Source organism: the organism of the source record quoted next, unplaced genomic scaffold (assembly GCF_019419815.1).
Source record: "Pyrus x bretschneideri cultivar Hongxiangsu unplaced genomic scaffold, Pyrus_bretschneideri_v1 Contig27, whole genome shotgun sequence".
Classification (NCBI taxonomy): domain Eukaryota; kingdom Viridiplantae; phylum Streptophyta; class Magnoliopsida; order Rosales; family Rosaceae; genus Pyrus; species Pyrus x bretschneideri.
Window position 1 is genome coordinate 3,169,667 of NW_025999579.1, and position 135,486 is coordinate 3,305,152.

Here is a 135,486-nt window from a genome sequence, read left to right on the forward strand (position 1 = left end):
TACATGATAAATATGATCAATTGTTTTGTATATGATATTTGTATGGTAACAATGCAATAACCACAAGAGGTTGAATAAGTAGGTGCACCCATGCAGTGGATATAAGTATTGTCCTTAAGAGGCCTCTTCCAATTATTACCATGTGGAAACAAGTTTCTTAAGACAGAGATCTAAAAAATTATTACAATGCATGTGAAGTTTATTCATTATATATAACTGGCGTCAATTAGAACCGTAATTTTATGACTACGTGAAAGTTATTTCTTTATAAAGTATCACTATAGAGAAGTTTTATTATATTATTTCATGAATTATGATGGTGCTAGTGCTAGTTTTCTGTTGATGTATATATAGACACAGATATTTAGAGTGAAGTGCTTTTAAATGATTGAAAGTGCTTTTACAAAAGAAAATATTTTTGGATTCTAAAGTACGTGTGTGTTTATTGCATGAAACACTTCAAATGTTTTTCCATAATTAATTTGCATTTTTATTAAAGATGGTTAAAAAAAATATTTGCTCTAAAAGTATTTTTAGTCATGTAAAATTACTTTCCAAACGAACCTTAATTAATTACTGTCTTCGCATAGATATGAAGAATGTGCACCGCTAATCACACGAACTAAACTCCTAATTTCTGAATTAATTATTATGAAAACCATCAGATCGGTAAGTTAATCATTTGACTTGGACTGTTAAAGCTCAATCAAGCTCACCTAGGCTTAAAAATAGTTTAATTAAGCTTACATTCACCGACTTAATTGGAGAGCGGGATTTTGATAAATTAATATATCTGAACTAAATAAGTAATGTGCAAAAAAAAATTTGAAGCTCAAATCATCAAGAAGTTTATTTTTACACGTAAAGTCTCGTGTTTGTATCATTGATTCATTTCTAGTATCTTTTGGCAAAGAAATAATAATAATTAAGACACGAAAAGTACGTCTAAATGAGCATGCTTAAATCATAATATAAGGAGATAGTACTGACTCCAGACTACAAAGCATATGCTGAGAGACTAAAGAGTTATATCTTTCTTGGAGTCTCAAAAATTGAACTGTTTCTAAACACAATCTGAAAACAGCAGCCCACTGGAAACTGTGTTTGGAAGTTTACCATAAACAATTGATAATTAATTAAGAAATGTGGTTTGAGCACAGTCCGCGCTGTCCGTTCGATCGCAAGGTCATGTGCCTGCGAGATGCACGCTGAGCCCTAGGTCCTCTCGTCACTGGGTTAAATTCCCACCAAGCGTATATTATTTAACATTACACCTAAACTTTAATCATTTAATCAAGCAGCTGCATCGATCATTGCTGCTTGTTTCTTTCTGTGTGTTGATGTGTACGTACATATTTTTGTCATGTATATTTTTAGATACTTCAGGAGTTTGTTTTGGTGGACTCACATGGCAGTAAAATTTTTTAGCATCTAATCAATTAAACTCGCATGGAAGTCGATTGTTAATTTGCATTAGTTTTAATAAACTTCGGGACTTGTTGCTTCAAGTACAAGTAGCGAAAAGTTCGACTCCCATTTTTATTTTCAAGTTAAATTTGAATATTTGGGGAGTGTATTCAATTTGAAATTTGAGAGATTTTAATGGATTTATAAATTCATGAATTTTTATGGAGTTTAATTGATTTGTAGAGATTCCATGTAAAATTTTGATTCAATTCTCTAGAAAACTCTAGGAAAAATGTGAGATTTGTGAATGCTTAAAATATATTACGTCTAATTCCCTCTAATTCAACGTTTTCAAATTCTGATTGAATACACCTGGATGTTATAAATTTCTTTAAAATCCTAATTGAATACACCCATATTTCTAAGGATTTTAATAAAATATCTTAACATTCTGATTGAATATACATTGAATTTTAAATAATCACTTAAATTCCTAATTGAATTTAAGTGAATACACCCAAAATCCCTAGATTCATTAAAAAAATTAAAATCCTTCAAAATCCCGATTGAATACGCCCTATCTTATTCTTTTAGAGTTACCAAAACTTTCGTTTGTAAATCAAATTAGGGTTTAGGGTTTAAGTCTCATCAAACAATTACAAATAATGAAGGGTATTACCTGGCGTTTTCTTTAAAACTTAAGAAATGATTAGTTTACACTTCTATTTAATAAACTAACGTTTTCAATGTAACATGAAGAAAATTCTTCATGAAAAAAACATGAAATGAACTCAACTCATAAAAATTGATTCTTAATTTGCTTTTTACTAAAGTTCAAAACTTTTCGCCTTTTGACTCACGCTTTTCTTTTTGGACCTATCTTCTCTGCCCTCCCACTTTTCATACACTCTCATTCCTTCATATTTATACGGTCACGGTTAAGCCATGTCAACATTTTATATTATTATTGTTTTTTGTCTTATTATCTCTATAAAAAAAATCAATATAAAATATTGACGTGGCTTAACTGTGATCGCACAAAATAAGAAGAAATGAGAGTATATGGGAAGTAGGAGTGCAGAGAAGCTAGATTCTTTCTTTTTAGATGAAGTTCAAATCATAATTTATTTCTCTATGGTTATCGTCAAATCTTAGGTCTCATTATTCTAGCCATAAATCTAAAAAGTAAGTAGTTGTGACGGTTAATTTAGGCTCCCTGCTAACTTTTTTAAGAATTGTAACGAAAAATTCTTAGTACTGATCATTTTAACGAAAAATTACATTTTTAATTAAAAAGTCAATCATGGTAGTATTCATCTTACCCTTTATTTTGTCCTTATCGTTAAAACTCAAAGTTTTCAATTTTTTTTTTTTTTATAATTTTCTTAACTTTTTTTTCTGCAATGTAGTATATATGAACTTGAAATTACTCATAGAAGAAAAAAAACATGAAAGGAATTAAACTATAGTAACACAGTGTATATATATATACACCTCTATACCAGGGATATTTGAGTGCTTCTACATACTAGTGAATGCTATGTTGCAAGTCGAAACGTTGACCCTGCAGGAAGGAACCAATTTGTTATGAACATTTGTTTAATTTTAGAGATTTCTGATATGAGTAATGTCATTCAAATCATGTTTTTGTATCACATTTTCATACCAACTTAGGTGGCATTTGATGTGGACAACCACATCATTTGAATTAATCAGATTTTTAAATTTAGTTCATTATTTAATAAGCTAATAATTAAGAAAAACTAGTTAATTAAATGAATATTGTGGTATACGAGGAGTCTTTCTTATTCATTTCCTTAGGTTTTTCAAAATTTTCAAATGATGTGGCTGTCCACATCAGATGTCACCTACGGTGGTATAGAAATATGGTATAAAAACATGGTATGAATAGCATTACTTTTATGATATACAAAGGAAAGGATCAGGACCATCCAGGTTGATGGGCCAATAAGGTAAAGAGTCTTCTCAAGTTATATATATTTTTATAAACTTAATAATTTAGTTACCTTGGTTTACAAATTTTTTTTTTTTATGCATACTAAATAATTGGTCAACTTTCCAGTAGCCTTACAACTATTAAATGGACTGGATCATTACAAGCACGTGTCTGGGAAATCATGTTCGGTTTTGTCTATATATCTCTAAAAATATTGATCAAAATTTAAATTACTACAACATTGTTAGATCTTTATTCTCTCACTAAAGTTTGATTATATTTCTGCATCCATATATAAATACAACATTATTAGTTTGGTTATAGATGTACTATTTATGCTTGGTATATTAAAATTAAGATTCCACAGCAAGTGCGCTTGTGCATCACCAGAAGAGCAATGCCATCATCATCAAGATCATCAAATTAAAATCATTGGATACTTCTACTGCGATGTGTGTGTGTGTACTTAAATTGTTTAATGTGGTTCTCGATCGATGTGCTTCAGAATTAATTGTTGCATGAAAGGTTTTTCTATTTGTTTGTGATTTTCACACATCCTTAACTACTTTTCCCACATCACTTTCTATTTTTTAATACTTAATTGGTATCCTACTATTTAATCTTTCATATATACCCTTCCTACTTTTTGATAGTAATTAATGAAAGATTAAATAGGGAAGGGTATATATGGAAGATTAAATAGTAGGATACAAATTAAGTATTAAAAAATATGAAGGGGTGTGTGAAAATCACAACCCTTCTATTTTCATATAAGTGATATGTTGACAAGACTCGAACTCGGAACCTCAAGTGTAAATGAACGTTCTTAAACAACAGTATTACAAAAATAAAAATAAAAGAACGAACTACAAATACCACTAAAAAAATCCCATTCCGTAGTCATTTTATTATTCTTGTGGTGCTTATTCCGTATACTTTTTGGACTATCCAAACGGTTTATATTTTAGTATATCATTCATAGATCATTCTTACAAAAAATTTAGACAAATCCAAAATCACTAAGACATCTAATTGTAGTGAACAAAATAGACGAATACGGTTTTTCAAAGAAACATTATTATGACTACATCTAATCCAACAGTCCAAATGTTCCCTTTTTTTTCTTTTGTAGAAATGATATTTGAGAGATAACCTAAAAAATAGACAGTTGAAACGTTCAAATACAATGTAGAGTGAGATTTACAAAAAATCTTAAAATAAACTTGATTATTTTATAAGAAATTCTTCAGCGAAACGGGACTGACTGAAAAAATATATCAACATAACTCCGAAACTTTTAATACTGTGGCAGAATACACAATTGATTGCTTAACTTGGCAATATTGTTGCATCAACTAGCTAGGAGTGCTTCAGAATTAATTGTTGCATGGACAAGTTTTTCTATTTTCATATAAGCGATAAGTTGACAAGACTCGAACTCGGAACCTCGAGTGTAAATGAACGTTCTTAAACATTCGTTCTCCAACCCTATTACAAAAATAAAAATAAAAGAACGAACTACAAATACCACAAAAAAAATCCCCTTCCCTTGTAATTTTATTGTCCTTGTGGTGCTTATTCCGTAAACTTTTTGGACTATCCAAACGGTTTATATTTTAGTATACCATTCATAGATCATCCTTACACAAAATTAGACAAATCCAAAATCACTAAGACATCCAATTGTAGTTAATAAAATAGATAAATACAGTTTTTCAAAGAAACATTATTATGACTACTTTTAATCCAACAATCCAAATGTTCCCTTTTTTTGTAGAAATGATATTTGAGAGCTAACCTGAAAAATAGACGGTTGAAATTGTCACATTCCGAGCTCGACTCCACTGTAGCACGATATTATTTGCTTTGGGCCCCGACACCGCTCTCACAGTTTTTTTTTTCTGGGAACTCACACAAGAATTTCCCACCCATCCTGAGATTGCTCTCGCGCAAACTCGCTTAACTTCGGAGTTTCGATGAACTCCAAAGCCAGTGAGCTCTCAAAAGGCCTCGTGCTAGATGGAGATGAGAATATACATAGAAGGCTTACAGAATCCACTCTCTTGGGTGATGTGGGATGTAACTCCAAAGTTAAGCGAGTTCCCAAAATGCCTCGTGCTAGGCAAAGATGAGAATATACATATAAGGCATCCACTCCCCTGGGCAATGTAGGATGTAACAGAAACATTCAAATACAACGTAGAGTGAGACATACAAAAAATCCTAAAATAAACTTGATTATTTTATTAGAAATTCTTCAACGAAATGGGACTGACTGGAAAAATATATCAACATAACTCCGAAACTTTTAACACTGTAGCAGAATACACAATTGGTTGCTTAACTTGGCAATATTGTTGCATCAACTAGCTAGGATCAGAGCGTGTAGTGATCTCAACACAAACTTTATTATAAAATACGACTTACCAATTAGCATATATAACATAAAAGAAGTCATGAATCACTATGCCCAGGTCGGCGTAACGCTTTGGCTCCAGTGACGACACGTGGCGCCATATCACCTTGCTAGGGCAAAGAACATGGTGTGTTCATCACTTTGACTGGTCAACACTTAAGACCGCTCATCACGTAGCCCACTTTTGGTTGTTCCTCAATCTCACACACACGCAGTACACAAGATACACACAAGACACAACACTAATCCAGCACACTTATTTTCTTTCTTTATATAAGGTTTTATTCTAAACAGTCTCCTTGTAATTAACATTGTAAGCTTGTAACCATACAATTTAAGTCTATTTAATTTTAAGGAGATGTTAACAACACTTTAAAAAGCTCATTTTCTACTTCTAAATTTTTTTTTTAAGATAAAAAATTTAGAATGCACAATAACTTTTTTGAATCGACAACCTATAACTTTATTCAATTCTCTTGAAATTCTTGTATTTACAAAATATAGACCTATATCTCTCTCTTTTTTAAATTTATCTCCCAAACATAGTTACATCCGAAAAGACAAAAGAAAATTCACCAAAGACATCCAAACCACCCCACGTGACAATCACATTGAAACATATCTTCCGAAGGACAATTTGGAAATTGCAAAATACAAGGCAGAGACATCAATTATGGCGTCTCTCTAGCAACTTGACTTCATATTCTCTCTCTCTCTCTCTCTCTCTTTCTCTCCTCTTCAAAACCCTATATAAATACAGACTTAGCCCACCCCTTTCTCTCATGCAATTGTCTTCAACATTACCCAACATCCCACAGCTTCTGTTTTTGCTCTCTCTCTCTCTCTCTCTCTCTCTCTCTCTATAAAATACCAGAAACTTAGCTCCATAACTTGTCTTCAACACTTATTCTCTTTCTACACTTTCTAAGTTGAATATCCACCTTGTGATTCTCTGTGACATTCATGCACTTAGAAGTTCTGACACTTATAACTCCTTCCCATTTGTCCCTTTGAGTTAACATTAGTTTTCAGCTCGATTTTTTAGTATTTTACAGTTCGCCAATACGTCAAATTAACATTACCAACTCACACACTTCGCAATGTCTAGCCGAAGGTCAAGATCTGGGCAATCCGGTGGTTCAAGAATCTCCGACGATCAGATTAATGATCTTGTTTCCAAGTTGCAACAGCTTCTTCCTGAGATTCGCAATAGTAGACGTTCTGGCAAGGTACATACATCTATCTATTTCATTAACTATAAGTACTTTTCATACTGTTTTCGCTTAGGTTTTGGCTTCTCTTTCATATGAGATCACTATATATAAGAGGAAAAACAAATATAATAAGAATTTTTTGGGCTTTCCTTGCTCTATAGTATCCAAAGATAAGCAAAGAAGGTTAAACTGAATACAAATATTTTTTTATATATATGGGTCTTGTAACCGCTACAATACTTTATTTAGCTCCCATCTTACCATTTGATCAAGATATGAGGTAGAAAATTTATTTTAAGCTATTAGGTATCCTATTTGTGTAGAGTGATGGGTAAGAATAGGCTAGGTCTGTAGTTCAAACCCTTTCGGTTAACAAAAGAAAAGGGTAGAGATTTGATTGTGGGGTACGTTTCATATATACTACTCTATCAATATATAATTCTCTATAAATTCTTCTTAATGAATCACTCTTTCCTGAAGAATATAGATATACATACATACATACATACATATATTATATATATACACACACACACACACACATTCATATACATATACATATATATATATATATATCCGGGCAAAATTATTTTCCTACTTTGGAAGTTGAATTGAGTTAATCAGTTAATCTATAGTTTACAGTGCTAATTCAAGTTACTAGAATGTGATATATCATGCTAATCAAAGTGAATTACATATGCCCACAGGTTTCAGCATCCACACTGCTACAGGAAACGTGCAACTACATTAGAAACTTGCACAGAGAGGTGGACGATCTAAGTGAGCGGCTGTCCGAGTTATTGGCAACAACTGACACTGCCCAAGCTGCTGTAATCAGGAGCTTACTTTCGCAGTAGAAGGAATTAAGGAGACTATGATTAACTCATCAGCAGAGTATCGTTGTCACCAGTTTATGTAATAGGCATCGTTTTTCTTCTCTGATCTGGGCCATAACTATCTTTCTAGGGTTTTTGTTCAGTAGATTTATGAACTATATGATGGTCTAGAAAATCCTTTTGCAAAGCTGTAGTAATGTGTTATGGAGTTGATATGATAAATGGACTTGATCAGTTCTCTTATCTAGAGTTTCTCATCTTCTAGTTCATGTGGATATTACTTGGCAGGCATGCTCACTCTATATTTCACACCTTTTTTTTTTTTTTTTTTCCCAATTCTGAAATGGATATGTTGTGTGCCTTCTTAGTTCGACAATAAGCTAAAAAAAGTAGCATTTGCAATCGAACTAATTAATAAGCTAAAAAAAGTAGCATTTGAATATGGTGTGATAGTGAGTCTGCTTAAATGTGGTCAGAGAGATACTGAAATGCCTTTGTGAGTCTTTTCGGTCCCCAAAAATGGTGGATAACTGTGACTTGCCAACAGTTGTCCTCCTTTTTAAAATGAAGAAAAAAAAATCGAACTAATTAATTAATAGAAACATAAACTAAATCGTTTGAATACATTCTGAAGGAAAATCATTTTTGCATACTATTTTTCTCTTTTTTGCTTATTTTATTTATTTATATCATTTGATTCTCCTTTACTTTATCTAATTCAAAATTATAATTAAATATAAATGTGCATGAAAAAAATTGAAAATCAATTTTCCAGTCTGAACTCTTCCAGTTTATAGAAAATGTTATGCAGCTATATATACGTAGGCAAATTGGATGGTAAATTAAGTCCTTTTTATTTTTTTAATTGGAACAGGGTATGGGTGCAACTTCTGGCCATCCACTCATGAAAACAAGTAAAAAAAGCTGCAAGAGATAAGCAAGCAACATTTGACTTTTTCTTCTACTAACGATATAGTACTGGTAATGCACTAGCCAGATAACATACATATATGTGTGTGTGTATGGACTGATCCAATATCCAGAACTTGTTTATACATCATGGAACCAAAATAACTAAGTAGCTAGTTTAGAGAGAGAGAGAGAGAGAGAGAGAATGAGAGAGCTACATTATTGAATTTGTGTGGGTGATAATCTATATTTTAATCCTCTTAGTTTGATCATTTACATTGATAGTATCCAGTGTTATGCAAACTAATATGATTATGCTATGTGATTAAGCGAAATAATTTATGAACAATAAAGTAAAACACCACACACAAACACAAAGAATATAGTGAGGTTTGGTGAACTTTGCTACTCCTTGTGTGATTCTCTAGAGAAATCACCAGCATTATGGAGAATAACAACTTGGTTACAAGGACTTATTGAAAACCCTTATGCTAAACCCACAAAACCTTGCTTTAGATCTCTCTCTCTCTCTCTTGGCTCTTTATCCTTGTATTGTCTATGTTGTTCGTATGAATAAACATCTCTAAACAAGCCTATTTATAGTACACAGACTAATGGTTACATGTCTTACAAGTATAGGATTCTTATATCCTTTTAGGATAGAAAAGGCTAACTTATTTCTTAACCCTAAATTGATTGGACTTACTGAGAAACCTGTGCACATTCCTTTTCTCCTTTCTCAACACCAATTGGAAACCTAAACTTCATTAGTCTTGGTATTTTGATGAGCCAAATCACAACAAATAATGACGTGACCAATGTTGGTATTTTGATGGGCTACTCCCTGTATTGCCAATTGGTTTTATGATGGAACCTCAACTTTCTTCATGGTATCAGAGTCAGGTTGTCTCAAGTGTAAAGCCAAACAGTCACATGCGCTTCACGTCACGTCGTTGTGTTGTCCACGTGTTAGGCTTGAAAATTTGCCACACGTGAGGGGGTGCGTTGAGAGTGAATCTCACATTGATGGGAGGAGGAGCCTTGCATGAGCTTATAAGTAAGTTGGGTTACTCCCCATATTGCCAATTGGTTTAATGGTGGAACCTCAACCTTCTTCAACCAACATGTATCCACAAGCTTGGAGGTCGTGATGACAACAATTATACATTAATATATAAGAGGTATCTCACCATACATTTATGATAAACTAATCCCTTCCTTATACAGCCATGACACTACATGAGACATGAACGTACTTTTGGCTCTTAGGTCAAAGGATACGCAAAAGCAAAGTTGATTACCCAAAGAAATGTATCCGTGAGAGTTCAAACTCAAGTTAAAGGGTTCCAAACCTTTGCTTGCTTTCCACTAGACCAACCACATAAGCACATAAGGCTAATGGCATATATACCTTAAATGATTTCTTTCATGCCATTTGAGTGTGTCAGTATTTTACTCACTCTATCTACAAGTTAATAATCTCTCTAAAGTGGTTACTAATATTATTAATTTATATGTTATAATATAAGTAATGATATGATAATTGATGGACATAGAGTGTGTTTTCAGTTATAAATCAATATACATACTTTAAAATATAAACAAAACAATAATATTACGTGACTTTAGAATATAAATGAAACAATAATCTTATGTGAAAGTACAACGATGATAAAAGAAATTAATCAAACATTGGCTGGTTGTTGTAGTACGATAGCTTGTAAATATCTTTTATTAATATAGATCTTGATGGTTCGTTAATCACGCCGGTGACTCAGGTTAAGTCCCAAACAAGTCACAACGTACGAAATATACATTGTAAAACATGGTGGAATATTAGTTTGCATATGGCCAGTTGTTACACATGAGCTTTGGCTCAGGTGTTTCACGTATGTATGATAGCTTGGTTTTCCCTTCATATTTGGAGAGGCTAAAATTAATTAGGATGTATGAACCGTGGTGATTGTGCAATTTGAACGCTAAACCCTACATGTTACATTATGATATATATCCATCACCACACAATTCTCTGCATGATGTGCTCTGAAATATGATTATGAGTCTGAGCTTGCTTGGAAGTGCTTTTAAAATTACTGAATGCGTTTGTGGAACCAATTCTTAGTAAGTGCTATTAGAACCATTTTTTTTAAACGCTTTTAGTCATTTTAAAATTACTTCCAAACGAGCTATCTATCATGTGCGTCAGTTGAAAGATTATACATGTATATGCTTTTCTTGCCTGAGATGAAACCATGTACGCGAAGTTTTTTTTTTTTTTTTTTTTAATACCGATCAAGGGTTGAAAGTTGTCGTGTACAACTGTCACAAACTCTATACAACTATTATTCGTCATCGTCATCTATATGTAGAAGTTGCGGGTAAACTCTTAAACGCTTAGAAAGTATATATTCTACGTCGACGGGCCACGCTAGGTTTATATATAGGGTCGTAGATATGGAATCCCTTTTCGGTTTTTGTCAAATTCATACGAGGGTATGAGCAACCCTTTCTTGACCTATAACATAGAACACAGTTATAACTTTTGTTGTGTGTAAGAATCAATAAGGAAACGTTAGTAAACTTATTTGTGTAATATACTTTTAATTATATTGAAATACATTTTTTTAACCGAAGCGATAACAATAATTCATTAATAGAAAACACAAATACAATATGGTAGCTATGGTTACAAGAAGGGTGCCAACTAGGTGCATGTTCTGCAGTGACCAAATTTTTGACCCGCAGAGAACAAAACACGTCAAACAATAGTTATAAATCCCCTACACGGCCACCACAACCAACACACAAGAGCCACATTAGTTCGAATATGCCACAATAGATCAATGGTGAAAGATTCGATCACGAGGATCACACAAAGCCAAATTGCAAAAAAGTAAGGCCACACAAACTCCATTAATAGATTCATAATTTATTTCATACTGTTTGACCAAAACTTATTGATTTATTAGTCACCATTTTTACAGTTTAGTGGTAGTCTCTGTTTCTCCTGCTTCGGTTGGCTCAAACAAAGACAAGTTTGTCATACCATTAACTTGGTCTGCCCAAATTACAACTTGGCTCAAACAACCTCGAGATCTCAAGTTTTTTTTTTCGATCAATAAAAGTCTGAAGTTTGAATTTACACATATAATAAATTTGATACCTAATTATGTTTCAGCCGTTTTGTAGCCCAAAAACGTCATCGCACTTGCCGTTGCATGTGAAAAAAAACATTATTTATTTAAAAAAAGCAAGGAGCCTTGGGCCTGAGGCTTGTATTGTTGGGCTTCTTTGCCATTTCATATGCTCATTGGGTTGGGCACTTGAGTTTCGGTTTTGTAATGAAAGCTCAAATCTTAGGCCCAACTGAGCATCCCGCTCTATGGCTCGAAACGACGTCGTGGCCTTATGAACGTCCGTTGACAAAAAAGACAGTACCCCAGGAAGAAGAAGAATTTGAGAGCACATCACCAACGAAGGAGGTTTTACAATTTCCATGCCATAAGCTTTCTGCAAGATCAACCAAAATTCCTCAGGTACGATCCCAATTCTCTTAAATCCCATTCAATTTATTCCCAATTACTTAATTGTATTTAGTTTGTGCTAATTACTGATTAATTAGTTAATTTCAAGAAGAATTTCGTGATTTCATATGCAAACCCTTTTGTTTTTAATTTTATATTTAATTTTTGGAGGTTTTCTGCAGGTTTTGTGAAGTGGGTTTTGATTAGTGGCGAGAGTGAGTGAGGATGGTGTTGGTGTTGGCCTTGGGGGATTTGCACATACCCCACAGGGCACCTGATCTGCCTGCAAAGTTCAAGTCCATGCTTGTTCCTGGCAAGATCCAGCACATCATTTGCACTGGAAATCTTTGTATCAAAGTATGTTTCTTTCTGGGATTCTGTGAATCCCTCATTGATTTTCTTCAATTTTGGCTATTGGGTCTTGATCCCATTTCGACGTGATCTTTGGGTTATTTTTGCTGTGTTTTCTCTTGTTTGGTTGCCCAGAAAGTAATATCTTGCATATAGGAAAGGCATTATGAATGTGGCTTATTGTCGAACTTTTGCGCATGTTGCTGTATAGACTTGGATTGAGAGTGATTTCCTGAAAACAATGTCATTTGGATACGACTGACTATAGGAAATAGTGTGCGTCCACCCATGTGTATATTTATTTTGAACGCGAAGAATTTCTTGTTACCGACTGCTTCATTGGTTAATGTCTGCATATACCCTGTTGCTATTGCTAAGATTTCTGGATAGAACTTTCATTTCGTTAATTTGTACATATACTCTGACATCTATTACTTTGCCAGTTATTTCTAATCTGTCTTATGTTTGTCATCGTATCTGCTTGGTCTCCAAGTATGTAACGGCTCATGCAATGGCTAATAATCTACTTTTAGTTCCTGCAGCACTACTACTATTTTGGTTGTACATTATTAAGTTTCTTAAGGTCACAATTATTTTGGTCGTACATTATGCCACTTCTAAGCATTTGCTACTAAATTTCAGGAAGTTCATGACTACTTGAAGACACTTTGTCCCGACTTGCATATTACTCGAGGTGAGTATGATGAAGAGACAAAATACCCAGAGACCAAAACACTAACCATTGGTCAGTTCAAGCTAGGGCTGTGTCATGGCCACCAGGTTTGCTTCCTCATTATCTCTTCACTTAATTTATCTATATTAAACCAAGTATGTTTAATATCTCAAGACATTGCATTTGACCTGTCACCAAGCGGATGATACATTACTTCTCCATGAACTGTCATTTTTAATATTACTTCTACACCAAGTCTTTTCCGGTTGTTTGGATCAAATACTTATGCTGATTTACCAATCCCTTAAACTCAGGACACGTTTCCTGTTATAATATAAGCTTACGATGTCACGTCATCATGTGCCCATTTGTGACTCACAATGCCTTCAGCATGAAACATATCACTCTTTCTTGCCGTAGGAAAAAATAAGAATAAGTAATACTTGAAAGGTGTTCTATGATCATTTCGAAGAGATAAATTGCATTAGTTTATCTGTTTATTCCACCTAGAGAAGTTCCATCAAGAGTAGCAAAATGTAACTTCAGCTCCTGAAAGATTCTGAGTTTGTACCTCTTTTGAAGAGAAATAGGTGTACAACTACCATATCTTTTTCCTTTTGTAGCCAAAACAGTTGGTGCCTTTGTGATGAATAGAAGTATTTCATGCGGTTATTTGGAATGAGGCAATTATATACACTACTACAATGGTGTTTACATTTGGCACATCGCATTCTTTTTAAATTTGAATGTCATCGGAGAAAGCTGTGTCAATTTTTCCTTTCCTTGCATATCTTCATATTTCACCCAACGATAATGAAGTTGTAACTTGATTTGATGTTCTGTAGGTTATTCCATGGGGAGACCTAGACTCACTAGCCATGCTTCAGAGGCAGTTGGATGTAGACATCCTTGTGACAGGCCACACCCATCAGTTCACAGCGTACAAACATGAAGGAGGTGTCGTTATAAACCCAGGGTCTGCCAGCGGCGCTTATAGTAGCATCACCTATGATGTCAACCCAAGCTTTGTCCTCATGGACATTGATGGTCTTCGTGTGGTTGTTTATGTCTACGAACTCATTGATGGAGAGGTTAAGGTTGACAAGATTGATTTCAAGAAGACAACCGCCGCTACCCACTCCGCTCATTGAACTCAAATTTCATGTACTGTTTTGTTGTAGACTTTGGATATGTGTTCTGTGTTTGTATTTGTGTCAAATGGTGCAAATTCTGGTTTTATAGTGATTGAGCTTTCCCAACAAAGATTTGATAAACTTGTAACTTGTTTGCTTGTATGCCAGACCTCGTTGGGGATACAAACATCCTTGTTTATGAGAATCTGGTACATAAACAAGATTTTAACCTAAAAAGGCTACCTACATTTTACACCCTCCATGTTTTGTGTCATTTCAAAATGGGTCAAGCTTCATTAGATTTGATGACATGGTGAGCATGAAATTCGTAATTGCGATGACATGTAAGCTACATTTTTGCCGTACTGACAAATAAACTCATCAACTTAATGATATTTTACGTACAAATATGCGAAAGGTCTAAGTTTATACTGTTTCACAACCTTCGGGACAATGTGAGAAAATTGAAACCTCAAGACCCAGTTTAAAAATCACCTTAAACCTTGAGAGTGTAAAATGTAGTTAACCCAATTTTCTTTAATATGATAAATCCACAAACGAAACTATTACAAACTTCTAATAAAAAAACATAATTGAATCGATCACCAACAATATTGTTTATCATAAATGATAGATCTCAAGTTCGATGGACATTGAACATTGAATAGACAATAAAGGGTACCAAAAACCCTTTATGCACTACTTTCTAAAACCCAACCAGCTTGAAACTCAACTACTTAAAAAGGTTCCCCAATATTTTGAATGCCCCACATTTATCCATATGTCTCCCAAACCCTCCATCATCAAATCAAACTGCAACCCTTTTGATGAAATAACATCTCTCTTGCAAAAATGCAAACACAAAGACCATCTCCATCAAATCCATGCACGCATCGTGACCACAGGCCTCGTCCGCAAGCCTTCTGTAGCAAGCAAACTTGTTGCATCTCTTGCCTCCATTCCACTCCCCGCCACAAACTCAGCCGCCCGCTCGATCGCCGACGGAGTCAAGGGTCTCGATTCCTACACCTGGAACACCATCATCAGAGGTCACTTGGCGGGGAATCAACCAAAAGAAGCGCTTTTGGTTTATTCCCATGTCAGAGGGAAGGGTCTGGAGGTGGATAGTTATACCCTTCAGTTTGCTATCAAGGCCTGCCGCCTGATGCCATTGGTTCTTGAAGGGAAGCAGTTACATAACCAGATTTTGAAACTGGGTTTTGGCTCTGAGATCATAATTCAAACTTCCCTTGTGAATATGTATGGTTTTTTCGGTGAGCTTGAATGTATGCAGCAAGTGTTTGATGAAACGCCTCAGAGAGATTTAGTCATGTGGAATTCAGTTGTTGCTGCATATTCTCAGCACAATTTCCCTTACATGGCACTTGCAGTTGCAAGTGCCATGGCCGGTGAAGGTTTGAGACTAAATGGGTCGAGTGTCGTTAGCTTGCTTTCCGCTTGCTCGTTTTTGAAGGCGATAAGGAAAGGGAAGGAAGTTCATGGCTATGTGATTAGAGGACAGCTTGTCGATAATCATGATGTTTTTGTTTACAATGCTTTGATTAGTATGTATTCAAGATGCGGGGTTTTATCAAGTGCTCGTCGGATATTTCAAACGATGCCTATGAAAAATGTGGTTTCTTGGACTTCTATGATCAACTGTTATAGCGATAACGATCATCTGAAGGAGGCATTCTGGTTGTTTGAACAGATGGAGTCTGAGAAAATAAAACCAGATGAGATTACCATTTTGGGAGTTATTTCAATGTCCTCAAAGTTTCGAAGCTTCAAGATCGCGGAGTGGATTGACCGTTATGTCGAGAGAAATGGGTTTAGAAGTACAGGGAGCATTGCAATGTTAAATGCACTAATGGACATGCATGCCAAATGCGGGAACATCAAGAAAGCTTGTGAAATTTTTTATGGCATGGAACAGAAATCGTTAATGTCTTGGACAACCATCATACATGGACTAGCGATGCACAGCGATGGAAAGCAATCCCTGGCTATGTTCTCTCAGATGCAAAGAGAAGGGTGTAAACCAGATGCGGTTGTATTCCTCAACGTATTGTCTACCTGCAGCCACGCAGGAATGGTGGACGAGGCGCGAAATTGTTTCAATTCAATGGTAAACGATTACCACATGAAACCGTGGATGGAGCACTACGGTTGCATGGTTGATCTACTATGTAGAGCTGGATTGGTGAGTGAGGCATTTGAGTTTGTTCAGACCATGCCGTATAAACCAGATACGATGATATGGCGAATGCTGCTCGGGGCATGTCAAGGCCAAGGAGATGGTAGTTTAGCAAGACGGATTATGAGCCAGTTACGTGAGATAGGGCCGAAAAACAGCAGAGACTACGGACTGCTATCAAATTTGTATGCCGCCATGGATGAATGGGACAATGTGAAGGAGATAAGAAGGGAGATGAAGGAGAAGGGAGTAATAAAAGAGGATCCTGGGAGCAGTTCAATTGAGGTTTATTAAGAAAATGCACATGAAAATTTGACTTATCAAATTTCATTTTTTTTAATATAAGCAATATTGAGGGATGAAATTCAAACTTAAAACCTCGATCAGTTGATCAAAGATGCTAGGGTTGGCAGAAAAATTTAAAAGCACCTTTGAGTTGTAGAAGTGTTTTTTATAGGGAATTCTAATAAAAATTTCTACATGTTTATAATAAAAGCACTTATTAGCAGAAGTGCTTCCTACATAAGCATTCTTGACAATGCATATTTTGATTCCAAATTTAATGCTAACTTTGACTAGTTCCTGCAAATTGAAGTATGAGAAGGACATAACAGTCATAACGATACTAATAGCACTGTTTTGCCCTAACTTCAAAGTTCAAAAGTCATTCATTTCCTTAAAAATGGTCGGAGTTGTAAAAGTGAATCCTGAAGAAACACTTATTATTTGCTTGCTTGAATTTTTAATAAAAATTTCTACATGTGTAAAAATAAACGCACTTTTAACGTAAGCACTTACGAGAAGAAGTGCTTCATGCGTAAGTAATTCCATACAGAACATATCTTGATTTAGGGTTCCAAGATTTGAGTAGTTAAACCAAATTCAAGTATGAGAAGGACGTAACATTCATATCGATACTAATAGCATTGTTTTGACTTAACTTCAAAGTCACTCCCTTCCTTATACCAAAAAGGCCTCGCAAGCCAAATCCAAACCAAATTACTTAAAAGTACAGAAAATATAAATAATACCAGGCCTTTGTAAATCTAGTCCCAAACTAAGCTTTTCTCTAAATTTTCTTCCTTTATCCCCTCTACTTTTCTCAGCTTCTTGTTCTTATTCTTCAAAGATGTCAAGGAACGGAGTCTTTGTCAGCTGTGAAGTATGGCAGGAAAGCAGTGAACTCGCCGACGTCGGTTCCTCGACAAAACCCGAGTTCTTGATCGATATGTATGCTCAATATTCAAGGTACCCTCCAAGCTTCCACGAGTTCAAGGAGCAATGCCACATTCTAACAGAGAGCATAACATCCTGGTCTGTGATATCCAACATGCTTTCGCAGGCGTCGGTTCCCTACCACGTTCAGCCGTCCATGATCCAGGTGATTTCTAGTCGCGCTCGTGAAATCGCCAGTCATCCAGAGAATATGAACCGCAAGACTATTCGGATGGTAGTGCATCTTACAATTGGTGATTATATGTTGCAGTTTGTGCGGACAAAAAATATGTCGATTGAGGAGTTGGAGAGAGTCAAAATCGAAGGCTGCGGGAAGCAATGTGTTATATGTTTGGAAGAGATGCAGTGTGGTTCTGAAGCCATTCGCACGCCTTGCTCGCACGAGTATCACGAGAGTTGCATAGTGAAATGGCTGAAGATGAGTCTCCTCTGCCCGCTGTGCCGGTTTGAGATGTCTGCCAATCCTCATGACAAATTATTTGTAGCTAGTTTTTAGAAATTCTTTGTACAAAAATGTGATCAAACTCTTACCAGATTATTAAACGGCAGATTACGTCCTTGATGCGTATAAAATTTTGCACTGCTGCGAAACGTAATATGCTTTTCTTGGTTCTCTTTCTTAATCCTTTTCTTTTAGTACAAGTTGTTAAGAAAGTTTGGTGTCAAATTTTCTGGCTGAGTTTTCGTACCAGACAATTTGGTGCATGGTTGGTACCTTTCCCCTTGTTGGATGCTACCCAAATTTCCCATCTTCGACTCAACCGAGTCATTAAACATTATAAAATTAACAGTCTAATAACATAACATACTTTTTGCGGAGCTAATTTTATTAACTAAGACCAGTTTATGCGAAGGCATCTCTTAAACTACTTGATTTCTCAATTGCTAGCTCGCTAAGCAGCTGTAAATCTATAAAGCATCACATGCAAGTAGGCCTCTCCGGGTTTCACGATCTGCGAAGGGAAATTCGGGTGATTTACAGCATCCGGGAAACCCTGCGTCTCCAAGCACACTGCGGCATGCTTTCTGTACACAAACCCGCCTTTCCCCTGCACATTGTCCAACATGTTACTTGTATAGAACTGCAACCCTGGTTTGTTCGTCCATAGTTCCAATTTTCGCCCTGACACGCTGTCATGCAACACTGCTGCCTTACTCAAATGATTGGGACTCGAAGGGTCAAGCACATAGTTGATGTCATATCCATCCGGCAACCCATTGATCTTGCTACCAATTTCTTGGGGCTCAAGGAAGTCGTAGGGTGTTCCTTTCACAGGCACAATTTCACCAGTGGGGATGAGTTGGTCATTAACTGGTGTAAACTTGGACCCAAAGAGCTGGATCGTGTGCGAGAGGATGTCACCGCTGTTTTGGCCGCGGAGATTCCAGTACGTGTGGTGTGCTAGGTTCACCGGAGTGGCCTTGTTATGAGCTTTGGCTTCCATTCTAATAGCTAGTTTATTTGTGTCAATAATAATGTAAGTTACCGACACAGAAAGATCACCAGGAAATCCTGCAGTTTTAGCAGAAAATGTTACTAATAGTTACCGTTTTGTTTGACCAAACGATATTCTAAACTACTTTGATCTACGAAAAGGAGAATTCTAACGTCAGCACATTGTCTCGACCAACTAGCTTAGCTCACATATGCTGAAAGTATTACTCCTTATCCAATCTATATTTTACCTTGTTCACCATCCAAGCTGTCATAGGTGAATGTTATGTGACTATCTTCTTTGTGACTTTTTACCGTCCACACAACATCACTGAACCCTTTAAGGCCACCTGAGATAAAATTACAAGTGAATTAAGTTAAAAATTAAGAAATTATTCTAAATTATGGAGAGAAGGATTCAAACTCGGACGCAAAGCAGTGGACACATTGTCGTGACCAACTGACCTAACTCACATTCTTGATTATGTACTCGAGAATTAAATTTCCAAAAGATAAATTTTGAACATGTATACCATGGAGAGTGTTATTCCCGTCATTAGCAACCAACTTATATTGGACGCCATTTAATTCAAATTGAGCTCCTCCAATTCTGTTTGCAACACGTCCAACAATGGCTCCAAAGTAGACTGAATCATTCTGCAAATACATGTAACAACTGTATAAACATTCAAAGGCAACCATTTTAATTCCATCGTAACGCGAAGAAGATGCAACAGATTCATGAACTAACCGTGTACTCGTTAAGCGATTCGAATCCAAGAACAATGTCGTCTAATTTTCCTGAAAAACAACGAAAGAAATCACACAATGAGCGCATTTAAAATTGTAAAATATTCAGTTCGAAGTCACAGTTCCGCGAACCGTTCTTGTCGGGGAGAATAACGGAGAGCACAGTGGCACCATAGTTGGTGAGCTTTGCAGAGAAATCTCCCTTCTTCAGTTCATAAACTCCAACCTTTTCATTTGCCTCAGAGCGATCGAAAGCCAACGGAAGCAAGAGAAAACACAAAAACAAATATATCTTAGGCATTGTGGATGAAAAATAAACACCCTACAAAACCGAATAAGGAAAAAACAAATTTCCACCAAGAAGGGGGTTGAATTTGGCTAATATATAGAGAAGAAAATTGAGATTAGATTATGATAATTGTTTGGATAATTAGAAGGATAAGGATGTGATCATATTATGTAGATAAAATTGCGAAGAAAATTAGGTAAATATGTTTGACTTTGTAATTCCAGTTTTGACTTCAGTTGAGATTTCAAATTTTGGAATTTCGATTAATATGAATTACGAAACTACCAAATATAATACATTTGAAATTTATGTTGGGATGTAATTTATCTAAAGGTGATTATCCGGCCTTATTTTTTACCGTGTCATTAGGTATAGTCCAGCGGTAATCCGCTCAGACTACGTAAGTGGGTTCAATATTGTTAGTTTTTACCATGTGCCACTGATAAAACCGGCGACTCTCTTGCCTATGAGCATCAAATCTGAAGACGAGATTTAGAATCGCATTTGAAGACTCAAACTGTTATAAGTTCGATTAATAGCATAGGGGTATAAAAGACGTTTGAAAATAATTAAAAAAAGTGTTACAAAGCTTAAAAAAAAGGCTAACTCATCATCACATAAAACGAGTTGCTTAGGTGGAACAAAAGTCAATGAATGTCAATTGATAGACATAATATAAAGAAGTGAATCTAATGATTAATTGTGTTAATGGTCTTACGTCTAATTATCTTTTATCACACATAATTATCTAAAATTGGATAAATTACATCCCAACATAAATTTCAAATATGTTATATATGGAGGTTTTGTGATTCATATGGATAAAAAAAAATTCCTAAATATTAAATTTTATAGGAAGTCAAAATTGGAAAATCAAAGATACTTGCCTGATTTGCTTTGAAATTTGCTCCATAGATCTTTCAAATCGAAATATAATCGCATCTTTATCCTTATAATTATCCAAACCAATAGCATAATCTACTCATTTTTTTTTTCCTATATATTGACCAAATTCAACCCTTTTACGGTGGAGATTTTTTTTTCTTTTTCCTTAATTAGCAGTATAATTATGATGTTAAAACCTCGAATAAGCAACCAAATTAAAAAAACAAAAGGAAGGTTTGACAAAAACAAAAGGCACAAAACTAACTAAAAAAATGAAGAGAGAAGTTGCTAATATGGAGGGAGAAGTTCTGTTCTTATAAATCTGCAATCCATCCAGACATACATTTCGACATACTTTTTGTCACTGCAAAAGTGTGAACTACCCAACTTTGCTCGGGAACAAAACAATGACTAACAATCGGAACACGAAATTCGTTACTTTCTACCTGAAAACAAGGGAAGAAACGACGATATATTTTCTCCTCCTGCAAAAGGAGAAAGAATCGATGTACAACAAATACAAACCAATCAACTCATTACTTATTTATGTACCAGAAGCTACAGAAGAGATCCAAATGAATATTTCCAGAGTAAAATTATGACAATCATATCAATTCAATGGAGGATTGAGCCCCAAGTGCAACCTTGATGAAGACATCCTCCAATGTGGTGTCAGCTAGACCCCATGCGAAAACTGTGAACCTGCTCTTTGCGTTCTCAACTGCTTCAAACACATCTGTAATTCTGACCTCATGTTTTGGCAACTCAAACTTCTGGGTTCCGGATAGATGGTATATCCTGTTAGCACTTGGGGAGAGACGCCGCACCAAGTTCTCCACCTCTTGCTCGTGATTCGAAGATGTTGTCATTGTGAACACATAAGATCCTCCATATCTTGCTTTCAGCTGAGTACACCATTGTAGTAACAAGAGTATTATGCAGAAAGTGTCTAGAAACTCTATCTTATGCACATACTATGGCACTAAGTTAAGATACCTCTTTCGGGTTTCCTATGCACTGCAAGCTACCATCCACAAAAACTCCTAACCGATCACACAGAACCTCCGCCTCTTCCATGGAATGTGCTGAAGAATACACAAACAAGATTTATGAGTAAACACAGAAGCAAAAGTGGTCACTATGCGGGTTACTTAACACCACTCCATACAGTACTAAGCCATCATAGATTTTATAATTGGCAATACAGTAACTGGAGGGGAGGAAGGGGGAGAGAGAGTACTGGTTAGGATGATTGCCCGGTCTTGTTTTGCACGCTTCACAGCAGTCCATAAGTTGTTTCTTGAAGCTGGATCAAGTCCAGTACTGGGCTCATCCATGTAAACAACCTACAAGGAATTTGTAAAAGAACATGCAATAAGTAGAGCAGCATCTTGAGATAACAGATCTAACTTTCAAGCCAAAGTAGCTTTGATAGAGCACGAAGACATACTTTGGGATCCCCTATAAGTGAAATTGCAACGCTAAGCCTTCTCTTCATGCCTCCACTATACTTTCCAGCTTGTTTGTCTGCAACCCCACCGTGAAATAGATTGACACTTTTCAAAGATTCTTCCACTGCCTTCAGCAACAAAATTGGCACGTGAGACAAATCAATTAAACTTAGGATCTTATTCTCAAAATAATAATTGCGGTGACTATATCTATATAATTAGATATCTACTTACTTGTATTAATACAGAACCTTTGAGGTTCTTAAGTCTTCCATAGAATAGCACATGCTCCCTTCCTGTCAGGGTTTCCCATAACAGGCTAACAAATGTCCGCAAAACCAAGAAATTAATCAGGTTTTAAATCTTTATACGAAAACTTTGCCTTAAGCATAAGGAAACAGTTCCATCTTACTCATGCTGTGGACAAACACCCATGCTGGTGTATATTTCATCCATCTGAGTCCGGATGTCCAGACCCTGAATGTATGCAGTGCCAGAGGTTGACTTTGTGAGACCAATCATCTGCAGAAAGATAGATACACATAACTTTTAAAGTTTTGAAGAACAAAGAAAGCATAACAGCGAAGACCCTTTTTTGATACACACTGGAATTTTTGTGTACGTAAGTTAAAGTTTAAAAAGAGTATACTCACCATACTGATAAAAGAGGTCTTCCCAGCACCATTAGGGCCAAGCATACCAAAGCACTCCCCTCGAGACAAAGCAAGAGACAACCCTCTCACTGCAAATTTTTCCGGGTTTCCGTCTCTTCCAGGATAAACCTTCTTGAGGTTGTCGCAGATGACTGAATGAGTTGTATCTGAATCCAGTAGCAATTTTTCAACCTTCTCCCTCTGGACATAAGGTCTTAGCGTTATCCAGGCTTACAACTCTAGCCTCAACTTAGTAAGATGAAAAAACATAAAGATATGACAGGCATGCATGAACAGTGCAACTTATAAGCATCAATAAGAGTAAGGAGAAATATTATCTTTCCACCTAAATAAACTGAAAAGTTATTAGAACAATTTGTACCATCCATTGTATTGCATCACATAAACTATACCAGCAATGAAGATTTATTGTTTAAGTGCAAGAAAAAGTTACCTCTTGACAGACATCAGGTTTCTCCATCTCAATAGAAACTTTAGATCCCTGCCTTTGCAAACTACGCATCCTAAGAGATGGTAGTTTCTTCTTCCTAAAGCGTTGGAAGCAAAAGAAAGTACCTTTCCCTGTTCCTAATGATACAGCTTGATCTACGTAATATGCAAAAAGAAGCACGACAAACCACTCGACAACCATGATAATCAATACCTCTGTCATCCCATTCTTGCTATCACTCAAATCTCCCCACCGCATCCCATCAGTCCCCATGTAATTCCCGTTAAACGAATATTGTGCAAACTCATATAACCCACGATATAAAGAGAAGCCAGGATATAGCTCCAGAACGATGATCCAACCTCCTACAACAACGCAAAATAACCTTATAAGGAGCTGAGCTTTGAGAAGTACAAAATATGTTGCATGATATAAGTTTTCAACAGGAAATAGTTCTGGCAGAAACAAACAAAACAAGGCGATAGATATTTTCATAAATTTTTTTCACTTACTAGGGAATGATGTATCTTGAACAAAAAATTGAAAAAGAAAGCCTCCTAAAAGCCCAGTTCCAAAGACAAATATGTAACCTATAACTGTTATGATCAGAAAATATGAGAAGCATGTCAATTAACTCATCTTATTAGATCAAAGTTGAGAATAACCCACTACTTTCCATACGAATATAAATAAACAACATCAAACCTGTAGCAGTCTTCACGTCTGAAAACATTGCAGCTACTAGAAAAGCCAGCGATATTTGCAGGTTTATATAAATGAAGTAAAATATAAATTGGATGCTGTAGTCATTCAGTGAGAAGAATTTTAACCCTGTAATGAAGTCAACTTAGTTAAAGGAATCGAAGTGAATCCATGCCGAGATAGTTGTTAAGTAGTCGTATCATTACCTATACCCGAGCCAAATATCACAAAGCACAGCATGTAGATTGAAGATACTGTAAGAAAATAAGTATAAGAAATCATCCAATAAGGCCCATCACCAAGCCCATGCATTTTCATCATGATTCTCAGTTTCTGTTGCCTCTCGTATACCAGTGATGTCAAAACAACCTACATCAGAAAAGGGTAAGAAAGGGAAACTATAAGTATGTATACTCATACATCAAAATTTGTACATAGCATCAAGATAAGCTTGAGCAAAGGAGACGTGTTTACAAATACATTAGAACAGAATATAGTGAAATATCATTTCCACAATACATTGAATTTGAAATCAAAAGATGTAAAGCACAATCCATGTCAACAAATAGGACTGTTAAATTTGAGAAAGTCCTAATATGCATGAAAGGAGCTTCTTGTATTTACCGGGAACAGCTGTAGAATGACCCATGTAAAGAAGAGTGTACCAAGAAGAGAAGAAAAATCCAGCCTCAGTTTGGTTTCAGGCTTGGGCATTTCTTTCACAAACTCAAACAGCATTTCCGTACCAAATCCTTGTACAAACTGAAGGTATGCATTGGATGCCTGTGAATACAAGTGTTAGCACTATTGTAATCTGCAGCAGAGAAGAAAACTCAACAAGCAAAGAAGCTATAGGTACATACCAGATTCACTGAGCGTGGAAGCCGCATCAAAGCAATAGCACCTCTTCCCCTGTCATTCTTAAATGTTGAATTGTACCATATGCTTACATTAAAATTGTTCCCATTTGAGTTAGAGAAGTCATAGGCTGAAAATATAAAATAAAATAATAAAAAAATAAAAAAAAAACTCATCAGTATTCGTGCCGACAGTGTAGTTCTTTAATTAAATCAATCAACACAGCCAGATATATGAAGTCGATGACCTGAAAGTATTTCATTAATCTTCCTCTCTGAATTGCTCTTTTCGTAACCTTTATACAGCTCACTGTTTATCTCAGACGAACTATCACGCCACAAATGTAAACCTTGAACACATCTAACCTCTGGGTTTAAGAAAAAAATCAAAGACAATGGTTTAAGGTAGCATGCAACAAAAAATTAAACTTTCAAGTGAATTCAACAATCAATGTTCACTCATATGAATGCAGCACAGATGTGCACCAGAGAGAATTAAAGCTTCCTAAGATATATTATAGATGATTTACCTTGTTGGATCTTGATGGATAATATGTTAATTGGAACAGAAAATGTAGAGTTTTGTGAGCATTGGCTCTGAACACTATACAGGGGAAGACCCGAATTGAAAGCCGGATCAAGGAAGTTGGAATAGTCAGGGGTCGATTCTGAGCCCTGAAACATTTCATAAGAAGTGACTTCATAAGCAAAGCTGAAAATTTTTACAAGGACAAAGTAATGTATGATATTTGAGATAAAAAAAAAGGAAATAGGACTTCAATATAAAAGGAAAAAGTAGCAGCTTAGAGAAAAGATAACTTACTAAAGCACTACGGGCTAAATAATCCAGACCAGATGAATTCAGAGTAGAACTTCTGAACATACTCCCAGCCAAAACTAAAAGAACGCAAAGAAAACGGTCAGCACTATTATACTAGAGCGAAAAAGAAGTCAATCCAATTACAACAATTAATGATTTAATTAAGTCATAAAAGTCATTGAAATAAAAAAATTGACATGCTAAAACAGACCTTCTCTGAGAGATTCAGAGGACAATACCTTCTCCGAGGGATTGATTTTTCCCCGTGAACAGTACAGTTACAGGACAGGATCCTGACCTCTTACATAACACATTTGGCAAGTCTTTATGTGGAATAACATCAGACATAACAGCGCGATAGTCAGGAGCCGGCACTTGTAGCAATGGAGGCCATTGTGGAGGATCAGGAACTGGGCAACTGGGCCCTTGTGTTAAAGTTGAGTATTCCAGTCCACAAACTTTCTCACACTTTCCATCGCCGTTTGTATCAACACAACTGCAACCACACCTGTTTTCAGGCTTATCCAGTTCATTGTTGACCAAATGTTGGATGAGCACAAGCAATAGACACAGGAGAATTGGAAATGAAACTAGCCGAATGTTCTGTTTGATATTTCTTTTCTGCATAAATGAACACATAAATGGTATCAGTCTGTATCCAAGTTGAACAATACACGTTTTTTAAATCTACTCAATTTTCTTCAACTTTGATTCCATGGTTGATTGTTTTAGAGCGGAGAATCGGCATTCAAAGTTTAGGCTTTTAATTGTCATCAGATTTTATACAAAGCATTATTTGTAGAACTCACAAAACCAGAACGACCCAATTGACCATTGCTCATACACAAGAAAAATAACTTACCAAATAACAAAAATAAACAATCTGGCACAAATTAACCAATAATTTACTAAACTAAAACGAACCCAGAAAGTAAAAATGTGCGACAAAGTAAGAGAATCTCCAACATATGTGGCAAAAATGGAAAATGCATATGAAAAAGAAAACAAAAGGGGAAAAGCAAAGAATGAAAACCCAGAATTCTGCGTACGAATTTTTAAATTATTCTACAATTTTCCTCAGTTTTCAGACATCAAACTAAAACGATTCCCAAACGAGAAGAGAGAGAGAGAGAGAGAGAGAGAGAGAGAGATAGAGAGAGTGAGAGAGGGCACCTGGAAAGTTAGGTTCTTTCTGAGCAGAGCATTGGCCTGAGTCCAGAAGCTGGCAGGCCCATGGGATGTATCCGCCATTGAATTACGGCCGCTGGTAAGCAAGAAATGTGACCGTTAATCTCAACTTCCAAAACAGTAAAACCCCAGAATTCAAATTTCCCACTGAAGATTAAATCTTTGTCATCTCATTGCTGCAACTTTCTTCGCTCTGAGAATTTGCTCCGCTGCTGCTGCAGCTGATATGATATGGGCAATTGGAATTTGGAAAGGAAACCGCTTTTTGTTATTACACGCCAAGCGGCCTTATGTTATCCTACGCTGCTGATCTATCCCTTCGTTAAAATTACCATCCTGCCCTTTGCCGCGTTTCTTACTCTCAACAACAAAAATTTCTTTAATTTTTGTTATTTTAATGCTTTATTATTTTTTGTTCGTTATTTTTTTCTCAACAATGGAAAAAGGGTGGGAGATTGAGTTAAGCAACCTAATAGGCTAATCATAATATGATCTTGTATTAATTGGAAAAAATATTACTAAATCATAATATTAGTGATTAAACTTATATTGTAATAGATCTGCTAAACTTATTAAACCGTAATATTAGTAACAATTTTTTTGTTAAACAATAAGGAGTTGAGTCCACTCTCCGTATTACTAATTTGTTTTAAAGTGAAAAATGAGCAGCCGTTTAGGAGGAAGCATCTGTTTGATCACACAAGGGAAGACTCGAGGGTACCCTTGTATAATTCCCACGTTCCATTTTGTTGCTTGAGCTACGGTGGTGGTCCTCAAGCTAATGAATGCGTTTGGTTTTATCTTTATGTTTTTTTTTTTTTTGGAATGCATGAAATACGTATGAACGAGGGAATAAGGAAAATTTTTAGGGAGTTTTAATGAAACACTCCCGGCACTGTTCACTTTTAATGAAAAATCACATTTTTACCTTTTATTGGTACTATTCACTATACTTTTATTTGTCATTTTTCATTAAAACTAAAGTTTTTTTTAACTTTCGTTTAGTTTTCCTTAATTTTTTTTTACTAAAATTGGAATTTGAAACAAATTAAAAGAAATTGATAAATTCTACTTAGACCACGGGACACCTTTAGTAGTGAGGGAACTCCTCTGTTTTTAGCTTAACCCTAACATTAATTCAACAACTCAGCAAAGAAACTAGAAATCAGATCATTAGAACAGGAATCTGGTCTACTTTGTTTAAGAACATATATAATAATAGGCTCCAAGAAATTGAAGCATTAATTTATATATTCCATCTTCCTTAAGGTTCAAGTTAACGAAAAAATCTTTAGGGGCCATTTGGTATTTTTATTGGACTCAATTCTTAATTTCTAAGAATGATAAACGTAGCGAAATTACTAGTATTTATTAGTTTCAAAAACAAAAAATTAAATCCAAGAAGAATACAAAACACGCCCTTAATCTTTAGGTATAAAAACATTTTTGTAGATATTACCTTTGTTTCGCAAGTAAAAAACCACATAAAAGTTCCCCAATATTTCTCGAGAAGTGCTTTTTACGCACTCTTTTTAACTTCACACATACCCTTCCATATTTATGGCCATCAGATTAATAAATCAAACGAAATCAACAACCAGAATTAAACAGGAATGCCTAAGAGACTATAAAGGGTGTGAAAATCATCTCCCCATTTTTATTTAACTGCATATTTTAATTGAAAGAAATAATCTCCCTGGCATTTTTTGAGTGTACAAGCTGTGTAAAACTCAAAGGCACAACAAAATACAGAATCAGTCAGCCACTTGCAAGCATTACAAATGATCAAGTTCGCAGCATGAAGCAGAGCATACACGAAAGTGCAGATAAACTGATAATCCTCTATACAATACACGTTACGAATGGCCAGAAATCGCGTCGTAAGACTGAATAAATCAACCATGTCTGAGACTTAATGCATGAAACCTATGATGTACATTCACTCATCAAATATCACAAACGCGGACAAATCACGAGAGGCTCTTGGCTGATGGCCACAGCCTTCTAAACTACAGACGCCGTTACAGTTTAAAAACACTTTGAATCACAAAATGCGTAAAAATAAAGAACCGAGACGAATGACTGACACTTTATATTGAAAATCACCTTATCGGTCACCTCCTCCACTCTGTTTGGGTTACCTTTCCTGCAAAGTCAAACAAGAACCAAGGTGATTGGTACGAGAAACAGAATTCAACCTTTTTTTAAGGTAAATCATCACGCATGTTGAGAACTCTAATAGAGAATTAAAAAGATCAACTTCCTTGTGAAGAACAATAAAGCAATGCATCAATGCATATGTATCGACGGGTTTGAAAGATTATGCCCCATCTTCCAGAGCAATGTAGAATTGGAAAGCAAGAATCAGTCTATTAAGGATGCGAAATCATACCAATTCCATCTCTCGAAGTTGCCCGAGGTTTGTCACTTTTATTTCCTCCTTTGCCACCTGTTTGAACAAGTCGATGCATCCTTGGCGATTGTGAGCTTATGTTGGTATTAGTTGCTGATGGCAGAGAATGACGACGAGTAGAATTATTTTTCTCAGTCACGTCTTGTGCCAACCTAGGGGAGCCTTGTGCTCTCAGCTTTGCCTTTGCAGATTCAGTTGCAGCCATATAACTTGGTACTGTTGGACTGCTTTGCAACCCATTCTCTGAACGTTCTTGTTTTGCTGGAGTAGAAGCTTTCCTGCTAGATTTCTGGTTGTCATTGGTTGTTAAATCTTCCCTTTGGCTCAAAACCCCGTTTGAGGATGAGATATTTTCATCCTGACCATTGCTCTCTGTTAAAATCTTCGACTCAATTGCAGCTTCAGCGCTAGGTGTATTCACATCTTTACTAGTGCTATCTGTCAAAGGCTTCAGATCTTCTGCAGCTTGATCAATATATGACAGGTTAAATACCTCTTTTGGTGCCGATGGTTCAGGAGTTATTTCTGTATCAGGCCGACTGGATGGAATCCAGGTTAGCTCTTTCTTAAACTTCTCGACAGAGTTACTAGTACCTTCAAGAACATCAGGAACCAAAGTGCTTGATGCCTTTTCCAAACTCTGTTTGATACCCTCAGCTTCACTTTCTGCCTGCACAGAGTTCTCTACAATGGGAATATGAACCTTCCTCAAATTACGTTTAACCTTTTCAAGCTCAACTTGTGGGTTTTCCTGCACTGCATCTGTAGGATTGCTAGGAACTTTCCTAAGGTTACGCTTGGGTTTCTCAAATTCAGAGGTTGCTTGCACTGAGACACTTTCAACATTTGCAGAAGAAAGCCTCCGGCTGTTGCGCCTTACCCTGACTGTTTGAGCCTCCGGGTGCTTTCTTTGAGATTTTGAATCTAGAACTTTCCTTGGTTGGGGAACTGGTTTCCAAAAATGGGTTGCTGACCATCGTTCCAACCAGTTTGAAACTGAATTTGGATTCCCAGGTTCATATTGCAAACTCAGCGGCATCACAGTAGGTGAGAAAGCAAGAAGCTGAAAAGAGAAAACCAAACTGTTGGAACATCTCATACAAACCGGACACAGACACAGAAACTGATACGACAAATTATGATTCAAATCTAGACCATTGTTACAAAGTTGAACTTACCTTGAGAATGAAAACATTTGCTGACAGCTTTGCCATTTGAACTGACGTATTAACTCCAACAGGATTCACTAGCTTGCCCTCCTGATAGACAAAATATATGAGGAATATAATTAAAAGGTGGCGCTAAGGAATCTAAAAAATATCTAGCCTAATGATATTAGCAACAACGTAGCGGGTGAATGAACCTAGATGTCTTCGTATATTATCCAATAGCAGTTGCAAAGCTATTTGGGGATGGAGAAAAGAAGGGGACTGTGACGTCCCTTGTTCAAAGATGACAGTAACAAATTGTAATTGATAAACGACCAAGTATTTGAGGCATTTACCAGAGGCATCACACTGCATATCTTTTGCACTTCCAGCCCAACATCAGACTGTCTCACCCGTTTTCCACGAGCAAGTGCCTGACACTTGACAATGCTCGCCATACTGAACAAAGTAGCAACAGCTTGTCTCCGAACCAGGTGCCCCCGGATAAGTGCCTGTAACCTTATTATTCCTTTGAGGGCCCAAAATGCTCGGCGTGCCTTCAGATAATATACCAATTCTTTCAGTAATTTGTGATCTCAACTAAAAAAAATTGATACAACAAGCATTAGACAAAACAAACAAACTTAATTCACTGACTTACTAGATAACCCCTAAAGGCAGCCTGCGCCTTTGTTGCAGCTTGCTCTTGCCTGATTCTCTCAGGATCATGCGCCACATCTTGTGGCACGGGTCCTTGTGTTTCTGTACTTTGAATTCCTGGACCTCCATCACTTAATACACTTGGAGTTTCCTTGTTCTCCAATTCTAAGTCTCGGTTGTTATCTATGGTGTTGGTGGTTTCATGAAAAGCCACAGGTGGATCTGAAGAATAATCAGCTCCGGTTGCCCTGGCAGCAATCACCACCTCTTTCTGATTTGTAATTTTCTATACACAATGGCGAAAGACATAAATATAGAATCTGTGTAAGTTATTACGTTAATTACATAAGGGGAAACTTATGAAATTGAAGAGATAACTTAGATGCAAAGGGCAACCTATGAAAATTAAAGTGGAGTATGCTTTATGTCAATATTAAAGGAAGCGTTTGAGAATAATGTGTCAGCTCTATAACGATTGTTTTACCTCTCTTCCTTTAGGAATGCCGGCTTTCGAAGATTTCTTTCCAAACAGCACCGTTTTGATCCATTTGGCCGGTGATTTGCCCATCTCGCGAAGGCCAAGAGCCTGAAAAATCCTGAATTGCAAATTGAGTAAACGAAATCAAACCGAATTCATGTCATTCACTCCGACAACAAAAAGAAGACAAATAACGAAGCAATGCAATCTCGCAGTTTCCAAAAACCAAACATGTTTTCAATATCTGCCCGGTTCTTCCATATGAATCAAAATACACACCAAAAGAGCAACACACGGAGAGATCCTCAAAACATTCCGCTCCCGATCTCAACCGACACCCCCAACCTTCAAACTGAAATTCACTAAAACCTTGAAGAAAGACAATTCCCAACGTCCCATTCCTCATTGAGATCTTCAACTAATGCACTAAACGTTACACTCAACATCCATTAATGGCAGCATCAATGCAATCACTTAAAGTCAATTGAGGTTACAGGAAATCTAGAGCTCCATTAACTTACATTAATTAAGATAACATCTCCACAACAATTAGCATTAACCAAAAACTCCAGAAAACACCACTAAGCAAATCACACCACTTTCACTTAAATCCAACTTAAAACTCCAACAACCCACAAGATCTTACAACTCAATTAACTTGCTAATTATATAAGGCTGAGTTAAACCAGATCTGAAACTTACCTCACAAATGTGGACCTTCAAAACCCCAAATCTACAATTCCTGAAGGAAAAATAAAAACAGAAACCCAATATTTTTCAGGCAAAATTAGCAAAACCCAGAAAAAAAAGATTTGAGCTTTCTGCAACAGAATGCAAAACAGATTGAAGATTTGCACAGAAATTGATGGAACAAGGAAGGAAAAAAATGTACCATGAGTGAGAGAGAGTCTGCAGAAAACCCAGAAAAAAATATGTTCTAAATATAAAAAAATATGAAAAAGCTTCAGCCTTTGCTTTCTACTCTCTGTACTTTGCAGTTCAAAAAATTGGGTGACTACAAAAAACAAAAATCAAGTGCGGTTAGGTCCAGGATAACGAAATGGGATCGTTTATGATTGGCTAATTAAACCGAATATTTTCATATTGCAGTACCTGATGGGTTGGATTTGGAGTTGTATTGTAATCCCAGGGTCACAAATGTAAGCTTACTATGGGGATGGTTGTAGAGGATTATAGGGTAGGAATAACAGACGATGCGTCGGCAGTCCCGAGCGTGCAGTTTCCCAGTTGCTTCGAAACCAAGGGTGCCAGCGTCCTTATATATTCCCAAGCATGGTGAAATGTCGATTTTGTCCTTCCAAGTAAATCGAATCGGAGGCGCGGTTGCGCGCGTGAATTAACAGCGTCCGTTAGATTAGGCGGCAGAGGTCAAACGGAGTCAAGAGTGTGATGACTTGCTGGCTGCTCTCCCCCTCTTTTACTTATACATATTTTCAGACTGCATTACCTGATGGGTTCGATTTTACTTATACATGTTTGTTGTAACTAATAGATAGATCCATACCAAGAGCATATCTCACTTTGAAACAATCTTATAACGGTGATTTTTACACGCTATTTTTTTCGTTTGTGTACCTTGTTAGCAGAGGCATACAAACAAGAAAAGAGACTGCAAAAGTCGTTTCCTTTACTTATCATAAATTATAATTTGAGAGAAAAATACTTGGCCTAGACCACAATGAGACAGTCATAAGTATATATCAAACTTGCTATCTAGATGAGTCGAATACATTGTCTAAAATATCGATATCGGTTGCCTTCAACGAAAATTATGAAAATATGCAATGGATTGGTATATCAACTCATTCAGATTTAGTCGAAATCAAAGAAAAATTCAAAAGTTCAAAGTCTGCAATGGGTTCTATCAAAACTTATGGAGTAAAACGGTAAATATTGTTGATGTTCGTTGATTTTCCTATATCTTGCCAATCCAAGGTGAAGTTTGCATTTTAATCACTATTCTCATATCGATTTTTTATTTTTCGGATATCTTTACGAAAATATCGACAATTTTGTAAATTTTTCTTTTTTAACAAGCGATATTATTTACATTAAAAGGGGAGGGGATTGGCTTAGCCTCACAATAAGCTATCAATAATGTGGTTCAAATTCGTCTTTGGAGAAAATCAAATATAAGACCTTCTATTTACAAATAAAGATGAATACCACTAGACTATAATACTAAGTGGCAATTTTGTAAATATTTTAAACATTGAGCGAATATGAAACATTCACTTACAAATGCATTTACATCTAATAGGTTTGTTGAAATATTTAAAATTTTTGTGGCCCTTTGCGGTGTACCGTTTAAAATCGCATATCACAAGATATACATGTATAGGACATGTCATCTACCAACCCAACCATTAAATTGAATGCCATGGCTGCCACAATGGTAAAGGCAATGCCCTACCAAATCATGTATATAGTTAGGATCAAGTTGTCAATCCAACCAACAAAGATAAATAGTAATTACACTACACTAGTAGGACAATTTCGCATAAGATAAAATTTTGACCCTTATTGGTTACAATTTCATATTCTTACGCAGGATCACTAATAATGCGACACATGTTTTATTGTTTTTAAATTTCATTAACAATTGAATTTTTATGTAGATAAAATTTTCAGTAAAAACTTCACGTTGTCAGACTTGTAGGATTTTCCAATAAGACCAACTCTAATAATTGGGGTTAAAGCTTGAATTTTTAGCCCATAAAATTCATATTCGATCTCATTCATCGAATTTAATGTATTTATAAGTTTGATTTATAATAAAAAAAATCTGGACAGTTGAATCAACCAATTGTTCAACCACGTGGGACATCCGATAAAAAAAATAGTCATTGGTCTTTCTGCAAGTGGCTGACATCGCCAACTTCTGAGTTCCACAGTTAGGTCCCAACTACTATCCTCGACTCATTTTCTAGGCTAAATTTGGCCAAAAAATAACTCTTAAACATTTTTTAACCCAATTATTGGAGAAGCTTTGAGGGGTTTGAAACTCAAATTTTGATTTTTAACCAAACCATTGGAGTTGGTCTAATAAATGGGGGATGGACCAAGCAAAGGGGATGTGCGCGTGATCACACCTATTTCGTGTTTGGCCCAATGGGCTGGAGAGTCTCACCCATCATGCATGTCCAAGCCCATTCCAAAAGCAAGTGCGACCCAAATGACAAAGAAAGCGGAAAAAGATCCTCGTCGGATCCTTTTTCTGGAAATCTGCGGGATTCCATGATCATGTCCATTCATGATATATCATACGGTCAGTTTTTATTAAATACTATTTATGTTTAATTTAAATTTTAATAATTTCTGATTTCACCATGTATCATAAACGAACATGATCATGGAATCACTCGGATCAACCCAAAGAAAACAACATTTTATTTATTTATTTTTTAATTTTTGACCGGGAGACAAAAGGTAAAAGCTGAAAAAACGCCATCCGTCTACGACCTGGTTTGGTACTGAGGTGATTCTGAAAAAAGGTGCTCTAAAAAAAAGCTGGGAGCTGTTTTTGTGTTTGGTAAACACTCAGCTTCAGCTTTTTTTTCACAGTTTTGGATGAAAAAAAGCCAAAAACAAGAAGCTGCAAAACCTAGCTTTGAAAAACTGGCTTTTTTTCACATCTGTTTTACATAAAAGTTTACCAAACACTCTAATACTACTTTTTTTTTTCAAAAGCACTTTTACAAAAAAATTTACCAAACACTCTGCTGCTTTATTTCACAGCTGCTTATTCTCACAGCACAACAGAAACAGTTTTTTTTCAAAGCACAGCAATACCAAACTAGTCCTACCTCTTCTAAATTCTCAACCGCAAAAGCAGTTTTAACGGCTCGCGATTTGAAATTCGAAATTTCGAATTTTATCTCCTAAAATTATAAAATCAACGGGCCCCGTGAGGCGCCAGCCGTTACCTTCATCATCACACGCGTGAGTCGTCCACGCGTCCACATCAGATCGTAGATCCCATCCGCTCCAAAGTCCGCTGACTAAGGCCACTGTGGCGAACAATATTCTGACACGTGGATAATGTTCAGGACATGCTCGCATAAGAACGCGAGTAGGGGAGATTCCGTCGTTAAGGCGCGTGTGGCAGAATTTGAGTTTGCCTTGTGGGTATTCCTACAGTATTCCCGCCCAAACAATTAACTCAAAAAAAAAAAAAAAAAAAAGGGGAAAAAAAAAAGGAAAAAGAGGGAAATTGAATATAAAAGCCGGTGTCTGATTCATTGCTGCTTACACAAGTGAAGGAAAGAAGAAGAATTTCGAAAAATCAATCGATTCATCGATCGAATGGAGGAGCCACAATCTGCACAATCTGCCCAGTCTGGTAAATTCAAAATCTTTGTGGGGTTTGTTTTGTGGATTTTATGAAAATTGTTGTGAAATTGGGGTGTGGGTGCTGGTTGTTTCAGGAAAGCTTCTTCGGTATGCTCTCCGTTCGGGGACTAAATCGAAGGAGGAGAAGCCGCCGGTGGCGGCCACTGAACCCTCCTCTAACAATTCTGCCACCAAGAGGTATGATTTGACGATGGCGATGTGATAGGGCTGATGTTTTATATGATTCCACTTGCAATTTGAATCTGGTGATGGGGATGGTTTCGAGTACATGTTTCGAGGATAGCAGTAAGCAAAGCCATTTAATTGATCAAATTGGGGTGAAAAATCAAATATTGGAGGAAATTTTAGACATGTAAGGTGTCCCCAATTCACAAAAATTGAAAATTTTGATGGTATATTAGCAAATGCTAATTGATTTTAGGGAAACAGAATCAAACTTTTGTTGCGGATAATTGGTGGTACTGCTTGAGCAATGCTGAGTTTGTACTGTGTTTTGCAATCTTTGGCAGTCTATATCTGCTAATTGCTGATAGGTTTTGTCGCTTGAGAATAGAGTTACGCGTTACATTTTTCGGGTTTTGGGGTTACAAAAGTCACTTGTTAAGCTATAGATTAGTCCCAATTCCCTTGTGATTTTTCACCCTGGTTGTGTATTTTCTGCATAAGCAGACTGGTTTTGCTTAGAAACACACGACCGATAATTGGTTGAGGTTTATGTGGGATGTTAACTATGTTTTAGGGGAAGGCCTGCATCAAATATGAGTAAAAGTGTGGGGGTTCTTGATCTCTCTGGCAAGGACAAGCCTGCCAAGCCGACCCGAAGGTTTTCCATTCCTTCCAAGCCGCCCACTACTCCAGCTCCGAAAATTGGTGGCAACATCACTGTGATTTCCGAGGCTAGATCAAGGAGGTCTGTGAGAAGTGACTCCCCAGCTTCTTCTGATGTTTCTAGACCAACAAGCCGGAAGAAGTTCAATGTTCTGGCCTCACCATCTTACTGGCTGCAGCAGATTAAGCTGTCTGAGGCTGCTGGCAAGCACTCGATTTCACTCGGGTTTTTCAAACTAGCCTTGGAGGCTGAATGTGAGGTACAACTTGTGTGTCCCATTGTTTCAATTTCCCATTTCACCTGCTTTTGTGGTTGAACATTTGACTTCTTATCCACTATAAATTACATGTCAATGAGAGATGAACTGACTTTGTTGTCGTTTTCAAATTTTTTCAGTCTCTTCAACTGCGTTATGAGCTCAAATCTTATGTTGATCGCTACGAGCTTAGTGACCTCGAAGACCCTCTGAAGGAATTACTGGAGAGCAAAAGTGTTGCAGTAAATGAGCAGGCTCAGGTCTCCGAAACCTGTTCTCAGGTGCCCGAAGAGGGGACCCGATCTTCTGATGATGATGCCAAGAGCTGCTCTTCTACAATGGCAAGTGGGAAACTGAAACCCAAGTCATTGAACATTAAAGCTGCTCAAGTTTCTCCAGAGAAGGCCACAGCCAAGAAGGAGATTGCCTCGAAAAGCACTCCGGCAGCCAGGACCAGGTCATCTTCGGTGAAGAATACTTCGAATTCAGGACCTGTATCTGACAATGGAGCTCGCGTGTCTACTGTGAAGAAACCCCAGAAGCCAAATGTGCAAGATTCTAACAAAGTAAAGGACAGGAAGAAGAAGCAGGGGAATCAAACTGCTTGTGAACAAGGTTAGTGCGTCGAGTGTGTCCTATGTGTAATCATCTTTCCTTGTTACTTTGGTGTGCATTATTTGATGGTTCAACGTTGCCGCAGACTCAATTAACCCTGCTGCAGAAGGACTTCAGGAGAACAAAGAAAACCAGGTGAATTTAATTTTGTTTGTTCACCATGATTTCGCATAATCAGTTAGCCTTGTTTGTTACACTACGATTTGATTTGCTCTAAACTCTTCTGAAATGAATCGGCTTCTTGACGTTTAGAGAAATCTTATTTGATTAACACTGACAGTATCTTTATCTGTCTGCTGTAGGATGCTCCCTCAACGGAAGCTATCAATGTGACTGAAGTGTAAACATACAGAAAATGTTGATGCCTGTTCTCATGTTCTTGTTGGGTTTGTCTTCATTTTGTTCATTGTGAGGGTTTCCTGTGTAAAGATTTCGGATCGGAGGCTCAAAGTTTTTTGGTCTATAAGCTAAACAGTAGTATTTGTCTACGGTTGGATTAAAACCGGGCTTTGTTTGGTTATTGTGATACAGTTTGCTGGTGATGTCTTGTGCTGAACCAAAGTATTTGATGGTCAAGTCTGTACTATTTTCTGGCATAATCTTGTATTTTTTAGCTTAGGTATAGTTTGTGATTTCTTTTTATCCGAGCTTTTGCGATTTTTTCTTTTCTTTTCTGCAGTATAGTAACCTGTGATTTATGTTCTGGATTGAATTGCAAATCAGAATGTCATGATTCAAAATAAATAATTCATGTTTCAAGCCATGCTAGGCATAAACCAGACCGGACGCGGCCAAACATACATGAATCCACTCAATTCACATCCGAGCGGCTCAATTTTTCTGTCTTCCATGCTAAATACTCCCGAATCGTGGCCAACCATCAAGCTATCTTCCATGTCCAAACTATCGTCAGTGAAATAGATACAGTTGGGTTTTATTAGCCCCTTGAAATCTTGAGCTTTAATGGCGGTAGTGTGGTTATGCCCCACGAAAATTGTCCACTCCCCTAAGACATTGATGGGTTCCCATTCGCTATCAAACTGATCATACCTGTAAGCCTCAAAGTCGTAAGTCTCATGGCCGTAACGGGGGTTGTCCTGCACAAATCTTATCAGCATCACGAGCTCTCCGCCAATGCCGACAAGATAGACTTTGCCTCCTTTGAAGGTAAAAGGGGGAGCGATTTCATCAACGCTCGGCGAAAAACAGCCATCGTCATCAAGATTGCACGAAACGAGCTTTCCAATCTCAGTAGTGGCAAGCAACTCCTCCCCGTTAAACAAAATAATGTCTTCATAGTTATTCCCCGCATCTTGTAGCACTGTCCATGTCTTGTCCCTCGCTTTGTAGCATATGAGCCTTCGCTTCTCTCCGAAAATCGCCAACACTTTGTAATCAAACGGATCGCGAGAAGGGTCTGAGGATAGCACAGCTTTGTGAAGAACACGTGAAGGGTCTTGATCGTAAAACGGAGAGGAGGAGAGCTGTGGGAGAGCGATTTGGGCGCGGTTGAGAGGGTTGAGGAGGGTGACCAACGACGTGGTTTCATCGCGCAAGATTAGCCACCCCGATGACGAGCCACATACAGTCTTTTCAAAAGCCTCCGGCAGTTCGAGACAGTGGGTTTGGTGGGTGTAAAGGCTGAAGAAACACTTCAGGTTTTGGTTTTCGTAAGCTTCAGCGCCTTCATGAACGTCGTGGTGGTGGTGACGGTGGTGGTCGGGAAGCATGAGCCATGGGAAGTCGAGAGGGAGAGGATTGTGGGCAAGGTCGACCAACATGTTGGGTAGTGAACGAATATTAGGGTTTGATTTCTGGAGATGACAAAGCTACGTACAAGCTAGGTAATGGAAGTTCTGAATAATGATGGAACGAGTCTGAAGATATATACACACACACACACAGTGGAGTTCCCAAATAGCTTGGACCAGGAGAAGTGACCGCTTTATTAAGTTTTGATTACTTGTTTGGGAAGTTCATCATATATAAACAGTAGAACTTAGGGCTGAAGTTTGGAAAGTCCAAAATATACTTTTATAGTGAATCGTGGATTTTTACAATATAGTGCAAAACATTCTTTGTAATTATAGAACGACATAAAAAGTTTTTTACTATCAATAATTGACTAGAGCAGATGGGTAGGAGAGGTTTTTTAGATTTGAATAAATAGTTTCGTCTTTTAGAAAACAAATCATAACTTATATTAAATATTTTCGCTTCTAATTGTATCGAGATCTTTTGTATAAAAACTCTACATCTATTGATTGCACTGTCCCACATCAGATTACACGGGCACAATTTGATGCGTCTCTTTAAAACTCTTTAACTTTTTCGAACAATCTAGCTATTGAATTGTTTTTTTGTATAATATTTATACTTTCAAAGTACAACGTAAAAAATTTGAAAATTTGTGTCCTCTGTTAAAATCACGTAAACTTAAAGGTGGAGGAAAGGGATCCTCTCCGGATTCCTTCCACCAAATTCACCCAATCATCTAATTCAGATTCTTGACATTTGATCAAACAGCTAAAGTTATTATCACTTTTAAAAGAACCCCCTGTTTTTAGCCGTTTGATCAAATTTCAAAAGTTCGGATTGATTGATTGGGCGGATTTGGTGGAAGAAATTCAAAAATGATCTCTTTCCAAAGGTGGAGGATGTAAAAATGCACTTAATTCAAAAAATAAAAATAAAACAAAGAAAACTTGGACTTCCGTCAACTGAGCCCTAATTTTTACTGATTATATGAGAAATTAAATTTTCTAAACATATAGTTAAAACTTAATTAACCTAGCTAATTAATTTTCTTTTCTTTCTTTCTTCTGTTTATAAATTAATTTTCTTTTAGTCGCTTCTTAATTTCTTCTGAATCATGATATTCTCTTCTGCAAACCAATCCCTAACACAAATCACAGACTATGATGCAGAGGAAAAAAAAAAAAATTCACAAACGCTTCGGATAAAAATAAATGACAAACTTTGCTTGAGCTAAAAGATAAACGACTATGCCAGGCAACGCTAACGCTTCATTTTCGTGCATGACAGATGATTCCGAAACTCTTTGAATTGGAATTGGAATGCTTGTTTCCAATCCGACCCAACCAAGAAAAATAATTGCTGGTATTGCAGTAAACCGCTATTTTTTCATTTCAAATTCCGACCCAAGTTCATAACAAACCAATGCAAATGATACACAACACTATATTACATGAGCTTCACCAGTGGCAACTAGCAAGACATATTCTTAAAAGACAAAGCAAGTCCTAAGCGTCGTGATTAGGGAAGAAAACATTGAAAATACAGGATAAATGTTGATAAGTTTGCACAATGATGCTCAGAGTAACAATGCTACTCATAAGATACCTTCGAACAAATTCGGACTGTCCTACAAGCTCTCCCATGATGGGGTTAGTCTGCTGTCCAACTCTGTTCCACAATTTCCCTCACTCTTCGGTTGTACTCACGCTTGTTCTCACTAAACATGCGAGCAGCTTCTGAATTTGCAGGAGAGTTTGGGTTCGGATCACATAGTAGCGACTGCAATAAGCATATGCAAACAGTTAGGATCTTCCCAACGTATACACCGCTGTTTATATTTGTAGGGTACTACTATATCCTTCCTTGAGACACTAAGGTGCAGAAACAAAATTTTAACACCCCAAAGACGATCTCATTTTAGTTATAAGCTTTATAGATGCTTCTTGCCACATGTATACCTGGCTACGTGCTTTTTGAATTCACAAATATAACCAAGGAAACAACAATGCTATGCACACAATCAAACATACCTGGATAGACGTGAGGATAGCTGCCACGTCATATATAGGACTCCATTGATTCTGTAAAATATCCAAACAAATACTTCCATCCGCGTAAACTGACCAAATTTGAAAGAAAATTTGAATTTAGAAACCACAGGAGAAATGTTTAACAATTAACACAAAGCAAATGCTCATATCAAATATTTGTGTGCTCCAACTTACTATTTGGATGAAACATTCTAGAAACAAATCGGACTGTTGGTGGTTTGTTCGGATAATCCTCGGTAAACTGAAGAGTCAACTTAAACGTGCCTGTATAGCTCCAAGGAAAGTTATTTAATGTATATATCAACATAATTAAGCTTATTTAACAGAACTATGCATACAATTGTCACGTCAATGAGAAAAACGGCACAACTACACAAACAAAGGAGGAAATTTATTAGTTATAATTGGAAAGTAAAAAATTTTAAGAACTTGGTGAAATAAATAATACATCCGACTGCGATCTAAATAATTCATCATGATGAAAGTATAAACTCATTAAAATCAAAAGAAACAGAAATAGTGATTCCACGCTATTAACCAGAGCATAACATAAGTTCTGTACAGGCTGTTTGTCTCCAACCCTGAATATAAAATGGTGAATAAAATAGCCCATAAGAACATAATCAAAAGTTCAGTGCAAGGATTAACTGACCTCCATCCCAAGGAGTATCATCCGGACTGCAATCCAAACCAGACAAGAAACGAGAAATTGCTTATCCAACCGTACTTAAACATACCCAAAAAAATGAAATATTAATGTTGCGTAATAGAAGAGAAAACAACAGTAGATTTCTTATACTCATTGCAATTTTCCAACTTACCCAAATATAACAGCATTCCACAGCATTATATTGTTATCATGGGGAGCCCCACTAATCCCTGCAGGCGGGTCCTGTTGCAGCCTCTTGAAGTCTCTCATCAGCCTCTTCCTTGCAGGAGTCGACATCGCTAATTTGCTACCACCTATATATCATCAACCCATTTTAATAAACCGTATTTTAGATTAACTATGCATTGAATGAAACCAATTTCATCTTGTTTTCCAATGCAACATCAAAAACCACTTTTCTACACCACATTGCATACAACAGATATTGGGGCAACTCAATTTGCGCAACGGAAACACATAATTACCAATACAAATACTTTTAATTACGCCGTAGATAGCTCAGCTGAGCTAAGCACAGACATATTCAAATCTCAAGACCTGAAATCAAGCTCAAAAACTGGAAATTTCACTTCAATTAAGCAGCTTCTCAGATGTTTATAAATATGCATGACAACGTAAAGAAGCATCCTTTCTTCACTAATTCAACACCAACAAAAACACCGTAAATTCATATTCAGATTACAAATACTCAGGGTACCAAAAAGCCAATAAAGCTAGACAATTTGACCCCAATCCAACACAAAAATTGAATTTTTCTGTTTATACATGCGCTAACGCCTAAAATATCAATCAATTTTAACAGTAAAATGGAAAATAAATTAAAACAACAGAGATTGAACACAATTTGGGGAAAATTAGAGGAAGATTATCTCACCTGGAGCTCCGAATCTCCGAGAGGTCCCGATCCGAGCAGTCTCCGAATTGGGTTGCTGAAGATGGTAATCAAAGAAGGGGTTTCCGAGGTGGGTTTGATCAGATCGAAGCCGAAGCCATTAGGTTTGGTGGGGAGAGGAACACAGAGCCACTGTGAGGGAGAGAGAGGGTGGAGTTTTGTTTTGTAATTTAGCTTTATTATATCAATATCAAGTGTAAGAATTTGGGAATTTTGTGGTGCGGTTGGGGTCGGTCTACTCAGCACCGTCCCTACATGCTAGCTGCCCTTCCGTTTCTTTGTCAGCTTTTCTCCTAAAAATGTGAAGGGAGGAATATTGTCTCTACCCTTTTTCTTTTTCATTTTTGTGGTGTTTCTATTTCTTTGAGAGGCTCAAGAGCTACCATTCTCATATCATGATCCATCTTTGGGTTGTCATATGATTTGACTGTAAGTATCAAACCTTGCATTCGAGTCAGAGGAGCATTTGTTCTTGCACGTAAAGTTCTGAGTTTGAATTTTGATAATGATACTAGTGTATGGACAATTGTCAACCGTTAATGCATATGAAGTTCATTGTAAAATAAGATAAATTTTAACAGTGTAACATTAACGATAACATTGACACATGATTATATGAATAACTTGTTAGAATTAACATAGAATCCGGCATCATGTGATATGAGTCACAACCATCAAAACACAAACCATATTTCACAACCATTATACATGGAGAACATACATAGAGATGCTTCAGTTCATGATGATGCCATGATCAATATCAGCAACAAAGAACAATCCTCTCCCCAGAAAAGAAAAAAAAAAGGCGCAAACTAATAATGGGTCTTAGTTCAAAATTGAGCATTATATCTGTGAGAACGTAGGCCAGTATATATAAAACACAATCCTATGAAACTAAATTCGTTTCCATAGTAAATTCAGTTTCTTGTTCTTTTAATCCTAGAACAACATGGATTAATAATCCATTCTTATCAAGTCTTTCTATCCAAACTTGAAACCAATAACCGATTCTCCATACTGATACTGATGCTTATTCTTACACAACATTCGTATTAAGGAAAGACAAGTATTAATTGACAATTCATTATCAAATATCATACTTGTACATAGACAACAGTCTCATCGACGAGCATGAGATTCATAGAAAGACATTGCATTCATGAACCAGGAATACAATGTATGGTTTGCTCTTTACAAATTATAATCACACTGTATTCATGACACACCAACCATGCGTTGCTAAAAATGTTGTCATTTCCTCTTGCTCCTTCATTGACTCCCTTACAAGTCACGAGCTAGCTGAAAAAGGATGCAGATCATATCAAGCAAAGAACTTACGGTGGGGCTTGGTTGGGTTTTAATTTCACCTTTTCACCTCGTTTTCATTATGTCTCGTTTTCATTTCGCCACTTTCACATTAAGCGTCGCAGAGCGTTTATCTACCGTCACTGAAGAATATATCCATATAACCATTTTTGTAACTGTTATCGTCTCAATGAAAAATTGCTATCAATTCTTGTCCAAAAAAAAAAGGGGTACACCAAAGTGATAGAGATGTATTTGGTCGCGCAACACTTAATTAAAAATATCAAAGCTTATGTCAGCTAATCTCGTTGTCAATCCTTTTCACGTATATCCACGTTTAGGAGTAAAGACAATTTACAGCCATACCATCACCACTTTGTATCTTAAAAAAACAAACTAATACACAAAAATTCAAACTCAGTTTAATTACCTTGTTTGAATTAATTAATTATTAACAAATTAATAAATATTATTATTCAATTCAAGAACTATAAACTCTTGTGGCTTCTAGTAACGTCAGATGATGTAGATCGATGCACTCTTGGGGGTACTTGAAAATGGGAATGAAGGTGGCAGAAACATTAGGCTCCCGAGCTGCGAATTCTCTGGAGTTGTTTTGTTCAAATAGCTTGATGCACATCCTATTAAAGTGAGGAAGAAATCAGTACACTGTGAGCTATGACTTCACGGATTCACAAGGAATTTAGAGTAATTCCAGTACAAAGATGGAAGATGATGATGTAAGAGAGAATAGAGAGGCAACAGACAATATGACTCTGCTATTTCATTCACACACATTCACCATAATATCTGCTAGAGAGAGAGAGTACGAATAAAATACTCACACTTCTAATGGTTATACACTTTTGGCAGTATTTAAAATACATCAAAGACAATCTCAGCCCTCCATCTTACACCCTATGAGATATAGACACTTGGCAACTTACTTACTTAAAACCTATGAGACTCAAATAAGAAAGATACAACCACATCAACATTTAACTAATTATTCTAGCAATATGAGCTAGAACTACCACTGCCATATCAAATCACAATTTACACACTAACATCCCCCTTTAAATTATGAACTGACTTCACACCAAGAAGTTCTCTGAGATAGGTGAATAACTCCCTTGCTACTGCCTTTGTAAAGATATCAGCAACTTGCTCCTTTGTAGGACAGTGAACCAAATCGATCACTCCTTGTTGCAATGCCTCTTTTATGAAGTGGTACCTTCTGTTTATATGCTTGCTTTTCTGATGAAAGATAGGATTCTTGGTGATAGCAATGGCTGAAGTATTGTCACAGTTCATTGGTGTTGCAACAGATTGCACTTCACCAAAGTCTTCCAGAACAAATCTTAGCCAAGTAGCCTGTGTTGTTTCCTCAGATGCACTAATATACTCTGCTTTAGCTGTGGATAAGGTAACACATTGTTGTTTGACTAAAGCCCAAGAGAGAAACTCCACTGCTAAAGGTAAAAGCATACCCAGATGTGCTTTTCATGTCTTCTTCTGAACCACTCCAATCACTATCACAGAATCCTATCAAAATTACTCCTTTGCCTTTCTTGTACTCCAAGCCAAAATCAAGAGTCCCCTGAACATATCTTAGAATTCTCTTTACTGTCCCATAATGCTTGTTAGTAGGACAATGCATAAACCTTGCTAACAAACATACAACATGCATTATGTTAGGTCTAATTGTTGTGAGATACAATAAACTCCCTATAATTTTTCTACACTGGGCTTCATCCGCAACTCTTTCCTCAGTTTATCACTTGGTACAAGTTGAGTGCTAATGGGTTTACAATCCTAAAGTCTAAATTTCTTTAACAGAGATGAGGCATACTTTCTCTGGTGTATGAAAATGCATTCTTCAGTTTGCATTACTCCCATATCAAGGAAATGATGTAGAAGGCCCATATCAGTCATTTCATATTTATGCATCATATCAGTTTTGAATTCATCCATTAACTCTTGACAGCTTCCAGTGTATATTATATCATCAACATAAATTGATACTATAATCATCTCTGAGTCTCCTCTACACTTGGTACACAATGTTGCCTCACTAGTGCTCTTTTTGAAACCACACAGTGTAAAGTATGAATTTATCTCTCCATACTAAGCTTATGTGTCTGTTTTAAACCATATAAGGCCTTGTGCAGTTTGTAAACCTTATCCTCCTCTCATTTCACAATGAACCCATCTAGTTGATCTACATACACCTCCTCTTCTAGCACACCATTTAAGAAAGCTGATTTCACGTCCAGTTGAAATAGTTTCGACTTGTTCTTTGCAGCCAATCCAATCAAAGTTCTTATTGTGTTTAACCTAGCAGCAGGTGCAAAGGTTTCATTATAATCTATCACAAGCTTTTGTGCATAGCCTTTTGCAACAAGTCTAGCTTTGTTATTTTGAACTGAGCCATCTAAGTTCAACTTCCTTTTATACACCCATTTCACACCAATCACAGGCTTATCGAATGGTTTTCTTACCAGTTCCCAAGTTTGATTCTTCTCAATCATGCCAAATTCATATTCCATTGCCTTCTTCCATGCTTCATCTTGTGCAGCTTCATTATAACACTCTGGTTCAATGATACACACATGACATCTCGCATAAATCTCACTCAAGTTTCTATATCTCAGTGGAGTATAATCATACTAAGATGTAGAAATAGCACTGCTTGATTCACCATAGGCAGTAGTTAGAGAGCCTTCAATTTTAAATTGAGAACCTCTAGATATAACATCTTCATCAACTTTATTCATTTCCAAAGATTCATTTCCAGAAAATGGAATGCACAATTCCTTGACTTTATGTTTCTCCCAGTCCCATTTACCATTCTCATAAAAAAAAATCACATCCCTTGAGAGTATCACATTCTATGTTTCAGGATTAAGCACTCTATACCCTTTCTCACAAGTGCCATATCCAATGAAGATACCAATGACACTAGTTTCTTCCAGTTTATGTCTTAGATTTTCTGGAACAAGAGAATAACACACTGAGCCAAACATTCTCAGGTGTTTAATTCTAGGTTTTCTTCCACTAAACTTCTCAAAGGGTGTAATATTCTTCAATGCTTTTGTGGGGCATTTGTTTAGCAAATACATAGATGTGTTCATTGCTTCACCCCATAGATTTTATGGAAGACCTCTCATGCAACATATATGCATTTTGCCATCTCCACTATAGTTATGTTCTTCCTTTCTACAACTCAATTCTGTTGTGGAGAGTATGCAATAGTGAGCTGCCTCTCCAATCCCAAAGATTCATAGAACTTTTCAAATTTACTCGAAGTGAATTCTCCACCCCTATATGTTCTCAATTTCTTCACAGAATAACCACTTTAAAGCTCTACCGTAGCCTTAAACTTCTTAAACACATAGAAGACTTTTGACTTGTGTTTCAAGAAATAGATCCAGCACATCCTTGAGTAGTCATTAATGAATGTAATGAAGTATCTATTTCCACTCATTTTTGGTGTTTGCATAAGGCCACACATATTTGAGTGTATTAGCTCCAGTAACATATTTGCTCTCCAAGTTGATTCTTTTGAAAAAGACTCCCTGTGATTCTTTCTCAATGCACATCCTTGACACACACATTCACTGTCATGCATTATAGGTAATCCAAGAACCATATCATGTTCCTGCAACTGCTTCAGACTCCTATAATTTAGGTGTCCAAATCTTCTATGCCACATTGTAGCACATCGCTGCACATTAGCCTTTAATACCAATTGATCATTAGATTTGAATACTAGTGGAAAGCACATGTTTCTCTTTTGCTTCACACTCACCACCAAGTTTGTCAATGTCCTGTTGTCAAAGATATCCACCTTATAGTCACCAAACACAAGAAAATACCCATGTTTAGTCATTCGTCCAACACTGAGTAAATTCTCTGCAAGTCCAGGTACTAGCATGACTTCTTTTATATACTTTTTCCCCTTCTCAGTGTCATTAACAAGAGTTCCTTTGCCTTTCACATCAACGAGAACCCATATGCCAACTTGCACTTTTGCTTTAATACTTCTGTCAATGTCCACAAGTAGATCCTTTCTAGAGGTTATACGATTACTACATCCACTGTCTATATACTAGATGTCACTCACAGTTTTCACTTTAGTTGTTTGCTTAACTAGGAAAAGATTTCTAGGTTCTTCCACTTTGTTTGCAAAGTTCCCTTGTTGAACATTCTTATTGAGATTGCAAACCCTGGCAATATAACCAAGTTTGTCATACTTGTGACATTTTACATTCGCTTTCAGCCAACACTATCCATAGTGTAGCCTATCACAATATTTACAAGCACCACCAATATTGCTAGTTTCATTCCTTACACTTGGAGGACTTGTTATTCCATTGCTTCCCTTTGAACTTGAAATTCTTCTGAAATTTTGTTCCACTAGTGTTGGTATTTTGATTACCAAATTTACTATTCTTAGGTGAAATATCCAGACTAGCAAATGCACACTTATTACTACTTTCTCCATGTCTAGTTAACCTCAGTTCATACCCTTTCAATATGGCAACCACATCTTGTGCATCAATCGCATCAATATCTTTAGTATTTTCTATAACGGAAGTTATACTATCATATATTTTTGGGTAAACTGATCAACAACTTTTGTACAATTCTCTGATTACTAAGATCTTCACCATAACTTTTCATCTGTGTCAGATCCAGTATCGACTCCACTGTAGTACGATATTGTCTGTCAGATCCAGTATCGACTCCACTGTAGTACGATATTGTCCGCCTTGGGCCCTGGCCACGCCCTCACGGTTTTGTTTCTGGGAACTCACACGAGAACTTCTCAGTGGGTCATCCATCCTAGGATTGCTTTTGCCCAAACTCACTTAACTTCGGAGTTCGATGGAATCCGAAGCCAGTGAGTTTCCAAAAGGCCTCGTGCTATAAGAGGTAGGCATGTACATATAAGGCACATCACTCCTTCTCATTTGGTCGATATGGGATGTTACAATCTGATTTATCAAATCAAACAACCTAGCCAGATATACAGCTAGAGATTCATTTTCACCCATACGAGTATACACAAAGTCACGAAAAAGACCTTGTAATTTCATAGATTGTACATGTTTGTCTCCTACGAACTCTTGCTTCTAAACATCTTATGCTGCTTTTGCAGTTTTCAAAGTTGCAATGCGTGGAAAAATTTGATCCAATACGACTCCTTGAATGATTCTAAAAGCCTTTGCATCCCCAACCAGATTTTCACGATGTAGCTTCATCTTCGCCTCTGTTATCTCTTCCTTCGCCTTCTCTGGAAAAGAAAAACTCGTCTCAACAATACTCCATAACTCATGAGATCGGAAAATTGTTTTCATTCGAATTTTCCAGCAATTGAAATTATAAATATAGGAGCATGAAGCTCCCCTCCACCAAACCTAGCCATGTTAGACTAAGATCGCACCTCTCGCTCTCACTGATTTCCTTACAATGAGATGTTGCGAGAATCAACACTCACATAATTAACGCCCAGAGTTTTCAAACCGAACCTGGCTCTGAGGCCATGTTAGAGTGAGGAAGAAATCAGTACACTGTGAGCTATGACTTCACAGATTCACAAGGAATTTAGAGTAATTCCAGTACAAAGATGGAAGATGATGTGAGAGAGAAGAGAAAGGCAATAGAGAATATGACTCTGCTATTTCATTCACACACATTCACCATAATATCCGCTAGAGAGAGAGAGTAAGAATAAAATACTCACACTTCTAACGGTTATACACTTTTGGCAGTATTCAAAATACATCATAGACAATCTCAGCCCTCCATCTTACACCCTATTAGATGTAGACACTTGGCACCTTACTTACTTAAGACCTATGAGACTCAAATAAGAAAGATACAACCAAATCAACATTTAACTAATTATTCTAGTAATATGAGCTAGAACTACACTACCATATCATATCACAATTTACACACTAACACATCCAATGCTACTGTTTATTCCCTATCTGTGACTGAAGGAATGGAGAAAGAGTAGCAGTACTGTTGTTGCCAATGATTGATGTAAGGGCGGTGGCTAAGGCGGATTGGAAGCTAGGGTCAGCTGTGATTTCCTCGGTTGCAGCTGCAATAGAGTCTGGTTGAAACTGATGCGGAACTCCTCGAGGGGGATTAGGGTTGGGGTTAATATTCTTCTGCATGCAGTTTTGGTACATGCTGTTTTGCAGGGGCTGCTGCCTGATTCCAGGACTACTTAGTGGTGCAATTTGATTCTTGTTACTGATATTGTATGGAGGTAACTCGGGTAAGCGGGTCCTCCAAGACGTGTTGGTGTTCGACTCAGAATTTGATCCAAAGTTGAGGCTGGTGGAAGGGTAAAGTTGACGGGAAGAACTTGATGAAGAAGAGAATTTGTTGAAATGGGACAAGGAATTGGATGGTGATGAAGGGTTTGAAGTGAGGTCTAAGGTGATTGTTGGGAGAGAAGATGAGAGTGAAGAGTTGGGTTTGTAGAATCTGGATTTTGAGTTGTCAGAAAGGTAGAAATTGTAACCATGAAGATCGTGCACAGCGATTGTTGATGGGTTCAGGCGGCCAGAGATTGAAGATGATGAACCGGATAATAGCATGGAAGCAGCTGCAGAGGTAGTGGAAGCCATAGCTGTGGCTGACATTGGAAGTGGGTGATTGTGTGTTCCTTCATAGGTGGTGATTAAGATGGACATGTCCTCTGCAAACCTTTGTACCTAAATTAATTGCAAATCAAAAAATTAGCGTACAAAATAGTTTTAGATACCATACAGTGTATCATATTATGTGACAGGTGATGTGTCACTCACCGACACAGTGAGGTGCATGCATTTACCTGTTTTCTTACTGGACACGAAGGTGCAATGATGCAACGGTAGTAAGCACGAGGCCATGGATTTCCTTTTGCAATCTTTTGCCCATATTTCCTCCATTGGCATCCATCGTCCATCTGTGTCCAAGTAAAATTATACTTTAGTAAATAAAATCTCATGGTTACAATTAACCAATCTTTAGTGAATTCCATTTTTAATTGCATGCATTTAAACTACTTAATATCACTAATATGTGTGTAAACTAACCGTTGGGGTGTCACATCTAGCTCTCACTGAAACCCTAGCTTTCTTGGCTGGGCTCTGTTGCGCAACTTCATCTTCTATAGCACTTGATCTCATTGTCTTGAGAACCTTTTTTGGTAGCCAAGTCTTACCAGCTTCTTCCTTGGGCACTTCTTCAAGGCTGCTTCCAGGGCTTGGATTTGCCAAGGGAACTTGATCAGTTGTAGCACTTGACTTAGCTGCTTCATATTTGCAGTCTAGCCCCAAAGACAAGCTTTCTCCATCTGACTCGTTTTCTACTTTCCCTTGACTAGTGCTAGGGTTTTTATCATTCTTTTGGTTCCATTTTGGTTTTCCAGAAAATGATCCGAGGCTGAGTGACACAAACTCGGATTCCTCGTCTTGGTTATATTTCTTAATAGTACTTGGAATTGCAATGTCCTTGGACTTGTTTGCTTTTTGTTGAATGTCATAGAACTGCATTTGAAGTGTCTGGTAGTCCTCCGTTATCCGATCCAGGTACTTCTTCAGCCTTCGGTTTTCTTCTCTAACTTTACCAATTTCCGCTCTAGCAGATTCAAGCTGATAATCCTATGAAATATTTGAGAAATAAACTCAGAAAAATTAGTTCTCTCTAGCCTTTGGTTTTCTTCATATATATGTATGTATGTGTGTGTACGCGCGTGTGCGCGTGCGCGTGTGTGTGATAATAAACAAAGTGAACGTAAGTACCTGTTCCTTTAGACTTGATGAATTAGATGCCACTGAATGATCAGGTTCCGCCGAGGACCCCTTTATGTTACTTGTGGTTGACATCTGTTCAATTAGTATCATACATATATAGTTATAAAAATTCATTGAAAGATTGAAGAATAATCAAACCTGCAGTGTTACATTTTAAATTATAAGAGTTAATAATGATCAACCGGACACCATTGCATTTTTTTTTTTTTTGTTACATGAATTTAGCCACCACTAGGCTAACCCTATTAACACCGTTGCTCGGTTCTTATTAAATGATCATTCCTAATCTGAATCAAAGGTCTTATACTCAAAACAAAAGCATACAACTCTAGGCAGCCATAAGTCATACATCCCTGTCTTCAAACCGCTAGCTAGATGGCCAAATTAGCTCTGGTTTAGGCACCACCCCATTTCAATACTTCACTATCTTTGTTAAATAATGAAAGCAAATTGTGGATGTTGATTGTTGGTACATGTACCTTAAATTCATGGACTTCTAATAATGAAAAATATGTATCTGCTCACGATTTAATTACCTTTCAAATATAGTTAATCAAGTTGCGCATGCATGTAAATCCAATAACTTGGGGAGAAGATTCAGATCAGCGAGAGATGGATTTAAATCCAATGGATATGATGAAAGATATTTATCCACGTTTTATTTACGTGAAATTCAAAAGAACTATATAAAAAAGATAATACAAGAAATCATGCTAACATTAAAAAGCCTATTGATTTCTTTGGCAAAAAAAAAAAAAAAATTGATTTCAAGAAAAAGGGATAATATTTCCTTCAAGTTCAAAGGTACTTAACATATATAAAGTTAAAATCCATAACAAATATTGGCCATTTAGAACCCTTGTTATAGATCAAAACTCACACCAAAATTTTTTTCTGTGTGTAGAAATAAGATAAAAATAGATTGTAATCTTCAAAAATTGCATAAATTCTCCCAAATCACAAGCTCAATCTCCACACACATACACACACACACACACACACATGTATAACATATATATACAAGATTTCTTGAATTTCTGATAGATTTGGAAAGAAAACAGAAACAAATTTAGATGCAATATTATTATTATTATTATTATTATTATTTTCACTTACAATGTCTTCTTTGTAACCAGCTTCTTGATCATCAGCGCTACTAATAGATTCAAGTACTACTCTTTTCTCTTCCATCTCTGATGCTCCACGGCTATTAGACTTTCCCGAAGCAGCCTCCATTGTTTTCTTCAGTTTTCTCTCCTTTTTCTAGGGCCTCCTCAATCTCTACTCTGCTTATATAGACAGCGTGCAGTTTGACTCAACCCTTTAAAAGTTTGAAAATTGTTAAACTCATATATCAGATGAGATAGCTTATATAACTATTATAAAATAAGCTCATAATTTAAATGACCACGGCACACACAAAATGTGAACTGCACCCGTTCTCCAATTGCAGCAAAAGAAATACACACTACAACGATATATTTACGCTTACATTAAAATTTGGACTATGCTATATGTCGAGTCAGTTATAATTTGATACCCGTTTTCTCATCACATACGAGAGTGGAACTAAAAACCTCTTTACTTAAAAGTTGAGATGAATATTACTAAATTGTTGTGCTAAGTAATATTATAAACAATTTCATTATAATCTTGTTAAAAAGGAAGAAAACAAAGAAGGAGAATTTAACGTCAATGTTTGAGATAACATGCTAGGAAAGACAAAGGGTAATGCTAAGGAGATTAAGGTTGTAGACTAAATTTGCAAACTAAATAATGTGTCACCACTAAGAAATAAATATGTTAATCAATACTGAAGTAATAATCAAATAATCAACTTTCATCTCATTTAATTTACCAATTTAATCTTGGGAGTTTTAACGAAAAACCCAAGGTACTGTTCACTTTAATGAAAAACCACATTTTTACACTAAAAAGTCAATCCTAGTACTATTCATTTTACCCTTTATTTTGTCCTTATCATTAAAACTTAAAGTTTTCAAGTCATTTTCATTAATTTTCCTTTTAATCTTCCTAGCATTGCCTATAGACAAAACTTTGAATAGTTTGAAGGCTTTGAAGTTTCGTATGTTACAAAAGTCACATGGGGATCGGGTCATGGTCAAACCTTGTCCGTAGATTTATTTTCAGGGGTGGGGTATTAGGGTTTTGTATCTACTGAGAAAAGTTAAGATTTAGGTAAACTATGGGTGTTAATTACAAGTATTATGGTCAGTTCAAGAATTTTTCTTCTTGGATTCATTTGTCCATGCATTTGACCTTAACGTAAATACCATAATCAACTATGGGTGTTAAGTACAAGTATTATGGTCAGTTCAATAATTTTTCTTCTTGGATTCATTTGTCCATGCATTTGACCTTAACGTAAATACCATGATTAATTCATGTTGGAATTGGAATTGGAATTGGAATTGGAATTGTATGCAGCTCTCCAAAGTATACCAAAAGTTATATGAAACTGTATACACGTTATATATGTTGAATCTTCATAAACATAAATACATGACAGTATAGTTTGATTCTCCAGATTGCTTATAACAGTTTCTTATTTTGATACTCCTACCTTATACTCCTGTATGTCTCTTGGCTTGTGATCATTTAACGGTAAATTTACATGCCATCATATGATGAAGGATGACTAGAGATGATCAGAGATTGATATTATACCTTGGATAAGTCAATGTCTGTGTACAATTTTCAAAGGATTAAATAAAACTAGGATTACCTTCGGTACATTGTCGTTGGACAAATTATGCTAGTATTTTATTTGAATAACAATTCTACAAATTAGTAAATAAAATGGAAAATTTGGTGTTTCAAAACTTTGAAAATTATGGGAATTTTTTTATATATAAAAGCTAGTGTTCGCCACCCTTCCGGGGCATTAAATGAATCGAACGATCGAAGAATATACTACATTTTCTACATATCATAGCAAATCCGTGGAAACCCATTAAATTACTTGGCAAAGCAATATGAAGCATGATGGCTCATCAACCCCATTTTGCCCAAATTAAATCGGATAATACTTGCATTCCCGCAAGGGAATGACTTATTCTCCACTTGCAAATAACGTATTTTCACTGTATAAATTTTATAATCAAAACCGTTCAATTTCTTAATTTTTATTTGAAGATCTTCACTACAAAATCATTCGAACCGGATATCGTTCCATCCTAATGTATCAAATAAATCAATGATGCAGATACCAAGTAGCATCCTTATGATAAACCGTTGATTTATTTCATACATTTAGATGATTAAACAATTGAATGATTTATTATAGAGATAAGCTTCAAATGGAGATTAGAAGATTGAACTTTCTCATTATGAAAGTTTACGATGAGATACGTTATAAATAAGTGGACGAAGGAACTCATCCTCTAAAGTTGAATGCAAGCATTATTTCAATTAAATATTGAATATTAAAATACAAGCAGTCCACTTGTAACCGCAAGGCTCGGCCATGAGCAGCCCCTATATTTATATTACATGTAGTATATAGGTACATATAAAATAGAATTACTGTTCACTTTTAACGAAAAACCATATTTTTACCTTTTTCTGGTACTATTCACTACACCTTTATTTGTTATTTTCATTAAAACTAAAGTTTTTTTGAACTTTTTATCAGTTTTCTTTATAAAATAACCTTGGGATCATGAACGTTGGCGTCTAATAAACCAAGCTACAAATATATATATATATATATATATATATGTATGTGTGTGTATGTATGTATGTATGTATGAATCAACCTCGACCAGGATGAGAGTTTATGTATGATTTGATCCAGGTGAAATTTGTTTGAAATCAAATAGTTAAAGACATTTATTTCAACATTTGAAGTGTTGTGTTCAATTTTTTTTCTCTTTCACAATATCGTTCTTATATACATATATACATATATATATATATATATATATATATATATATATATTAAACCTAATTTGTTACTAATTAAGTTATGAAATTGTTGACCTTAAAAATTACAAAGCCTACGTGGCGCGCAGGACGAGTAACTAATGAGCTAACTACGTCCTTCGTTTGATGCGGGGCGTGCCAACTCGTTGGCCAAGGAGTAAAATTTGTAGATGTTGCGTTGAGCGCGATGCTGACTTCTTGATCTTGCGATTGCGATCGAGGAAGGAACAAGTCTTGGCCTTTGGATTCTCGAGCCTGAAGACAAGGCTGCTAGTTCTGTGAAGTTCACGAATCGTTGACGCCGAATTCGCTCACAATGTTTATATTCGTAAGAGATAAGCATGTCGAATCGACACCAGACTATATGGACACAAGTATTCAAAGGAGATGTATGTCTTAATGGTAAATGTGGTTCGGCCGTCAGAATGCCGAATTCTGAAACTCACTTGTGAGTATCCAATCATAAAATCACTCGGCGTTCGATGTGCCGAATGTCGTAACTCGTAACACCTTACTTGGCCGAGAAGGCTAATAAGATGACCTCCGCCAACAAGGATTAGAAAACCCTTCTCGACCAAGACTTAGATAGGTAACCAGTCGGCCTCGACGCAGTGCTGTTTATCCAAACTGAAGGTGCTCCTCGGTCGGCTGATTCTACAGCAACGGTGTTGTTTATCCAAACTAAAGATGTGTCGGCGAAAAAAGAAAATAAAAAATCTCAAGATGTTTAAGAGGTTTGCGCAGGGCAATTGTGTGTTGAATTGGAGATACTTGAATTGTGCACTCCGTTCTCTATTTATAGCAGCAAGAACAAATCCTTCTTACGATCGAGTTAAAACCATACTCGGACTAGGCCTCCTTACCCCAATCCATCTTATCTCGGCTAGTCCTCCTTCCATTAGGATTTTGAACTCAACCCCATATTAGGCCACATTCACTTCCAGGTTTCAACGTCCTTATCCGGCCGAGAATCCTTACTGCACCAGGACTCAACTTCTTCATCAAGCCGCTCCGGAATAGGGCTCAACCACCTTTACTGAATAGCCCGGGACCACCAGGCAGCCCATAGTATATTTGGAAAAGCTTTGGGCCGAACCTACGTTTGGCCCAAAAATATTATTTTGGGCCCAAACAGAAACTCTTGATAATACTTCAACAATTGTACTTAATTAATTATCAATATCACCTTATTAGCTACCATACAGGGGCCGTGTTGCATATGCTGTTCCCTTGGTGTTTCAATTAGATTGGTTAAAACTTAAACCGCCCTTATAAATTGTTTTACCCTAAGTGATTTGTCAAACTGAGTTTTGAGAGAAAGTGTGTTGCCAACAACATCTATTAAACATAGCCTTACTCTTACTTTGCGAAGAGATTATTTTCACGACTCGAACATGAAAAAATATTAAGGTTTAAAAGTTTAGAACAAGTACTTAAGTTACTTTCAATCTGTTCAGATAACTTGAATTAATCCTCATAATATATAATATTACCTCTTATTAACTTCATGTAAAATATCATTCAATTAATTGGTAAAGATTATAGATCGAGGAAGCCCTGATCAGTTTATTAATTACCCAGAGATCAGAGTCAACAGCCTAGGAAGAGATTATATGGTAAGATTATAGAAGTACTGTTCATGCTAATCATGTTACTAATTAATCTTGTGGATTATTAATGCCTTCAAACTAAGTTAACATGCTTTAATGTTTTTTTAATCATGGTAGATTCTACTCGTTTAATTTTAGGATAAATAAAGACTTTAATTAAGTCAACGAATTATTTAAATGACTGAGATATGCCTAAGTGGACCAACCAACCAAATAACAAAATAACAATGTATATGGATCTTACATATATGTTGTTTATCAGTCAATTGTTCGAGAGCTTCCCAAGGAGTACTTCTGGTTCTATAGGTGCTTGAAACAATTTATCTTCTCCATATTACTATATCTCTAGAGTTAAAAAATTTATATGAGGAACTTTAGATATTGTTTTAATTGAAGTGGAACCTAGCAAGAAAAATAAATATAGAAGCAGGTGGTGTAAGTTCTCAAATGTCTATGGGTGGTATATATTACGCAAAGCCCAACGATCCCAAAATTTTAAGAACTATTTCTTTCTGCATGGATGAAAAAAAAAGGTTTCAATCAATAATGTTCAAAAGGTTGATCGACACTAGGGTTTTCACAATTAAAGAACTTCTCGTCAAACATCCGACTTGAAGAATAAAGATGTATAGCTGACAAAATTTTCTCTTCAAAATCGATCATGCACGCCATATGGTTTGAAGGAAGTGCAACGTTCCTTAACTTTCAAACGTGAGATTTATGTTTTCAACACTTTTACTTTTGTGTGAAGTTATTTAAGATTAATACGTGGATATTACACATTGTGTGAAGAATAAAGATTTATGGCTTGAACCTTGATCCGATGGCTTTCAAGGAACCTTCTATGGAACATATATTTTCACTTCAAAATCAGTCCAAAATGTTAAAGCCAACGTAGGTGCAAAAATACATTCCACCATCCAAATTATTTTTCTTGATAGAGAAAAAAAAATTGTGTTATATAAGAACTACGTAATATAACTAATACACCGGCTAGAATATGAGAGTGAACATGTATCTATATCATACATTATTAACTCATATTCTAATATAATGGAGCTATATCATTGTAATCGTATTTCAATTTCACACATTTATTATTTGCAAAGAATATCAAATGTCTAGAAAAATCAGATAAGAATAACAAAAACGAACATAAGGAATCGTGGGTCTAATTTTTTTTCGGTCAAAAGGTAACATTGTATTACCAACAAACCAAACGTACAAGATTGGATGCCCAAAAACACACAAAGCATAAAGCAACATGAGGAACTCCATAACAAGGACAAAAGAAAAAAGTCGAGCCCAATACAGCAAAACACACTAGGAAACCCTATAACACCTGGATCATCTTCCGCCGCCGAAGTACCAGCAGTACTTGCCACCGACCACAAACAAGTTCTCCTGTAAATGCCGGATATAAGAACTAGCCAAGCCCCTGAAACAAAAGAAAGAACATTTCATCATCTTCTAGCAAACGCCCCACAGCTCGCAATCGCTGCCGCCAAGAGAATGAAAGAAAAGTACTCCCATTAGGTAGATTCGTGGAATATATTGATCGTTGAAGGTCAAGCATTGACTGATGGTCTCAAAGCTACTATTCGAAGGCTTTCAATATATAAAAGTTGATTGAGGGTGATTCCAAATTGCTCAGATGGTCTCCATCCCTTGGTCTCTTTGAACTTCGGCCTTGAACATTCAAAGGACGGCGTGTTGCTTTTATCAAATAAAAAAAAAAAAGAAAAAAAAAAAGGGCCTACACTATAGTATGCTCACTGCAGAAGCCGTACATCATTAGTCATACAACTTATCACCTATGCAGCTATGCCCGATGGTGAGATGGTGAATTGTTCACATACATGTTTTTACTTTTCGTTTATTTTTATTTTTAAATTCTTAAACGTTGGATCAAATGAATTGAAAAAAAATTAAATAACAGAAATTAATAAAAAAAATATGTAAAAGGTAAAAATAGAGGTATAGATAAGGCCATCTTTGGATCCTCCACATGCTAAAATCCTTCCCCATGGAATTGGATCCACTCTGAACCCGATGCCCGGAGCCTAGGGATTAAAATATCTGAACCCTTGATTTGTGTTGAAAATAAATCAGATCAATTAATTTGTATAAAATGAATCAACCAAATGAATCAATGAAAATCGTTTAATTCAATTTGTGTGGCCCAAATTTTTTTGATTCGCTCCGAACACGTCTGGAGTGAATTCAATTCCGTTCCCCATAACCTGGACTTTAAAATTACGATTTTGTGCCATTGGGATGTGAAAAACTGAAGTGGCAGCAGTAGTTACAGATTACAATCATAAATATAGGAACAGAAAAACCAAAGACTGCGGCGCGAGAGTGAGTCGGTGACAGTTTCAACTCGACCTCTAACTTATCCATTTACATTTACATTTGCTTTTATAGGGAGGACCCAAAAACTCAAATTTCGTTAACTTCTGCATCCGCCACCATGAACCGGATTCTGGTTTCAAGAGAACTCAGAGCCAGAGCCCCGCAAACTGCCTTGAGCTGGTTCAGTTCACTCAACCTCTCAAGGTGTGATTCTCTGTTTACTGGATGAATTGCTGGGTTTTGGTTCGTGGGTTTTGTTGTAAACGTTAAAAATATATCTGGGTTGGCGTTGCTTTGTGGATTTTATGTGATTTAGGATATTGGGTTTTGTTATTTTGCTGATATCGGCCTTTGGATGCAGAAAAAGTTGCAATCTTTTGCGTTAGATTATCAAATATTTTGGTTTGTTTTTGGATGATGAGGAAGTTGATTTGTTTAGGCTGGTTAAACGATGCCGATTAGTTTTGTAGACTCAGATAACTAGAAAAATGATGTCTTTTAAGCATCATCATTCATCAACGGTTTGTTTTGGTCTGCAGTTATGAAAATATACCAAATTTTAATGGTTAATTTCGTCTTGGTTTCGATTATGATTTGATCGATGTTCCCGTTGCATCTACCTTTGGAAAATGCATTTTGCTTTTAATTCAAGACATATTGTACCTGTAAATTTATGTAACTTTTGATGAAAAGAGAGGAATATCTGTAGTAGCATTTGTTATCATTGAAAAGAAATGCTGGGAGATTGGTTTTAGGCCACCATTATTTCCTGCCGTATAATTGAAGAATTTGACAATTTTTTGTATGTCTTGGTGTAATGGCTTTTCAAGCGATAATCTTAACAGTTTCGGTTTACCTGTTTTATGGCAGATCTATTCACGGGGTACCCTTTGCAACTGTTGAAGTGGAAGAGATATCGGGATCACAGCCTGCTGAAGTTCTCAACTTGGGTATGTTCTCATATTTTAGCAGTACCTGTCATTTGCCAGCGGAAATTGGTTCCCATGAAAAGTGCTCTGCACTCAGAACAGAAATTGGTCTTGGAGTTATAACTGGAGACTAAAAACTTGAACGGATTATAACCTGATTCGTTAAGTGTATTTCCTTACATCAACTTTTTTGACAGTATTTTCTATGTTATCTTTTTATACAAAGAAATGTCGTATTTTTTCAGTGCAGGGTAAATGGAAGAACACTGATAGATGGAACACAATTTTGGATCCTTTAAATGGGGAGCCATTCATTAGAGTCTGCGAAGTTGATGAAACAGGAATTCAGGTATGCCTGCAGATTGTACAGTACAAGTATCCTTTTTTGCTTTTTTTACAAATCTATCATTTCCTTTGGAATGTAATGTAGTAATTAGCTTAAACTGTTATTTGTTCCATGTCATTGATATGTACAGTAACTAATGTTTTTTGGACTGCTGTATTGCTATTGCAGCCATTTGTGGAGAGCTTGTCCAAGTGCCCGAAACATGGTCTTCACAATCCGTTCAAAGCACCAGAGAGGTTTGTGTTTATTATCATTCCTGTTTCTGTGTCCTCATTTATCTTTAGATATCATCAGTTTCGCTAGATTACTCGCATAGATTCATGTAATGGTAGAGGATAGCAAGATTTTCATTTACTTTTCCCTTTAAAGAACTCGACAGCGATATTCTAAAAAAATTGAAACAAAAATTACAACTGATATACCATTTTTTGCAGGTATCTTATGTTGGGGGACATATCTGCAAAGGCAGGTCGCATGCTTTCCTTGCCAAAGGTAACAACTGTACAGCAGAAAGACAGTGTTCTTCTTTTTGACCTCCTTCTGTTGGATTATGATGATGCAGTTCAACCATTTTACATGATTATTATAATTTTATGAACAATTTTAATATTGTATGGCTGTCAGGTTTCTGATTTCTTCACAAGATTAATACAAAGGGTTGCTCCAAAGAGTTACCAGCAGGCTTCCGGTGAAGTTTATGTTACTCAAAAATTTCTGGAGAATTTCTCTGCTGATCAGGTATGCACTATAAACAAACATCACCACAGTTCACGTTCATGTTTATAGCGTATACGTGAGAGAGAAAAGGGCCCACAAGTATAGTAGTAAAGTAACATTTCATTTATTTACTCTTGGTTTAAGCACAGTACAATGCCATTTCTGTAACCAAATTCACATAAAATCCTTTTTCCAGTTTCGTTAATATCTTGTTTCACACGTGGCAGGTCCGCTTCCTTGCAAGATCTTTCGGGGTGCCTGGAAATCATCTTGGACAGCAAAGTCATGGTTTCCGTTGGCCTTATGGTCCTGTAAGCATTACCTCTGAACATACTCGGTTTTTGTTTGTAACCCAAAACCTTGAGCTCTTCAAACAAATTTCGTTATTTTCATAATTGGATATAATAAAAAACTCTTTTTGCAGGTTGCAATCATTACTCCCTTTAATTTTCCACTAGAAATTCCTGTACTTCAGTTGATGGGTGCACTTTATATGGGTAACAAACCAGTCCTCAAAGTCGATAGCAAGGTATGCTGGGCTAAATTTCTGGGTCTAACGCAATCGTTTAATCTATTTGAAACCCTTCTCAGTTAGGTTTTGGATTCTTTTTTGGTCATGTAGCTCATTGTGATCTCGTCTCGTTGTGGATAATTTTAACTGGTGAGGAAACATTTTCTTTGTAGGTATGCATTGTCATGGAGCAAATGATGAGGCTGCTTCATTACTGTGGGCTACCGACAGAGGATGTTGACTTCATAAATTCTGATGGGAAGACAATGAACAAGTTACTATTGGAGGTTCGTTCAATGTGCAGAGTTAAATTGTCTGCTACTGTACATTGATCTATAAAAGACACTGCTCATAGCTTTCATCCGCATATTTGCAGTTCCTAGAGGTCATGTTACCAACTTATGACATGTCAATTGAAATAACATTTTACTTGATTTGCGTCAACAGGGCAATCCACGAATGACCCTTTTCACGGGTAGCTCAAGAGTGGCAGATAAGTTGGCTGGTGACCTGAAGGGTCGTGTTAAGTTGGAAGATGCAGGATTTGACTGGAAGATCTTAGGGCCTGACGTTCAGGAGGTTTCTTACAACAATCTTATGTTTTTAGATAATACAACTCCTTCTTTGTAGAGTCACATACGTTATTGATTTATCTTGTTTCTTTTCTATATGGCAGGAAGACTACGTTGCCTGGGTCTGTGATCAGGATGCATATGCGTGCAGTGGTCAGAAATGCTCTGCGCAATCGATGCTCTTCATGCATGAGGTAAAGATTCTCCGATTTCAAACCTTCTGGAATCTGTATACATTCCCTTGTTGTTGAGAAATTTCGAGTTCAACGAACTTGTCAACATTTTTGTTATCCTTTTTTTGTTGATGTTTTATATTCTTATGCAGAACTGGTCTAAGACGTCAATTCTATCCAAAATGAAAGATCTGGCTGAGAGAAGGAACTTAGAAGACTTAACGATCGGCCCTGTCCTTACAGTACGTACACTACCTGTCCTGTTCGAACTAATTTCAGTTATTTAACAAAATATCTTCTTACACGCGTATGTTGTTGATGCAGTTCACGACTGAAGCAATGCTAGAACACAAGAATAAATTGCTTCAGATACCAGGTTCAAAGCTACTCTTTGGGGGCGAACCTTTGACGGATCATTCCATTCCACCTGTATATGGTGCTATAAAACCTACAGCCGTTTATGTTCCACTTGAAGAAATACTGAAGGAAAAGAATTATGAACTCGTAACAAGAGAAATTTTTGGGCCATTTCAGGTAACAAAGAAAAGACATGCTACCAAAGTTTTTCTTCTATCCTTTTTATTTTTATTTGTTTCATTAGGCACTTCTTCACAGCTATAGGTAACTGACTTGAGTTAATATATTTTCACCCAGATTGTCACCGACTATAAGAACGATCAACTCCCACTGGTGTTGGATGCTCTAGAGAGGATGCATGCACATTTAACAGCTGCTGTCGTTTCAAACGATCCACTGTTTCTACAGGCAAGACTTAACCTTTGTCTCTATATTTATTCAATCACAGATTTTTCTTATCCCAAATCAACTGCGCAATTTCCATTTTCCTTATTCCGAAAGTCTATTTTGCAGGAAGTTATTGGGAACACGGTAAATGGAACTACTTATGCTGGACTGAGAGCAAGAACAACTGGAGCTCCACAGAATCACTGGTGAGTACAAAATCTCTTATACTTTGAGTACTTCACGAGAAGATCTCCGAGCGCTTATATATGTCAAACAATGATCTGTGACAGGTTTGGACCGGCTGGAGACCCGAGAGGAGCCGGCATTGGGACCCCAGAAGCAATAAAGCTGGTGTGGTCTTGCCATAGAGAGATCATCTATGATGTTGGTCCACTGCCAAAGCAATGGCAAACTCCACCTTCTACCTGAGAGCGCTGCGCCATTAGGACTCAATGAGAAGAACGCGGCGCCTTCAGTTCAGTGCGAACAAGTATGTAGTTGTAGGTTCAGTTGCATCACTGATGTAGGACATAGCAGCTACCGCTGACCCTTTCGACATTTTCTGTAGTTAGAAATAAAACGAAGGGGATTTTCTTCTTCAAGTCCTTCTAGTTAGTTAATTGTCCCCTTGCCTTCTTTCCTTTCTGTGATATATTATGCCTGATGGGGAAAGAAAGGGAGTGATCATCTATGGTAGTAGAGTAATGATGTGGTAATTTTAGGGGTGTGATATCCACACACCCCATTTTACTTCTCACACACCTTTTTAATTTTCGGACGTCGGATCAGATGAATTGAAAAATATCAACGAATAGAAATTATCAAGAGGTATGTGGATAGCACACCCCTAATTTTATTTTGGGCATTTAGATATGGGCTCAAAAAATAAACACAGTTTTAGGTTAAGTCCAGTATTATCTTTTCTCCATTTTTATTTCTTTTGTACTCATTTTATATTTTTTTTTAAATATTAGAGATAAATTAATATCTTCTAATTTCATGAATTTTCTAATTTCAATAAATCTACTTAATATCTTTTAACAAAAAAACTAATATACAAACACAAATCCAGACATACAGTCCTAATTCAAGTAATAAATATATGAATATATATTATACTTACAAGCGAGAGATGAAACCCAACTAAAAGGTACAAAAACGTAATATACTTATAAGTGAGACATACTAATCTGTGATATGTTGATTATAAAAAATAAAAAAATTGTCATATAAATAGATAAATATAATTAACTTGTAATATAGGTTGATTATAAAGAAATAAAATCTATAAATGAGGTTTAGAGCAGGAAGAAAAAGAAATAGCAAGAAAAAAAGAAGAAGAAATAAATCTTATCATTAAAGAAGGAATAATTCATAATAAAATAATTCAAACTTAAGAGTTTGAACTTGTTTTATTAAAATGGACTATTTCTAATATTAGCTTACAAAATTGAACATATATCAAGGTTTATTTGACTCATACAAATGGTGGATGATGATATATAATTGTCATTAATTCGATATTTGTTGTAAAACTGACGGTGTGTGCAGTAGAATAAATAAACAAACACAAAATTTACGAGGTTCCTCTACAGTCAGTTTGAATGGAGTACGTCCTCGGAGCAGCATTGATGCTTTCATTATAATCTGAAATAATAAGATTACAAAGATAACTCTTTCTATTATCTCCTCTCTTCTTCCTCTCTTCTTTCTTCCTCTACCAGCCATATGTGTATCTGTGTATATTTGCTCTCCTTCTTCTCATCTATTTTATAGACAAGACTTTAGACAAAGTTGTGGTGGGATGAACAGTAGATTGATAGTGGGATATGTGGGTATCCACAATGAATGGCCTGCGAATTACAACAATATCTAATTTTTCCAAATGCTTATTATGATAACGTAACTTTGTTGTGACATTGAACAATAAAATTTCTTTCCAAATATAATCATTTATTAAACAAAACAAAAACAAAAACAAAAAAGTTAACAAAATGTTTTGACAAAAAAAGGGTAAATGGGCATAAAGGCCCAAAATTGGTTGGTTTCAGGCCCAATATTGGCTAAAACCCTAATTCCTCTTTCGTGTCCGCGAACTAAAACCCTTCCTCCCTCAACCCTCTCTTTCGCTGCTCGACAGAAACTCTGCAGTCGGCACCTGTAACTTTTTTCCCAATCTCTGCACTTTCCACCGCCGACGACGCCACACTTGGTAAGCTCTGTGATTCTTCAGCCATGTCGTTGCTCGAAGTCATTGCGAGAGCCTCGGCCAAATCCCAAACCCAATCCGCCCCATCAGACTACCCCATTGTTCTTGACCCGGAACCTATTTTTGAGAATTTGAAACCCAAATTCGACGATCCAAATGCCTCGGCAGCTGCAATCCCAATCGACGGATGGAAAATCTCACAAACCGACTCCGAGCTCATCGATTCGGGCAAGAAATTCTTCACCAAGCTTCAAAAGAAGCTAAAAAACCCGACCAATTTCACCAAAGTTGAGTTCTTGGGAATCCTAAATCCGTTTCTCGAGAACATTTGGGAGAAAAAGAAAGCTGGGGAATCGATTGGGGTCGATTCGTCGAATGATGGGTATTCCCGGGTTTTGATTGAGAAAGTTGGGAATTTGATTGGCAAGGATGTTGCTGGTTTGGTTTTGGATTCCTGTGTTGTTTTGGAGATTTGGGATTTGGTAGGTGCTTTGATTGCAAATGGGGTTTTCCCCAATTCTTGTTATCAGCATTTGGTTCCGAAACTCGTTGCAAAGAGGAGGTCGGAACTGCTTTGTCTTTGTGTTAAGCATGCTTCTGATCTCGGGTCATCGGAGTTGCTGCTGATCTTGAAGTACTTCCTTGATCCGCCTAAAGACAGTTATGCTAGCTCCATGGATGTGAGGAAGGAATGGGAGAGCCGGGCATTGGCCGCAGCTCAGAAGGCCGGAGATCAGAGTCTCTCGGACAAGAAATTAAGAGTTGCGAAAGATGCTGCGGTTTTGCTCATGGTAGCGTATGATGGGTTCTCTTCTGCAGAACTCTGCCTGCATTATCTGTTGGCTTCGAAGAACCTCGATGAGGTGATGTTTTCGGCCGCGATTCGTAAGCTGAGTGGGAAGGAGATGAAGAGCTTGCTGCGGTATTTGGGTAAGTGGCTGAAGAAGTATGAGAGGTTTCCTCAGGCATCAACAGCGTCGGGCTTGAAGGCTTGTGATTGGGTTCCTAAGCTTGAAAATGTTGTAAAATGTATCGGGTTGGTGCTGGACGAGAATTATTCCGCATTTGTGTTGCATCCGGAGTTTCACGAAGAGCTGAGATCGATAAACGAAGTGGTTTCTTCCTTGACCTTGGAAGCAAGGCCTTGCTGTTCTGTGGCCAATGTGGCTGGTAAATTGATGGCTGAAATTTGAGTGCAAAACTAGCTTCCATCACTATGTTTCATCTTCTTTCTGAATTGTTTTTGTGAAATTGTAATTTTTCTTACTGAAATTGCAGTATCTATAAAGTTCTAAGTTTCGAATGTTCATAATTCTTCTGTTTTAACCTTAAAGAATCAATGAATTTGTGTATGCTTCTGTCTTCGGCACACAAATTTAAGTTGCCAAAATTGATGTCATGAAAAGATCAAAGAAGCTGACTGGCTCTACCATCAAATACCTTCTGTAAGCGCAAAAACTCGGCCTGCTAAAGGAGGCGGCAATGCTGATACAGCTTGTTCAATTTCCTGGTAAAACACAAGCATGAACATCAATAGCTTAATGACAAATATACAAAGCAGCTATGGACTGACCATCATACCTGTACTGTGTACCGAGCGGAAAAGTGAATAAGAAGAATTGCTCGGTTTACAAACTTCTCTGCTTGACTAATAATCTGAAATAAAACCGTACAGATATGACAAGATCAAACATTGGGGAAGCCTAGATAGATACAATGAAAATGATAGATTGACGAAGGCAGGCAGTAACGAATCCAATCACTCTGGAGACGAACCTCAGATAGATGTATGTGTCCGTAGTCTCTGGCATGCTCCACTTCAACCGAGTCATCTAAGAACGTGCTCTGCATGAAAGATTGGAAACAAGTTACAGTAGTATAACACATTATACACTAACCATTTATAATAGCCTCACACATGCTATGAACTTTAAGCGAGTGATTCACTGCCGCAACGAGAATCTTTGCCTTCAGCACATCAATATTACTACTGTCAGTTATGAAGTCCAACGTGGTATCTCCTGTAAAAGCAACTTGAGGTTCTGTAAGAGTGTTTGTAATCTGCAAATAAGATAACCCGAAAAACAGAAATGCAATCAAGAGAGGAAAAACGATAAGTAATAGTCAATGAACAAAAAAGGCAATCAAGTAGCTTAAAGGAGAAACTAAATAGAAAAAGCGATCTGGGATTTTAAAGTCACACCTCAACACCTGATGATTTTAAGGTTTTAATTTCATTCCCAGAAAGGCAAATGTACTCCTGCTTAAGTTTTTGTTTTACGGAGTATACTACATAGCCCTGTCATATATCATGCATAGCGAGTTAGTACTTCGATAAATCTCAACAAAAGTTGTCGCTCGGAGTCTTAATAGAATTCCGAAAGAGAGAATGTTACAAATATACAAATAAATGGGATACCTGACTTGGTATTCCATGGGAAGTCCTAAAGGCTTTTACGTTGAGATCCCTTCTCATAGAGAATTCTTCTCCTGCAAACATACAGTACATAAGATAACATCGAATCTGAAAGTAGAAGGCACAAGAAGAACAATTGTCATCTGATGGATGAATTTGATTAGCAATCAATGATAACCAACATCCAAGCCAATAAGGTTATGCTTCAGCTCCGATTGGTCCATTTTTCTGTGCTCCTCAAAAAGTTGTTCCACGAGTTCTTTTATACCCTTTGGTACAATGATCGTCGGGGGCTTCATACTGTATAATCCACGCATTGCAACATACATGGGCAGTCCTCCCTATCATATGGATATAAAATCATGAGTTGAAGTGCAGCAACACTGACCATGGCAAGACATTATCATATCAATCAACAAAAACGGTCCATCCAAAAACGACCCTAAGGAAAATCAAATGATGCAATCATAAACCTTTTTTTTAGTCCTTTTTCTCTGTTTTCTTGCGTTTCTGGGATGTGGGGGGTTCTAAGCATGGTTCAAGATATTTGGAACTCCGCCCTGAATTTCTGTTTGTTTCCATACCCACCCCCTCAACGCAAAACCAAAATATCCCCTCTTCAACCAATTAACAATACAATGCCCTGTAACCATCAGATGTCTTTGGATTTCTGCTAACGAATTTTCCCATACATGCAAACTCTTTAAAAGTTTCCATTATATTTGATCAAGTATTTAAGATAGTTTAAGCTTGGAAAATTCCATTGAACTCCTCAAATTATCATGTTTTTGTGCATAAAAGAATCGAAAACAACCACGCTGTATATATCATTTAGCAGCATTACCAATCTCTCATTTACCAAATGCTTACTCAATACAATATATATACTTGTATCGAATTGAAAACAACACCAAATCGACGAAGAAGCGCAAAATCTTGTCACTTTATATCGTTCAAGTACTTCAACGGCTAAAAGAAGTTAACTTTAGATAGAAAAGCTAAAATCTTTCACCATCACAAGTACATAATAAAAAATTCCCAACACCAGCAAGTCAATGGAAAACCAAATTCATCATTCATCATTCATCATCCATCAAGTAAAAAAAAATAAAACAAAAACCCATCAATAAAAACAGGTAATTAGCAAAACCCAAATTGCAAATTATTAAAAGAAGTGCATACAATGTGATCCATGTGGGCATGGGAGATGAAGAGGAATTCCTGGGAGATAGCACGCTGCGGGCAGCGACCAATATCAAAGGAAAGGTTGAGAGTTGGGAAGATTATGCAGGTTTCATGGCCGCCAATGGACAAACCTTCAATTGGGTACCCTTCAATGGTCAACCCCCTGGCTTTTTTGGGAGCTGGGTCGGGTTCTGAATTGGGTTTCGGGTCTTTGCTTCTACTTCCGGTCATTGATAAGAAGAAGAAGGATCAGAAGATGGGGGATTTTTAGAAGGTGAGGAGAGAAACGAAGTTGCCAGAACTCCGACGGGGTCTTTGAATTTACAACTGAAAGGAGAGAACTTGATCCGTCTCTGTTTCTGCTGCTAAAAAAAAAAACCAGGGGATTGTACGATAGTGCTTGTGGTAGCCATGCCACAATTTTACTACAGATCAATTTCTTGTCATTAAAGTAACGTACTCAATTGACACTTTTTATAATTTATTCGTGTTAATTAATGAAATCCTAATCGTATATTGTGAAAGCAAAAACCCTCCTTAATCTCACTATTTGGTTTGTTTAATTCGATATTTGGATTGAAGAGTTTACCTATTCTTGTTGTCCAATCTTATTTCTGATACTATTTTAGGGTTTTAGGGTTATGCACTTGTGTCCCTTGTGCCGATCCGCTAAACTCAATAATTTCCTTCTTAATTTATTGGATACAAAATCGTATTCAAAAAGTAAATAGAAGTTATGTATAGTATTGAAGCAACGACATAAGATTCTTTAATTGCAAAAGCAAAACGTATAATATTCGTTTTCTATATATAACGATATATTTACACTAAATTAATTACGAACTTCTATTCGTGATATTTGAACTTAAGAGCACTCATTTACAAGTCAAGTTTAAGCATGAGGCATTGGGTATCGGCACAAGGGACACAAGTGACTAGTCTTCAACCACTGACCAATACAATCTTCATGATAAAAGTGCGAGCAAGGCAAGCGACTAACTTGAACACCATCCTCAAAGTCCTCCATGCAAATAACACACGATGTTTGCTGCTGCTCTCTCGTACCTTCTTCACCAAATATCACTTTCTCCAAATTCTCAATGGACGATTCATCTGCAGGAATAGGTCTGGCCTCGTACGTTTGCATCGACGACATCGCAACCCAATCGGCCAGCGAGGTAATGGGATCACTACCGACAGAGTGCATCAGCAAATTCGCATCAATTATGCCCACAAAAATAGGCAGCATGGTGGTGTTGTTAGCATTGCTCAAGTTCGAACTTGATAATCCAGCAAGTTTGTGGAATACTTCTTCAGTAATTGCTGGAAGTTCGTGTTCAGGAACGAGCATGCTGGAAAGCACGTCACCCACGAGCGCTCTAGTAGAATCAGACAATAGCGTAGTACGATCGACATTAATGGTTTCTTGCGTTACAAGGGTTGGTTGTATAACTATTACTGAAGCAAGATCAATACCATCTTCATTAATCAAAGATCCTACGTGTGCGAGTAACTTGTAAAATTTAAAGTTGATCGGAAGCACATCTGGTGGAAGCTGGGGTTGGTTAATGTAGGGGTTTCTTCTTTGGCTGACTAGGGTGTATATCGACATGCTTCTAAGTATGAATTAATAGTAACGTTGGGCAATAAAATGGGAAAATATAGAGGGGTTGTGTGAGCTATATGGGATGACAAAGTATGTATATATACATGTGTGTGTGTGTGTGTGTATACCACGTAGTCCTAAATCGACTGGGACAAGGATTATTTTAATTTTTTTCACAGTCGAAATGGTACAAGGACTAGGAATTGTTAGAAATTCGAGTAAAATGGACGCAACTTGTGTAATTAGATTAAAGCATCTTAACTACAACCTAATTTCCCTTTTTTTTTTGTTAAGATCAGGCATATCTTCTGCCCTTTTGCTTTTAAACTTGTTAATATATGAATTATTAATTAATTAATTCAAAATCCTCAAAGTTTGCATTATTGGAAGATTAATTATCTTTTCATAGTGTTTTTGTTACACATTCCTTCTAATATGCAACATCCTATCTACCATATATGAGGTTTGGGATTAGGATGAGTATTATCTTGACATGCCATTTGCTTAGAGCTAATCTACAACCCAAATATGGAAAAGAAAATAAATAAAAAATGATTAATTTCATTTCATTTTTATTAACTAACGCGTACCATAATCTACAATCCAAATATGGAAAAAGTAAATAAATAGAAAAAGAAACTTGTGGAGAAAATACCTAAAAATAAAAAAGGAAACTTGCTACTCAAGTCTCTAGCATTACTCGCTTTAGGCTCAGTAGCACCGTCCTTTAGACCTTACAAATAATGTTGCAAGTTCCTTCATTTTTTCACTAACCTAAAACCATGTCAACCAGTATTAGACACTATCGTAGCCATGTCAGGCAGACAACTCAGCCCATCATCAACTTATCCCGGTTTCCAGACAGCAAGCTTTCGATCAAGTTCAAATTTTTTAAGAGCGAAATCCGTTGGAATATTGCTGCTGGTCAAGATGACGATGATGATCTTTACAACTCTCTTCAAGAACAATATATTCAACTCGAAACCGAAGAACTAGTTTTGGTCCACCGGACCGAAATATTATCTGATGATGAATGTCACAGAACAAGTTATAAAACCCTCTCGATTGTGGCTCTTTCAAGCATGGATGTCCCAGAGAGTGAGCACCCCTCGATTAGTTGGAAGATTTTTTGGGTGGTTAAATCAGCGGTCTGTAGGGTTCCTATTCTTGTGGACATATATGATGTGACTTGTAATGTTAGTGACGATGACAGTGACATGTTTGATGAGGCTACAAGGGAATATCCATGGATGCATACAATGACCGTCCTATTCCGGCGACAAAATGGGCGAATGAGAATTTGCAGAAAGTGAGAATCTCTAATGATTTGGATGCTAAGTCATGCGTGATTTGTATGGAGGGCTTTGTTCAGTGGCTGCAGACAAGTCACTTGTGTCCTTTGTTTTTGCATCATGTAACTTGTGTTCAAAATTGGCCATATATACGATGCCTCTGCCCCTGTAAGACAAATTAGCTAGGGTTCAAACATGTCGACCGAGAGTTACTACTATCGTACTACTACAACAATCCTCCTCCTCAAACCGCCATCGATATCTTCCAATTCTCATACGCGACGTCGCTCCAACCATACTGCGGCTCCTTACGGCAATCGAGAGCCGTTGGATTAACATTAACGCGCAAAAACAACATGAAGATCATGATGTTGCAAAGGACGTTAGTTCATGGACGGCCAAACCTAGTATCTGCGGCTTCTCCTAGCTGCAACTTGATTGCCTGCAGGCCTTGTTAACAGTGTGCTACTTGCATAGAGGATTTTACTGTTCAACCCGGAGATTAAGGTTTAGGGTTTAGGAGAGAGAACTCGCTAATGCCCTTGTGCCGATACCAACTCCCATATAATTTTGGGCCTTCGAGGATTAACCATTAGGGTCTACGTTTATTCACAAAACTTTGGGCAGATAATTAACAACCCCCAATTAATTTAGAATCCGTTTGGTTCGTGAATTATATTTGGAGTCGACTCGCATAAACTTTGGAGAACACTAAGGACTTATTAATTTCGTCTCTTATTATACTAAAGGGATACTTTGGATGCGGTCCCTAATATTTAACACTCTTTAACTAAAACCTTAATGGTTTTCAAAGTTTGATCAAAGTCCCTTGATTTGTACATCTCATTATATTACTATTAATATTTATATTTTTATAGTTTTGACATTAATTTTTTGATATTTTATGAGATTTATAATCCTATAAATTTAAGGGATACTTTGGATGTTGTCCTAATCTCTAACACTCTTTGACTAAAACCTTAATGGTTTTCAAAGTTTGACTTTGTACACCTTATTATATTACTATTACTATTTATATTTTTATAGTTTTGACATTAATTGTTTGATATTTTATGAGATTTATAATCCTATAAATTAAAATCCCTCATTATAATACTATTAGAAACAGCTACTATAAAAAAATTCAAACATTTTAATTGAATAAATGGATAAAAATTATGTAACATTAAGAAATAATAAATGGCAAAAGAATGCATCCATAGTGTTAAAAAAATTGGTACATTTCACATATAACAAAGCGGTTCATTAATAAAGAAGCATGGGTACATTATAAATATAATTAGGGTAGAAATAAAAGATTAAAAAATTATGACTACAAATGAAATTTTAAAAAATATGGGCGCAAAAAGAAATTAATACATGGGTACAAATTAAAACTAAAAATAAAATACTACAAATTAAAAAAAAAAGGTTGCAAATTAAAAGTGGGTACAAACTAAAAATATAAATATATGATACAAGGTTTTGCCATAAAACATAAATGTACCATATGTAATTTTTCTATCATTAATTAATTATACAATGTCACGTGACGATAAATGACACACCCCGATCGAGATCAGGGCATGCTGGCTGTCACGTAGAAGTGACGTAGCCATGTGCACAGTGCGGAAGCTAATAAAATAATAATAATCAAAGAAAAATAATACGAATAAATAAAAATCAACGGCTTAACACAAGGTAACAACATACATGTGCAAGCAAAGTGTGAAAACAAATTTCAGAGCACGAAGACCTAATGCAGTCCGGGAGCAAACGACACAACAAAAGTACACCCGAAGGTGGTCCTACACTGGTGACAGTCTGTCAGATATGCCGGGAAAATCCTCGGGGAAGCCACCAAACGTGCTAGCCAACTAGAACCTGGAGGGGCGCAAAACAAAAGCGTGAGTGGGCAAAAACAAAGCTTTTCAAAAACCATTTCAAAACAAGTTCTAATCCCTCGCCGTAAAACCCGTATACTTCCCAGAAACATAGTATACATAAATATATATAAGTCATGCTCAGGAAAAATGCCATGCCAAATGCCTCGAAGTAAAATGCAAGTGCTCAGGAAATGCCAAATCCAATACTCTGAAATCTGTCAGCCGAAGTCACCTAACATGACCTGTACGGCTGAATCTAGAGCTCAAATCTCCATCTCACTAACTATACCTGCACACGAGTCGGAACCACCTAAAGTGGTCTGTACGACAGGCCTGGGTGTAACATAAGTACGCTCAAGTGCTACGATCACGTGAAGGCTGGGCGAATAATCGCGAGTCACCTATGAGTCGGAACCACCTAAAGTGGTCCGTATGACAGGACTGTGCACCTAACTTGGATCCAAGATGAGCGTGTGGTGCGGGAGGTGAACATCACGTGAAGGACTGTGCCCAACTCTGGGCGGGAGCACTAACACCGGGGTGCAGGTTATGAGCTCTCTATGTATCTAGAATCATTACTGAACGTAAATGTAAATCATACTCACCTGGCACTTACCTGCACGTCCGCAGCGCCCAACATATATATATATATATATATATGCAACTAATAATGCATAAATGATGGCAAACAATAAACATGGCATATAAATGAATAAACGTTTCAAATCAATTTCTGGGAAAACATGAGTATATAGGTATATACGGAAAACCAAAAGACCACTCACTGGTATGTAGAAGGGTTGTAACCCCCTTACCTCGAGTGACCACGCTCGTCCTCGGGATACGTCTCACCTATATGCGAAACAACTACAAAAACGTTAATTTTAAAGCACATAACCAACCTTAAGAAATAACTTTTCATACATTGCTCAAATGGGGTGTATGAATACACCAATGTGATCTACTCGACCTCAGGAACATTCCCATATTTTTAGAAAAAAATTTCACCGTCACACGCGCCCCCGCACGCCGGCCAAGGCACGGCCACATGCGCCGACCACGCGCAGGCACGTGCCTGACACACTGACGGCGTCAGTTAACGCCGTCAGGAATATTCCGTTAACTTTAACGGATTCCGTTAACGCCGTTAGGAATATTCCGTCAGTTTTGACGGAATATTCCGTCGTCTTCTCCGGCGAGGCTCCGACGCCGGAAAATCGGAAAAATTTCAAATCGTGATATCTTCTTCATTTTTCAACCAAATTTCACAAAATTGGTACCAAATTGAAGCTTAGAACGAGAGGAACAAGTTCATACCACTTTCAAGTGCTAAAATCCACGAAATCTCGTCAGGAAAACACCACCAACTCCGGCCAACCTTGAAACTCACGATCCCGACGTCCAAAACCCTCAAACGAACCACCCCGAGCCTCCTAAGGACCTCACCAAGCTTCCTACAAGCTTGAAATTCCCAAAAACATAAGAATTTACGTGAGCATGAACAGTGACAAAAATCGGGTATCCCGAGTTCGACATGAAAACGAATGTATCCTTGCCTGAAATGGGTATGGTTAGACTCTTACGAACCTCACGAGCATGAATATGTAACTTGTTTCTTCGATCTGTGAAGATTTGATGGGTTTTTGATTGTGTCCGTACGTATTGGGTGGAAATGAAGAAAGAGAGGGAGCACGGGATAGGGTGCGGGGCAGGGGAAAAGGGTGTGGGGTGTGGGAGAGTGTGTGTGTGGCCCAAAACCTGCCAACAAAACCCCAAAAAAGACCACACAATGAAAATATCACACTAGGGGCAAAATCGTCTTTTCACGCGTACGTTTTAAAAATTCCGAAACGGGCTGTCACAATAAACACATGGCACAAATACAAATAAAACTTTAAAAAATGTGGGCACAAAAAGAAATTAATATATTGGTACAAATTAAAACTGAAAAGAAAATTTGAACAAATTAAAAAAGGTTTGCAAATAAAAAATGGGTACAAACTAAAAATAAAAATATATGATAAAAAATTTAGCCATAAATATAAATATACTAATTGTAACATTTTTAACACTAATGAATATTTTTAGGTAAAAATATTTTGTTATTGAAATAATTAATGAGGTTATTAATACCCAAGGGTCTTGATAAAAAATTAAAAACGAATAAGGTTTTAATCATAGAGTAGCAAAAGGAGAGATTAGAACCTAATTTCTCCTATACTAAATGATCAAATTTGATTATCATAGATATTTTATGTCAAACGACAAAATCTACCATTAAAAATTAAAAATTCTGACTACCCTACTTTCTCCTCCCACCTTCTTGTATGCAATAATTCTCCTCAACTACTCAACCCATACATCGTATTTGTTCACAACCTCAAGCATATTTTCAACAACAAAAATGTCTCTCCTGTGTATATTTTAGGCATTGATTGAGTTAAAAGACATAACAATGTTGTAATGTTTTAAAACATGTTTGGAATTGCTTATGCAAAAGGTCAAAAAAAGGTTCTTTGATAGCCGATCTACATTATTTGCAAGAAAAACTAAAAATGCTTATGAATGGTAAAAGTATTTTCTTGTAAGAAAGAAAAATCTTGGAATTTTAATAACAATTGCTACACATTTATATTAAAAACATAAAAAAAAAGTGTTTACAAACATGAATTCAGATTCTCTTCAGATCTCGCAGTATGAAGCTGGACATATCAGAAATCCGGATCGTTTAAAAGAGGGAAATATATCTAGACTCTTGGATTGCATGAGTGGGGTAGTGAAATGGGCTAATAAAAGCTGTAAAATTTGAAATAAGTGGTCCAAATTTCTTGATCTAGATCCAATCCGTGACATGAGGAGAGGATCTCTATTCTAGGGGTAAGCAAACGGGTCTAGGAACCGCGGATCGAGGTGGGTACGAGCCGGGTCTAATTTTTTTAAAGAAGAAACGGGATGGGGCGGTGGTATTTACGGGGTGGGGCGAGTCCATTCTATAGAAGCACGGGGCCTACCCTACCCATTTCTAAAATGGAATGAAGGGAATATGGATAGGATTTGTTTCTCTTCTCCTGACCTAGCGGTCCCTAATTAATTCCCACTCCTATCTTTCCTGGCCGACATCACCGAACGCAGACCACCATCGATTCACCACCATTGTTGCGCGTTGCGACCATCACCACCCCATCACCGTCGTAGACGTTATTAACTGTTAGTACGCCATGTCTCATCTCTGTTTGTCACTCGAGTCCTCGATCGATTTTATCTCACGTGCATCGTCCCCTCCACGATTCTTTCACCCACACTTAACCACTCTCCGTTGGTCATCTCCTCCACCACCCTGACATCACCACTATCGTGAGTCTGGGCCTTGGTGACCACCACGATGGCCCAGTAACCTCGATTGTCCTCCTTGAGTCCTCGACAACATCTAGAGAACTTTAGGGTTCTCTTTCTCCCTCCCACCCCTTGAATCAACTGCGTCGACATCATAACAACCACCACACGAGTCACGAGGCTCCAAACTCGGCTGGTGACCGCTCAATCTGGTGCAACTTGGTTGATTCCAAGCGCTCTTGACTCGATCGACGAAGAAGAAGAAAAAAAAGAAAAGAAAATGACCCGTGGACCCAGCCCGTTTCAAACGAGCCAAGGTAGGTCCGGTTTCTGTATTAAAATTTGTTGTACCCGCTCTGACTCGACCCGTTTCTTTTAAACTTGGATCCGGTCCGGTCCTTTCAAAATTGGGCCCGGCCCGTGCCCAGCCCTACTGTATTCTACAAACACAAGGGTTTCATGGGGAATGGCTTCTCAGTTCTCATGTGCTGTTTCCATTAGAAAATGTCGCAAGTGTTTGAGACAAAAATGTTGGTTGTACCAGAATTCTTTTTAGGAAACTTTAACGAAAAACTTCCTATGCTATTCATTTTAACGAAAAATCACATTTTACACTAGAAAATCAATTCTAATACTATCTATTTTACTTTTTATTTTACCTTCACCGTTAAAATTCAAAATTTTGAAGCACTTTTAATTAATTTTCTTTGTTTTAACTGCTTTTCCTCTCCCTCTGACAAGCAGCTGCAAGTTCGAACCAATTTTTCAGCTTTATGTTTCTTCTGGAATATTCAGGCGATGCTTCTTTTCTTCTCTTCTCCGTTGGGTGATTCGAACCCTGACATCCCCAAATTCGCAAAATCGAAACCCTAATTTTCAATTCTTTTCAGCTGGGCCACAGTTTCCGACGATCCTCAAATCAGAGCTCGTCATGGACCCTCAACACCAACAATGGCGGCCTAGGCCTCCAATCCCAGGTACCCTCTGCCCTATTTGCTCATTTTCTCACTTCCCCTTTTGCCCTCCGCATCCACCCTTCAATCAAAACCCGATCTTCCCTAACGATTCGGGTCACCCTTTCCAAAGACCCGTTTTTGATCCGTATATGGGTACTCAGAGCCCGCTCGTGGGTAATTCGAATGGGTTTGAAAATCCCAGGCCGTGGAAGAGAACCGCTAATTTTGACGTAGACCCATATGGGAAATTTCCGTATAGAGACGGTTTGGCGTTGGCGCCGCCGCCGCAAGGTCCGCCACCGTATGAATATGGTGGCAATGCGTACGTTAGTGAAGGTGATAGGAACTTCAAAAGGCCGAGAGTCGATGGTTTGGGTTTAAAGACCGAGTTTAACCTGAACAATGCGAGCTTTTCATCAGATAATGAGCGGAGATTGAAGCTGATTCGTGATCACGGTGGGGCGGGTTCAATTTCGGATAGTAATACCATCCCGAATGGCGAAACGAATAGGTATGCTGATCAAAGTAAAGATTCTAGGCCTGTGAATGAATCACAACATTCCCATGTTAATGTACCATACTATGATCATACCAATCAGCTACCACAACCCTATGGAATGCAGCGGCATGATGTGAGACAGTCACTTGGGCAGCAACATATGCCTGGAGTTCCTCCACATGGCACTCCGATTACGAATGAAAACGGAGGCTACTTTTCGCCCCCTGCTAGTGGTAGATTTGTTTCTGAAAATGCAGGTCATATGCGGGCTTCTCGGTCATTCAGTGGGCAGCCTCCTCTTCCCACCACTCCACCACCTCCTCTTCCAATGGATCCGCCATCAAAATCGCCGCCTTCATTGTTTCCGGTTTCCTTTGGTTCCTCACCAATGATGTCTTCAGCCTATCCACCATATCCTGAATCCCACTCTCCGGCACAGCCTTATTTTCATAGTAAGCCATTTTCACATGCTTCTACTGGCTATATTATGGAGGTATAGTTGCTTCCTTGTATGCTTTTATGGTTTATCTTGCATTGTTGTTGGGTTGCAATTTTCAATTAGGCTTCTAGCCTTCTAATGAATTTTGTTTTTTTGTTTTTTAATTTTCCTTTTGTAATTCCGAAGCAGTCTCATGCTGCTCATCAAATATCATCAAAGCAGTGCATAGGAGATGGGTATCCATTTCCACGAAAGCAGTCATCTTTGGATAAGCCAAAAGTTATTGATGCTACACGCTTATTTAAGCAGCCACATAGAGTCACTCGTCCAGATCATTTTGTGATAATCCTAAGAGGGCTTCCAGGTACCAAATTTTGTATTTGTAATATGTGCAGGTGGTGTTTATTCATTTTTCATAAGTGCACATTGCTTTTCTTTAGTCCCTAAAATGTTAACTTTAATCATAGTGGTCTGCCAGTCTAATAGAGAAGCAAATAATATTTAGATTAGTGCCTGATCAATTTTCATACTTACCCCTTCAAAATTGAGCTGAAAATTACGGAACCCCACCCATCCCACTTACTTTTAGAGTTCTTTTTCACCTTCGACCGTATTCTGGAAATCTTATAATGTATTTGATATCAGGTAGTGGAAAGAGCTACTTAGCAAAGATGTTGCGCGACCTAGAGGTTGAAAATGGTGGTAATGCTCCACGAATCCATTCCATGGATGATTATTTTATGACAGAAGTAGAAAAGGTTTTTTTTTTCTTGTCTCTTCTTTTGCCTCCTATTACTTTCTCAGGGTTGTCTTTAGTGTTCTTTGGGCACTTGAGAGAATTTTAACTGAAGTTTTATGTTTTATACTAAAGGTTGAGGAAAGTGATGTTTCAAAATCTTCAAGTTCAGCTAGAGGCAAGAAGCGAGTGGTGAAGAAGGTGATGGAGTATTGTTATGAACCTGAAATGGAGGAGGTAAAACAGTTCAAAATATTCAAAACTAATAGAAATTTGGTTTGATTTGAATGTCTTTCATGTTGAGATTTACAAGGGTTGGGAGGTGGTTATGTAAATTCCGTCGCGTCAGGCAAAATTAGCCGTGGGACTTTGTCTTGGTCACTGCTGAATAAAAAGGCTGCTATAGAATTTGATTGCATCAACCTTCCTGCTTTGACATCTAGAATAAAAATAGTCAGCTCGTTTTTTGTAGTTTAGGCAATACCTTTCAAGTGATCAAACAGAAAAAAAAAAAATTTGCAGTTTCATTTGTTAATCCAGTAAACTACCACTTCAATTTTTGATACGTTTAATCTTTCTGTGTGCAAACAGTCAATTGTAGCATTTAGTTGTCTTAAATCCTTGTGGAACTTCTTTAGTTTGGGGGGCTGGGGTTGGGCATTGGGTGGTAGATGTCGGTTATTTATTTACCTCTTGTATTATTTTCTTCTTAATTTTTTTTTTCTTTTGGAGCCAATTATGATTTTGACATGCCTAGGGATAGAATGATTTAAGAATTCTATATTCCATTCATATAAAAATGGTATCAAACCCTTGATGCTGTCATGTCTTCTCCACAGGCTTATAGGTTGAGTATGCTGAAGGCATTTAAGAAGACCCTTGAGGAGGGTGTTTTCACCTTCATAATTGGTATGCCTTCCCTTTACTTTGCTGACCAATGACAGAAAACATCAAACTTTATATCTCTACTTTGCTCCTTTTCTTCTTTGCTATGTAGCTATTTATAAAGGCTTGGGAATTTCTGAGATTTCCGATGGAATTACTTGCGAATTTTGTGTAAAATATGGTGACAGTTTTTTGGTCAAATGATGTTTAGGCAGTGTGTGCTTTGATTTCAGTAGCTCACACTGGCTGGTGGTAAGCGATCAGCTCTGAGACATATTTCTCCTCTAAAACATGGGTGCATAAATGACCTACCTGAAGTGTTTTTTAGATAGGATTTCAAACTTGTTTTTCGTTATCTTAAAATTTTTCTAGTCCTGAGGCATTAAAATGATAAGATTACCGTACTGGCTTGCCGGTAAATTTAGTAAGCAAAATAATCTGGTATCGTTGTCGAACAAGGGATGATGCAGTGCCAATGCACTGCCTTCATTTTAACTAACTACAGATGCAGTTTTGTATGGAAATTGACCCTTTTGTTGGTGGTATGTGTGCTTCGTCTTAGTGGATGACCGCAATCTGCGGGTAGCTGATTTTGCTCAGTTTTGGGCAATTGCAAAGGTATAACCTCATTTCTCTCTTTCTCACAACCTCTGCCATGTGTTCTGTAAGTGTCAACTATTTTTGTCACGCAGCATTTTCATGAGAAACCCAGTAGTGGCTTCATCTTTCATAGACCTTATCCAATGTAGATTAGAGAGCTAGTGAGAAGTTTGCTAGTGTGCCAATATCCTAGATTAGCAATTCTGTGATGCTGTAGTATGTGATTTTATGTTTTAGTTTAAAATTTTTTAAAGTAGGTGGATGAGAGGAGGTATTTTGTTGCCCTGTCTAAACAAGCGCCAGTTCTCCAGCCTGTATTGTTTTGGGCTTTATAACCTATTTGAATATGTGCCAACTACGGACATTGTGTTTAGTCATGGGGCTAATTACATGTGGCTGTAGTTTGGACTTCCAGAGTAGGGTTTCTTTTGGCCTTACCTACTTACTAGGTTGTAAGGAGGGGATTTAGGTATACTCACTTTTGTTTTCATTTATTTGGTCTGGATGTCAAGTTTAGTGGTGCTTTTTTTATCAATGGCACCATGCACGAAATTTCGTTTAATTTTCCATCGGGAAGCAATTTTCCTCTTGTACTACTAATATTTGCACGATTGGTTATTTTTCTTATATTCAATGGGGGCTGAGTTATGGCCCAAAAAATCATAATAATGGTGGTTGATCATATAATAGTGACTTCTCGATTGTCTATTTTCTGGTTCACTCATTGTTCTTTGTCTTCTTTTCAGAGTTCGGGGTATGAAGTTTATATACTAGAAGCTCCATATAAGGATCCTGCGGTGAGTATCGTATGTGTGTTTTATGATAATTCTCTTTCTTGAAAGCAAGGCTAACATTAGACATAAAGTTGGAAGGTTTTTTTTTTTTTTTTTCATATATATTTTTGTTAATTTCAGGGTTGCGCAGCTAGGAATGTGCACGGCTTCACCCAAGATGACATAGAGAAGATTGCTGGACAATGGGAGGAAGCTCCAACCCTATACTTGCAATTGGACACCAAGGTTTGTTGTCATTTAAATTTAGCTCTCACCTTAGGTTAGGATGGAGGAGTTCAAAGCAGACATCAGTTGTAAGTGTAAAATGTTGAACGTGGAGGTCGAGTTAATGCTTTTACATTGATCAGTTATAGGATGACCATTAGTTTTTGGGCTAGAAAGTTAGGATGGCCATTAACTTGTGAATGTAAAGGAAACTATTTTCTTTTGAGCCCCTGAGAGCTATACACCTCCAACTCCTTCCCTTTTGGGGTCCGAAACTACTTGAGGATTCAAAGCCAGGAATTAATAGGGGGCGGTACCACTACAAGGGCCAGTGAAAGTAACACACACCTGGGATTATGTTATCACTTATATTTGCTTATGGGCTTTTGTTTGACATTGTGTATTGCCGGCTTGACAGTCATTATTCCATGGAGATAGCTTGAAGGAAAGTGACATTCAAGAAGTAAGTTAAATCACATTCGACTCTTTTGCTTTTCTTTTATTTTGAACAAGAAGAGTTCTCTGGCATCAGATATGCCTGTATTCCTAAGGCAAAAAGAAATTGTATATATATGTGTACCAAACATATTACCACACAGGATTGACCATGTTGACCATTCTGTGAAGTCAACGTGATCAACAGTGTTGTGGTTGTCGTGCGTTCACATTGTGTGGTTGGAACACCCTGTGGATATGTATCAACTTGATTGCTTACTCATTAGAGAACTTAGAGTTGTACCACCAATCATTGATTAAACTCTAATGGCTGGTCACTAAATCCCAATAGACCTTTTCTTTTGGTAGATAAATGTCAGTTGATTTTAATCCAATGGATAGTGAGTGAGTTACTGTGCTCGCCGATGACTTAGGAGATAATTACTGCATATTTTGGATCCAGATCTATTTTAATTTTGGTTTGATATGAATCCATATGATATCTACCAGGTGGACATGGATACAGAAGATGCTGATAATGATGGTTCACCGGGATTGGAAGAAAGAAAGCCTGAAAAGATCATAGCACCCCCTGCTGAAGATGATGCTCATATTGGTATTTTTGGCTTATAATTCTTTCGTATTAGTAATTATGTGAGGGGTGATTTGAGTTAATCACGTATGGTAAATCTTAAATCTTTAGGCTCTTCGCACGGTGGGAAGAGCTTGGACGCTGAAGAAGACCATCCAACTGTGGAAGTGAAAGAACTAGGTAGGAGTAAATGGTCAGAAGTATTATATGATGATGATACTGAAAAAGCTGAAGGTGTGAAGGGCAAGTTTAATGCTCTTTCTGGACTGATTAACGCTTATCGCAAGGAAGCAAAGTCCGTGTGCTGGAGTGATCAGGTATGTATTTTCTGGTCCTATCACTCAACTGATGTATATGCTTAGTTGATATATATGTGTGTGTGTGTGTGTGTGTGTGTGTGTGTGTGTGTGTGTGTGTATTTTAGATCATGACTTGTCGTTTTACAGTTACTTTTCAGTGCAAGAATTGATTGTTAACTTACCTTTAGAAGAAAGATATCACGGTTATAGTGGTGTTTATGTATATATTTCTTAGTTGTTGCAACCTTACTCTTCCTTCCTCCAGGTTGGCTATACTGGGTTTTCAATAGCAGCAGCAAAGAAGGCGAATGTCATGTCTTTGGTCATTGGACCAGGTTCTGGATACAACTTGGTTAGTGTTACTTCGCTATCATAAAACCACTACATTATGCCTTTCATGATATAAATTATAAAGTTGGACATGGTAATTAGATGTAGCTTCGTCTTTGTTATGGTACTTTCTTTTCTGCTGGGCTAGTTGTTGATATACAAGGTTCACCCTCCGTTGAGAGTACGGTTCTTGTGGTATTCGTGTATGCACCATCTATGTGTTGTATCTATTCCTTCATAGGGCCAGCAAAATGGTCTCATTAGCTTTTTTAACTTCCGACACCTGCAGAAGTCCAATCCGTTACCCGAAGAAGAGAACTCTACCACCCATAGTAGGCTTAGCAGTGGTGAATCAAAGAAGCAGAAAGCATTCCAAGAGCAACTTCGTGCAGAACGCGACTCTTTCAAAGCAGTTTTTGACAGGAGGCGGCAGCGAATTGGTGGACTTGGTTTGGGGGAAGAGTAGGTCTTACGAGTTAGGATTCTTCCCCTCAAAGTGTTGTTGGAATATCATTTTTTGTTAATAGATGAATTTATTTGTGTTGTTTGTTGTATATTGGCACTTGAATGAGGTGGATTAAAAATCCCTATGATCGTGTAGTCTTAGGGTTTGTTTAGAATCGCTTTTAAAATGATTAAAAGCGCTTCTGAAAAAAAAAAATTTTGGAATCCAAGAATATTTGCATTTTTATTAATGATTGGTTTCAAAAATAATTTTACTAAAAATATTTTCAATCATTTTAAAAATATTTTTAAACAAGTCTTTATTAGATTAGACAGAATGCTACGTAATTCCGTGAAAAATTAATACAACTATTCTCCATGCCCCATCGCACCCTCTATGGTGTGAATAATTGAGGTTGATTGGATATAAATGAATCAGATGTATTATTATATATTTCTTAATTACAAAGACCCTATCGTTTTGAGGAAATATACACAAGTGAAATTGGTTGCAAATTTTTAATTAAAATTGTAACCCGAGGAACATTAAGACGTAAAACATTATGTAAATGTGAGTTAAGTCAGTTGATCAGAAGTATTGTGTTTGTCTCTTGCACAAAGTTCGAATTTGCCTCCTTGTCAAAACATTGTGATTTCTAATTTACTTATAATTTTGTAAGCCGATTCTATTTGTGCATATTTTCTGTCTTTATTTGCCGTTTATAAAAAAGAGGCGAACATTTTCTAGTCCTAAGACTGGATCAGAAACACGCTCTCACGTGTCACGTTTCCGACCATGTCTCTCTATAAAAGCGTTGGAGGAGAGCACCATCACCTATTGGCGGTTGAGACGAAAGCTTCCTCTCATGGCCACTGCTGCAGCCGCTGCCGCTGCCCGGCCATGTTTAATGGATCCCGAAGCAGCCGCCAAATGCAGCATCACAGTTCCCAGCAGGCAAACCATTCATTTCTCTCACCATGTAAACCTACTTCATTCCCTTTTTTTCCATCACATTCATACATGCGTCCTGATGCTGCGGGATGCTATTGTGGTGTTATCTTCAGTCAATGACGCACTGCCATGTGAGAAAGTTGAGACGCATTAGCAGTACGTGGTTTGCTTTGGTGGCATCTCAGCGTAGATAAGCTTCTCTCGTATGTTTGACATGTCATCTAATATCCTTCTCCTTGTGTGAACAGAGGTCTCAGTTGTGTTCACTTTCCATGAATGGTTGCCAAGGAGTCTCTCACCTCCCTTTAGGCACCGTTGAAACGCGGTCGTTTCCAGCGGTTCCAACACCTTCATTGGCTCTGGATAGGCTCAGCTCCGCCATACTGAATTCAAACCCGCCTCCGTCTTCCTCCGGAATTATACGTCTCCAGGTAAGCCATGTTAAAAATGCTCGATGCCATTCAAACTCAATTCTTACTTGCTCCTGTTCTGTGAGAGGTCAAAAAAGGTTTGTTTTCAGAGCAATGGGCTTGTGCCACGTGGTTGGGTGGCATTGGACAGCATGGGCTTTTACATCCCTGTTTCCTTATCCTGCACTGCGTAGAACATGACGAAATTAAAAAGAAATTTTCTCCTAACATCTGGTGATAAAATATACATGCAACTGAAACGTTAAGGTGACAGTATCTAAAAACTATCACGTGCCACCATGTGCTTTACCTTTCTTATCTCATATCGCGTAACAGGCTTGGGATACCGGCACCTTAATTAGACTCGTAGTTGCATGTAAATCTCTAATCATTAAAAGTCCATTTATGTTAATTACTGCTAACTTATGTACTAGTTTGCACAAAGGCTAGGGAGTGCTAATACAAAGTAGCATTGGGCCAAACCAGCAACTCTTCTAATCTTTACATTGATAGAACCAATGGGAATGACCAGCATAAATCGAAGAACAATTTGGTCAGCGTTGCCAGCGTGGGGTCTGCAGTTTTCTTTCAGGATCTGCATCCCTTCTCGTACAGGCGTTGGAAGTCCTTAAAGAGGTAAAACAACAAAACATATTGCGACAAGTTCAATGTCATTTCCATTTATATACACATTTATAGTTACACTTTCAACTGTAGCTGTAGCGAAATCCATACGTACCACATATTGGTGACATATCGATAACATATCAATGGTTATATCCATATCGTTAATATATACAACATATCAATAGTTGATATCTGAAGGTATCAACTATAGTTACAGTTGACCGTGATCCCCCTTGTGGACGTGAAATGCGTTATATAAACTCAAGTCTAATTGTCTCATCTCGTGACTGAATGTTCCTCTCTACAGAATGTCCGCTTATTCGCGCTTATGGGGCAATCCGTTTCGATGAAAGAGCCAACATATCCTCCGAACGGGAGGCATTTGGTTACTTTTATTTTATGTTTCCTCAGGTAGAATGATTATTTTCTTTCGTGCAGTTGTTTCGAGCCATAAATCGTGTTTGAATTCTTGTAAGTATTTATACCATCTGCTGCTAGATACTGAATGACAGGTTGAGTTTGATGAGCTTGAAGAAGGTTCAATGCTAGCAACAACCATTGCTTGGGACAGCGCTCTTTCGTGGACTTTGAGAGATGCAATTGATGCACTTAAAGCTACATTGCACCAGGTTCAGATATTTGGATTGAGTTAAATCTGCTTCGTTTAGTATTTATCGAAGGTATTCATGCTTCATGTGGGTATAAATTCTTGTGATTATGCAGATATCTTCGGTTGTTTTAAAGCTTCAAAGACATATTCCTTGGACACTAATGTTAAGGAACAATAACATCCCGTGCAAGACGTATTGGGATCTTGCTGTTAATAGAGCTTTGCAGAAAATAAGAAGCGACTCAGCACTTTTTAAGGTACTGGCCGCAGATGGTAGTATTGCACAGCTGCAGGAAAGAAGCAAAGGTGTGTCTCAATGCTGTTAATATAGCTTTTCAGTATTGAGACGCACCTTTGCTTCATATTTCTCTCTCCCTCCCTCATTAACGAATCATCTCGTGTTGGGAATTCAGGTGGTACTCGCGCGTAGCAGCAGAGTAATAACAGCTACCGATATCGATCCCATAGCATGGTTTTGTCTTCAGCCGCCTAATGCACCGGCATTTATTGGAAACACGGTAATTGTCTCGAAAAGTATAAATTTCAATCACTACAACATCTATTATCTTCTATGATCATTGTGAAAGTTGTTTTGAGTTTTTATTTTGATGGTCCTTGTAAATAGCCAGAGCAACTGTTTCACAGAAAATGGCCTGGCATTACCAGCGAAGCTCTGGCTGGAACCCGAGCCAGAGGTGAATCGATGCCTGAAGATCTTCAAATAGAACTTGAGTTACTTTCCAGGTTTAACTCGACCTTTCGTAATCATTTTGTGATGTTATACTTCATTCTGCTGCTACAAATAGTCTTGCAAGCATCCAACCTCAGCTTCTAAGCGAGCGTGAAATCCATGAGAATTTCTGTTACACCCATAATTTTAACAAGTTTCAACTAGTAAAAGCCAACAACATTCGTTTTGCGGTCCGAAAGAACACCTTGAGTTTACGATTGTACAAGAAAGCATACAAAGAAAATTGGAGGCAAGTTTACTTTTGGGTACTTCTATGTCTAAAATTTCGTTGTTGATTTTGTTTAGTGGGGAATAAATCAGTGCAAATGCTGAAATCTATTAACCGAAAATAAAAATCGCGGTACTTACTTTCTTGTTTTGTAGAACGTATGTGACAGTGTCCAAATTGAACCAAAGAAAGAAATCCGTAAATTCCCTCGAGTCCAACTTTTATATGCCAAATTGGCTGGCAGGTTAAGAAGTGAAGATGATGAGGTAACTACATTGAATTGTTCTACTTCATTTCTGAAGGATATGTTCAATTTCATCCCGTAGTCCTTGTCGAATTGAAGTTTCCAGGCTATCTGCTTCTTTTCAGTTTGAAATATTGTCTTCTCTTCACCCAAGTCCAGCAGTTTGTGGATTTCCAACAGAGGAGGCACGGGTTTTAATTGCAGAAACAGGTGCATCTTACTACTACTTTGTTTTTGCTGTCTATACGCTCATAATCCTTTGGCTTTATACACTCGATTCATCTAGCTGTTTTGGTCCAAATAGAACATTTTCCTGAAGACAGATTCTTTCTATTCACAAAATGCTTTCAGAAGTATTAGACCGAGGGATGTATGAAGGGCCGGTTGGTTGGTTTGGTGGAGGAGAGAGTGAGTTTGCCGTTGGCATTAGGTCAGCATTAGTTGAAAAGGTAAACCAAGTGTATTCTTTTGCTTCTACTCTTTTACATAGGCATGTCTTCACTAGCACGCCGAGCTCGTAGCACTGACCCTTCTGGATTCTAGGGTCTTGGCGCGATGATCTATGCTGGAACCGGGGTTGTGGAAGGAAGTAATGCATCGTTAGAATGGGATGAACTCGAACTCAAGATTTCTCAGGTCTGTATGCATTCAAATTTGCATCGCTGTGTATCAATAAGCATTGAGCATGAGACTAGATGCTTCAATAAATTTTTACATGTTTTGATCAATGCTGCAGTTATCCAAGTTGCTTAAACTTGAAGTGCCTCTAGAGATTAAAAGCTGATATACCGCAAGGGCTGTCAACCGAAAAGGTCAGTGCAGTTCCAAAGCTGTTAGTGAGGATTCTTTGATGGCGATATTTTTCTTATTTGATGCTTACTTGGATGATTTCCCCAATGACAAGCGTAAAACAGATTCGATTTGTAAAAATAAAGTTGAAAATCAAATAACCCTTGGAGTCGGGTCTTCTTTTCGCACTATTATGGATACAAAAGTAAAGAGAAAATTCGGACAATTGTCAACTATTCCTATCGGAAATAGGATTTCATCACAAAATATATCATTGTACCTTGATTAGAAAGAACAGATTAAATAAACTGCAATCAGAAATTTATCCATTCCAAAATTTACATTTCTGTGTATACACCTCAAAGTTACTTTCCCAAATCTATCATTTATTTTTCCCTTCCACCCCCAACCCTCGCAAGAATGCGATAAGAGGACAGTGTTTTCTCTATTTACTCTTCACTGTCTACCTCTACAAAAACATATGGGTTTTCAACAGGGTTCTGTTTGAGATTCATACAATTATATACATATTTGTTATGTTTGTTCAACATATACTCTAGCATGGCCTCCCTTTAATGCATTTTAGAGGACCCGCAAAGCGCGTGAGCCTAGTCACGAATGTCCCAGGCTTTGCCTTGATCATATCCGCCTTTGGGAGATTCCTGATTGGGCTTCCGGATTCAACAAAGAATGCTCCATTCATCATAAGATCGTTCTCTGATCTCCAATTCCACGATTTCCACACGTTCTCCGCTCCACTGGTCCTCTTCGTCACCTAGATAACAACAAGATTAGCATTGACAATTTTTTTTCAGGGAACAAGTAGTATTATTTGTTCATAGTAGTATATGTACCTCTTTACTGGCTTTATTTGACGGGGCAATGAACCGGTTGCCCTGGCTAATTATGGTAGGATGTTGGCTTCCACCAATAGCGTACATAATCCAATGCGTGTAGTCGTTGTTTACAACATGGAAAAACCCCCACCGGCACCTGGGCATACGCTGAATTAACCCCTGACCGAAATGGTTGAAAGCCAGAGTTATCTGCATCACTTCATCCTGAGAATTGCTGTCACTTGAACCAAATAACATCACCTACATCATGAATCAAAACGACACATTAGTTCGTAAAAAGCATTTTTTTCACAAAGGGTTGGTCTCGATTTGTATGTAATAGATGGATTTTTACATCATTATGATTGGTGAAGTGACAGTTGGATATGGTGATGGCTGTAGACCCCTGGATGGCATCAATGAGTCCATCTGCGCAATTTGACCCGGAGACATGGTCTATCCAAACGTTTGAGGCTCCATACATTGATATACCGTCACCATCACTGCGTGTGCGTTGTCCATAGTGATTCACCGAGTCCCTAATCATGCCACCATTTCCTGGCTTGGTATCATGAATGTGGAGATTATGGATGATCACATTCTTCACAAACTGTAGTGTAATTTGTGCACCATCCTCAATGTGCACATTAGCACCTCGTGCGTCAATTGTCTTGTCACTCGTCACCATAAGCTCTTCTCTTAGCTTTATTCTCATGTCTCGAGCGAATATGATCCAAAGTGGCCCAGTTTGAATCACAGCGTGGCGTAGTGTCCCTGGTTTCGGGTTCACCATGTCATTGTCAGAGTTATCAGTCACCACATAGATTTTTCCGGCCTTGCCTCCTGTCGTCTTGTGCCCAAATCCTTTGGCGCAATCAGCCAGCTTCTTGCGATTTGTTTCCCAGTTTGGATCACATCTCCAGCAACGATCAATAGGGTTTGTAGCCAGGCATGGACCCTTGTACTTCTGTTTCAAGTTCCTTCTCGTTTTATTCGCGGCATCAAACGTGCTGCTTCCATTGAATTAAAGCTTTGTAAATGAACAATTTCAAAACCGAAAAATGAAATTTCTTTACAAATTGAAGTACACGATGAAACATTCAACATTGGTGGTGGTTAAAAATGTTTGGTTGCTTGTGTGACAAGGAACTTACTCATGGACTTCCTTGTTGAAACTTTCAGTGACTTGTGCAGGATTTTTATTGTAGGCTTCGTTGGCGGCTTGCTTCGCTTCTTTTGCTCGATCTTGCCAGTGCGCGTCGAAATCCGCAATGTTGGCCCTCACCGTTGCCGGAATTGTGATTGTAATAATAAAAATACATAAAATAAACACATATAGCTTGTAATTAGCTTCCATTGCCATCTTTCCTCTCAGTTTTTCACCTTTATTTCCTCACCTTTTCATTTGTTCAATTTTGTTTTAGAGAAGTTTATTTTTTTTCCTATATTACGGGTGTGAAACCAGACCTACCAGACTGCTAGGGTTCGAATTAATGGCTTTAATTTTCAGGGCAGGGTAGGGCAAGTTTCCATGGCTAATTAGTTTTTTTGGAAGTGAATTAATTTAAAATTTCAGAATTGCAGTGGGAGATGGGTTATATATGCAGAGCTAGATTAACTACATGAAGCAAAGAAATGCGAATGAGAAGTGGGGAGGGAAGAGAGGGGAGCCCCTCTCCCCTTTCAACGGTCGAAATTCCTATTTGCCTTCTAATTTCTTATATGAGCTTCGGTTATTTTCTTTTCTTTTTCTTTCCCTTCTAATTTTATACAATTTCTCTTGACCACTCCTCGAGAGTGATACTAATAGCCAACATCCAAAAAAGAAAAACGGTAGAAAAGGATAAAACCTTCATAAACGTTGTCGATTCCATTTCTTTTAATTATCAGATTAACTTGTATATTGTCTATAATGCTATGAAAAAATGTGGAGGAAATGATTCAATTGAACACTTGAATGTGGTAGCTATATTTTTTTTATGGAATACAATAATTTTTAATGAAAACCAGAATTTGATACTTAATATACATTTGTGGAAGAAAGAAAGAGAAATGCTTAATTAATTATTTTTAGAGTAAACTTGACATAAGTCTAATAGTGAATCATTTTTGGGTTTAGTACACTTTGTTGTATTAAGTTCACCCACTGATTATTCACATTAGCTTATTTTTGTTATCTTTTTATTAGATTGTGATATATATCCCTTTATTTATAGATTATTTGTGACATCCCACATCGCCTAGGGAAGTGATCCTTAAATGTATATTCCCATCCCTACCTAGCACGAGGCCTTTTGGGAGCTCACTGGCTTCGGGTTCCGTAGGAACTCCGAAGTTAAGCGAGAAGAGGGCTAGAGCAATCCCATGATGGGTGACCCACTGGGAAGTTGCTCGTGAGTTCCCAAAAACAAAACCGTGAGGGAATGGTAAGCCCAAAGCGGACAATATTGTGCTACGGTGGTGGAGCGGGCCCGGGAAGTGGTTCCGCCCCGGGCCGGGATGTGACATTTGGTATCAGAGCCTAACCCTGGCCGCGTGTGTGCCGACGAGGACGTCGGGCCCCTAAGGGGGTGGATTGTGACATCCCACATCGCCCAGGGGAGTGATCCTTAAATGTATATTCCCATCCCTACCTAGCACGAGGCCTTTTGGGAGCTCACTGGCTTCGGGTTCCGTAGGAACTCCGAAATTAAGCGAGAAGAGGGCTAGAGCAATCCCATGATGGGTGACCCACTGGGAAGTTGCTCGTGAGTTCCCAAAAACAAAACCGTGAGGGAATGGTAAGCCCAAAGCGGACAATATCGTGCTACGGTGGTGGAGTGGGCCCGGGAAGTGGTTCCGCCCCGGGCCGGGATGCAACATTTCAGGAATATTCCGTCACCTTCTCCGGCGAGACTCCGGCGACGTCGTCGGCGCCGGAAAACTGGAAAAACTGACGGAATATTCCTAACGGCGTCAGTTGACGCCGTCTGTGTGCACCGCACGTGCCTGCACGTGGCCGGCGTGTGCGGCGGTGGAAAATTTTTCTAAAAATATGGTTGTGATCCTGAGGTTGTGTAGAGCACGTTGGTATATTCAATTGTCCATTTTGAGCAATGTATGAGAAGTTATTTTGAACGGAAGATTATGTGCTTTAAAATTAACGTTTTTATAGTATTTTCGCATATAGGTGACACGTATCCCGAGGACGAGCGTGCTCACGCGAGACAGGGGGGCTACGACCCTTCCACATACCAGTGAGTGGGCTTTTGGTTTTCCGTATATACCTATATACATTTATTTTCCCAAAAATTGTTTAAAAAGGGTTAATTGTTTTATGCCATGCACTATATTATTATCGTTTATGCATCATTGCATGCATTAGTAGTGACATACATATACATATGCATATTGGGTGCTGTGGACGCACAGGTAAGTGCCAGGTAAGTGGTATTCATGTTTATATATTCAGTAGTGGTTTAAGATGCTTAGAGAGCTCATAACCTGCACCCCCGGTGTTAGTGCTCCCGCCCAGAGTAGGGCACAGTCCTTCACGTGTTGTTCACCTCCCACACCACACGCTCAGCTTGGATCCAAGTTAGGTGCACAGTCCTTCACGTGTTGTTCACCTCCCACACCACACGCACAGCTTGGATCCAAGTTAGGTGCACAGTCCTGTCGTACAGACCACTATAGGTGTTTCCGACTTGTAGGTGACCCGCGATTATTCGCACAGCCTTCACGTGATCGTAGCACTAGAGCGTTTATATGTATTACACCCAGGCCTGTTGTACAGACCACTATAGGTGGTTCCGACTCGTGGGTAGGTTTAGTGTTGAGTTTGAGATTTGAGCTCTAGATTCAGCCGTACAGGTCACTTAGGGGACTCTGGCTGCCAGTGATATATTATTGATACGGTTTATACTTGAGCACTTGCATATCATTATGAGGCTTTGACATGGCATACCCTTGAGCATGATTGGCATATTTATACATACGTATATATGTTTATTTTTCTGGGAAGTATACAAGTTTTACCATGAGGGGTTAGAATGTATTTTATTAAATGGTTTTCAAAGAGTTTTGTTTTTGCCCACTCAAGCTTTTGTTTTGCGCTCCTCCAGGTTCTAGTGGTCTAGCAGTTTCGGTGGTTTTTCCAGAGGGCGTCCCGGCATTTCTGACAGACACTTACCGATGTAGGGTCACCTTCGGGTGCATTATTATCGAGTTATTTTAATTTGGATTGCTGTAGATTTATGCTCTGAATTTAGCATCTCACTTACGCTAGCACTTATCTTATCACATTGTGTATGCTAGTTTTTAAATTATTCGTACTTTTATATTACTTCTTTTAGCTTCCGCACTGTGCACATGACTACGTCACTTCCACGTGACGGCCAGCATGCCCTGATCGCGGTCGGGGTGTGTCATTATTTTTTATTTAACTTTGAGATTAATATAATAAATAAATTTTGTTTCTCCTTATTCCTGCTCTTTATACGTATCTCAATTTTTCTTGTACATGTTAATTGTGTTAACTAATCAATATTGTACGTACTATATATATATATATATATATATATATATTTATAAATGTATGGAAGATGAAATTTCTTTGAACTGTTTTCATGGAAGACAGATAGATTAAGTTTTAATTTTTTTTTTCCATATGTACTTCTAGTTAAAGTATTTTATCAACCTTTGGTATATGTATCATATATGATGACACATAAATTTTTTTTAACTATTTTTAATTGAAAGTGATTAGATTTTCACATTTAAATATTTGAATTAAAATTTTGAGTAAAGATGCATAAATCAAGAAATTTAATTAAAATTGAAAATTAGAATTGGACTAAATTTAATAACAACTCAAAGTTTTGGACTTGGATCAAAGTACTATAGAAAAAAGGGTTTGGACTAAATTTATCTTAATAAAAAAACTATCTTATAACTTTATTTAATGAAAAAGACTTAAAATTTAATGAAAAACTCTTAAATATAATAAAAAGGACAAAAAAAACTTAAATCTTAATGAAAAAGACATAATTTTAATATTAAAAAAAAATGACGCATGGACCTACGCGCCCCTCACACAAACGGTTTATGAAACTTAATGGTACGATACTGTTTATGAAACTTAACGATACGACACTGTTTATGAAACTTAACAATACTACACTATTTATGAAACTTAACAGTAGATGTTCGTCTTAGATTTTCAAGTTCTTTCACCATAATGCAATAAAAAGATAAAATTAAAATATATATAAAAAATAAAAAAATAAAAAAACATAATGGAAATCAACGTTCACGCTATTAAAGTCAGGCATGGCTAATAGCTCAATACCATTACTAGAAAAATGGGTGATGAGTCCAACGATGTTCACAATGATGTTGCCCCACCCCTACCTCCAACCATCCTAACCCACACTTGACTAACTCCCTCCCAATCATATTGTCCCAGATCTGGTTCTGAATTGAATGGAACCCACTTTAACTTGAAATTTTAATTTTTGAGGAATAAAATATGCTTGGATTATGTCAAAGGGTTATGCAACTGTATAGGATTGGTTGGGTGCTCTTCGCACGTGCCTTTAGTTAGTTTTTTTATTTATTTTTTTGTTTCTTTCTCTTGTTCTTATCATTAAATAAAGTTATATGATGGTTTTTGGTTAAAACTCAAAATTTTGAAACCCTTTTCATTAATTTTTTTTTTAAATTCTAATTAAGTGATAAATCTAATCCTCAAACTTGAGGATCAAAGAAAAACACATATTATAACCAACTTAACTAGCGAGCCTAGGACCATGCCTGAAGCCTGCAGGTATGGTTAACTTTGGTTTAATAAAAATGAAAATTGATTTTTCCAGATTAGATACGTGTAGACAGATCTAAAAATTCTTACGTCTATCTAATATTCAAATTATAGACCACCGCCACAAAGACAGAAACAGATATGGGTACGAGTTTGGACGCAACGAAAGCAAGGAACAAGCCACCACCCGAAACTTGACATGCAGTCTAACCCAAAACACGCATGATCGATCCATGCAGAAATATTAAGTTTGGAATAACCAAGATCGAATGTCTGCCTCCAAATTCATTTCCCACAAGGAAAAACTAACTCGTATTTTTCCTATATATAATCATTGTGCTGTTTCCATATCTATATACAAAGCATTACACTGATCATTTTAATTAAGACACAAGGCAAGCTCTTAATTAAGTTGTTGGTATAAGTGCAATTTGTATTGGTTGATCGTTGATATGGCAAATATCAGAGGATCAATGAGCGATTTGGAAGAGAGATTACGGCCATCGACACCCACACGCATGCGCGTAAAGATTGTTCCTTCATCAGACTGGATGGAGGATTCCAATGGTCAATACCTTCTCGTTGATCTCCCAGGTACTGCAATATTACAGCATCTAATAGCTTTCTTAATGTTGCAATCCCGCTCAAATGCACACTCTAGTATTAGTTATTAGGTTTTAATTTGTTCGCACTTTCAACATCATCATTACTCTATGGTTTTGTCACGTTCTAGGTGTCGGCAACACAACTCGATTCGGGTGTCCAGGTGGACATTCCAGATCGAGGTGTGTCAGTAAGTGGTATCAAAGCATTTCATTTCGTTAAGAACAACTGCATGTGTTCATGCTCTAATAATTGTATTCGAAGTGCATAAAATAGCCACTACTAAAAAGTAGTCACGGTACTCACATAATTATAGGAAATAACAAATATGCATTGACATAAATTTATGGTGCATAATTATATCACCTTGTCTTAGAATTTAAAAAGGAGGAGGTGAGGGTTGAGGTGAATATCAAAGCCGGCCATATAACAATCAGCGGAGAAAGGCAAGTGAACGAAAGGATATCCCAGTATTTTGAGCAGATTTTCACCCTTCCGCAACACTCAGATGTCGATAAGATCACCGGAAAATTTGACAGTGAGATTCTATATGTCACCGTACCAAAGGTGGTAGCAGCGGTTGAAGAACAGAAGAAAGAACCTGAAATAGAGAATGAAAATGTCCAAGGCAGCACCGCTGCTGCCACGGAACCTCCTCAAGTAGAGAAGAATGAAACTGTGGAAGGCTTAAGACCCAAAGATGAAGGAGAGCACTCAAAGAAAGTCGATGGCACAAAGTATGGAGAGATTAAAAAATTATTAGGAAATGAACACATATTTTTTTCAACAGAAAATATAGGGAAATGGGAGGAGAAAGGTAGGAATATCGTAAGGAATGCAATGGACATGTTGAGCAAAAACAAAGGGATGGTTGTAACTGCTGTGGTTGCATTTTCATTAGGGATGCTAGTTAATCGTAAGTTCTAATAAGCTGGAGAATGAGATGATTAAGGCTAATGATAATTGTTAATTAAGTTGCTTATACTTTCTCTATATCTCTTGTTTATAATCATAGCGAATGGTCGCTGATATTAAATGTACAGAGTAAGAACTTCAACGAATAAGATGTAAATTGGTTTACTATGTTCTTTTACTTTTGAGCTTTACGATCATATTTGTTCGGAATCCAAAAGTTTTGATTTCGCACCTGCTAAATGTAACCGGGCGTTTAATACAAGGGGCAGTGGTCAATGCCCTTTGTCGTGAAACTTTTATGAGCGCGATGGTCATACTTTCCGTAATGCTGTTAATCCGCTTCTTCGATCAGTTTTATAGTTTGGTTCAAAATATCCTTGTGGATCTAAGTAGGCAGACAGGAAGGAATGCAGCAGGATCAGATTCGTTGTGCAGGCAGCAAAAGTCACAAAGATGAAATAGGATTCTCTCTCCTCCTCTTTTTGTCTGTTTTCCTTCCTTTTACACTTTGTTTTTTGTTTTTTTGTCTGTATAAAAAAAATCAATATAAGATATTAACGTGGTTTAATCATAGTCATTCAAGTAAGAAATGAAGGAAGGAGAAAGTGATTAAGAGGGAAAAAAATCATTTTTCCACAAAGATGAGCACATCACCTTGATGCGGAATTGAGAAACTTCTTTGAGATGCGCGCCCAAAAATTCTTGTCACTCATATTATTCCAGAGATATTTTTGTTCGTCACTTTTAATTGATAATAATGTTTATCACTCTATTTATTATTGTTAGATAAATATAAATTTTAGTGGATAGCCACAAATTTTAATATTCAAATGCATCCAACAAAGATAAATAGTATAGTCAACATTACTACTACTTGAAAATAATCAACAAAAATACAATCTAATATCACCCTAAATACCTAAAAATCATATCTAAAACTTGGTTACAATCTTTTAACCAAGAGTAAAATTGACTGGATATTAAAGAGACAATAAGACATATATAAATTTTGGGGTGTGCTATCCACATACCTCATTTTACTTTCCACACACCATTTAATAATTTCTGTCCATTGATCTTCTTCAATTCATCCGATTCGACGACTAAAAATTAAAATGGTGTGTGAGAAGTAAAATGAGGTGTGTGGATATCACACCCCTAAATTTTAATCACGGAAGTTTTATTTTCTTTTATTAAAGAGCGTTTTTTTTAACATTTGAGGAAATTAAATGAGCAAAGTTCTCAAGTCAATACATTCTAATGGAGCTTGTTTGGGTCCTTATCATGTTTACTTGTATGCAAATCACAATTTGACACATGTACAAAACTTATTAATTTTATACAAAAAATGCATGTCAAAATGTAATTTGTTTGCAACTAGAAATAACTATTATTATATAAAATAGTAAAGTATTTTTCTATATTTCAATTTTAGTAAATTGAAATTTCAAGAACCATGTTTTGCTGCTGAAAGAACAACAACATGTGTTATTGAAATGTAATCACAAATGAACAAGTATCCAATTATATTTTTCAATTTTAATTATTTAGACATGTGACTATTTGCAATTGATTTTTTCAATAGCACTTGTTGCTCTTCTTGAATAGCGAAACATAGTTTTTGAAATTTTATTCGGATGTAAGCACTTTTCAAAATGTTCCTGCTTTTCCACTAAAAGGATACTTTGGCTTTGGAATTGGAATCATGTGCCTTATCCACACTACTACTACCATGCATAGCATATATCCACCAATGACCATGAGACCACACACCCACTCAGGTTGATATGCTCGATTCAATACAACTATTAATATTAAATTCGTTACACTGTCATATAGTGTTATTAATTTATATCATTTTATTCTTACGCTAGAAACATCGGTCTTATGTTTTCCTTTTTTCCATTGTGGTGATCCCAAATTCGTTTGGATTGAATATATTTTTAATTGGTATTCAAGACTCGTCTTAAACAAAAGCATGTCACATCTCGGGCTGAGAAGTGATCCGCTCCGGGCCGGGATGTGACACACCTCGTCCTAAGGAGGGCGTGCTGGCCGTCACGCCCTTCTTAAGACGGGATGTGTCAAAGCATGCATTAAAAAATACATTATAAAAATAGGGGAAAAAACAAAGAAAATAAAGAGGGGGGGAGGATAGTGAGAATGGAATCTAATCTCTCCCCCACCCCAACCCAACCAAAAAACATTCGTTTCTCTCCATTACCATTTACCTCTTAACAATGGCATATTCAAGATTCGAATTTTGAGTGATTTTAAGGTTAAAGGTATAAATTTTTTTAGATACTAACAAAGTGCAAAGCGGGCAAAAAAAAAATTTCCGTTTATTCATTGAAACATTTCGTCAAATACTTGATGAGTGATATATTGAGAATTTGTCGAGTGTTATCCACACAACATGTCAAGATACTAGCATATATTACATCAATCACTTGATAGGTACATACAAATTCGTATAAAACATTCAGAGCGTCCTTAGAAGACCTTTACATTTATATTTTCTAAACTATGAATAGTCCTGAGGCCACCTAAATCATAATAGTGTGCATTTGCCTCTGCCCCTCAACCAAATCTACTAACAAGGCCGAAGGTACCAGCCGCAACGGATATCCGGCTTTCACAAGCGAATATGGTCGACCCGGATGAGCTTGATGAGGAATTCGACACTGTACCAAGCCAGGGTCCGGTACGACCGGTTGCGGATGCTGGCAGCCCGGGTCCAGACCGTTTGGGCTATTTTGCAACCCAAGGAGAAAGGGCCCAAGCATTGGTGAGTTGGAGGGACCCAAGTGCCACAAAGTTGTTCATTGGAGTGTGCCTGGCAATCATTGTGGTTTTATATGCAGTGCCACCAAAAATGGTTGCCGTGGCCTTGGGATTTTACTACTTCCGCCACCCCATGTTCCGGAAGCCTATGCAGCCGGCGAGCCTGAACTTCTTCCGGCGGCTGTCGAGCTTGTCCTACCGGTTAATGTAGTGGAAGGGAGGAAGAGAACTATATATATAAGACCATTTTTTTTAGGTGCCACATTATTGAGGGTGTGACAAATTACAAAGCCAAACAACTGTGCTAAGTCGAAAAGAGTGGTCTATTTTAAAATTCATATCTTAAAATTTGATCTACATGTGAAGACGCTCATGTATAATTTGAAAGATGAGTATTAAAATTACTGATCTATTTTTATTTTCATGTAAGTATTTGAATGGTAGTAATATTTCTCGCTAAAATGATTGTTTGCTAGCCAGTGATAGTTAAGAGGACAATTTTGTTCCGTTGAAATTAATAAACTACATGAGAGGGCGAGAGTTGGAGGATAAATGCTTAGGCTTACTCTTCCTCCTCTCAATCATCTTCAAAATTCACCACATTTTCAATTTTGATCTGAGGAAGCTCCCGGTTTCCAATATTTGTTGTGTTTAATATGGGAGAGACGACTCTATGAGAAAAACATGACAGCTCTAAAAAGGAGAAAGGCAATGGTGAGAAGGATGAGAATGAGAAGACGGAAAAACACGAGGATGGAGAAGATGAAACATAATAGAAAAAGAATTAAGACAAGAAGAACAAGGAAGGTAAAGGTGAGGAGGAGGATAGAGATGGTGGTCCTGAAAAGGAGGAGAAGAAAACGAAGCCTCAAAGGTAAAACCTAGCTGGCGTTGGTGGCAAAGAAACAAGGAAATTGCCTAGTGCCTATTCTATTGAGACTTTTTTTGTAATAAGACATGGAGATGCTACAAATTTGTAAGGAAGTTTAGTATTTTATATAGGGCAGTGTTATCTACATTTTTTTTTTTTTTACATTCTACACATCATTCTTAATTTCTGATCGCTAAATAGAATGAATTGAAAATGATCAATAAAACATATATTAAGAGGGGTGTGTGTGGAATATTATAAAGGGTGTGCGGATCGTACCACCGTTTATATATGTTCTAAACATCATTCTTAATTTCTGATCGATGGACAGAATGAATTGAAAATGATCAATAAAACATATATTAATAAAGATGTGTGTGAAATATTATAAAGAATGTGCAAATAGTACCACCGTTTATATATATGAATCATTGTACACCTAATTTTTATTTTTGTAAACTTCCATGGAACTAGAAATTTATATTTAACAATTTGCACTATTTTTAAAGTTGTCACTGATTTAGTTTTAATATAGGGGAATTGATTTAGTTATGATATAAAAAGCTGTTATTGACGCTTCATAGCGTCATTAAACAAATTTATTTATTACAGAATAGTACATAATGACTTTATTGGGTCTCCACTTGAATGTCAATTGTTGTCTGCGCACGAACCTGAACCAAACTGGTACGAGCTAATGTGATGTAAACCCAAATGGTCCAGTGGGTTAGCTAAATTTCATTGCATTTCTCAGGCTGGTTTAGAGAGCTGCTCTCCCAAAATACTCATTTTGAAGACCTGCGAAATCTTTTTTTCGATAAGCCATCAGATTAATCTTATTAAGCTATTAGTTTAAATAATTTTTGTTACACAAAAACAAAAAATAAGTAAAAAAATAAATAAGAAAAGGGAAGAATGTTTCATATCATGTCGAATCTCTTTCATCAGCAAAACATAGTCTCCTCATCGAATATCTAAATCCTGCAAACTCAATTGCATAAAATCCTAATAACTTTACACATCCAATCTCATCCAATCTTTTATAATAATATTCAAACCCAATTAGTTACAAAATACGAAAAAAAATTGAGATTGTGTGGTTTCGAGATTTGAGATCACATTCTTCTTGAACGCGTGAACCCTTTTTTCATATGAAAGTTTGAGATTTTTTTTTTTAATTTAATCACCTTGCAAAATTATTCTCTTTCAACGTAACAAAGATTATTTAAATTAATAGCTTAATCTACCATAAGATTAATCTGAAAACTCATATGAAAAATGTCCTCGTAGGTCCTTCAAAATGAGAACCTTAGAAGAGCGGTTCTAATAGGTATTATCAGAGTTTATAATTTTAGTGGTTACAAGCGTTTCTCGTACACCCGATGTCTTATTATCTAATTTGTAATGACCTGAGTTTCAACTATTTTCCCGCTCTTCCTTTCCGTTTTGAAGTCAACATCTTTGAAGCATCATCATTTGGCCAACGACCTTCTATAGCAAACCCTCCTCCACACAGAATTTCCTCTCTTGTCACAACATAGTACTTTTATGTATTACTTTCTCACCAACAAGGAAACTTCCTCACTAAATCCCCATGCAATGCATCCCACAATATATAATTTTACTCTGCACACCCAGTTCAGTAACGAGCAATGAGTAACACTACGGGTGTGCGCTACAACATTGGCAAGGATGCCAGAGGTTCAATTTACTCTGCACACCCAGTTCTTCCTTCTTCTCTTTGCCTTCTCTTTCCCTTTCTATCAATCCTAAGCATTTTCTTGTATTGTTTTTATCAGATCTTCTCTACAAGGACTATGTTCATGAACCGCCGATTCGGTTTGACTCCAAAAACTTCAACTGGATCAGTGACATCTCGTGCAAAGGTTAATCTGACTGATCTCTGTGATTTGCTTCTTCTGTCAAGTATGAAACTGAGTTGCAACTCTTTTTTTTTTTTCGCGACGGTTTGATGTGCAGTTAATTTGATTGCTCCTGGACTCAGCACCCTTTTCAGTATTAACGTGCCAGATTATGGCCGGGTAAAAACTTCCCATCATTTTCCGTCAGTTATTAGCACTCTAAAATAGTCATCCTGAGATTCGCCGTGCTTTTCCATTTAAACTATTTTTAACCTTGATGTTGCTCTAGAATCTAGATCAATACTTTAATGTTGTGACAGGTAGAAATGCAATACGAAAATGGTGTTGCCGAGATTGCTGGAGGAATCGGATTGAAAAGAAATCCGCTGAAAATGTGTGATCCGATTGCACTCTTTGCTGCAGTGATAGGAGGTAGTTCTGTGTGCTCCATTGGAACCGACCTTGCCTTCGACATATCTGCGGGAGAATTCGCAAAATTCAGTGCCGGTTTCAGCTTGAACAGCGACTTTGCTTCTGCTTCCTTATCCATGTGAGCAATCCTGTGAGAGCTTGGAGAAGAGAGAATGTTTACAAATTTTATAGACACACACACACAAAAGCAGCATATATAACATTTTGAATATGCAGGGACAAGCTTGACACTTTAAAAGCTTCATGCTTCACCGTGGTCAACCCCCTGAGCAACACAGCCCTTGGAGCAGAGTTGAAGCACCGGTTTTCAACCAACGATAGTGCCCTTGCTGTTGGCGCCCAGCACTCGTTTTTTCCATCTACACTGGCGAAGGCTCGAGTTAGCACATACGGGAATGTTGGCGTTCTTATACGGCAAGGGTTATCGCAGAAGTTGCTCCTGTCTATGTCCGGAGAAGTGGATTTTATGAGCGTACAGAGAAGTCCAAGATTTGGATTCTCTCTTTCTGTTAGGCTCTGAAATAATCTATTTGTAAGCAAATTCAAATGATAAGATTGCGAAAAAGAGTAAAATTGTGATATGTTTCTACGAAGAAATTCACGTATTAAACAAATAAAAACGCTTATTAAGTCGTTTGTAAAAGACGAAATTGTACATGATTCAAGTAAACACATGAAAAATACTCTCATTGTATAAGATCATTATACGCTCACCAGAAATTGTAAATGCTCACATACAATATTAAACAATTAAACCACAAAAAGAAAACTAAAAACAAATAAAGCACGCCGCAATGACCCAAAAGAAGTTCCTGCAGATGAGCAACAAAAAGCTTGTAGAAGAACCCTTCTACTGGTGAGAACCCTGAAGAAGTCCATCACGAATCTGAGAAGCAACATCGCGTACAGCACCAGGTCCATGGGGAATAAACACGGCAGAGGATTTAGAGGCAGCGCCAATTTCCTTCATGGTGTCAAAATACTGTGTGACAAGGACCATGTCCATGACATCCTTTGAGGTCGTCCCTGGAACATTGACGGAAAACCCCAGCACACTATCTCTCAAACCATCTACAATCGCTTGACGCTGGCGAGCTATACCCAGCCCGCTGAGATACTTTGACTCAGCCTCACCCTCAGCTCGTTTAATTTGCAAAATCTTCTCAGCTTCTGCCTTTTCATTAGCTGCCACCCTCATTCTTGCAGCTAAAAAATAGAGAAAATACAGTAAAACAATTGAAACCGAACGTATCACATATGCAGAGCAATAAAATACGTTTAAGGAACTGCATAATCGTCGATGATGAGACTCACCAGCATTGATTTCATTCATTGCCCGTTTCACATGGTCATCTGGTTCTATGTCAACAATGAGCGTTTGTACAATCTCATAACCATAAGCAGACATAGCCTGCAGCACGAAAAGCAACTTGGTTAAAATCAAGTTGAATTTAGAGACCACAGTATTCTATGACTTTCACTTTGCCACATTACTTTTTCGAGCTCATCTTCCACCGCTTTTGCAATTTCATTCTTTTGCTCAAAAGCAGCATCCAGATTCAGCTTTGGAACACTAGCTCTAATCACTGCGGAAATGGAAGAGGCAAATTCAATTAGCTATAAATACTTCTGATTAAAAAAATTAATACACCTGTATCAAAAAGTTGCATATATCTGATTTACTAAGAGGGATATTTAGTTTATACCATCAAAGACATAGGCCTGGATTTGAGACCTTGTGTTGCTGAGTTTGTAGAAAGCATCATCTGCTTTGTTTGCTAGAGCACGATATTGAATAGATGCAACGACATTAACAAATACGTTGTCCTGAAAAGTATATTAAACAACATTTCAAGTTTCACATACGAAGAACTTGAAATAAAAAAACATGGAATGAGATTGCAGACTCAGTTTCTGGTCCCAAAAAACTTTGGAGAATGAAAGTGTCCAATGTTCAACTAAAAGAAATGCAATGAACACAAATGCTACGGATTAAGTCATCTCCACTAATGAAAGTTGACACACCTTTGTCTTGGTCTCGCAGCGCACGTCCAATTGCTGCAAACGAAGAGAGAGATGGCCAGCAACCTGATGCCCAAGAAACCAAGGCAGGTAATGACATCCTGGCTCAAGAACTTCCACAAACTTTCCAAATCTCTCCCTTATAGCTACTGTGGACTGATCAACTTGTACACAGCAGAATAAATTACCCATGTTCTCTTCACTACTGTACCTCCAAGAAAGGTATACGCAAGTCAGGAATTTGCTGGAAACAAACAATTTATAGGAAAGAAAAAAGGATTATACAGCAACAATCATGATTTCAGATTTTCAACAGCATTAGAAATCTTCGTATAAGAAGAAAAAAAAAAATCATGAAAAATTACTAGATATTGGTAATATAAGTTGCCTGGTCGAAGTTAATAAAATTTCAACACAAGAATACTGTTCAATCAAATTTCATCAAAGACATTAATAATAGTGTTTCTCTCTCTACGCGAGTGGGCACTAGCGAGAGAGATTTAAAACTCATGTCAAGCAAAAGAGAAAACAGAACTGAGGCATGATTGAAACATGGAAACAATTCAAGTGCTCTTTCATAACACTATCCTAGATTCCAAGTAGAGGTTGTATAAAAAAAAGATGTTTTAGAAGCAAAAGGTTTTAAAAGATGCTAGGCACTAGTCAGGCAGCGAGTTGAGGTCTAGCGCCTAAGCGGGCAACTAGGCGGACTAAGCGAATTTAACTAAATCCATTATATTTCATGTAAATAAGCGTATGTTTATACTTAAAATATGTATAATTTCATCATAAACTACAAAATAGAATGACACATATATTATGAAGTATTGGAACATAATGAAAACATGGGGAACAAGCATATTATGTGTGCTCATTTAAGTATTTGACAAGTCTCTTACAATTTATTGAAAAAAAAAAATGCAAAATGAAAGTTATCAATTTTCTGCCTAAGTGAGTCGATGCCTCAGCGGGTCTGGACGGGTGCCTAGGCCGTCTAGGAGGGCGCCTCAGGAGGTCTATGAGCCCTTTCTTAATTTTCAAACGCTTAGGCATTAATTGGAGCGGTGACCAACCGCCTAGCGTCTAGGCAGGGCTTAGGCAGCGCTAGGTAAGGATTTTTAGAACAGTGAGCATAACACATTTTAAAATACCTAGAACAAGAACACCCAAAACTACTTGTTCACCTTGAGAGAGAGAGAGAGAGAGAGAGAGAGAGAGAGAGAGGAGAGACTAATAACAGAGGAGGACAACAAGAGAGGAAGGGAAGAAGGAAGAAAGATAGGAATGAGTTGACCCAAACAAGGTAAGAATGTAAGATATATATAGACTTGTAAATCTCCTCAAGTTTCAGGTTATACCACTGGTAGAAATACAATGAAAACTTACAAAGTCAATGAATTAGATATCGATAATTCGTCACTCGGTATATAACAAAGAACACTTATAAATGAGCTGTTACAACAACTTCACACAATTAAATCCCAAACAAAACAAAATTAACATTTAAAAGTTGCAAAGTTGTACATAAAACAAACTAGTTTACTGCAGAACAAGCCTCAGAAACATCGTAGAAGGTGTTTAAATAGCAAACATTGGCCGTTACATAGTATTCATCAAGATACAACCAAGAGATAACTTAGTATATAAAATCAAAGAACAAGAACAGACACACATATATCAAATGAATACATTCCACCCACCACCATTCATTGTCACAGCTAAGATCTATCACTTCGGCCTTATTAACCATGAAAAAGACATATGGGGTTTTGCTGCATTTGTTTCTCCATCTTTTTTTATTTTTTATAATGTAATATTTTAAATTGCAGGAGAGAGATTCAAACTCGGATTCATGACCAACTAGCCTAACCTACATTTCACATTTCCCATTTGTTTCATACGCGTCACAGATATATACAGAAAAATTGAAACTTTCACCTAAACTCAATTATTACTGCTCCATTGATTACATTATCCAAAACCCACGTTGCAATTCAATAAAAAGAAACAAATTTTACTGGAAAAAACAGAACTTTGCCGGGAAAATGTGCAGAAATTATAAAAAGCAAGTAATTTCGAGACAAATTGCCTAAGTAAACGAAAATCGCAAATCAACCCACCATCTAAATTTGAGAATTACAGAGAAAGACGTGAAACGTAACTTTTTTGCAAATCTTAGAAGATTTCAGTTCCCCTTCAATGCTTGAAGACGAAGAAAAATAAGAATTGCGGTATTTAAATTGAATAAAACCCGGGGAAAGTGATAAGCTTTGAGTTTTCCATCGGAGCGAAAGATTGTGTGAATTTGTACATCTTCGTAATAATTATTATTTCTTATTTAATACGTTTTTTTTTTTCTATATGTTCTCTCAGCTGCAAACGATCAATTAGCAAATTTTCAGTACTTCAGAATAAGACAAGTACGGAGTTTTGGGGTCATTTCGTGAATAAGGCCAAATTGAAATAGGTGGTGTCGATCTTAGAATTTCGAGTTTATTTGTGCTTTGTGTGTGTGGTACTTGTCGACTCGTTATTTTAAAGAATTGATTTATGTTTATTCGTGAATAATCTATTCAATAATTTTTATGCACTTTGATGGTTATAGATCCACATTGAGCTTCTTTATTCTAACATTTAACAATTTAACTTACTAACTTTATCGTTTGTAAAAATATAAATTATAAATATAAAACCCGAGTTGTTTTAGGGCTCGTTTGGATGTATTTTTAAAATGACTGAAAGCACTTTTAGAGAAAATATTTTAGGGTTTTGTTGACCCTAAAAATTATAAAGCCTACATGACGCGCATGTTGAGTAACTAATAAGCTAACTACGTCATTCGGTTGAATGTGAAGCGTGCCAAGTCGTCGGCCAAGCTTGGCCGAAGAGTAAAATTTGTTGATGTTGCATTGAGCGCGTTGCTGACTTCTTTATCTTGCGACTGCGGCTGAGAAGGAACAAATCTCGACCTTTGGATTCTCGAGCCTGAAGACAAGGCTGCTAGTTCTGCAAAGTTCACAAATCGTTGGTGCCCGATTCGGTCACAGACCATATGGACACAAGTATTCAAAAGTAATGTATGTCTTGATGGTGAATGTGGTTCGGCCGTCAGAATGCCGAACTCTGAAACTCACTTGTAAGTATCCAATCATAAAATCACTCAACGTCCAATACGCCGAATGTCGTAACCCGTAACACCTTACTTTGCCGAGAAGGCTAATAAGATGACTTCTACCAATAGGGATTCGAAAACCCTTCTCGACTGAGACTTGGATAAGTAACCCGTCGGCCTCGACGCAGTGCTGTTTATCCAAACTGAAGGTGCTCCTCAGTCGGCTGATTCTACAGCAACAATGCTGTTTATCCAAACTGAAGGTGTGTTAGCAGAAAAAAGAAAATAAAAAATCTCAAGATGTTTGAGAGGTTTTGCGCAGGACAGTTGTGTGTTGAATTGGAGGTCCCGAATTGTTGCATGATGTCTTGTATTTATAGCACCAACTCCTTCTTGAGATCGAATTAAACTCATATATGGATTGGAAGTTCTTGTTTCATTCCAACTTTGCTTCAAACAACCTTACTCCCATTAGGACTTTGAACTCACCCTTTTTTGGGGCATTATTCATTGTTGGTCGAGAATCCTAATTGCACTAGGACTTCCTCGACCCTTTTGCTTATCTGAACTACTACTTCTTGTAATAGGACTCGACCATCCCTGCTGAATGACCCGGAATCACCAGACAGCCCATATTATTTTTGACACGGCTTTGGACAGAGCACAAACCTACAATCGGCCCAACAATATTATTTTGGGCCCAAACAGATTCCAAAAACACTTTAAGTGCATTTTACAAGAATCACCAGTTATGCGTGTCTTATAAAAAGTGTTTTTCCAGGGTTTACTAACATTTTTACTAAGAATTGTTTTCAAAAATATTTTCACCAAAAATGTTTTCAGTGATTTTAAAAGTACATGCAAACGAGCTCTTAGTCTTTTTCTCAATTTATGTGGCATGTAGATGTAGTGCTTAATAAAATGATTGCAGTTGTATTATTGAATCAAAAGGAACTTATGAATTTAGATGTTAATATTTAGTAATGTAGTCTGAATTTTTTTATTTGATTATTTATTAAAATAATATTTTATCCTTAAAAGATAAAAGACCGAGTTTGAGTTTAAGGTTTAAAACCCGTAAACACAACAAACACGATCAATTTATCAGCCCAATTTTCCCAATCTTATTTTGGAAATAATTTCTTGTAATTAATTGGAACATGAAATTTGGAAAGATAAAGCTATCACCTTTCGTCAATTTGATTGGCAGGTACACTGTGACGTTAGATTACCAGATCCAAACCTTTCCCTTCTTCCTTCCACACTCTTTCTCTGTCATCCCACGTGTCAGTCCAGCACACACAGACAATCAAACACACAGGGAGCCAGAGCTTCGATACACATCATCAATGGCGGTCACTGCTGCAGCATCTTCAGCTACCTGTAATCTCAACCACACTAGAAACTTCCTCTCCTCCAAACCCCACTTCAATTCCATCTTCGGCTATTCCCGCAACTTCCCCGCCAAATCTCCATCGTCAACAATCGTTTCCATGGCGCCCCAAAAGAAGGTAATTACGTCCAGTCTTGCTCTGTAACTTCTATTTGGCTGCCAAGAAAGTATCTTTAGACGAAATTACGAATACCCTTTTGTTTTTTGGTTAATTAATAAATACCCTTTTGTTTGTTTACTGAGAACTTGTGAATTTTGTAAATTTCCAGGTGAACAAGCTCGACAGCGGCTGGGAGAAGAAGTGGTACGGAGCGGGAATCTTCTACGAAGGGGCGGAGGAAGTGGAAGTCGACGTCTTCAAGAAGCTGGAGAAGCGGAAGGTCCTCAGCAACGTCGAGAAGGCGGGGCTTTTGTCCAAGGCGGAGGAGCTCGGGGTCACCCTGTCGTCGATTGAAAAATTGGGGCTGTTTTCCAAGGCGGAGGAGCTCGGGCTGCTCAGTCTGCTCGAGAAGGTGGCTGGATTCTCCCCGGCTGCGTTGGCCTCGGCGGCTCTGCCCATTTTGGTGGCAGCTGTGGTGGCAGTCGTGGTTATACCGGATGACTCGGCGGCGCTGGTGGCAGCGCAGGCTGTGGTGGCTGGTGTGCTTGGGGCCGGCGCTGCTGGCTTGTTAGTTGGGTCAGTTGTGTTGGATGGTTTGCAAGAAGCTGATTAAGTTTTTCACTTGTTTTTGTTTTTCAGTTTTTCTCCTTTTGGTAGGATAAAATTGAGAATTATGTATGTGATATACTAAATTAGAGAAATGGATTGATAACTGTTCTGAAATTGTTTGTTTCGCGTCGAGGAAAATACAAATGAATCAATGCTTGTGTTGTTTTTGTATGAAATGAAAGTAGGTTTTCGTGAAATTCTTACTGAAAGCTTGATATTTATGGTGGATGCTTGTTGCACTGAGAATGTGGAGAATTGAACAATGCAGCAGCAGCCTAGTATTATTTTGAATTGCTGCAGCGGAGAGCGTTTAGGGTGCGAACAAAGGCGGTTTGTTTTGCTTATGCAGGTTCAGGCTTTGCTTTAAATTGTTTTGGCCTAATAGTTGCAGTTGGACTCGCGGCAGGAAAACCAGTAGCAGCTAGAGTCCGATGAGTGAGACCGAAGGCATGGTAGTAGTTGAAGAATGCATATGTTTGCAGTCTGCACAATTTGCCCGTCTTTGCTTGCTGGTGTGGACTTGTTGCTGCTCGTTGAAATGCAGGTAACTGGTGTTTATTTCTCCAACCAATTCATTGAAAACTCAGCGTATTTTTGCGAAATACTTGCTCACCCTCTGAGTGAAGGAATCGGAGTGATCATTCCTGACACTGCCGAATTCTATCTTATTGGTTTATGTTTTGGTGAATATAATTAATTTATCAACAACCACATCATATGATTTATAAAATTTGGTTTAAAAATTTGTTCTGCTTAACATTACCTGATCGAAAAATTAGGAGAGATGTAAATCTGGTGAAAATACTTGGTGCCCAAGTAAGCATCTTTTCTATGTCAATCTGTTAAGTCAGTAGTTCTCTTATTTTTCTTCTCCAACTCAACCAAATTCATTGAAAAATAAAATAAATCAGTCCACTTGTTAATTGAAATCGATGAAGAAACCAGGGCAAGTAGAACTCATCTCGGTTGTCTGGTCTCACAATCCTCTCATCACACTCAAGCTCATCTGTAACCGAAGGGCCGATGGTTTAGACAGGAATGCCGGATACGGAGGCATTTTGGCTTCACCAAACCACAGCGAAACGCTAGCGCACAGTGTCATGTCCGTCGCAGGATTGTTTGTGGATCTTACAGACCACCTCGAGGTTCTCTAAGATATTGTAGAAGGCCCTGACAACATAGACGCAAAGAGAACGAGGAAGAGGATATTGACATATGCATTTGATTATGGTATTTATACAGAAGAAAGCCGTGCAGCAGCAGCAGCAGTAGGAAAGAGGAGCTGTTGAATTCATGAAAGCCGGAAGACAGCGGAAGCCCTTTGTTTATATTGGGTTAGAGGAAACAGCTGCACACTTTGTGTTTAGAATTTCAGTTCTCTTCAACATTTCATCACATACTTAGTGCTAATAATCAAGATTCTAAAAAACGTTAGGCGCTAGTCATGCGGCGGGCTGGGGTCTAGGCAGATTAGGATGATTTAAATAAATCTATTATGTTTCGTGTAAATAAGTGTCCGCTTATACTTAAAATCTATATATATTTTGATCATAAATTACAAAATAGTATGACATATATATTATGAAGTATTGGAACATAAAGAAAACATGGGGACCAAGAATATAATGTGTGTTCATTTAAGTAGGCAACAAGCCTCTGACAATTTATTGAAAAAAAAAAAAATGCAAAATTAAAGTTATATATTGTCTGTCTAATTGAGTTGCGACCTAGGCGGGTCTAGGCAGGCTAAGCGGGTGCCTAGGTGGTCTAGACGGGCACCTCAGCAGGTCTAGGCACACTTTCTTAATTTTCAAATGCCTAGACATTAATCAAGGTGGTGTCCAGCCACCTAGAGCCTAGGCGGCGCTAGGTGGGGATTTTTAGAACAGTGCTAATAATAATATGTATCAATGTGACACTAATAATAAGTTGCTTAAATTTTATATTGTTTTGATCAAACATTTATGCCTTTTCAAACTTTAATTAATGCACTAAACCCAAACTTCCGTTAGTCTTCCGTTAAACAAACTCGCGTGACTATCACATGGAAGGGTCAAATTCATCACTTCAATCCAAATTACATCGCATGCCATGAACATCTAGTATAGCTTAGGTTTAACTGAAATTGACGTGGAAAGGAAAGGTCTTCACTTTTAGTCGAAACCCTCAGATACTTTTAGTACAAGGTGATGATCTTAAATCCAAGTGCAGGTTTATGAGGATGGACAATAAGGGCTGGCACCGTAACGCTAATTTTCAAAAGGTGTTTGATTTGATTCTGGAAGTGGCAGTGAATGCGAACTCGAAGCCAGAGCAAATGATTAAGAAGTTGTATCTGTTCACCAGTGACCAAGACTTCGATGATGCTTCCGACCGTAGCTGGAGGATCGATTAGGAGGCTATACAGAGAAATTTTAAGGAGAAAGGGTAGGGGGATATGGTTCCACACAGTGTTTTGGGACCGAAGATGCGACGAGAATGTTGGGGTGACCGCTATGAGTGGGAACTCCGAGGACTTTGTCGAGTGCTTCTTGGACAATGACGGGGATGTTGACCCCGAACAGGTCATGAAAGTTGCCATATCCGGTGAGGGGTATCAAAATCTGGCTGTTGTGGATTGATCTCTACATGATTTATTGATCTTGTGGCTTGGTAACGGTTTTTGAATAGTTCTGTTATGGGGTATGATATTCACACATCATTTTTACTTCTCACATATCCTTCTAATTTTCAACCGTCGGATCTATTGAATTGAAGAAGGTCCAATAACAGAATTAACAAGAAATGTGTGAGAAGTAAAAAAATGATGTATGAATAGCACACCCCTTATGTTATTTGAGATTTTTCGATCCACAACCCATTTGTCTTTTAGATTTCCCTTTTTTTAAGAAAAAGAAAACTTGAATTGAATTATTTTACGATATGATTACGGACCCAAAATAAGATTTTGATTTTTAAATCCAAGGATATTATCTGTTTGATCAAATTACTTGGTGTCAAGTAACATGCCTTTCTCGGTCTGTCACATTTGGTAATCAATTTCTCCAACAAATTAGTTGGAAATTTTATTTACTGGAGATCACTCAACAGTGGGACACAAGTTCAATTGATTTGATGAAGAAACCAGCGCAAGTTCATATCTTTTCGATTCTCAAAGCAAGCCTAAACCTTGAGAGATAATACATTTGCAAGATTGAATCATAAATATTGATACCACTCACACATATACATATATATGTATGTATGATAAGTCATGGAACTCTGTTTAATTCTTGAGGATTTGATTTTGATTTTCCTCCGTGTGATCTTCAGACCCCATTGATCTGTATTCGTAGCGGCTCGCCCATAAGAGATAGTACAGAAAGTTGAGTCCACTTAAGACACACATCAACCAGTAGAACCTCTCAAGGTGATAATGATTCAAGTTGTTGCCAACTAGCCATGGTGTGTGCCTGTATGCGCCCGTGATGCCGTTGACTACGGACACAAGCACGGAGCTGAGGTAGTATCCAATGGCGAGTGAGGTCCAAGAGAGTGCCGTGGCCAAGGATCTCATGCTCATTGGAGCTTCTGTGAAGAAAAACTCCATCATGCCAGCCAATGTGAAAAGATCCGCGGAGCCGAGAAACAAGTACTGCAAAGCCATCCATAGGAATGTGATGGGCAAAGGTTCGGTGGAGTCTAGTAGCCCGTGTTTAGTTGCGACTTTCTTCCGCTTGATTTCCACCAGAGCAGCCACCGCCATGGCAATGATTGAAAATACTAGTCCAGTTCCAATTCTTTGTAAATGAGTGATCCCCATTTCCGTGTTGGTTAATTTTCTCGCAAATGGGAGGATTGCGTGGTTGTAGATGGGGGCAAGAATCATGATAAAGAGGACAGGGAAGACCGGGAGAGAAGCGGGTGGAACCTTCAAGGATCCGAGATTAGTGTTCATCGTGGCAGCTTGTTGCACCGAGAACGTGGAGAGTTGGGCAAGGCAGCAGTTTAACATTATTGTAGACGTTAGTATAGGGAGAATTCTTAGCACTATTTTAACCTCTTCAACTTGCTTTACAGTACATTGCAGCATTGGATGGACAGGCCTAGTAGTCACTGCTAAGTTAAGGAACTTGAGGCTTTCGGTTGGAGTTTGACACGTCTGCTCGTCTCCCTCAATAGGTTCATTCATACAAGATGGGGTAAAAGACATGTTCGTGACAGTGTTGCTCGGTTTTCTAGCTTTGCAGGCATTCCAAATTGCTGCAGCTAGAACCTGTTGGATAAAAAAAATGCAGCTTTGTTTAGCAATGATGAGACGATGCAAATTGAAATTGTTTTATCTAAAGACCTGTTTTGCAGATGTGGATTAAACCAGTTAGTCAAGTTCCAAAAAAACTAGTAAATTAGAATATTGCCCTGTCAAAAAGATATAACGATTTTTCTCAGAATTTATACCTTGAAAATGGTTGTAATTGGACTTCCTGCAGGAATTTTAGTCCTGTATTTTGGAGATCCAAGGAGGAAGAGTGGTATGGAGATGAGTATTGTTGCAGTGGAAATCCCTAAACCCCATTGCCAGCCTTTGTTGTCTTCGATCCACACTACGAAAGTAGTAGCAACAAGAGCGCCACAAGAGAGACAGAAAACATAGTAGTTGAAAAATGCAGATCTCTGCTTCCTACCTTGTTGTGTTGTCTCGTCAAACTGCTCAGCCCCGTGCGGTGGAAGAGAGCCTTTTATTCCTCCAACTCCGAGCGCCACCAGATAGAGGCCTGCAAATAACATCGCCGTTCTTGCGCCATGAACTTCTTGGCATGGACTTTTGGTGCTCAGTGAAACGCAGGGTGGTGGTTTTAGTGATGGGATCTGAGCTTGGATTGTGAGAATCAGTAGGCCCTGCTCCATCCGTCCAAATTAGTAATGAGTCTAGTTAATTACATCAGTGTATAAAGATTTCGTTTTACAACAAAACAATACCGATAATGATCTTTGTATTCAATATTTATTATGCTTAAGTTGAGAAATTAATTCCTTCATGTTGGAAAAATAAAATTATACGCGGCTATGTGGATATTTCAATCGTGAGTCCCACATCGACAACAAGGATTTTCTTGCATAACCCTAGCTGCTGATCTGCGACAGCAATTTGAAACGAAATGCTTCGAGTGCAATTATTGAGGATTGTTTAGTATGAAACTGTTAAAACCCGATTTTATGAAGTGATCGATGGCGGAGAGAGTTAGGATCCGAATGTTCGTTGGAAACTTACCATGAATTCTATAGCAGCACTTATCAAATAGATGCAATAGGTGGTGAAAAAAGCGTCGGCTAGAAAGCCGCCAAGGAGAGCAAGGAGGAAGGCCGTGCCCATGAAATCAGTTACAATGTTGGCGGAAGTGGATGGAGAAAAATGCATGAATTTAGAAAGATAAAGCACAAGGTTGCTTGCATTGGCCAGGAAAGCAAGGTTCTCCAGTATCTCCACCACTAAAGTTTGCAACACAACATAGTTAGAAATATTCATGCCACATTCTCTATATATTTAAAATATGCAACATATCAAAAGTTAACAAAATGTTCTTGCGGATTCAGTGACCTAAGGCTTACTTACTAACCTAAGACGAAGGAAGCAGCAATCATGCCGCCATGACAGCCTCGTTTGGCAGGTCGGTTCCTCCAATCTACGTAGCCTACCCATATGTCCGAATGGCGCGCCTCATCCTACAATCATAGCCGAAACAAAGTCAGTCCATAACAGTAAATAAACCGAGGACTAAGACAGTTAAAAAAGTTCACTTGAAACTCACCATCTCGTTTTCAAAGCTTCTTGGACTCTTTTTCGGAAAGGAAAGGGGAAGGGTTACTGGACTGCGTGGACACGAAAAAACACAAGTACGTTGGCAGTGATAGAAGGGGGCCATATTTATAGACTGGGAAAGTGGTGGTAGACATATAGGAGAAAGGTCTAGACTTCAGGAAAAGGACTACTCATTCTCCCCAACCTTTTGAACCATTAAACGATAGAGTTGGCAGCTTCTACCCCTCAAAAATTTGAGAAAAAAGGGAAAGTGAAGGTAAAACGGGAGCCAAATATACTCCCCCAGTCCAAATACTAAAGCAATATTGATCTTCTAATATGTTCTGAATTGACATAAACATTGCTGCTTTGAAGCTCAGTACATACAAGTGTAAGAAGCTGATTGTAAAAACGGGAGATAGAGATGATGTGCAAATTAATTGGGAGTCATGTGTGGAGTTAGGTGATTTGCCCGACCAAAACATGCATCCTGTTCTTGTCAAGATATGTAATATTGATATATCACAAGATGGAGTGCAAAACTAAATGCAAGTGGGATAGACAAAATAAATGAGGGTCTTAATCTCATGATGTTCTTGAAGGTCTAGAAGATAAAGCTAAACTGTAGCTTTTCAGGGCATGCCCTACATCCACGCCATTCAAAATCACTTACCCTAATGAAGAACAATTGCTTAGTGTATGATTGTCACACTGATACGTGCAATTATTAATTCACGTGTTATAATATGAGTAAACAACGATGCTAATATTTAATTAACTTGGGATATAGCTAAAATTAGTAGATACATGTGTTAGAAATTATAATGAATGGATTAATACCACCATGTTGTGCATGTACAGAGACAACTAAGGCTCAATGGGGCAGCACCCCACCACACACATACAAACAAACTCGGAGACAGAATTCTACATACTTCTAAGTTTACATATGTAGAGAAGATATATATGTACAGCATACTCACAAATATATACACATATGAAATATAATTAACTGACCTTTTAGTTGTATATTTACTTGTATTTCCCAAGTGACGATTTTAGCGAACTAAAGAAGATATGTAACATATTTGATAACTTTAGAGTAATACTGTAGTAGCAACATATTTCATGAATATATGATGTGTCATGTAATGTGTTTGAACAACTAACTATAATAACCGAAGTTTAAGAAAAGTTTTGACATTCTAGTGTTATTGCTTGTTAAACCATATTTTATTGTTCAAAGTCGCCTCATGAAAAAAAAAATTTGGATCCGTCCTCAGCGTGGCAGTCGGTGTAACAGATAAGGCCATTGTGTCTTAAACTAATCTCCAAGGATCAATTCTTTATCTACTCCCTAATCATGGAAAACCTTTGCTTAATTTCTTAGGTCGAATTTAACAAGGCTATCCAAATTTCCCCATCAAAGTTCATGTGATTTCTTCTGGCATTGAGCTTTCAGTGCTGGACTGAGATGCTTCGCCTTTCGACTAGAATCGTCTGACTGGTACTATTAACGTACTGGTGTGGCCATATCATTCTATGTACGTAGTTGCCCTGTAGCTTAGGTTTCCTTTCTGAGCCACCTGAATGCCTGATCATGAAAATATGCGTGGCTATAATTTTTCAGAGACAAATTGGGTGGCTATTAGGGTTTCTCAATTGGGTGTGGTCCTATCAGTCCACTGTTTAATTACTCCCACGCATTGATATTGCCAACACATCTAGGGTTCCCCTTGTTGAACTTGAAAAATGCTTATTAAAATAAATAAAAGTATGTGGGGATATCTTATTAAAATGAAAAAAGAAGTTACACTTAGTCTGAAAACACAAACCTTATCTCTAAAAAAACAAAAGATACAAAACAACAACAATAAAATTTTATCTCACTAAATGAGGTTGACTGTATGAACCCTAGAACTCTACTCTACTCGGATTTGAGCTAAGTTTTCCGTTAATTCCAAGTACTCAATCTCTTTTCTTTGAGTCTTTTCCAAGTCTTCATAGGTTTTATTTTATCTCTTTTGCCCTAAGGTTATGTCATAAACGCATATTCTGACTGGAGCATCTGTCACATAAACGAATCCTCTAAAAAATGAAAGACACAAAAAAAAAAAAAAAAAAAACACAGGCTAACAATAAGCATTTCATCTTTATATATGCTCATGCTTTTGGTGTAAGGCATAAATATCTTCCATAAGTGTATATTTCCATATGCCAATTTTCACTAGATGATGTTAGGAATCTGATTCTTTATTTTTGGGTAGGGGTCTGATCAACAAGCTTTTATGAAGCTAATTGTGGGAGTGTTAGGTTTGCTTTTTGAATGAGAGTTACAACACATATTCATCATCTCAACATCACCGCGAAGGGGTATAATCATCTGATTATTATTCTTAATTTTCTTAGAATGTAGCTTTTCCCTGGTAGCGTTTCGTCAAGGAGAACATTAGTATGCTAATCTTAATCACCTAAATATGTCAAGATTATTCCTCAACGCCCACCGGCTAATTAAAGGAATATGACTGTTCATGTTACTAATCATAATGTACGTAATTAGGAGGTGTAAATGGAATATGATTAATCATATTATCTGTTAAAACAGTAAATGGAATATGACTAATCATATTATCTGTATGTTTTAACTGAGTTTTATATGTTAAGGAAGTTATATTGGAAATTTTTTTATCCGGCTATAGCATCTGTTTCGACTTCTTTGACTACTTGCTATAGTGTGAAAGAGGAAGCGAGAATCAACCTGCTGGTATGGATCAAATCTCTGGTTTCATATATTATATGCAACAGAAAGTTAGATTTGCTAATCTCCTTTAATATTGCAAAGCTCAAACTTAACCTAAGTATTGTAAAGCAGTGGAAAAGAGAGAATGCTTATGAAAATGAGTGGCACAAAGATTGCTAAAACTAGAAGTAATGTTAAAAGTTTCCTGCATATATATCCTTCAAATATTCTCGTCTGTCATTACTCTAATAACCTACTAACTAGAAGCGTATACAGCAGAATCCCTGTTAGAATATTAACACCAGCATCAACATGTGACATGGGAACTTCTAAACGACTGAATGGGGACTCCAACAACTCCAATACCATCTAGAAAATTCCTCAAACCATTTTGGCTGGGCGGGACCTCGATGGCCGGTCGATCACCACCGGCCGGTCAGCCATTTAACTGGGGATCCAACCGAACTTTTGTGTCAATTCAATGTCCCAAATATTGAACAAAAAGAAAGTGCAGTAGCCACAAACATTGGCCATGAAAAGTTTCTGTTTTGTAGTAAACTCTTCTAGCTACAGCCTACAGCCACCAAATCTCATAGTGGTTGTTTAAGGAAGTGCCTTGTTTCACCGAAGTTTCCCTAGCCAATAGAGACTGACCTAAGTGTTGGGAACAATGTGAAATGGGTTCCGATAGTGAGGCGAAGAACCACTACAACTAGCAACCAATAAGGCAGTAGACTGTTGTAGTGGTTTAAGTTTGCCCTAAAAATAGAAAGGTTGAAAGAAATACTCAAAATGCATATCCTATGTTGGCCAACATGAGAAGGTTGAGAAGAACTGCTGCATATTCCTTATTTTCTCCATTGAACATGTTCTTTACTTTGATTTTGAAACAATACGAAATTGAAAATTCCTCCAATCCACACATGTTGGAGGTGCCACTTCCAATCTAGTTTGAATTTTTTTGCATAGTTGGTCAATTAGACCATTTCCGATCGAGTAGGATTCTCTTCCTTTTTTTTTCCCTCCATTTCCCTTCCATCTTATTTGAACGGTCATGGTTAAATCACGTCAAAATCTTATATTAATTTTTCACCAAAAAAGAAAGATAAAATAAAGAATGTGAAAGAAGAGGATGGAAGATGATGAAAATAGGAGGGGATGGAATCCTAGTCTATTTCCGATAGTTTGGCCTAAGTGTAGCCCCCTATGCCATTTTTAGCCTACTAACATATGAATGTTTTGATGAATACTGCAGTGCTATATTTTTTATATTCAGTGATGCAGGGCTATACGTAATTTTCTCATAGTTCTTTTGATTAAAACACTCTAAAATCAATTTGGACTTAATAATATGAATTTTTTGTGGTGGGATTCGTTGCATTTTTCTCTTTCTTCCTATGGTGTGCCTTATTTTCTGATTATTTTGCACGTGATGGGCCACAACAAGATCGAACGGAGATAAGAGGATAGAGAAAGAAACTGAAGAGAGCAGAGAGATATGCTGATATTTGCATCACACCAGATCCGCGCCTCCCAGTTGCTCCTTGAATCTTTTGCACGTGGTGAGCCGAGCCAACACCAACAGTGGTGGCTCGGGCCTCCAACCAAGCTTCATTTAGCTTGATCACCAGCTTTTGAGATTGGAGTCTTTTTTCAAGATTTCATTTAGTTTATTTTTTTTTTTTTTTTAGCAAACGATATTAGCTACACTAATTAAAAAGGGTGGGTTTAGCCTCACAATGAGCTAGCAATAATGAGGTTTAAAGTTGCCTTTGATGAGAATCGAACTTAAAACCTCTCACTTATAAGTGAAAAGGAATACTACTAAACTGTAGTACTAAGTGTCGCATTCCTTTTAACCCACATTAGAGATGGGTTTTTGTTGAAAATGGACTACAATGAGCCATTGGGCCAACCATAGGAGATGACCTTAGCAAACATAGTTTAGACTAGTTAGGCTAAAACAATGTGCCCACTCACTTGCATCTGAACTTAAATTTTTTATCCTGTATATTAGAGTATTTTATAATAAGTTTGAGGTTGTTGAGCCATGAAAAGAAAAGGGATTGCTTAGTGGGTTTGCATTAGAATTGCTCATGTACTTGGAGAAAGCAAAAGAACCAAATCACTTTCCACTTGTTGCAATTCTAAATGAGAACCCAAAATCGGGTTCCAAAAGCAGAACTGGATTAAGATTGGGGATTGGATCTTTTACACAGTGCGTCGTATATGGGCTTAAGCTCATTGTGGATAGCTCCCAGAACGCAGAACAAGTTATGGGCTTATGTATAAAGTGTAAGACAAATTATCGGACTAAAGAATTTAACCCAAAGTTCAGAATTTTTTGTTACGGAAATAATTTTCGCACACGATTTCTTCTTTGCATACTGTTGGTTATTTATGCCTCTTAATTCTCATTTCACTTATTCAATTTAAAGTCGATTAATAAGTAAGGATGTATAGGTGATAAAATGAACATGTGAAATCACTTCCGTTTCTTTACATAAACGATACTAAAAGATAGAAAAATCAGACACAAGATCTTGTAATTGTTTAAGATCGTGACGTTCACAAACACAAAGGGGACCTAGCAACAAGTTTGACTGGAAAGTGAAAAAGAAATTGATAGCATGTTTACTTACTTCGAATTGTACTGAAATTCCAATTTCAGACTTTTGCATTACAATTCCTCTTCTTCCTAATTTCATATGTTTATTAAAATATACAAATTACAAAATACATACAACACACATTTCAATCTTTAATCTCATTATCAGTTCACGTTTTTCATATTCCTAACTTCCCCAATTCACGAATCCCTCCATTCCATTTACATCTGTGAAATTTTGTTTTGGCATATTGTCTAAAGTGGCACTGAGCGAATATAAAATCCGTATGAAGGGATATGGCTGGCCCCACGTCACGTAGACGTGGCCCAATGGTGGCCCGCCATGTTGAATCGCGAGCCCCGCAAGTGGTTAAAGTGGCACTGAGGGGTCAGAGTCATAGAGAATCGGCCAATGAGTCATCAGAAATCGGTCACTGAGTCTTCTGTTTCTGACTCGCTCCTTCTGAATTCTCAAAGCGATTGATTCGACTCGATTCCTTTGTTTCTGCATTCCCCCTCGTTTTCATCTTCCAATTAGAGGACTTTTACTACTATGCCCCTCCACATTTACCATTATGCCCTCCACTACATGTTCCACGCTCTCATTCTGTCATTTTCCTGTGGAAAATGTTTAGAATATTTTATCATGTTGTTTGCACGTCTTTCTAAAGAAAACAAAACAAAATTTTGTTCACACACGCTCGTTTTTACTTATCACATATTTCTCACACTTTTTAATGGTCGGATCATAAGAATTGAAAAATATTAAAGAATAAAAATTAACAAAGAGGGTGTGAAAAATAAAAATGAGTATATAGATAGCATCATTATGAACAAGTCTCCTCCCCTAGCTATCACTATTATTTGGGAGAAAAATGAACAATTTTCTTTTCCAAAGAATATGGTACCTCAAGAATATGGGGCCTGAAAGAGACTCTCTTAAAGTGAGACTCCAACTACCACCTCACAATTTAACGTCAATTTTGGTGTAAATATTAGAAATATTATGCAAAAAAATGAGATGACAAAGAGTTCATTGAAAGTTTCACTTTAAAAGAATCTTTTTAGCATTTCTCTTTTCTAGTATCGCCGTGATTTGCCAGTTATTGCATTAGGATCTAAATGAATACATTCCTTTAATGAGAAAATACAATATTTTCTCGATATTCAAATAAACTTCTTTAATATAGTTCAATAGATATAAAAATGTTTTGCAACCTAAACTTTTCCACAAGAGTGAAGTCATATTGTGAGACGTGCACCAACAAAAATATTTGTGTTCATATTGTGAGTCGTATTGATTTACGTCACCGATATTTTGGCACGATACTTATTGATTTTTTAAATCAAAAATCATATCTAATAGGGTGGATCAATTTCAAGAGTATATGTGTTAAAATTTGTGAAACATGTATACAATCAGACTCTTTAAGGGAAGGAATATTCATTTGTTTTAAAAAAAAATAGGGATTAATTGAGGGACTCACTCCATATCGAATTTTAATTATCTGAACGTCTATTTTATAAGTCCCGACTAATAGATCATTTTTGTAAAAATTTAATTCAATTTAATGCAAAATCATTTACCCATTTAATTGTCATTATGAAATTTTAATGTTTTTAGAATATATTATTCGTCAATTTCTTTGAACTCAATTACATGTCTCAAATATTTCTGATTGGGTTAAAATTTTGTATAAATAATCTATAAGATGTAACTTAAAAAATAAATAGTTCCGATCGTTAAAGTTAAATATGATGCGAAATTGCAACTAAAACTCCTTGATTATACAATTGATGCTTTATAACGAAGGGCAGGATAGTAATCTACCCCATCTTTGTCCTCTGCTCGAACAGGAACCCCTTATGGCTTTTACTATATTTATCACCATCACCTTCCGCTTCTGAGAAAGAGAGAAACTCTCTCTGCCCTCTCTCTTCCCTCTCTCTGAAACTTCCCAATTTGCATAGCTCTTCTTGTTCTCCACTGTTTCACCACCACCTGCAAATTCAAAGTCCCACAAGTTCTCCTTCTTCTGAGTGATGGGTGTGTGCAGCCGCTGTTCCCACACTTCCCACATCACAGAAATCATCATCACCAGCTTCTTCCGCCACAAAGCGTGATTCTTTCCAACCCAGAGCTTCTGATCATTCACCTTCTCAAACACAAAGCTGTGATGTTCTCTACAGAAACTTAACAAACGCCTAGTATACAAAACTAATTCGTCGGAGTGTTGACTGTAAACATGGCCGGCGGGAGGGTCTACGGCGGCCGAAATTCGTCCGTCCTCAGTGCTTTGCTTCAGAACCAGAAGAGTTCTGAGCCTCTTGATTCTGTGTTCCTTTCTGGGTCATCAAATTCTTCCTCTTCTTCTTTTCTGGGTACTATTTCACTCTCTCTTTGTATACTCTCTCTGTGATTTTTATTATTTGGGTTAATTTATCACTAATTTTTTAGTGTTTCTGATCTGGGTTTTCTGATTTTTCCTTAAATATTTGATCTTTTGGCATATATGAATATGCTAGATATGCATGTTGCTGCTTAACTTGTGTTTGAATTAAGCAAAGATTAAAATTTGCACATAGTCTAGGCCCCTGTTCATCTGTTTGGTTATTGTTATGTTAATTATCTCGGAATTCGGAATCCGGAATCGTAGATTAATCAACAGCCATAACAAACACACTTTGTGATCGGAGCTGATAATGCTCATCAATTTTAAATAATCCATATGATTTGTAGTGGAAAATTGTGTGGCAAGATGTTGTTCATGTGTGTGGTAATATTTTGGAAGATGGTATTCCTAATTAACAGATAACACCTTGTTCAGGTTCAAGATCGATGGTGAGTTTCGAAGATGTTCGCGGGGGAAGTGGATTGAATAGGTCATTGTTCCACCAGTATGAGCACGAAGATAACGGGGAAGATGACTTGGATGAGTATCCCCATCAACCTGGGAAGAAGAGGCGGCTAACCGCTGATCAAGTCCGGTTTCTCGAAAAAAGCTTTGATGTGGAAAACAAGCTGGAACCAGAGAGGAAAGTCCTGCTTGCAAAGGACCTTGGCTTGCAGCCTCGGCAGGTTGCCATATGGTTCCAGAACCGCCGGGCGAGGTGGAAGACAAAACACCTTGAGAAGGATTATGAGGTGCTGCAAGCCAACTACAATAATCTCAAGGCTAACTGTGAAAGCCTTTCGAAAGAGAATGATAAACTGAAGGCCGAGGTAGCGATTAATATATGTCATTGGCTGCCTTAGTTTTTCCATTTGTAGTATTTTGCTATCGAATTTGACATGATATGTTTGAATTGGCCATCAGGTTCTTGTCCTCTCAGACAAGCTGCAACTCAAGGAGAAAGTGAGAGGAAATTCAGAACTATCTGATACCAACAAATTGTCTCAAGAACAGCCACCGAAGCCAATTGCTGACTCGGCCTCGGAAGCAGAAGTATCAAAAGTCTCAGCTGTGGCCTCTAAGCAGGAAGATCATAGTTCAGGCATGAGTGATATATTTGATTCAGACAGCCCATATTACACGGATGGAGTTCACTCTTCACTCATGGAGCCTGGTGATTCTTCGTACGTTTTCGAACCTGAGCAGTCTGACCTTTCCCAAGATGAAGAAGATAACTTCAGCAAAAGCCTGCTGCCTCCATACATCTTCCCAAAGCTTGAAGATGTCGATTACTCCGATACGCCTGCAAATTCCTGTAATTTCGGATTCCCGGTGGAAGATCATGCCTTTTGGTCCTGGTCTTACTAAGTTTCTTCTGCAAAATTCGAATTCCCGGGTTATTATCTTCTTGTTTAAAGTATGGCATAGAAGTGTGAATAAGTCCAAGCAAAATGGCGCACCCCGATCCAGATGTGGTGGTGGGAACTAGGTTTCAAAAGCAAAAGATGGTGGTTTTTGCCCCATTTGTAATCCTTTTTTATTTCATGGGGATCTTAAATTAGTGTTTAATGGACCAGTTTTGTATGCAATTCATGTAATTAAATAAAATTCTCTTGTGAATGTAACTTGACGGAAAACCCTCTCATTTCATCTTCTTATTTGAAAAATTCATGAAACAAGTTCTAAACACGAGCCCTTACTAGTTCCTCTTTATGCTTCTATCCCGATATCGCTTGCCGTTTCTTGCACACCAAGAAACTTTTGAAGTTAAAAATGAGCTGCAGAATGTTTAACCAGAAGAGGGACGCGCAGATGATTGGTCTGTGTGTATGTATATATGTATGTATACCTATCGAAACGTATATAATGTTGCTAGCGATAAAATCTGGTTGCACAGATTTCTTGTGAAGCTCAGCGAAGCCAAGCATCCATCTTTCTTTCTTTCTTTCATGTTGTGGGGGTCAACTTCATGATGGTGAGTCATCCATGTTATTTTCTCTCTGTTTATTCGTCTACTTTTTCTTTTCTTTCCTTTCTTCGGTGGAGGCCAAAAGGCATAGGAGAAAATTTTCTGTTGGGGTGCCCTGCCGCGTCCGCCCATTCAAGACACAAATAAGGAAAATAAACCCTTTGCCATCGGTGGGTCTCCTTGTGCGTGTCTTTGAGGTATCGTGACAGAGCAGCTCGACTGAAGTTTTTTCTTCCACATATAGAACTCAAGAAGTTGCTAACCATAAAGTTCATAATTCTTCATCCTTTCCATATAATCACTAATCAGTATTCCAATCTTGGTTTCGTTTGGGTTTAGATTCTTGGGAATATCGCTACCAAAACTGTTTGATGAGTGTATTTGTACTCATCATCATTTAGTATGGTATATGCTCATCATCTTATTTATTATCATTAAACGAGATTGAATTTTGAAATTTGTGTTTTTCCCTACACTAATCTAGAAATTCAAGTTAGCAACGGGTGATATAAGATTATGATATCACATCGATTAGACAGGGTCCCATTAAACAAAAAGAGAGACAATTTGGCACACAACCCAATCAAATGATAGTGATGTTCTTGCTTCTATCATATTGAGAATATATATATATATTATAAATAGATAAAAATTAGAGAGATAATCTTTCTAAGGATAGGAGTGAAGTAGGTGCAAAATATCACACTATGACTTTAGTATTTATAACACAAAAATGGATGGTAGATAAAGAGAGGGAGGGATACTGATTTTATTTCTCTTGCTTTTTTTTCACAGTGCATTTGATAACAGAAAGAGTGCTCTATTTATAAAGCGATTCTCATAACTACAACCATCAAAATATAATGATAATACTTTTAAAAGTATCAAACACTATTATTCACTATTACTAAGTCTTTGGGCATTCACCCACTAATTCTATAACACTCTCCCTTAGATGCCCACATATCAACATCAGTTGCCTCGTTAAAACCTTGCTAGGAAAAACCCAGTGGGAAAAAACCATAGCGAAGGAAAAATAGTACAACTTTACCTGGATTATTGATATAGTGTTAAATATGCTTATGTTGCCTCGTTAAAACCTTGATAGGAAAAACCCTATGGGAAAAATCATAGTCGAAGGAAAAAGAGTACAACAAGCATGTATCATGGATGTTTCCCCTGATATTTATCTCTCATTGATTCTGCATTCTTCAAATTTAGCTGATTGGTAAGTCAACGTAATCCGATACTCTGCACTAACTTCTGAAACGTGCACTTTGGTAGAGACTTGGTGAATAGGTCTGCCAGATTTTCATTGGAACGGATTTGTCTGACTTCAATAACTTTAGCCTTTTGAAGCTCATGTGCAGTGAAAAACTTTGGCGATATGTGTTTAGTCTTATCGCCCTTAATGAATCCTTCCTTCATTTGGACAACACAGGCTGCATTATCTTCATGGATAACAGTTGGATTGTTTGTCTTCGAAGGTAGACCACATGAATTTCAGATATGATGGATCATTGATCTTAACCAGGAACATTCTTGATTTGCTTCATGTAAAACAAGTATTTCTGAGTGATTTAAAGACGTAGCAACTAATGTTTGCTTTGTTGAGCGCCATGAGATTAATGTATCTCCATTAGTGAACACATATCCAATTTGTGAGCGGGCTTTATGCGGATTAGAGAAGAAACCAGTATCTGCATATCCAGTAAGAATCTGATCATTTGTGGATTTTCCTAAGTAAAAGAGACTCATGTTTGTTGTCTCACGAAGGTATCGCAAAACATCTTTGACTCATTTCCAATGACGCATTGTTGGAGTAGAGCTATACCTTACTAACAAGTTAACTAAAAAAGCTATATATGGTCTAGTACATTGTGCTAAGTACAATAAAGCACGTATTACACTCAGATATGGTACTTCTGGACCAATGACCATTTCATCATCTTCTTTTGGACAGAATGGATCCTTCTTAATATCCAAAGAACAAACGACCATTAGTGTGCTGAGTAGATAAGCTTTGTCCATACCAAATCACTTCAGGATTTTTTAATGTAAGCTGATTGGTGGACCAAAATTCCATTAACACAATGCTCAATCTGCAGACCGAGACAATATTTTGTTTTCCCGAGGTCTTTCATTTCAAATTCACTTTTCAGATATTCAACAGTTTTATTGAGCTCTTTAGGAGTTCCAACTAGGTTCATATCATCAACATATACTGCCACTATAGCAAATCCAGAATTGGATTTCTTAATGAACACACAAAGGCAAATGACATTGTTAATATATCTTTCTTTGATCAAATATTCATTAAGGCGATTATACCACATTCGTCCATATTGTTTCAGCCCATAAAATGATCGTCTTAATTTGATCGAGAGCATACCTCATGGTTTGTTAGTTATTTCAGGCAACTTAAGTCCTTCTGGGACCTTCATGTATATGTCAGTATCTAATTCTCCATATAGATACGCAGTGATGACATTCATAAGTCGCATATCAAGCTTTTCTGAAACCACTAAACTTATTAAGTAACGAAACGTAATTGTGTCCATTACAGGAGAATATGTCTCCTCATAATCAATTCCAGGTCTTTGTGAAAAATCTTATGCAATGAGTCATGCTTTGTATCTTGCAATCTCGTTTTTCTCATTGCGTTTTCTTGTGAATACCCATTTGTAACCCACGGGAATTACATCAAGCGGAGTTTGGACTACCAGTAAAAAAACACTTCGCCTTTCCAAAGAATTTAATTCTGCCTGGATTGCATCTTTCCACTTAGGCCAATCTTGTATTTATTTGGATTCATCAACAGAGCGAGGCTTAATATCGTCACTTAATATGATTTCAATGGCTACTGCGAATGTGAATATATCATCGATGATTATTTCATTCTGATCCCACAATTCATTTGTACATGCATAATTTATGGAAATTTCTTTGCTTTCATGACTCATGTACTACTGTCTCTTCAGGGACATGTGTCTCATCAAGGACATTTTCTTTTTCTGGAAGTACAGAATCATAAATTGCGGATTTTTCATTCATTTTCTCTTCCTGAATGATTTCATTTGGATTCAGCTGTGCCTTTGTCTTTCTCTTTCGAGGGGCTGAATCTTTTGAACCTAGGGGTTTACCACGCTTCAGGCGTGCACCAGATGAATCATTCGCTGCCACTTTATTTTGTTCAACAGGGACATCAATTCTTGCAGGTGCATTTGCAGTTGGTATATGTGATTTTGTCACTTTCATAGCATCATTAAATGCATCTGGTATTTGATTGGCAATACTTTGAAGATGAACGATCATTTTCACTTAATTTTTAAGTCAGCTCTTGCCATTCTTCTAGAACGGTCTTTTCTCCCTCTAACAACAAGAAGACTGTCTCATCAAAGTGACAATCAACAAAACGAGCTATAAACATATCACCTGTCAGGGGTTCCAAATATCTAATGATAAATGGTGAATCAAAACCCACATAAATTTCCAGTCTACGTTGAGGTCCCATTTTAGTGCGTTGCAGCGGTGCAATAGGCACATAAATAGCACAACCAAAAACTCGTAAATGTGAAATGTTTGGGTGATGTCTAAACATGAGTTGTACTGAGGAGTATTGGTGGTTGCCTATAGGTCTCAATCGAATCAATGATGCAACATGTAAGATGACATGTCCCCATGTAGAAACTGACAATTTTGTTTTCATAAGCAGAGTGCGAGCCATTAACTGAAGGTGCTTGATCAATACTTTTGCTAAACCATTTTGAGTATGGACATGAGGAACAGGGTATTCAACATCAATGCCCAATGTCATGCAGTAATCATCAAAGGTTTGAGATGTAAATTCACCAACATTATCATGTCGAATTGACTTAATGGGATAATCTGGGAACTGTGCTTGTAACTTGATTGTCTGAGCAAGAAGTCTCGCAAAAGCTACATTCTGAGTAGATAAAAGACAAACATGTGACCATCGGGTAGATGCATAAACCAAAACCATAAAATATCAAAATGGTCTACAAAATGGTTGAATAGGTCCACAAATATTCCCTTGAATTTTTTTGCAAAAATGATGGGGATTCAGCATCAATCTTTAGTTGTGATGGTCTAATTACCAACTTCTCTTGAGAACAAGCCTTGAAAGGGTTATTATTTGAGATAGCAATGTCTCTGCTTAATAATGGATGTCTGTTAGAGTTGGTAATGATCCTACGCATCATGATGGATCCTGGATGACCCAAACGGTCAGGCCAAAGCATGTAATCTTTTGAATCAATGAAATTATGTTTCATGACAGCATGTGATTCGATTGTCCTTATATATGTATAATACAATCCACTCGACAAACCACGCAACTTCTTCAATATACGTTTCTGGGTATCATTGGAGGTAATGTATAGATACTTCACATTTTCTGCACTTTTTGTTTCAATGTGGCATCCATTTAAACGTATATCTTTGAAACTCAATAAATTTCGAATGGATCAAGTAGCATACAATGCGTTATGTATGGACAATATTGTTCCATTTGGTAATATAATATGGGCTTTTTCTAAGCCTTCAATTACATCTGATTGACCTGATATTGTTGTTACCCTTACTCTTGTAAGCATCAAACTTGAGAAATACTTTTGATCACGAAGTATTGTACGTGTGGTTGCATTGTCTGCAAGACAAATATCTCTGTCATTTCTTATGTTTTGAGAATAACCATAACTTTTATGCATGTTTCTGAGTAAAGGGGATCACGGTTAAAAACAACTTAGAAATTTAAATGCCTCTTTTATTGAAATGCGAGTTTTTAAACTACAAGTTCAGAATAATAAAAGTACATCAAATATAAATGATTTAGTCGGACCGATACACTTCATTCCCCCTTTCGACAATGAAGTCCGAGACATCTAAGTGGGTTGTGTTCAACTGTCTTGATAAGTCGCACACTGGATCAGGTATATGCATTAGTCTAGCCTGGTCGAGGAAATTAGTCTCGACACCCTTCTCCTCGAGGAAGGCTTGATATAGATCTACCAGATGTTTTGGGGTATGACAGGTATGCGCCCAGTGCCTATCGCCACCACACTTATGACAAGCTTCATCAGAGTTTTTAGGAGCATTGTTCATACGAGCTTTGCCTTTGTGGCGATTTCCATTTTTAAAGTTCGGGCCTGAATTTTGCATTGGAATCTTGCCTTTCCTGTTCCACCAACCTCACTTATGGTCACGTCGTCGTTTATGATTATCGCCACCAGAGAATGTGGCGTTCACTTCAAGAGAGGCAGCATTCACTTCTGGGAATGATGCAGATTCAGTAGGTCGGGACTGATGATTTTTCATCAAGAGCTCATTGTTTTGTTCAACTACCAAAAGCACATATATCAGTTGGTTGTATTCAGCGAAGCCTCGTACTCTATACTGCCACTGCAGGAGCACATTAGAGGCATGAAATGTGCTGAAAGTCTTTTCCAGCATAAAATTGTACTTAGCCACTGACTTGAAATCTTGGATCATTAGATGAGTCCATTCATAGCGAGCCCTTGGAAGATGTGAACTATTTAAGGTTAGAGAGTCGTGCTGATAAGGTGAGTTCTTCTTTCGGTGAAGGGCGATGTCAATTCATCTTTCGGTGAAGGGAGATGTGAACGATTAAAGGTTAGAGAGTCGTGCTGATAAGGTGTTATAAATAGACAAAAGTTAGAGATATATTCTAAGGACAGGAGCGAAGCAGGTGCAAAATATCACACTATGACTTTAGTAGCTATAACATAAAAAGGGATGGCAGATAAAGAGAGGGAGGGATATTGATATTATTTCTCTTGCTTTCTTTTGCAGTGCATTTGATAATAGATGGAGTGCTCTATTTATAGAGCGACCCTCGTAACTACAACCATCAAAATACAATGATGATACTTTTGAAAGTATCAAACACTATTATTCACTATTACTAAGTCTTTGGGCATTCTTTCGAGTGGGCATTCTAACTCTATAACAATATATATATATATATATATATTTTTTTTTTTTTACTCAAGAACACATGTAAACATTATTTGTCATTATATAAGTGGAAGAAAGTTTTATTTTTAAATTAGTAATTTTTTAATACAAATATCTTACCATTTGTTTAATAATACATACCATCTCGTGTTACTGGTACACTTAAAAAATATCTCTATGTTGAGAACTATGATCTTGGCCAAATTGGCAATAAGGTTAAGTGTGTTGGAGGAACTTATCTTGCGTGATTTGTTTAGCAAATTTGATCATACTTTCAAGTTAGCAACGAGCACCTTAATGGTGCTTTTGTTTATTGGGAACTACAACTTGTGCCACAAAAAATAGGGGTGTGCAATGTCCACCAACTTATCCTTTTTGCTTGGGCAATGAAAGGGATCGGTTGAAAGACCACATGCATTTCAAATCCAGGCAGAAAGTTTTTACAGTTTTTTTAGATACATTAGGGAGGCACATCATTTTCCTTTGTGTTCGATAAATTTCCTATGAGTAAAGTGATCATCTTTTTATTAAATGTGATCAACAAGATCTAGGCCGAAAAAAGTGAGTGTAATACCAATATATTTAGCTCATAGATGTATCATATTTTTACAATAGGTCAAAAAATTTGAGTGATACAAATTTATTGAAATCATGAGTTTAGAATATTAGACTCCTAAGTTCAATATATCAAACTCGAGGTGCTACCAATATATTGAACTCACATTAGTGTAGCAGTGATTTTATAGAAATAAAATGTTTGGTTCCTATAATAGGTATCACGCTCACCTGAAGTAGTGTAAAGGGCCTAAAGTCATCAGTAGATGTGTGAATAATTTTATTTTGAAACTTAACAATGCAAAATCTTATGATTTTCAACCTTAGCGCAATGGAAATTCTCCTTCATTGCCAATTAAGAGAGAAAACTTGTGTAGGACACTCGAGCCACGTCATATGTTTACAAATCTCACAAAAATATGAGATCTCCTCTATTAAAACGTGAGATCTCCTATATTTTGATCTCACATTCGAATTTGTTCAAATCATTGCTCATTTGGAGAACTGTCTTATTCGAGCAGCCATAACTAAATATAAGTTTCTCATTTTCAAACCATAGGAATTGGAATTCATTAGGAAATCAAAAGGAAGCCAACTTTTGATGCAATCATATCCTTATAAGCCTAATGTATGTTCTTTAGCTAATATTTAGCCAAGTCGAGAATGCGGTTGCTTCCTCTTCTCAATTCATGACAGAATTAGAAACTTGAAGAAGCAATTTGATAATCATTGCAAAGCATCTCTGTCACGCGTCGTTTAACTTCTCTTTCATACTCTAAAGTTTAATATTAAAATCTGCAACAATCCTGCTCTTCTAAAGTTCTCATTTTAAGGATTTATAAGGATCAAAACCATATTAATTAGTCACAAGATTATATTAGTATATATATCTCAAGGCTTATAATATTTAACAACTTAATAAACCAAGACAAACTTAAAATTCATGAACGATTAGTAATATCATTTTCTTGTTTTGATTTATTAAGTTGTAATTTTTTTAAACATTTGGCTTTAAACTAACATAATCTTGTGACTAATATGTATTTGGTCTTCAGGTCCTTAAAATAAAGACCTTAGGAGAGTAGGACTCATATCTCCAGTATCGAATATGACCACTGAAATTGCTACCAATTCACCATTGGCAATTGGATTCCTTATTTAAAAAATGAATAATGCTAGAGAGATTAAATTTTTTAAACCAAATAATGTGGTTGTTGATTATTAGATTATTACATAAGTATTGATTAACGTGTTTATTTCGTATTGGTGACAGATCATTTGATTTACAAATTTAATTAAAAATTTAGTCTCCCTAACATTATCCTTAAAAAAAATATTTGACATAACTCGAGTGATTTAACATGGTACAAAAGTCCCTTTAATCCATGATTTAGCCAAGAGGTTTCCATAGGCTCATTTCTTTTTCTTTATTTTTTTAATTTGGCAAATTTTCCCTAGGGTTTTGGAGTGTTCTCATTTTTAATTAAAGCTTGTGTTTGATTGAAAACTAATAAAAAATCAAAAGGATTGTAACTCAAGTCATCTCATTAAATTATATAAAAATGAATATTACGCATGCAAAATTTTATAGGCTACAGTTGTAAGAAACGTTTGTTCAGCTCACCTACCCCATCCAAAAAGATAATATATTTATACATACACAAATATATATATATATATATATATTATATTTATGTATTTGCGTATTTTAGTTAGAATGAAAGTCCATTTAATCCGCACAAAGAGAGCTTTAAAGTATAATGTGTTCGAGTCAACTAAAGAGCTTCTATATATATTTATGTATTTGCGTATTTTAGTTAGAATGAAAGTCCATTTAATCCGCACAAAGAGGACTTTAAAGTATAATGTGTTC

At 37.2% G+C, this 135,486-nt stretch overlaps 24 protein-coding genes and 1 pseudogene across 29 annotated transcripts; 14 read left to right on the top strand and 11 right to left on the bottom strand.

Annotated features, from left to right (window-relative positions):
* Positions 1 to 6,578: 6,578 nt before the first annotated feature.
* On the top strand, positions 6,579 to 8,429 carry LOC125479038 (transcription factor PRE3-like). The gene is made up of 2 exons (XM_048588049.1): positions 6,579 to 7,009; positions 7,702 to 8,429. Exons 1-2 carry the CDS (start codon positions 6,881 to 6,883, stop codon positions 7,849 to 7,851), a joined length of 279 nt encoding a protein of 92 aa, XP_048444006.1. The 5' UTR covers positions 6,579 to 6,880; the 3' UTR covers positions 7,852 to 8,429.
* A 3,705-nt stretch (positions 8,430 to 12,134) lies between these two features.
* On the top strand, positions 12,135 to 14,550 carry LOC103958743 (vacuolar protein sorting-associated protein 29). The gene is made up of 4 exons (XM_009371051.3): positions 12,135 to 12,275; positions 12,446 to 12,620; positions 13,257 to 13,394; positions 14,133 to 14,550. The coding sequence occupies exons 2-4, from the start codon at positions 12,489 to 12,491 to the stop codon at positions 14,436 to 14,438; spliced, it is 576 nt and encodes a 191-aa protein (XP_009369326.2). The 5' UTR covers positions 12,135 to 12,275; positions 12,446 to 12,488; the 3' UTR covers positions 14,439 to 14,550.
* A 651-nt stretch (positions 14,551 to 15,201) lies between these two features.
* LOC125478980 (pentatricopeptide repeat-containing protein At1g08070, chloroplastic-like) lies at positions 15,202 to 16,911 on the top strand. Its single transcript, XM_048587926.1, has one exon. The coding sequence runs from the start codon at positions 15,202 to 15,204 to the stop codon at positions 16,909 to 16,911; it is 1,710 nt and encodes a 569-aa protein (XP_048443883.1).
* Positions 16,912 to 17,618: 707 nt separating this feature from the next.
* LOC125478863 (E3 ubiquitin-protein ligase RNF43-like) lies at positions 17,619 to 18,491 on the top strand. Its single transcript, XM_048587569.1, has one exon. It carries the CDS (start codon positions 17,747 to 17,749, stop codon positions 18,347 to 18,349), a length of 603 nt encoding a protein of 200 aa, XP_048443526.1. The 5' UTR covers positions 17,619 to 17,746; the 3' UTR covers positions 18,350 to 18,491.
* A 125-nt stretch (positions 18,492 to 18,616) lies between these two features.
* LOC125478862 (galactose mutarotase) lies at positions 18,617 to 20,375 on the bottom strand. Its single transcript, XM_048587568.1, has 5 exons — positions 20,171 to 20,375; positions 20,040 to 20,089; positions 19,822 to 19,945; positions 19,540 to 19,638; positions 18,617 to 19,366 (listed from the first exon to the last, which is right to left on the bottom strand). The coding sequence occupies exons 1-5, from the start codon at positions 20,337 to 20,339 to the stop codon at positions 18,747 to 18,749; spliced, it is 1,062 nt and encodes a 353-aa protein (XP_048443525.1). The 5' UTR covers positions 20,340 to 20,375; the 3' UTR covers positions 18,617 to 18,746.
* A 1,131-nt stretch (positions 20,376 to 21,506) lies between these two features.
* LOC125479013 (ABC transporter A family member 7-like) lies at positions 21,507 to 27,596 on the bottom strand. Of its 3 annotated transcripts, XM_048588000.1 has the most exons (19): positions 27,320 to 27,596; positions 26,386 to 26,767; positions 26,150 to 26,223; positions 25,857 to 26,001; positions 25,575 to 25,694; positions 25,333 to 25,457; positions 25,094 to 25,252; positions 24,676 to 24,838; positions 24,473 to 24,598; positions 24,280 to 24,363; positions 23,981 to 24,132; positions 23,771 to 23,904; positions 23,317 to 23,515; positions 23,076 to 23,185; positions 22,898 to 22,982; positions 22,663 to 22,791; positions 22,453 to 22,558; positions 22,209 to 22,297; positions 21,507 to 22,117 (listed from the first exon to the last, which is right to left on the bottom strand). In XM_048588000.1, exons 1-19 carry the CDS (start codon positions 27,395 to 27,397, stop codon positions 21,818 to 21,820), a joined length of 2,760 nt encoding a protein of 919 aa, XP_048443957.1. In that variant the 5' UTR covers positions 27,398 to 27,596; the 3' UTR covers positions 21,507 to 21,817. The 3 variants fall into 3 exon arrangements, with proteins under 3 accessions (XP_048443957.1, XP_048443955.1, XP_048443956.1); XM_048587998.1 differs by having other exon boundaries at positions 23,317 to 23,517; positions 23,771 to 24,132; positions 27,320 to 27,595; XM_048587999.1 differs by lacking the exon at positions 27,320 to 27,596 and having other exon boundaries at positions 23,317 to 23,517; positions 23,771 to 24,132; positions 26,358 to 26,426.
* A 1,485-nt stretch (positions 27,597 to 29,081) lies between these two features.
* Positions 29,082 to 33,266, bottom strand: LOC125478949 (protein IQ-DOMAIN 31-like). 2 transcript variants are annotated; one of them, XM_048587869.1, is made up of 9 exons: positions 33,147 to 33,266; positions 32,926 to 33,048; positions 32,736 to 32,775; positions 32,040 to 32,151; positions 31,557 to 31,841; positions 31,252 to 31,452; positions 30,926 to 31,006; positions 29,727 to 30,810; positions 29,082 to 29,480 (listed from the first exon to the last, which is right to left on the bottom strand). In XM_048587869.1, exons 4-9 carry the CDS (start codon positions 32,121 to 32,123, stop codon positions 29,449 to 29,451), a joined length of 1,767 nt encoding a protein of 588 aa, XP_048443826.1. In that variant the 5' UTR covers positions 32,124 to 32,151; positions 32,736 to 32,775; positions 32,926 to 33,048; positions 33,147 to 33,266; the 3' UTR covers positions 29,082 to 29,448. The 2 variants fall into 2 exon arrangements, with proteins under 2 accessions (XP_048443826.1, XP_048443827.1); XM_048587870.1 differs by lacking the exon at positions 32,926 to 33,048 and having other exon boundaries at positions 33,147 to 33,230.
* Positions 33,267 to 36,244: 2,978 nt separating this feature from the next.
* Positions 36,245 to 38,749, top strand: LOC125478847. Its single transcript, XM_048587520.1, has 6 exons — positions 36,245 to 36,396; positions 36,482 to 36,584; positions 37,147 to 37,495; positions 37,633 to 38,107; positions 38,193 to 38,242; positions 38,410 to 38,749. Exons 1-6 carry the CDS (start codon positions 36,360 to 36,362, stop codon positions 38,449 to 38,451), a joined length of 1,056 nt encoding a protein of 351 aa, XP_048443477.1. The 5' UTR covers positions 36,245 to 36,359; the 3' UTR covers positions 38,452 to 38,749.
* An 83-nt stretch (positions 38,750 to 38,832) lies between these two features.
* Positions 38,833 to 40,032, bottom strand: LOC125478848 (F-box protein SKIP23-like). The gene has a single exon (XM_048587521.1). The coding sequence runs from the start codon at positions 39,886 to 39,888 to the stop codon at positions 38,863 to 38,865; it is 1,026 nt and encodes a 341-aa protein (XP_048443478.1). The 5' UTR covers positions 39,889 to 40,032; the 3' UTR covers positions 38,833 to 38,862.
* A 1,198-nt stretch (positions 40,033 to 41,230) lies between these two features.
* On the bottom strand, positions 41,231 to 43,638 carry LOC125478838 (ubiquitin-conjugating enzyme E2 2). Its single transcript, XM_048587504.1, has 6 exons — positions 43,461 to 43,638; positions 42,738 to 42,879; positions 42,569 to 42,594; positions 42,091 to 42,180; positions 41,896 to 41,984; positions 41,231 to 41,644 (listed from the first exon to the last, which is right to left on the bottom strand). Exons 2-6 carry the CDS (start codon positions 42,860 to 42,862, stop codon positions 41,516 to 41,518), a joined length of 459 nt encoding a protein of 152 aa, XP_048443461.1. The 5' UTR covers positions 42,863 to 42,879; positions 43,461 to 43,638; the 3' UTR covers positions 41,231 to 41,515.
* Positions 43,639 to 50,445: 6,807 nt separating this feature from the next.
* LOC125479024 (WRKY transcription factor 72B-like) lies at positions 50,446 to 53,888 on the bottom strand. Its single transcript, XM_048588027.1, has 5 exons — positions 53,720 to 53,888; positions 52,592 to 52,675; positions 51,884 to 52,450; positions 51,640 to 51,753; positions 50,446 to 51,520 (listed from the first exon to the last, which is right to left on the bottom strand). The coding sequence occupies exons 1-5, from the start codon at positions 53,837 to 53,839 to the stop codon at positions 50,765 to 50,767; spliced, it is 1,641 nt and encodes a 546-aa protein (XP_048443984.1). The 5' UTR covers positions 53,840 to 53,888; the 3' UTR covers positions 50,446 to 50,764.
* Positions 53,889 to 60,525: 6,637 nt separating this feature from the next.
* On the top strand, positions 60,526 to 65,107 carry LOC125478939 (probable aldehyde dehydrogenase). Its single transcript, XM_048587840.1, has 16 exons — positions 60,526 to 60,717; positions 61,384 to 61,463; positions 61,688 to 61,791; positions 61,957 to 62,024; positions 62,223 to 62,280; positions 62,413 to 62,526; positions 62,733 to 62,816; positions 62,930 to 63,034; positions 63,190 to 63,303; positions 63,464 to 63,595; positions 63,693 to 63,782; positions 63,914 to 64,003; positions 64,086 to 64,295; positions 64,416 to 64,526; positions 64,632 to 64,711; positions 64,796 to 65,107. Exons 1-16 carry the CDS (start codon positions 60,632 to 60,634, stop codon positions 64,932 to 64,934), a joined length of 1,665 nt encoding a protein of 554 aa, XP_048443797.1. The 5' UTR covers positions 60,526 to 60,631; the 3' UTR covers positions 64,935 to 65,107.
* A 1,385-nt stretch (positions 65,108 to 66,492) lies between these two features.
* On the top strand, positions 66,493 to 68,023 carry LOC103958752. The gene has a single exon (XM_009371069.3). The coding sequence runs from the start codon at positions 66,741 to 66,743 to the stop codon at positions 67,905 to 67,907; it is 1,167 nt and encodes a 388-aa protein (XP_009369344.2). The 5' UTR covers positions 66,493 to 66,740; the 3' UTR covers positions 67,908 to 68,023.
* Positions 68,024 to 68,065: 42 nt separating this feature from the next.
* Positions 68,066 to 70,724, bottom strand: LOC125478958 (tRNase Z TRZ1-like). Its single transcript, XM_048587881.1, has 8 exons — positions 70,313 to 70,724; positions 69,309 to 69,471; positions 69,134 to 69,204; positions 68,918 to 69,013; positions 68,664 to 68,775; positions 68,491 to 68,561; positions 68,296 to 68,370; positions 68,066 to 68,221 (listed from the first exon to the last, which is right to left on the bottom strand). The coding sequence occupies exons 1-8, from the start codon at positions 70,544 to 70,546 to the stop codon at positions 68,147 to 68,149; spliced, it is 897 nt and encodes a 298-aa protein (XP_048443838.1). The 5' UTR covers positions 70,547 to 70,724; the 3' UTR covers positions 68,066 to 68,146.
* Positions 70,725 to 71,207: 483 nt separating this feature from the next.
* On the bottom strand, positions 71,208 to 72,193 carry LOC125478981 (probable E3 ubiquitin-protein ligase RHY1A). Its single transcript, XM_048587927.1, has one exon. It carries the CDS (start codon positions 71,925 to 71,927, stop codon positions 71,208 to 71,210), a length of 720 nt encoding a protein of 239 aa, XP_048443884.1. The 5' UTR covers positions 71,928 to 72,193.
* A 6,953-nt stretch (positions 72,194 to 79,146) lies between these two features.
* LOC125467957 lies at positions 79,147 to 85,791 on the top strand. 2 transcript variants are annotated; one of them, XM_048587871.1, is made up of 13 exons: positions 79,147 to 80,380; positions 80,513 to 80,690; positions 80,972 to 81,084; positions 81,198 to 81,299; positions 81,902 to 81,971; positions 82,510 to 82,565; positions 83,294 to 83,344; positions 83,462 to 83,566; positions 83,964 to 84,008; positions 84,491 to 84,596; positions 84,684 to 84,889; positions 85,137 to 85,223; positions 85,491 to 85,791. In XM_048587871.1, the coding sequence occupies exons 1-13, from the start codon at positions 79,364 to 79,366 to the stop codon at positions 85,665 to 85,667; spliced, it is 2,313 nt and encodes a 770-aa protein (XP_048443828.1). In that variant the 5' UTR covers positions 79,147 to 79,363; the 3' UTR covers positions 85,668 to 85,791. The 2 variants fall into 2 exon arrangements, with proteins under 2 accessions (XP_048443828.1, XP_048443829.1); XM_048587872.1 differs by having other exon boundaries at positions 80,516 to 80,690.
* Positions 85,792 to 86,508: 717 nt separating this feature from the next.
* LOC125478874 (isochorismate synthase 2, chloroplastic-like) lies at positions 86,509 to 87,873 on the top strand. Its single transcript, XM_048587600.1, has 3 exons — positions 86,509 to 86,625; positions 86,846 to 87,028; positions 87,521 to 87,873. The coding sequence occupies exons 1-3, from the start codon at positions 86,512 to 86,514 to the stop codon at positions 87,533 to 87,535; spliced, it is 312 nt and encodes a 103-aa protein (XP_048443557.1). The 5' UTR covers positions 86,509 to 86,511; the 3' UTR covers positions 87,536 to 87,873.
* A 9-nt stretch (positions 87,874 to 87,882) lies between these two features.
* LOC125478875 (isochorismate synthase 2, chloroplastic-like) lies at positions 87,883 to 90,253 on the top strand. The gene is made up of 11 exons (XM_048587601.1): positions 87,883 to 88,045; positions 88,147 to 88,263; positions 88,358 to 88,501; positions 88,658 to 88,762; positions 88,870 to 88,988; positions 89,146 to 89,224; positions 89,359 to 89,469; positions 89,573 to 89,657; positions 89,799 to 89,896; positions 89,991 to 90,083; positions 90,184 to 90,253. Exons 1-11 carry the CDS (start codon positions 87,926 to 87,928, stop codon positions 90,229 to 90,231), a joined length of 1,119 nt encoding a protein of 372 aa, XP_048443558.1. The 5' UTR covers positions 87,883 to 87,925; the 3' UTR covers positions 90,232 to 90,253.
* Positions 90,254 to 90,393: 140 nt separating this feature from the next.
* LOC125478873 (pectate lyase-like) lies at positions 90,394 to 92,774 on the bottom strand. The gene is made up of 4 exons (XM_048587599.1): positions 92,227 to 92,774; positions 91,428 to 92,082; positions 91,091 to 91,333; positions 90,394 to 91,011 (listed from the first exon to the last, which is right to left on the bottom strand). Exons 1-4 carry the CDS (start codon positions 92,433 to 92,435, stop codon positions 90,793 to 90,795), a joined length of 1,326 nt encoding a protein of 441 aa, XP_048443556.1. The 5' UTR covers positions 92,436 to 92,774; the 3' UTR covers positions 90,394 to 90,792.
* Positions 92,775 to 97,192: 4,418 nt separating this feature from the next.
* LOC125479023 (inactive protein RESTRICTED TEV MOVEMENT 2-like) lies at positions 97,193 to 98,555 on the top strand. The gene is made up of 2 exons (XM_048588026.1): positions 97,193 to 97,463; positions 97,849 to 98,555. The coding sequence occupies exons 1-2, from the start codon at positions 97,322 to 97,324 to the stop codon at positions 98,397 to 98,399; spliced, it is 693 nt and encodes a 230-aa protein (XP_048443983.1). The 5' UTR covers positions 97,193 to 97,321; the 3' UTR covers positions 98,400 to 98,555.
* Positions 98,556 to 103,679: 5,124 nt separating this feature from the next.
* LOC125479007 lies at positions 103,680 to 104,974 on the top strand (annotated as a pseudogene).
* A 120-nt stretch (positions 104,975 to 105,094) lies between these two features.
* Positions 105,095 to 106,556, bottom strand: LOC125479008 (hypersensitive-induced response protein 1). Its single transcript, XM_048587978.1, has 5 exons — positions 106,362 to 106,556; positions 106,043 to 106,163; positions 105,831 to 105,922; positions 105,651 to 105,747; positions 105,095 to 105,542 (listed from the first exon to the last, which is right to left on the bottom strand). Exons 1-5 carry the CDS (start codon positions 106,548 to 106,550, stop codon positions 105,187 to 105,189), a joined length of 855 nt encoding a protein of 284 aa, XP_048443935.1. The 5' UTR covers positions 106,551 to 106,556; the 3' UTR covers positions 105,095 to 105,186.
* Positions 106,557 to 110,711: 4,155 nt separating this feature from the next.
* LOC125478942 lies at positions 110,712 to 111,769 on the top strand. Its single transcript, XM_048587850.1, has 2 exons — positions 110,712 to 110,981; positions 111,133 to 111,769. The coding sequence occupies exons 1-2, from the start codon at positions 110,820 to 110,822 to the stop codon at positions 111,574 to 111,576; spliced, it is 606 nt and encodes a 201-aa protein (XP_048443807.1). The 5' UTR covers positions 110,712 to 110,819; the 3' UTR covers positions 111,577 to 111,769.
* A 2,909-nt stretch (positions 111,770 to 114,678) lies between these two features.
* On the bottom strand, positions 114,679 to 117,498 carry LOC125478872 (protein NRT1/ PTR FAMILY 4.6-like). Its single transcript, XM_048587598.1, has 5 exons — positions 117,362 to 117,498; positions 117,170 to 117,275; positions 116,824 to 117,041; positions 116,010 to 116,450; positions 114,679 to 115,827 (listed from the first exon to the last, which is right to left on the bottom strand). Exons 1-5 carry the CDS (start codon positions 117,473 to 117,475, stop codon positions 114,838 to 114,840), a joined length of 1,869 nt encoding a protein of 622 aa, XP_048443555.1. The 5' UTR covers positions 117,476 to 117,498; the 3' UTR covers positions 114,679 to 114,837.
* Positions 117,499 to 124,596: 7,098 nt separating this feature from the next.
* LOC103935390 (homeobox-leucine zipper protein HAT5) lies at positions 124,597 to 126,717 on the top strand. 2 transcript variants are annotated; one of them, XM_048587893.1, is made up of 4 exons: positions 124,597 to 125,081; positions 125,528 to 125,922; positions 126,017 to 126,040; positions 126,077 to 126,717. In XM_048587893.1, the coding sequence occupies exons 1-4, from the start codon at positions 124,946 to 124,948 to the stop codon at positions 126,458 to 126,460; spliced, it is 939 nt and encodes a 312-aa protein (XP_048443850.1). In that variant the 5' UTR covers positions 124,597 to 124,945; the 3' UTR covers positions 126,461 to 126,717. The 2 variants fall into 2 exon arrangements, with proteins under 2 accessions (XP_048443850.1, XP_009343428.2); XM_009345153.3 differs by having other exon boundaries at positions 124,598 to 125,081; positions 126,017 to 126,717.
* Positions 126,718 to 135,486: the final 8,769 nt, after the last annotated feature.

What these genes read in the sequence shown, in the direction of transcription:
- LOC125479038 (XM_048588049.1), top strand. Translation starts at nt 6,881, where the DNA reads ATGTCTAGCCGAAGGTCAAGATCTGGGCAATCCGGTGGTTCAAGAATC. An exon ending in ATAGTAGACGTTCTGGCAAG is followed by an intron (nt 7,010 to 7,701) that starts GTACATACATCT and finishes ATATGCCCACAG; the next exon opens with GTTTCAGCATCCACACTGCT.
- LOC103958743 (XM_009371051.3), top strand. Translation starts at nt 12,489, where the DNA reads ATGGTGTTGGTGTTGGCCTTGGGGGATTTGCACATACCCCACAGGGCA. An exon ending in CTGGAAATCTTTGTATCAAA is followed by an intron (nt 12,621 to 13,256) that starts GTATGTTTCTTT and finishes ACTAAATTTCAG; the next exon opens with GAAGTTCATGACTACTTGAA. An exon ending in GGCTGTGTCATGGCCACCAG is followed by an intron (nt 13,395 to 14,132) that starts GTTTGCTTCCTC and finishes GATGTTCTGTAG; the next exon opens with GTTATTCCATGGGGAGACCT.
- LOC125478980 (XM_048587926.1), top strand. Translation starts at nt 15,202, where the DNA reads ATGTCTCCCAAACCCTCCATCATCAAATCAAACTGCAACCCTTTTGAT.
- LOC125478863 (XM_048587569.1), top strand. Translation starts at nt 17,747, where the DNA reads ATGTCAAGGAACGGAGTCTTTGTCAGCTGTGAAGTATGGCAGGAAAGC.
- LOC125478862 (XM_048587568.1), bottom strand. Translation starts at nt 20,339, where the DNA reads ATGCCTAAGATATATTTGTTTTTGTGTTTTCTCTTGCTTCCGTTGGCT. An exon ending in TATTCTCCCCGACAAGAACG is followed by an intron (nt 20,090 to 20,170) that starts GTTCGCGGAACT and finishes GTTGTTTTTCAG; the next exon opens with GAAAATTAGACGACATTGTT. An exon ending in AATCGCTTAACGAGTACACG is followed by an intron (nt 19,946 to 20,039) that starts GTTAGTTCATGA and finishes ATGTATTTGCAG; the next exon opens with AATGATTCAGTCTACTTTGG.
- LOC125479013 (XM_048587998.1), bottom strand. Translation starts at nt 27,397, where the DNA reads ATGGCGGATACATCCCATGGGCCTGCCAGCTTCTGGACTCAGGCCAAT. An exon ending in GAAAGAACCTAACTTTCCAG is followed by an intron (nt 26,768 to 27,319) that starts GTGCCCTCTCTC and finishes TCATTTATGCAG; the next exon opens with AAAAGAAATATCAAACAGAA. An exon ending in GATATTTGGCTCGGGTATAG is followed by an intron (nt 24,599 to 24,675) that starts GTAATGATACGA and finishes ACTTCATTACAG; the next exon opens with GGTTAAAATTCTTCTCACTG.
- LOC125478949 (XM_048587869.1), bottom strand. Translation starts at nt 32,123, where the DNA reads ATGGGCAAATCACCGGCCAAATGGATCAAAACGGTGCTGTTTGGAAAG. An exon ending in TATGCAGTGTGATGCCTCTG is followed by an intron (nt 31,007 to 31,251) that starts GTAAATGCCTCA and finishes TTTGTCTATCAG; the next exon opens with GAGGGCAAGCTAGTGAATCC. An exon ending in CAAATGTTTTCATTCTCAAG is followed by an intron (nt 30,811 to 30,925) that starts GTAAGTTCAACT and finishes TTCTCTTTTCAG; the next exon opens with CTTCTTGCTTTCTCACCTAC.
- LOC125478847 (XM_048587520.1), top strand. Translation starts at nt 36,360, where the DNA reads ATGGAGGAGCCACAATCTGCACAATCTGCCCAGTCTG. An exon ending in CCTTGGAGGCTGAATGTGAG is followed by an intron (nt 37,496 to 37,632) that starts GTACAACTTGTG and finishes AAATTTTTTCAG; the next exon opens with TCTCTTCAACTGCGTTATGA. An exon ending in AGGAGAACAAAGAAAACCAG is followed by an intron (nt 38,243 to 38,409) that starts GTGAATTTAATT and finishes TGTCTGCTGTAG; the next exon opens with GATGCTCCCTCAACGGAAGC.
- LOC125478848 (XM_048587521.1), bottom strand. Translation starts at nt 39,888, where the DNA reads ATGTTGGTCGACCTTGCCCACAATCCTCTCCCTCTCGACTTCCCATGG.
- LOC125478838 (XM_048587504.1), bottom strand. Translation starts at nt 42,862, where the DNA reads ATGTCGACTCCTGCAAGGAAGAGGCTGATGAGAGACTTCAAGAGGCTG. An exon ending in TGATACTCCTTGGGATGGAG is followed by an intron (nt 42,181 to 42,568) that starts GTCAGTTAATCC and finishes GGAGCTATACAG; the next exon opens with GCACGTTTAAGTTGACTCTT. An exon ending in CTATCCTCACGTCTATCCAG is followed by an intron (nt 41,645 to 41,895) that starts GTATGTTTGATT and finishes TGCTTATTGCAG; the next exon opens with TCGCTACTATGTGATCCGAA.
- LOC125479024 (XM_048588027.1), bottom strand. Translation starts at nt 53,839, where the DNA reads ATGGAGGCTGCTTCGGGAAAGTCTAATAGCCGTGGAGCATCAGAGATG. An exon ending in CATCAAGTCTAAAGGAACAG is followed by an intron (nt 52,451 to 52,591) that starts GTACTTACGTTC and finishes AATATTTCATAG; the next exon opens with GATTATCAGCTTGAATCTGC. An exon ending in CGTGTCCAGTAAGAAAACAG is followed by an intron (nt 51,521 to 51,639) that starts GTAAATGCATGC and finishes CAATTAATTTAG; the next exon opens with GTACAAAGGTTTGCAGAGGA.
- LOC125478939 (XM_048587840.1), top strand. Translation starts at nt 60,632, where the DNA reads ATGAACCGGATTCTGGTTTCAAGAGAACTCAGAGCCAGAGCCCCGCAA. An exon ending in TTGATGAAACAGGAATTCAG is followed by an intron (nt 61,792 to 61,956) that starts GTATGCCTGCAG and finishes TTGCTATTGCAG; the next exon opens with CCATTTGTGGAGAGCTTGTC. An exon ending in TGAACAAGTTACTATTGGAG is followed by an intron (nt 63,304 to 63,463) that starts GTTCGTTCAATG and finishes TTGCGTCAACAG; the next exon opens with GGCAATCCACGAATGACCCT.
- LOC103958752 (XM_009371069.3), top strand. Translation starts at nt 66,741, where the DNA reads ATGTCGTTGCTCGAAGTCATTGCGAGAGCCTCGGCCAAATCCCAAACC.
- LOC125478958 (XM_048587881.1), bottom strand. Translation starts at nt 70,546, where the DNA reads ATGACCGGAAGTAGAAGCAAAGACCCGAAACCCAATTCAGAACCCGAC. An exon ending in CCTTATTGGCTTGGATGTTG is followed by an intron (nt 69,205 to 69,308) that starts GTTATCATTGAT and finishes GTATGTTTGCAG; the next exon opens with GAGAAGAATTCTCTATGAGA. An exon ending in GGCAAAGATTCTCGTTGCGG is followed by an intron (nt 68,562 to 68,663) that starts CAGTGAATCACT and finishes AATCTTTCATGC; the next exon opens with AGAGCACGTTCTTAGATGAC.
- LOC125478981 (XM_048587927.1), bottom strand. Translation starts at nt 71,927, where the DNA reads ATGTCGATATACACCCTAGTCAGCCAAAGAAGAAACCCCTACATTAAC.
- LOC125467957 (XM_048587871.1), top strand. Translation starts at nt 79,364, where the DNA reads ATGGACCCTCAACACCAACAATGGCGGCCTAGGCCTCCAATCCCAGGT. An exon ending in AGTTTTGGGCAATTGCAAAG is followed by an intron (nt 82,566 to 83,293) that starts GTATAACCTCAT and finishes TCTTCTTTTCAG; the next exon opens with AGTTCGGGGTATGAAGTTTA. An exon ending in ACTTGCAATTGGACACCAAG is followed by an intron (nt 83,567 to 83,963) that starts GTTTGTTGTCAT and finishes CCGGCTTGACAG; the next exon opens with TCATTATTCCATGGAGATAG.
- LOC125478874 (XM_048587600.1), top strand. Translation starts at nt 86,512, where the DNA reads ATGGCCACTGCTGCAGCCGCTGCCGCTGCCCGGCCATGTTTAATGGAT. An exon ending in CCATTCATTTCTCTCACCAT is followed by an intron (nt 86,626 to 86,845) that starts GTAAACCTACTT and finishes TTGTGTGAACAG; the next exon opens with AGGTCTCAGTTGTGTTCACT.
- LOC125478875 (XM_048587601.1), top strand. Translation starts at nt 87,926, where the DNA reads ATGTTCCTCTCTACAGAATGTCCGCTTATTCGCGCTTATGGGGCAATC. An exon ending in TTTATTTTATGTTTCCTCAG is followed by an intron (nt 88,046 to 88,146) that starts GTAGAATGATTA and finishes ACTGAATGACAG; the next exon opens with GTTGAGTTTGATGAGCTTGA. An exon ending in TAAGAAGTGAAGATGATGAG is followed by an intron (nt 89,470 to 89,572) that starts GTAACTACATTG and finishes GCTTCTTTTCAG; the next exon opens with TTTGAAATATTGTCTTCTCT.
- LOC125478873 (XM_048587599.1), bottom strand. Translation starts at nt 92,435, where the DNA reads ATGGCAATGGAAGCTAATTACAAGCTATATGTGTTTATTTTATGTATT. An exon ending in TTCAACAAGGAAGTCCATGA is followed by an intron (nt 92,083 to 92,226) that starts GTAAGTTCCTTG and finishes CAATGGAAGCAG; the next exon opens with CACGTTTGATGCCGCGAATA. An exon ending in CAAATAAAGCCAGTAAAGAG is followed by an intron (nt 91,012 to 91,090) that starts GTACATATACTA and finishes GTTGTTATCTAG; the next exon opens with GTGACGAAGAGGACCAGTGG.
- LOC125479023 (XM_048588026.1), top strand. Translation starts at nt 97,322, where the DNA reads ATGGCAAATATCAGAGGATCAATGAGCGATTTGGAAGAGAGATTACGG. An exon ending in CCTTCTCGTTGATCTCCCAG is followed by an intron (nt 97,464 to 97,848) that starts GTACTGCAATAT and finishes ACCTTGTCTTAG; the next exon opens with AATTTAAAAAGGAGGAGGTG.
- LOC125479008 (XM_048587978.1), bottom strand. Translation starts at nt 106,550, where the DNA reads ATGGGTAATTTATTCTGCTGTGTACAAGTTGATCAGTCCACAGTAGCT. An exon ending in CCAGGCCTATGTCTTTGATG is followed by an intron (nt 105,923 to 106,042) that starts GTATAAACTAAA and finishes CCATTTCCGCAG; the next exon opens with TGATTAGAGCTAGTGTTCCA. An exon ending in AATGAATGAAATCAATGCTG is followed by an intron (nt 105,543 to 105,650) that starts GTGAGTCTCATC and finishes TCTATTTTTTAG; the next exon opens with CTGCAAGAATGAGGGTGGCA.
- LOC125478942 (XM_048587850.1), top strand. Translation starts at nt 110,820, where the DNA reads ATGGCGGTCACTGCTGCAGCATCTTCAGCTACCTGTAATCTCAACCAC. An exon ending in CCATGGCGCCCCAAAAGAAG is followed by an intron (nt 110,982 to 111,132) that starts GTAATTACGTCC and finishes GTAAATTTCCAG; the next exon opens with GTGAACAAGCTCGACAGCGG.
- LOC125478872 (XM_048587598.1), bottom strand. Translation starts at nt 117,475, where the DNA reads ATGGCCCCCTTCTATCACTGCCAACGTACTTGTGTTTTTTCGTGTCCA. An exon ending in GTGCTGCTATAGAATTCATG is followed by an intron (nt 116,451 to 116,823) that starts GTAAGTTTCCAA and finishes CGGATGGAGCAG; the next exon opens with GGCCTACTGATTCTCACAAT. An exon ending in CAATTACAACCATTTTCAAG is followed by an intron (nt 115,828 to 116,009) that starts GTATAAATTCTG and finishes TTTATCCAACAG; the next exon opens with GTTCTAGCTGCAGCAATTTG.
- LOC103935390 (XM_009345153.3), top strand. Translation starts at nt 124,946, where the DNA reads ATGGCCGGCGGGAGGGTCTACGGCGGCCGAAATTCGTCCGTCCTCAGT. An exon ending in TTCCTCTTCTTCTTTTCTGG is followed by an intron (nt 125,082 to 125,527) that starts GTACTATTTCAC and finishes CACCTTGTTCAG; the next exon opens with GTTCAAGATCGATGGTGAGT. An exon ending in ATGATAAACTGAAGGCCGAG is followed by an intron (nt 125,923 to 126,016) that starts GTAGCGATTAAT and finishes ATTGGCCATCAG; the next exon opens with GTTCTTGTCCTCTCAGACAA.